Source organism: Nycticebus coucang, chromosome 24 (assembly GCF_027406575.1).
Source record: "Nycticebus coucang isolate mNycCou1 chromosome 24, mNycCou1.pri, whole genome shotgun sequence".
NCBI classification, from domain to species: Eukaryota; Metazoa; Chordata; class Mammalia; order Primates; family Lorisidae; genus Nycticebus; species Nycticebus coucang.
In genome coordinates, this window is record NC_069803.1 from 22,407,820 (window position 1) to 22,532,367 (window position 124,548).

Genomic DNA, 124,548 nt, shown 5'->3' on the forward strand with positions numbered 1-124,548 from the left:
TACCTATAGTCCCAGCTGCTCAGGAGCCAGAGGCAGGAGGATCACTTGAGCCAAGAGTTTGAGGTTGATCATGCCACTGCTTTCCAACCTCTGTCTCAAAAATAAAAAAAATTTAAATAGAATTATCATATGATCCAGCAATTGCATTTCAGGGTATGTATCTAAAAGAGTTGAAATCAAGGTCTCAAAGAGATATTTGTATACCTGTGTGCATGCAGCATTATTTACAATAATAGCCAAATGTGGATGCAACCCATGTATCCATCCATAGATGAATGGATAAGCAAAATAGGGTCTATGTGTACAGGGGATTGTTATTCAACCTTAAAAAGGAAAAGAAATCCTGGTATGTGCCCCAGCATGGAGAATCCTTGAGGATATTGTGTTAGGTGAAATAAGCCAGGCACAAAAGAACAAATACTATGTGACCCCACTTATATGATGTGACCCTGAGGAGTCAAAGCATTGAGACAGAAAGTAGGATGTAGGTTGAATTGTGTTTCCCCTATTATTTAGCTGCATTCATACTGGGGTAGGTGGGCCCCAAATCCAACATGATCCTGGTCCTTACAAGAAAACAGGCAGGTGAAGATAGAGGTTCACATTTGGACAGTGTTGTGTGATGAGGAAAGCAGAGACTAGAGCTATGCAGCTGTAAACCAAGGGACACTTGTGATGGCCAACCAACTAGCAGGGGCTGGGAGAGAGACAAGGAAGGGTTCTCCTCTACAGTTCTCAGAAAGACACAGTCCTCCTGACACCTTGATTTGAGACTTCTACTCCCTGGAACTGTGAGACAACAGATTTCTGTTGTTTTAAGCCATCCAGTCTGTGACAGCCCTGGCAAACTTAATACAAACCCTGATGACCTCGAGGAGAAAGTTTCATTTGGAGCCTGCCAGGTTTTGAATGCCTTTCGAGGCACTTGCTAATTTCTCTTTTTTTACAAAGAAAAAACAGTCCTCAGGCTAAGAGCTATCCGCCAGAAAAGGCACCTAACTCAATTTTAATAACACTGTTTTGATTTTGTTATATTTATTTTTATGATTGCCATCTATTTCTGGTTTTTCTTACCCAACAATAGAACAAAGTTTCCTGTTTAGATAAATAAAGAAAAACCAGATATCTTACCCAACAACAGAACAAAGTTTCCTGTTCAGATAAATAAAGTTAAAAAATGAGTTAACTTATAGAAAAATGCCATGTCACATTAGAAGAAATAGCATAAAAATATGGCAAAAAGAGTGAAGTTAGAGATGGGGACTAACGTTTGGTACATACCATTGAAGGAAAGTCAACACCAGATAGCCACTATTTATCTTCCTTTAATGTCCCAAATCATAAATGCAAAATAGATAAAAATGAAAATGACAACACATATACTAATTAGAAAAATGGTGACATGGGCCAAGTTGTCTTCACATTGATCTTACCTTTTCACGTCTTCCTCTCCCTGGTTTGCCTTCACTCACCTGGGGGCCCCGGGCCTTCACCTGGCCAACTTCCTTCTCATCACCCAAGAAAACCAATTTAATAAACTAGCTCCTGCTGAGCTTGGACCTAGAGGACTTGGTGACAGCCACAGCTTTGTCACTAACGTGATGAGTGACTTTGGGCAAATCCCTCAGTCTCTCTAGACTGCAGTTTCCTTTCTACAACAGAAGATAAGATACTCTTCAGGGCCTCTCTCCCTTCTCTGAAGCCTATGCTTCTGGGATGTTTGTGATTTAAGGGGTTCCCCTCTTGGGGACTCACATGTCATTTTTTAAAAAGCCCTCAGGAATAAATTCAGAGGAACGAGTTCTGAGTCATGGAATTCCAGGTTCAGTGGCACATGGGGAAGAGAAAATTTTTTAGGATGTTTGGGTAGGGTACTTGAAATCACACAGTTAGCCACCTCTGCCTCTACCCTGTTTCCCCCAAAATAAGACATCCTTCGAAAATAAGACCTACTTACAGGAAAGATAAGACATCCCCTGAAAATAAGACCTAGCACATCTTTGGGAGCACACCTTAAAATAAGACACTGTCTTATTTTCGGGAAAACAGGGTATGTGAGGCTGACTTCACTCCCAAATGACAGGCCAACTACCATCTTTGACCGCCCCCCTCCATTCCCACAGGGCCTGCCCCTGGGTTGCTCACTGCTTTTCACACCATCAGGAATCAGGAAGCCAGATCTCAAACAAAGCTGAACACTGTACTTTTAATTTTTGAGAAGCGAAATATAGGCATTTATTTTATAGACACATGTATACACTTGTGTCTGTGTATACACACACACATCCACAGAGTTGGGGGCAGAAAAGGGCCAAGAAGAAAAATCAGCTTTGACAACCTAATAAATGTCAATTTCTGAGGGAGGTTGAGTTAGAAGATGAATCCTCAGAACTTTAATTGGAGACATGATGCTCTCACTTTGCCAGGCAGCCCCGCCTCTGCGCAGATCCCTCCCCAGATAGCAAGGCCCTGCCTTGCTCTAATTGACAAGCAGCCTCTGTCTGCCAGGATTTGTTTCTGGGATGCCAAGAGGCACGGGAGTGGGTGGGGAGGGGTGCTCTAATGCCCCTCAAGAGAAGAAGGGAGGGGCCCCAAAGGCAGAGAGCCCAATGGGCTGATCAGCCACAAAAGTCTGCCATACTTTACCTGCCCTCTGAGATCCAGCAGTCAGAGGGTTGCTCCTGACTAGTGATGTTTGCTTCCCATCTAACAGCAAATGATGGTCAGGCATGATGGGAGGAGGGAGAAAGCATGTGGGAAGAGACCAGGAAGCAAGGGGCCTACCCAGAGACACAGTGGCTGGGAGGACTGCTCCAGAGCCAGGCTGCCTGGAGTCACAGCCCTGAACCACCACCGTGGTTGGACCACGGGTCAAGTGCTTGTCCTTTCCGTGACTCAGTTTCATCCCCTGCAAAATGGAAATGGTCCGTAGTACCCACCTCAAAGCACTGGGAGAGGATCAGACAGGCTAATTTGGGTGGGATGCTCACTCACACCTACACCAACGTGGTATTATTCAACAGGAAGAAGCCCTTTTTTCAGTCCATCGTGCCTCTCTCTGCCAGAGATTTGCAGCCAGCATTCCTGAGCAAACTGTGGAGTTCCAGCCTGCCACTCAAACAAGCTGAATGTCATGCAGGGGTCAGCTCGGCTAGGACAGAACGCCACTACAGCAGTCAAGCTGGCCAGAAAAACAGCCATTGCCACCAGTGCCTGGGCCGACCACTTCCTAATGCTGCGGTTCTCAACCTGTGTTGAGAACCACTGTTCTTGTGGAACACCTTTTCCTCCAAAACCCGCCACTCTAGCTTCTGCCCCGTCCAGAAATCCCAAGCATTCTCTTTGTGGCCACCTGCAGCCCATCCTAGCCATGCAATTTAATTCATTTTTATATTAGTAATAGTCCAAGCACCTGCACAGTCTTTTACAAAGCAATTTTTAATTTATATTTGAATTTATTATGCACTCGCATGGTTCAAAAATTTTAAAACCTATATTAAAAGGCAAACAGTGAACAATCTCCCTGTTATTCCTCTCTCCTACCGCTCCAGACCCCAGCCTTGCCCTACCACGGGTAACCACTGTTATTAATTCCTCAGAGATCCTTCCAGAGTTTCATGCTGTGCACATGGGCAGATATTCCTATTTCTTCCCTTTTTAAATACCAAATGTAGCATACTATACGTACTGTTCTATCCCTCACTTTTCTTCATTTCATGATGTCTTACAAGTCAGCACAAAGCTTTCTCTCCTTTTCCTTTTCCCCACTGCCTAATATTCCATTATGTGGCTGAAATAGTCTCTCAGAGAGACCCTTCTTGGTGAGCACTTACACTGTTTCAAATCCTTTCCCATCACAAACATCACTGTAAGAAATAGCCATAAACAGATCGTTTGCACTTGTGCAAATATATTTACAGAATAATATTCGAGAAATGGAATTGCTAGGTCAGAAGATATATACATTTAAACTGTTCATATTTATTGCCAAATTGCCCTCCCTAGAGGTTGGACGCATTTATCTCCCCATGAGAAATACTAGATGGCCAGTTTCCTCAAACTGCACTAGGATTACAGTGTGTTATCAACTTCCTGAACTTCTGCCAATCTGATAGGTTACAAACATGTTTTATCAATGTAATTTTAATTTATGTTTCTCTTATTCTGAACGATGTCGAGCATTGTTGTATATGTTTAAGATCCAGTTTTAGAACCAGTTTCCTTACTTTAGATGTACTTTGCTATTCCTTTATCTCCTTTGTCTTCACAATACCCCTGTGATATATGTGAGGCAAGTATTAATAACGTGCACTTATCAAATGGCATAGCTAAGACTCGAAGCATTTAAGACATTGGCTCAAAGCCATAGGCTGGTATGACATGGCCAAAATATCATTTTGCATTTTTTTCCCAATTGTTTTATGTTTTGGATCTTCCCAGTTGAGTAGTGCATTTCTTATCTGCCTTGAATCACCCGCAGAACTTAGAAATGTGCTAAGACCTGGGCCCATAGGCCCAGACCCAGTTTCCTGCTGTGGCTCTGTGAGTCTCTGGCTGTGTGCCTCTCGGCCAGTCCCGTGACTCTCAGGGTGGACTTTCCAGGTCTATAAAGCCAAGATTTAAACTAAATCACCAAGATCCCTTCCAGGAAATGATTATAGTGGGAAGCACTCCATGAATGTTTTATTATTATTTCTTTTTGAGCAGAGGTGGATGAAGTAAAACAGTTTTCAGGCCTCCCAAGTTGAGATCCTTCACATCAGACCCATGGAGGTGACCTAGTTTAATTAGAGGTGATGGGGGCAGGGGCTGGGGGCCTTCAGGCCATGTTGGGAAGGGGAGTGCCTATCTCAGTGATAGGCTGGAGTCAGCCTGTCCTGAGAGCCCATGGTGAGATCTTTACAAAGTTTTGCAAGCCCTGTGGCATTCCATCAATTCCTTGAAGTGGACCAAGGTGGGAATATTTACACCATGGGAATCAGCAAATACCACGTATGACAGCATCCCTGTCTCCCAAACCCAGAGCTAGCCACTTGCTGGGTTTGCCCCCTACATCTCTGCCAGAGGGCTGCAAAAAAGTCATAAGCTACTGTGTCACTGGGGAACTGGCCAGACTTTCAGGGAGTGTGAAGGATTCTAGCATTGAGAAGAGCTCACCCAGGCCAGAGCCCCAGCCCTGCACATCACCTCCAGGGTTAAGAGCATGGCCCCTAGAGCAAACAACAGAGTTCAAATCCCCACTCCCCACAGACCAGCTGTGTGACCTGAATACCTGCATAACTGCTATGCCTCAGGCTCCTCATCTGAAAAATGGGACAGTGTTAGCCATTGTGCCCACCAGAAGGGATTTTGTGAAGATTAATGAGTTAACACCTAGAAAGCATCCATGCACAATTAAATACTCAGTAAGCAGTTGTTGTTATGCTTTCACTCTAGCTACAGGGCAAGAATGGTGGGCTGAGTCTGGGGGGCCAGGTCCTGACCCTGACCTGTCTACAGCTGTGGGATCTTGGGAAATTCTCTTCATCCTTCTTGGCCTGTCTTCCTATATACAAAGAAAGAGAGCAGGTAAATCACTAGGATCTGTTCTGCCCTTCCTTCCGCTCTGTCCTCCCTGAGTCACCTGATCCCACTGGGTTCTCCTTCGGGGTGGCTATTGCCACATCACCTGTCCCCAGTCTCCCCACATTCCTGGGTAGAGTTGGGCCTCCCTCCTCAGGACAAGTAGTCCCTGCAGCACTTACACACCACACTGTGAGTTTCTGCCCACCTCCCCTTGTGCCCCTTGAGGCAAGGGTGTGACCCTCAATAGTAGAAGGAGGAAGGGAGGAGACCAGGCACCTTCTGAAACCCACCCAGCCTGCACAAGCCTAGACTCCCCTCAACACAGCCCAAGCCTAGACTCTGCTGCAGATTAGGGGCGGGTAATGAGCCAGCACCACTTTCCCCATTAATCTGCCAGCTCCCTCCTTCTGCCTGCCCAAGGGACATTTCTAATCAGTGATCTGCCAGAGAGTTGGCTTCTCACGGACCCCTCCTCCACTGGGACCCTCAAGTTCTCTGGCTTCTGGCATGTTGGGTGGAGGAAAAGGATGAGCAAGTCCCAGGGCACGTGCAGCCCCTCAAGCAAGAAAGGACGCCCCTCAGCCCTGGGGCTGGGCTCTGTGGAGATGGAGAGGCTCCTCCTCCCCTCACAGCCAGCCTTGGCAGGCTCACCCCTCCTCGCACAGAGTCCTGCCCCCCAGCCCCTGCCGTATTTCTCTCCATGCTACTTACTGCCATCTGACATACGATACATTTTATTTGTCTTTTGCTTATCATCGTGCTCCCCACCAGAGAAGGTAAATTCCACAAGGGCAAAGGTTTTTGTTCTTTTTTCCACTCTCTGTCCCCAGGACCAGGAATGCTGTTTGGCATTTCATTAACGTATGATCGATAATCTGCTGAATGAATGAAAAACTGCATATCCCACCCTCAACCCAAACACACACACACTCTGACACACACACATACATACACATATACTCTCACACACACACACACACACATCTCTATCCAGATCAAATTTCTGGCTGTCACCTATTTCCTGCTACAGTGATAATAACTGAGGTGTTGAATGAAAATGAACTTAAGGCATGACCACTTTATCAAGGCATTTGCATTTTATAAGGAAGGAGTTTAGAAAGGATAAAATCTTTCATGGGCTGAGCTCATGAAGCTATCATGGGAGAAATAGATGGGGTTGGTGTTTGGGGGACCCCCCTTCTGCACTGCTCAGAGTGCTTCAAAGCAGATCAGCACATAGGAATCAGGCCTCCAAACCACACAGCCACCCTCCTCACCCCCTTCTGGGGAAGAAGTTCCAGCTGTTCAGATGACTGGAATCCTTTGCCCATTCCCCTTCCCCAGGCTAGCCCCTCTGCATAAGGATTCATTCTATCTTTGTCCAAACAGTCCAGTGGAGCTAGCCCTGGGATTGGCACCCCAGGAAGCATGGCTTTCTGGTACAGGGGTTCCTAATCAGGGCGGGGGTGGCCAATCCTTAGTTCCCAGAGGCCCCCAGCATTTTGGTGACCATCCAGAAGACCCAGCATGCTGGCACTGTGGGTGTCAGACCCCAGAGCACAGGCCAGAATGATCATGGCTAAAGTAAGAGACCCTACAGAATAAAGGCGGCCAGAGGGTCCCTCAGTGGAATCGTCCTCACTGGGCATCTTGTAGGTACAGAGCATCACTGGGCTCCAAGCAGAGGGACATCTCATGACCCAGGTCCCTGTTTCCTATTCCCATAGCCCTCATCAGCTCTGAACTGACCAGGCATGGGCTGTACCAGTGGGGCCCATCACAAAGATAGCCTTGGGCGAGGGGGGCCTGAAAACAGAGGGCACCCTTCAGATTGTTCCCACATACAGGCCCGGGGTCTAGGCTTTCACACTAAGGCCCCCAGCCTGCTGAACCAATCTTACCCACCTTGAGGGTGTTCTGAACAGGGAGTGGGGTAGTGTTCTGAACAGAAGGGGATCATTCTTGACAGGGGCTGGGTCCAGGTCCAGACCTCCTGAAGAATGAGCTGATGGTATAGCAGGGCGCCCCTCTGCAGCCACTCCCCAAACCACACAGGAGGAAGCCCTGAAGGCCCAAGCCGGCAGTGACCTGAAGGTGCCCACAGACACCAACAATGACAAGCCTGAGGACATTCAGAATGTGACCTCATGCAGACCAGCAATGGGAATACACCCTATCAAGGACACCTTCTCACAATGGTCAGGGCACACCTCAAACTGCCGGCACATTCACTCAGATCACACCCCACAAGGTCTTGGACTGAGCCTAGCCGGGGTAGTTCTGCAGGGAGGGTTTCTGGGCTGTCCTAGAGTGAGGGCAAGGGCTCCAGCCAGAATTGCTCTCTTCCATGGGGGCAGGGCAGCGAAAAACAGGCTCCAGGGAGCCCCAGCACAAGCTGCCCAGCCCCTGAGTACAGGCCGTCCAGCCAGATGGTCTCCATTGATCTGCTGGAGATTTTGCCGACAGGTCAGTTCTCCATCCCATTCTTCTTCTGGCTCCAGTCCCCTCTTCCTCCATCCATCTATCATCTGTCCACCTGCCTGGATCAGCAAAAAGAGGCAACCTCTTGTATGTATGTATTTTTATTTTTTAGAGACAGAGTCAGGTTTAAGTGCAATGACACTTTCATAGCTCACTTGTATCCCTGAACTCCTGCGCTCAATTTGGAGGCAGCCTCTTAAAGGAGCCAACACTCAGGTGCCTTGCAAGCTGCCTACAGGCAGCAGAGCCTCCCTCTGCCCTGGGTCCCTTTCTTGGTCTGGCTAGCCTCTGGTGAGCACAATAAGGAGGTAGCTGAGCTAGCAACAGGTGGGTCTAAGGATCTCATACCCTGTCCCATCCTCTGTCCTCATTGCTCTTAGTCTGATGACTTGGGGAAGCTCCAATGACCCCTTAGATGTGACCTGAAGAAAACGAAGGCATTTGCTTGTTATCAGGGACTCTGCAGAATGCCAATCACTCACAATTGAATAGAGGTGCACAATTTCCACACTCCCATGATCTTATTTAAGCCCCACAACCACCACATGAGGGTAATGGCTGTTACTGATCCTATTGTGCAGATGAGAAAACTGAGGCTCAGAGCAGGGAAGTGACATGCCTAATGTTGCACAGCCATCAAGGACAGAGGCCCCGCCATTCTGCTACACTGCCTCTTGAAAGTCTTCAAGTCACAAAAGAACAAGCAGCATTGGTAGGGATGCTGCCCATTGGGCTGGAAGGGCTTCGCCAAGGCCAACGTGGCCACTTATGAGCATGGGTGGTCAGGGATTAGGAATCCAATCTCTCTGAATTCCGTTTCTTCATCAGTAGAATACAAACAACAACCATGTCTTGAAAGGAACAAAGGCAAACTGTTATAAGGGACTCTGCAGAATGCCAATCACTCACAATTCTGGACCCTAAGAAACCCTATACCCTGAGAGGTGTTGTGGCCACTGCCTCCCCCACCCCACCCCGCCAGGCATTCCTCATGTCCCTGAGTGTTAGGGATGATGTGACATGCTATGTCAAAAAGCAGTCTCTGCAGCTAATTGTGACTTCCATAAACAAAAGCTGCTGTCTCCTCCTCTTCTTTCCTCGGAGAGAGACCTCCGTGTCCTTGACTCTGTAGAAAGAACAAGGAGGACCAGGCCCATGGCTGAGAGGAGAGACAAGGAAGGAAGCCATGGGAAGCAGGAGATCCAGGCCAGGATAATCTGCACCTGGAGACAGACTTTCTGGCAGCTGAAGGAGGGTGGGCCCAGATGGGACAGGAGGGAGAAGAGGTGAGCCCAGCTGGCAAGAAAGGTGGGAGTCGGCCGGGCGTGATGGCTCACGTCTGTAATCCTAGCACCCTGGGAGACCGAGGCAGGCAGATCTCCTAAGCTCATGAGTTGGAAACCAGCTTGAGCTAGGGCGAGACCCCGTCTCTAAAAATAGCTGGGCGTTGTGGCAGGCACCTATAGTCCCAGCTACTCGGGAGGCTGAGGCAAGAGATCACTTGAGCCCAAGAGTCTGAGGTTGCTGTGAGCTATGTGATGCCTCAGCACTCTAATGGGGGTGACAAAGTGAGACTCTGTCTCAAAAAAAAAAAAAAAAAGATGGAAGCTAGATATTATAGCCATTTGCAAGCATCTGCTAATGAAGGACCCTGTCCCCCAGGTGTTCATGGCTATCCCCAGAGGCTTGCTCTCTGCCCTTTGGCACTGGTGCCACCTCCATCAAGAGGAGGTGTCCACTAGGCACCACAAACTCCAAACTCCCAAGGCTGCCTGTGCTCAGGTCTGCTGACAGTGCTTGGCATCCTCCAGGAGTATCACTTCCTTTCTCTGTCTTAACCTCAACTAGAGGAATGCCCAAACATGCAGCAAGTGCTCAAGGTCTTAAGAGCTCTAGATGACAGAAGGGTTCTGAGAGACATGTCCTAGAGATAGATATGCAGACACAGCTCCACTGTGGGCTAAGGGTACCTCCTTGGCTTGTGCAGTGCACAGCCTGTGCAGCTGCACATGGTGGCCCTATAGACACTATCCATCCTCAAAACACCCCATTTCCCTCACAACTTACTCTTTATTCTTTGGTCAAGTTTGTTACACCTGCCTGAGCCCTTGTTTGCAAATGCGGTACCTCTTAAGGTTGTTTATTGTTCAAACTGCACAACTGTGCACAGAGTCTGCAATATATCTCTTTCCCTTAGAATAAGTTCTTTCTTAGGCACGAGGGAACTCCTCTGTCCCTCAAACTATTGGACCCACCCGACCATTTCTTCAGACATAGCTGAATCCCAGCAGTGGGCCCCCAGTAAATGTTTAAATTAAGACTTTGGACCCATATTTTCTATGCTCCCTCTTGGCAAAATCATTTCTGTTGCCTTGCTGTGATGACATCTTCCCCAAAACAAAGAACTACAGAGTTAACAAGAATTTGAAAGTCTTCTGATCCAGGCCTATCATTTGCAGAGGAGAAATTATTCCCTTGACTCCTTTCTGCCCAATTCCTCCCCAGCTTCCTCTCTTAGAACTGTTCGTATTCCCAGACTTGTCCAGTATCCCAGGGCCAGTTAGTGGCAGAGTGGTGATTGAAGCCTAGTTTATTCCCTGTCTAGTATCCCATATTGGCCCTCCTTGTGGACACACAGTGGCCAAGGGTACAGGGCTGATGAACAAGCGGTGCCACCAGACACAGTGCCCTCTATACTTGACGGTCTCTCCTGTCTTCGCGGTCAAAGGAATCAAAGGCACCTTTTTTTCAGGAGGCAGCTCTATTTGTCCACTGGGCCAGCCGAGACAGAAGCCAGGACCAGGAGAGCACAAGTTGGCTGCTAGCAGTATGTTGGCTAAAGGTGCGCATGCTGCGCTGGGAGGTGGTCTAGTCTCTGCGGCATGTTTAGGCTGGGTTTGCTAGGCTCCACTGGTCAACTCAGCCCAAGCGGCCCCGAGGGCCTAGGCCTGGAAGTCTGACTCTCAGAGTCAGTTCTCATGCCCTGTGGGTTCATCTCCATGCTCCCCAGCCCTCAGCCCCTCCTCAAGCCCCCAATTTTTCTCACTGCTTCTCAGGCATAACCACCAGGTTGGGACAGACCAACCTCTGGGCAGCCTGACAGCACTGACACCTGCTTCAGTAACTACTCTGCTTCCTGTAGGGAGCAGCCTCTAGAGGTTTCTCCTTGCTCTGTGACCAAGCAAGGTCACCTTACCCCAGCTGCTCTCCCATGAGCCTTCCCCAGGTGACTCCCCCACCCCCATCACAATGGACCTTCTGGGGCCCTTCCCAGCACTTGCCCTGGTCATTCCTTCCTGTCTCCAAACCTGGCCATTCAACCAGATCTGTCCTAACTCACCTCTGCACCCTCCAGTTAGCCCTGAGCCCCGTTGCCTCAGACATCCTAATGCACCAAGTTCCTGTCTCAAGGTGGACTCAGGACCTAGAGCTGCGGGCTAGGAACTGGCACTGCATCCTTCTTTGAAGTTCCTGCTGAGGAAAGCTGCCCCTTAGGGTCAAGGCCAAAGGTCACATGGGGAGTAGTTATCACAGGAAAATGGTTAAGAGTCTAAAATTGCTCCCAGGCTGGGCCAGTGAGGGACCCAAGGGAGGTGAGCAGCCTCAGTCTCTTCAGCCCTTGGCTGACCTTGGATGCTTGCTTGCTCCCCTGAGCTCTGGGGGGAAGGAATCTTTGTCCAGAGGTAGTGGCCCTTGCAGGTAGAGTAGGGAATCCAGAATCCCCTTTCCTTTTGTTCCTCCCCTATCCACATATAAAGTCAAAAATGATTTCCCTGTGAACAGAGGAAGCCTCAAAATCAGCGATTTGGTTCTTTGCATTAAGCACAACTATAAACAAATTCTCATAAAATGTAAATACATCTGAGAGGGATTAAGACAGATTCTTTAAAACTTGGCCTCAGCGTCCATCATAAGTCAAAAATAAGGCCTTAGGCTGGAGTGTTGGCCCTTCTGGCTCTGATATCTTGCTCCTTGGAATCTCAGGGATGAGGAACTTTTCGGCCATGGAGCCCCCAAAGGGCTGGGCCTGTGCTGGGCAGAACCCCAGTGAGGAGACAGGCACGGGGAAAGAGGTAAGCATGAGCTGTCTGTCCCTCCTCCACCCACAGGCCTGGCTGCAGGCCTTTAGGGTACACCAGAGGTGCAGCACCAAATTGCCCCGATTCCAGGCCCTGGTCAGGACCATTCTCATGTCAGTCCCTCCTGGGGCCCTGGGGACCTCATTCAATCCACTGATGCCCCACCCCAGGTCATTTGCATTTTGAAAAAACCCTGCTAGGGAGGGAAGGAATCCCGCCCAAAACGCAAGGGGTGGGATTCTTGGCATCAGTGGAGAGGTGTTTTGGAAGGGGCGTTCACGGGAGCTCCACAGATCATTACACTCTGGAGAGCACCTGGGTCCCCCTGCAGGCAAAGCAAGCTTCATTTACTCTCTCAATCAAGAGACACTTGTAGGTACCTACCTTGTGCCAGGCATTGCATTAAGTGCCAGGGATAAAACAGTGAATTGGGTAAAGAATGAACCTTGCCCTTTAGACATCTGTAGTCTCATGGGAGAGATGGCAAACCGCCTTCAGAATGTTCCCTTGACTCCTTTCTGCCCAATTCCTCCCCAGCTTCCTCTCTTAGAACTGTTCGTATTCCCAGACCTCCTCTCACCGGCAGCAGGGCAGCGGTCCCAAGGCTCTATATTGGTCACAGCAGTTAGCAAGCCATGCCAACTGGACCAGGTGCTCCTACCCAACAAGGAGCTGCCTCCATGCCCCGATGTGCCAACTTCCAGGCCATGAGTGGAGCAACAGCTCAGGTGAAAGGAGGCGATCTCCCCTGTGGCTGCATTAAGCCAGCTGTCTTTAGTCCTTGAAGCAGTTTCCTTTCCAAGCTCTCCCACTTTTGGCATTGCCCTGTGCAGGTGTGCAAATTCACCCAGATAAGACCCCTGCCCGGAGGCTGAAAAGCCATTGATGTGGCCCTCTTTCCTGCTCCTGCAATACCCTCCTGCTTCTTCCCTCCCAGCCTGGTCCTCCCACCTCCACAAAGCCTAAGTTCATCCTCTGGAGATCTCCACCCCTCCATTGGCTTGTTGGTAAAATGGTGATGTCTTGCCCTGCACCCTGGCAGAGCTGTTGGAAGTAAAATGAATAACACCAGAGCTCTGCTGTGTCAGGTACTGTTCTCCAAGCTGTGCTTTTACTCACTCACTTCATCTCTCCCACAAGCCTCTGAGACATATTATCTCATCATCATCATCCTCTTAAACATGTAGAAACAAAAGCACATACCCAAAGACACAGCACATAGCAGAAACAGAATTTGGATCCAAGTAGCCAGACATTTGTCTGTGTGCCTACCTATGGACACTCAGCTGCCCCCACAGCAGTCTGCAAACAAGGAAACTCTACAATCCCAAGAACACTCCTTTCATCCTAAATGGTGGTGGCCCTTGCACATACCTCTCACCCCACCTTCACCCACACCTCTCTGATCAGACACCCTGCCTGGTCTTCTCCTGGGTACCAGTCACAGAATTACTTAGCCCAGCATTAGCACCTCAACTCCCCCACCAATCTGTCAGAACCCAGTGCTCCCCTAGACAACCCCTCAGCCCCCACTAGCCTCTGGCCCAGGGATCCAGAAGCTGGTGCCAAGAAGGAGGTTGCAGGGCAGGGAAGGAGGAGGCCAGGGAGGAGACAGGCAGGCCTGGGAACAGCTGGAGAACAATGGGCTCTTCCCTACACTGGCCAGCATGACATCCACCTAGGAGGGGACAATCAGAGCCAGCCAGTGATGGGCAGTGCCTGCTGTGGGGAAACCAGCCTGACATCTAACCAGATCAGATCCCCTCTTCAGCAACTCTGAATCTCCTCCTTCCAGTGCACCGGCCTCCCCCCAGGATCCCAACCCCACCCTGCCTGAGATTTCCAGCTGCCCAGTTGGTTTTATAAATGGTCCTTGCAAGAGGTGGACACCTTAGCTAATTGAATCAGCACCCAAGAGGCAGGAGGCAAGAGGCTGGTTAGCATCACAGCTGAAAGGTGGTGGCAGCAACAGCTTGAGTAGAGCCATCAGGGAGGAGCCAGGGCTGGGGTGGCGGGGGCCCAGCAAGCTTGGCCTTTACAGAGTCTGATGCCCCAGGTGGGAACCCACTGGGCGGGGGGTGGGCTGGCCACCCTCACTGTCACAGGCTTACACAGCAGACCCCAACCCACACACACTCCACCCATATCCTCTGGAAAAAGAAATTCCAAGTGGAGGCAAGAGAGAGGAGAAAAGAAATAGAAAGGACACAGGGTGTGCTTGTGTGTGTGTGCATCTGTGTGCATACCTCTAGGCTGGGCATCAGCTACGATGCCATCTTACCTGTGCAGATGTCACCTCTGCATAATAATTAGCAAACAAGACCAGCTTATAAATGTCCTGGTTATAGAGAAACTTCTGGTATCAACAGGTGCCAGGCAGCAGACCCTGGAGCCAAGAGACCCTTTCTTGGATCTGTCACTCGATCTTATATCACTCTATGCCTGTTGAGGGCAGTCTGTCTCCTTACCAAGGAATTAGACAGAGAAATGCTCTGAAGAGGGCCTTGAGGTTGATCCCTCAAGCAAACCCCTTCATTAATCCATTCAGCAAACGTCTGCACGTACACTCTGCACTGTGGTATTCCTGAGGGTGGGGACAGGTCTCTGTGGTTCTCCAGCTCCAGGGCGGGGATGGTTCAGGATGCTCCAAGCAGCATTTGTTGGATGACAGAGCGATGCACACACTGCAGGTGACAGCTGTGCAGTTGCAGCCAGCTGCGATGGTGCTGACACAATGCTCTGCAGGCTGATTCACCTGCCAGCTCACATCCTCTGAGGAGGACCCTAATGGCATGGTCAGATGGCCTCAACAACTATCTCAAGAACTTTCATTACCCCTGCAACTTCCCCAAACACCCTACTTCTCCTGCCCCACCAGTCCTCACCCCGCCTTTCCCTGAGGGCCAATCTGCCACTTCCTCTTGGGAGGCAATGCCAATATCAGAATGGAAGAATACAGGGTCCTTGCCCTGGAAGGTGCAGCGGGGATGAAAGGGGGCCATGTCCAGCTTAGGACCCGCATCTCATGAAGGCAGGTCCACGCCCTGGAAGTGGGATTCAGAGGGACTGAAGGAACAGGCTCTGATATGCAGATTCCTCAAAAATTATCCCCAAGCCCTTCAGTAGTAAATTCCTTCCTTTCTTCAGGCTAAGCCCCCAGTGGCCCTTTGCACAGGCTAACACTGCCCCCTACTGGGCTGAGCCAGGATGGCCACCTCAAGCACCACCTGAGGAAAACGGAAATGTGGCATCTTACTGTGAAGAGAGTCCCCAGCTTCCACCCCTGGCCTGAAGAGGGTAAATAACACAATTCTTGGAGGCATTAGGCTTTCCTGCCTTGGGGGGTCCTGGGAACAGACAGTGCTAGCGGGGCAGCCTTTTGGCACCGACACAAGAGGCAGAGCAGAAGGTCCCTCTGCACTCTCTCCCTCTGGCTTGCTCACCATTGCTCAAATTCCTTTCATAAGGGGCAAAGCTACAGTGTGAAACAAAACTTAGGTCACAGCACACCTGAGAGGCTGGCATTAACCCCGACCTCTATACTTCATTCCCACCTATGCGCTGGCTCCTCTGTCCAGCTTCTGCCCTCCCCTGGCCAGATAGATCCCAGCCATCCTCACCTTGTCACACCAGAAACCAAGATTCATCTTGTTCTCAAAACCTGAGTTTCTAGAAACCCTCTTCTGCATTCCACATCCGGTGACTCCACTGCAGGTGCTACTCCATAACATCTTCTGATCCGTCTTTTCTGAATTTCCCCCTTTCAATTCAGCCCCAACCACCCCATCCTACCCCAAGTCTGTCTTCCCCAAGGCTATTGGGGTTGCTACTGCTCAGCTCTTAAGGGACTTCCTGTGCAAAGGCCACCGCTGTTCCTCCTTCCCCTCTAATTAGGCACATGGTCAGAATGTGCCTTCTCAAGGAGGCTGCTGCACGTTCCCTCCACTCTGAGCACAGAACTCCATCCCGAACATATTTGTGTCTCCTCCACAGTTTCTATTTCTTACTTCTATCTAGGACCCCCTTAATCTTCATCAATTTCCTTCCTACCCATAAAGGTCCACCTTAAATGCCATCTTCAATGTAAAGCCTGTCTTGGGCTCCCGACAAATTGTTCTCTAAAGCTCACAGCCCTATTTGGCCTCTCATGGCACTCATATCCCCTCTTGTGACAGACCCCTGTGCCTTGCCTCATCCTCTCTGGGCTCTGAGCAGCCTATAGCCTCATAGCTGGTGGGCTGACAGCAGAAGTTTCTGGGCATGCCCTTTCCGGAAAGCACGTATCGATGCAAAAAGAGCACAGGGCACAGAGCCTAACCTGTGGGGACCCAGCCTGCCAGGACCCGGGGGTACCTAGGGCCAGTAGAGAATTAGAGCTTGAAGGGTTCTCAGTACCCACATGGTGCAATCCCCTGCTTTAACAAAGAAGGGAAATCTCTGGGGAGGAAAGGGCTGGCTCAGGGCCACCCAGCAGGTGAGTCTCATTCCTACTGCACAGAGTACCAATAAATCCCAGTTCTTCTGTGCAATCCAGCTTTTCCCCACTACCCCACCATTTTTTCTGGTGTTGACCTTATCCTAGTAAAGGATAGATACATGTGAATACCTTTCCCAGAGCAGCCAGACTTCCATGGGCCTCATCTCTGTGACCAGATACTTGGGACCTAGGGCAGGCCCAGGGAGGAAATGACAAGGGTGGGTGTCTTGGAGTCTTCACCCCAGCAGGCTATAGCTGTCCCATCCCTACCCTCACAGGGCTCAGGCCACACAAAAAATGTGTCAGAAATGCTTTAATGTCAAAAAGAAATCTGAAACCTGCAGAAACCTACAGCCATGTCCTGAGTACCTGGAGCCAGGTTAGACCCGTAACAAGGGCCATAGCAGGCAGGAGGCCTGCGTGAGCCTAGGAACCAGTGAGATTTGCTGACATCCTCTTGTCCTCTGCCCTAAATGCCCCTAAGGTTCCCTCTAAGCCCGGGGGAAGAAAGAGAAGGAAGTGGAAAAGGAGTAGGAGGAGGGTGGGTCTCTCCAGGGCATTCTTCCTGCTTTGGGTGGTGGGTGACTCACCCAGCAGGCCTGGGGAGGGACCATCCGTCAGACCACACCACACTCCAGCAGGCCCAGACTAGGGCTTCAGGAGAAGAAGAGGAGGTTCTTCTGATGTAGTAACCAAGAGAAGTCACCAACAGAAGACTGAAGGGGAGGTGGCTGTCCCCTCCCCTCGATGTGCACTTCAATGTGGCCTGCATTTCTGTCACTTTGGGCTTTTCTTAAGTACAACATTGTCATACTCAGTTCCTGGCTGCCAGCCAGAGGCAGAGAGATCCTGCCTAGCTGGGTGGACATGCTGGAGGCCACTAGGGTCTCCTTCAGCTTTGGCCTGCCTCCTCCGTGCCTCAGGTCGGGGTGCTTGTGGGCTGTCATATAGGGTCAGAGTGGCCACACCCTCTGGCTCATCATATATGTGGTCAGCTTGAGGGCATAGGGTCTCCTCAATACTGTCATACAGAGGGTCAGCCGGGATCTGGGGAGGGCCTGACAGCATGCAATTGAAGCTCTTCCCCAAAGACCGGGCCACTGCATCAAAGGGCACCGCGTACTCCCCCTCTGGGCCTGGAGGCCACGGGGCAGGCACCAGAGTGGGTGAAGGTGGCGGCAGCGAGTCATGGGGCCGGGGCAGCACAGTAGGTATCGTGGCAGGCTGAGGTTGGGGCCCAGGAGGGGGAGCATTCTTCTGGGCAGAGATGGCCTCTTCCAGGGCCAAGAAGATCTCATTGCCATGCTGGGTTTCAAACTCAAAGTTGCCCTCTCCAGAGACGCAGCGTCGGCCTGCCTCGAAGGAAAAGGTCACCTAAGTCAGAGGAAAGGAGGTTACTGGTAGGGCCACAGGGCGGGGCTGCTTTCTTGGGCCCCACTGTCAACCACAGGCCCTGGGCCTGCAGCTGCCCTGCACCAGAAACTGTCAAGACTTCTCCATCCATGGAAAAGACTTGAAAGGACTCCCTTCTCTCCCCACCCTTCATGCTCCCTTCCACTCATGAATGTTCACAGCCTGGCACAAAAGTCAGCCACCACTCCCCGTCTAACCTCTCCACCTCTCCTTCCTTCTCTTCCCACCTCCACCTCCTCATCACTCTCCCCTCCTCACACCCATGCCTCTCCCAGGCTTCTCTCCCCCTAACTGTCTCTCCCTGCTGGTCTTTTATCTCTGCCTTTCCCTCCTCCCTGCCCCCTCCTTCCTTTCTCTCTTCCTGCTCCCTGACCCCCTCTTGGTTCAAAACTCATCCTTTCTTTCCTGCCCCGCACAGCAGCCCTCACCTTGTCCCGCCCAAACCGTCTCAGGAACCTGTAGGGCCATTCAAACAGCGGGGAGCTGGGCTCAGGGCCACCCCACAGTTCCAGGGCGCTCTCCCCTGCACGCAGGGTGTAGGATCCCCGGAGGCGGCACCTCTCACTGGCTTTTGTAGGTCTTATGAGAACGGCAAATTCCTTACAGGGGACCACTGGGGAGGAGAGGAGAGAGAAGGCAGTTAATGGGAAGCAGCTGGTGTGCCTCTCACCACAACACTGGTTCTCAATGAGCGTGCTAGAGGATTTCTAAAAGAAGTATTATCGGGTGGCGCCTGTGGCTCAGTCGGTAAGGCGCCGGTCCCATATACCCAGGGTGGCGGGTTCAAACCCGGCCCCGGCCAAACTGCAACCAAAAAATAGCCGGGCGTTGTGGCGGGCGCCTGTAGTCCCAGCTACTTGGGAGGCTGAGGCAAGAGAATTGCTTAAGCCCAGGAATTGGAGGTTGCTGTGAGCTGTGTGAGGCCACGGCACTCTACCAAGGGCCATAAAGTGAGACTCTGTCTCTACAAAAAAAAAAAAAGTATTATCCGCTACTCGGGAGGCTGAGGCAGGAGAATCGCCTAAGCCCAGGAGTTGGAGGTTGCTGTGAGCTGTGTGATGCCACGGCACTCTACCGAGGGCAATAAAGTGAAACTCTTGTCTCTACAAAAAAAAAAAAAGAAGTATTATCCATGTACTCACGACCTCCAACCTGAATCCTGAAGGCCGAGCTGCTCCGTGCTGGGTCACACTCCCCGAAATGCCAACTACCTCCACCTCCTACCCTAGTAGACACCATGCCCACGTCCTTCCTGCTATTGTGGCCACAGCCACAGCCCGTCTTCACCCTACCTCTCACCTCACAGCAGCCGCCTCCACAGTTCCTCCTGCCACAGCTGTGGGTAAAGCCTGTCCCTCCCTTCCACATATCAACTGGTGTCCCCCGGGGGTTGAGTTTAGGTGGAAGACTAAGGAGAGTTTCTCTCTATCCAGCAGTGCCTCAAAAACAGCACCCTCACCTACCCTAGCAGCAGGGCCTGGGAAACAAGGGGTGAACCAAAGGTGACACGCAAGGCAGGCCAGGCTCCTCCACCTTGGGCCACACCCGGAAGTTAGGGGGAGAGGCTGAGCAGGGGATGGCCCCAGCTAGGGGCAACCACAGGCAGGAAGCCCCAGGACTGAACGCTGGCCCACACCTCCTCCCAGCCACACCCTGAAGTCAGCACCCAGGGAGCCAGGGCAGCCCCTGTCCCTCACCTGAGGCTGTGCTGCTATACAGTTCATTCTCCTCCATGCAAGGCTGGTTGCTCCTCCCCTCGGGCCCTGACAGCTCCTTCCTCTGCCCCTGGAGAAGAAGCCCCAGGTCTCACCATGATCCCCAATCCTAAGACCTATCCCAGCCCCAGGCTTTTGCTCAGTGCCCACCCCACCCGCCTGCCCTGTCTGTAAGGCTGGCTTGGTGTCCCCACATCAAGGAAGCACCCTGCATCCTGACCTCGAGTCTCCTAACTCCTGCCCACAGGAAGCATCTAGTGCCCCACCCTGCATGCCCCCTTGCCTTTCTGCAGCCCTGGACAACTCACAGGGAAAGCCAGCAGGCAGATGGCCTGCATCCAGTCACCGCGCTCTGCAGAGGGGGCTGCCAGGAGGTACAGGCGTTCCTTGGTCTCCAGGATGAAGGCACTGGTGTCCCGGGGGCTGCTGGCCTCCCCACTGGCCTCAGCCACCCGCAGGCAGTCGCTGAGGCGAATAACCCTCCGGGCAGCCTCTCCCCGGCGTGGCTTCTCTGGGCTCTCCTGGAGCTCCAGCCGGGCCAGGGCACAGCCTGACTGTCCATATAGCACAGCTCCGAACCGGCGCCATTTCTGAGCCCAAATGTGTGGGTGGCAGGCCCAGGAGAGAGACCACAGAGAGGGAGAGAGTGAACAAAGGAGCCAGGGGAGAAGAACAGGGCAGCCACCCAAAGGTAAGGAGAAAGGTAAAAATCACAGGAGACCCTGGGAGGAAGAGAGGATGATAGGGAATGCAGGAAATAAAAACTGGAGATCAGCTGCAAACAACTCAGAAGAGGTCTGCAAGCAAGAGCAGAGAGATTGCTAAAGGCACAAGGCAGCACAGCCGTGAGCCCCACAGGTGCAGGCTGCAAGAAGGCCACAGGGGCCCAACCCCAGCAGATCCAGTGTAGGGGAGAAAAGCAGGTGAGTCACCAAAGCCCAAAGGAGGTAGCAGGGCAGCACGGGGCCCAGACGGGAGACCTCACTCTCAGTCTGTGTGAAGTCCTGGAGGAGGCCCTGCCTCCAGGAGCCTCTCTCCACCCTGCTGAACCTTTTCTGCCTCACTGCTTGACAGGGTGGGCCATGGTGGGGAGATAGGTGCCCCCCAGTGTTGGTCAGCTGAGGGTCATTCATGGAGGGCAGGGAAGGAGGAAGATGGACATGCAGGGGCCCCGGCTCCCGGAGGCCCCAGCCCACCTTCACACCAACCAAACATGCTCCGCAGCGGGGGGAAAGGGGAGAGGAACCTCCACTGTCATCCCAACTTGTGCCTCCCAGCTTTTCCTTCCATTCCCTTCCAAGCTGTCCCCATGAGAGGTCAACACAGAGCAAAAGAGCCAAGAGACCAGAGATTAAGTCAGTACCCTCCCCCAACCGCCAGGGCAAACAGTGAAGAGGAGAGTTTGGGGCCTAGTTTGGGCCTGGTTTGGGAAGCAACATTTGGTAAGGAAAGACCTTTCCTGAGGTTGAACACTAGGTCTAACTTAGTGGATTCTACAAAGGTTTTGGAACACAGACCTCCCTCTCGACCCCAGGGGTTTCCAGCAGCCCCAGCCTCGCCCTTCTCCCACCTTTCCAAACGTCTGCTGCTGCTGGAGATACAGGCAGCCCTGCTTCACGGCCACGTCGCCCATCCTCTGACCATCTCGCTGCCCCGGCTTCAGCCCTCTCCTTCCACTTCTGCCCTTTCTCTCCTTTCTCTTCTCAGCTGTGTGTTCCCCCTTCTCTCAAGTTCATTTCCTCTCTGCCTAGAGTTTCTGCAGTATTCTAGTCTGCTTGATGACGACAGGCCGATATAGGCCCTGTGGTTTCTCGTGTGTGTGTGTGTGTGTTTTTTTTCTTGCTGAGTGAGTTTCATGCTCAAGCTTCCTGCATTTCCAGTGAGTTAGAGACAATTTCCAGAAAGTCAAAAGCCACCTCTTCAGTGAGCAACTGAGGGGCAGAAGCTGGCACAGGCACCAGCAAAGAGTGGCTACCCTGCAGGAATAAAGAGACCCAGAAACCAAATTTGACAGTAAAACCACTAGCAGAGGTCTCCTCCCTATCCCCTAGGCTGGCTGCTGAGAAAGACAGCTGGAAGACAACCAACCCAACCCACTGAAGTTCAAAATGAGGAAACAGAGGCTCAGAAAGGTCTGTCTGAGGGACCTGTTCAAGGCCACCAAATTGGAACCCAGGTTTCTCAGCTCTAATAGCTGAATTGCACACAGAACTGAACGCAGACACACAAGACTGCCCACAAGGGCACGCTACCCAATACCACTCGCATTCTCTCTTTCTCTCTCACATACACACAGATACACGGATGCAATTGTTTCACTAACTGAAACACTCCTTGCCTGCTGACAACATACACTTACACCGCCCGGTGAAGATTTTAGAAACATGAATATCCCTTCTGGAGAAGGAATTTACTCCCCCCAAACAGCTAAATTGTTAGGTTTTGCCCTCTTTCCAGCCTTCCTGACCATTACAAAGCCACTTGGGTTTCACCTGGAGATTACCTTAAGTGATTACAATAGCAATCACTTTAATAAATTTTGTATGTATTTTTATGTAATTTATATTTAAGATTAATTTATATTTAATATATTTTTTAAATGCTTCATGGCTACCTTAAGTTTCCAAGCACACACGTTCACCAGCCATGCTATTCCTTGGCAAAGGCAGAGCAGGTATGAACACACCTGTCTGCAACTTGTCTGTGGGTGCAGAGCTAGTGGGGGGCAGAGAGGAAGAAAAGCCTAGGGCTCCTAATCTTTAATTAAACACTTTGCTGGGGCCCTTAGTGGAATCCAGACTCCATGCAAGATACATCGTTTGTGGGAAATCCAAGCTTCTTAGAGAGATTTAACTTAGAGCCAGATGGCTTAGAGTGGCCAACTAGATGGAGGCAGTCTAGAAATATTAGGGGAAAATGAGAATTAGACTAACACTCTTGGGGTTAATCCCATAATGGATGCTTATATAAAAAGGCCCGCTTCCTCTACCACAGGGGTTCAGTTGCCCTGGTGGGGAGAGCAGAGCTGTGCAGAGCTCAGGCTATCTGTGGTACATGCCAGTTGGACCAAAACAACTTAAAAAAAATTAATGTTAGGAGTCCTGGGAGGAGACAGCTGAGTCACTTCAACCTCACCGCCCTCAGCCCTGCTGCCTGGCTTTGAACAGGTTGATCCAAAGCTCGAGGGAATGCCGAGAATGTTGTTGTGGGAAAAGCACACCTTGTTAAGTGGCATGGGGTACAGAAACGGGATGTGGCCCATGTTGTCTCTCTAGTCCCTAAGGAGAGCCAGCTGTGCGTGAAGCTGCATGGTCTTTAGGCTTGTAGAATATGAAGAGAAGCGCTGTTAGGATCATCTTGGGGGCTGCCAGAGCAGTGCCTTTCAAACTATAATGTGCAGCCTAAAGGCAGATTCCAATAAAGTAGGTCTGGAGTGAGCCCTGAGATGCTGGCATGGCAGCTAGGTGGGCCAGACGGCACTTTGAGGCCAAGACCATAAAGGATGTTCCCACCACCGCTCCCACCGTCTTCCCTGAAGGCAAACTGGGCACATTCCACTATAAACCACAGGGGGGCACCCAAGCTTACCAGATTACTTGAAAACTGCTTAAACCTGGAGGCTTGAACCCCAGGCAATGTAGACACCTCCATCTCATCCCTTGCCAGTGAAAGCTGGAGAAGTTCTCCTCCTGTAGCCATTGTCTACAGAAGATAGGATAGCAAGAGTCTAACAAGAGTAACACTCTTGAGTCCTTTAAGGCCCTTCAACTTGCTCTAGTAGGATTTGTGAGGACCCTGAGAGGAAAGCACTATCCCCAGTACCAGCTGCCTAGCCATACGGGAGCCCTGTGAGGAGCCCATGGCACAGCGCAGGAGCAGAGAATTTGAGGTCCTTAGGCTCCCCAGACACCAATGATGGATGGAGAAAGCACTGAAAAGGATCCTGGTGGTTTATACTGGGAATGCCTCTTGGCTTCTCTTTGCTTTCACTGCAAAGAAAACGGGACCCCCAACTCGCACCTCTGCCTCAATATAAGGCACCAGGACCCTTTCCTTGACAATGGTTTCTCTCAGCAAGAGTCAGAGGAATCTCAGACCACAGCTCCAAGAACTTTGCAACCTTTTGTTACTATTCTTCTTTGATGTTTAGCAACAAAATCCTAACACAAATGGGCTGTGAGCTGTGTTTGTAAGCCACAAAAGAGAAGCAGGAGAGACTGCGTCTGACTCTTTGGGAATGCTTGCAAAGTAGGTAGCCCCAAATTCTGTGTAGGTGAGAACAGCTGCCCAAGAAGTCGCTGTGAACATACATTAGGAAAAACAGATACAAGATGGGCAGAGAGGTGATGTGGGCCTCAGAAGAAGGACTGAACAAAGAAATAAGTGAGTTGTTTCTGAAAGATCCATCCTTGATTCTCCAACCCTGAGTAGTTTCTGGCTTGAGGGGAAGGAAAACAATTCCAATCTCTTGGGTTTCATTTGTATCACCACCATCCACTTCCACCTTCTCCATTAAGTATATCACTTTTTCAATGCTAAGAAAAGAAAGAACCCAGTTCTGGAAACCCTATAAGAAGAGGAGCCTGTAACATAACATGACACAATGTAATGATTATATTACTTAACACTGATACAACACTAAAACGCTTTGGGTTCTCATATGACCCACACACACACCCTAGAATGAGACTGGGATATAAAGTTAATTCATTCAAGTCAGGGGACAACTTTCCACCTGGTGGTGAAAAGCCTCACCAGGGAGGCAGTGACAACTAAGCAGAGAAGTAAGTGATAGAGGAAACCAGCCATTTAAAGATCTGAGCAGGTAAAGATTCCAGGCAGCAGTTACTGCAAGTGTACAGGCCCTGAGGCAGAAGCACCTTGGATATGAGGAACTACAAGAAAGCAGGAAGGACCAGCACGCTGTGAACAAGGGGGGCAGGGTAGAGATAAGATCATCTCATTTGACCTCTTGGGACACTGCAAATATTTGGATTCTCAGTGCAATGGGAGGCCACTTACGAATTTTACATAGGTATGTAAATCATCTGAACTATAATTTTTTTTTTTTTTTGTAGAGACAGAGTTTCACTTTATTGCCCTCGGTAGAGTGCCGTGGCGTCACACAGCTCACAGCAACCTCCAACTCCTGGGCTTAGGCGATTCTCCTGCCTCAGCCTCCCAAGTAGCTGGGACTACAGGCGCCCGCCACAACACCTGGCTATTTTTTTTTTATTGCAGTTCGGCCGGGGCTGGGTTTGAACCCGCCACCCTCAGTATATGGGACCAGCGCCCTGCTCACTGAGCCACAGGCGCCGCCCTGAACTATGATTTTTAAAGGAATGTCCTGAAGCTCTGTGGGAAATGGATTATCAAGAGGCAAGACAGGATTCAAGGAAACTAGTTCAGAATCCATTACCAGAGCACAGGAGAAATGTAATGGTGCCTTAAACCAGAGTGTTAGCAGTAGAGATAAACAGAGTGGCCATATTTGGGTCTATACAGAGACTGAACAGAACTTGCAGGTGGATTGGATACAGGGACTGTTAAGATGTGAGAAGTGGGTGACAAAAGAAACAAGTGGGGGATGAGGCAGCAGGGGAGACAGATTCAGGCCTAGCCCAGGGGGAAGCTATTACCTCTACCCGGTGAAGTACTGAATCCAAAGACTGCCACTGTAATTGTGATTTTAAGAATAAATACACCGGGCGGCTCCTGTGGCTCAGTGAGTAGGGCGCCGGCCCCATATGCCGAGGGTGGCGGGTTCGGACCCAGCCCCGGCCAAACTGCAACAGAAAAATAGCCGGGCGTTGTGGCGGGCGCCTGTAGTCCCAGCTGCTCGGGAGGCTGAGGCAAGAGAATCGCTTAAGCCCAAGAGTTAGAGGTTGCTGTGAGCCGTGTGACGCCACAGCACTCTACCGAGGGCGGTACAGTAAGACTCTGTCTCTACAAAAAAAAAAGAATAAATACACCACTGCACAATGCAAGCTCTGGAAGCCCTGGACCTCATAACCCTGCCTCTTTACGCTCTCAGAGCTATTGCTTCGACATTGGAAGCTTACTGCAGAAAAACAACAAAACAAAACCAATCTGACATATCAAAGTCTAGCTAAGCTGCTCAGAAGGAATAGTCAAAAGCTCTATCTCATTTCTACCTCCTAAATCTCCTCTGAGTCAATCTAATTGGCACAGCCTTTGCAAACAGAACCCTAGGTCCAAGGAAATCTGGGTAATGTAGTTTTTAGGTGTCCTATTGCTGCAAACCAGGAAGACACATTAGGAGTATGGAGGTTAAAATGAACAGAGTGCGCGTCCACTGTATTCACAACAGAAAGAGTGTGTCATTAATTCACTACCCTTTGCATCACCCCTTGTAACACCATCCCCAATAAATACAAACATCAAACAATGCTCTCAGAATCCAGCTAAGACCTAGACTGGAGGCTTGAATGGAAGCCAGGGGAGAGTCCAATGGAAAACAGGAATCAGCATTATCTAATAAAGATAATTCCTATTGGAAAGATTGGAAATAGCCTCAACATGCAAGGACTGACCTCATGTGACCTAGAAGAATGGCTTTCCCACTCAGCTTGCGCCCAGGGGTCCCAGCCACGGGCACCACCAACTCTCCCAGCATCTAACCCCTCTCAGGAGACAGCCTAGAGTACAGGTTAAGATACCAATCTCTTTGAAAAGATACGACTGTGTCTTCCGTGCATTTTGATCATCACTACTATTTGGCGGCTATTTCCATCAATGTTTATCCAGGAGAAAAGGACAAAAATGAAATTAAAGAGGTAACTATTGGGGTTGCTGGTGAAACCTCCTATCAGACGGCAATGGTCCAGGTCCGGAAAGCTAGGAAGACACACACACAGATTTTGTCCCCGCCGAGAACAGGACCGTGGAAAGTAAAGAATGCTGCAGGCATCCTAGGTGGGGGACGGGGGTCAACGGCGGCGGACGCCTAGGAAGACCCCTCCCGCATCTGGTATCAACAGAGCTGCACGGCATCGTGGGGGAGGGGGTCCAGGGGCGAGTCAAGGGGAAGACACTTGGGAAGAGAGGAAGCCACAGGGTGCAGGGGTTCCGAGCGGGGACAAACCCCGACCCCATCCAAAAGCCCACACCACGCAGACCACACGAAAGCAGCGCCAACTCCCACGGCAGCGCCCACCCGCCGGAGCGAGCGCGGCCCCTTTAAAAACCATGTAAACAAAGCTTTGTTCCCCCAGCTGCCCCTCCTCCGCGCTCCCCCGGCCCGCTCCTTCCTCCCACCCGGCGTCCCCGGGCCGCTGACGTTGCCCGCGCCTCTACGCCGTCCCAGCAGTGCTGCGCATTCTCCAACCGCGGCCCGGGCCGCCGAGGCCTGCGCAGCCGAGCGGCGCTACGCCGTGAGCGTAGCGCGACGGGCCCCCAGCGCGCAGGCGCAGCGGCGACGGCGGCGGCGGCGGCAGCGGCCCCGGCCGAGGTGCGCGCTGGGGGGGAGGGGGGGCCGGAGAGGAGCATGAATGGAGCAAAATGGCGGATCATGTGCAGGTGAGAGGAGCCGCGGGGGGGAGGGGGCGGCCACGGAGAGTGGGGAGTGAGTGGGGGGCGCACGCGGCCCACAGGGCGCGGGCCAGCTCGGGGTTCGCCAGGCCCGCGCCGCCGCCAGCCGGGGCTCCGGAGCCGCCGCCCGTCCCGGAGCTCTGGGGCCTTTCCCGCCTCCCGGGCCGGGGGCCTCCTCCATCCCCTCCCACCCGGTCCCACGCCTCGCTCACGGAGCTTGAGGGGCAGCAATCGGCGCCCCGGCGCGCTCAGCCCGTCTCGCCTCCTAGTCACCGTCTTCACGCAGGAGGGAGGCCTCTGCCAAGTCCTCAGTGACCCCCCCCACCGACCGGGAAGGGAGCGCGACCCCCTTGTCGACTCGGTCCTGAGGGTGACTCCCCCATCACACCCGCCGTCCCTCAGCAAATAACAAAAAGAAAACCTCACGCTGATAAACCTCACTCTCCGGAGTCTTTCCCGCCGCCTTCCTCTCACGCCCCGGAATACCAGAGGACCCCCCCGCACCCTCCCGCCTCTTTCTTCCCCCCCACCCGCGGATGCGTCCTTCGCTCCCGCAATTCAAATCGCACAGCCCCAAGAGCCCAGCTCCCAGTCCTCCAAAATGGGTGTCAGGCCTCGGCCCGCCTCCCCTCCCGTCCCCCCTATCCACAGTGAAGGAGTTGAGCGCCCACACCTCCTGTGAAACACGGGGTGGAGGGGGGTGTGTCTGAAATGAAAGACGCAGGGTTGGGTGCACACGTTGCTCGGGAGGGTCTTGATCCGGCTCAAGAGCCGCCTGGGGCTTGTTTTAGGGCCAGGCCACTTTTCCTCAAAGGCACACAGGCCCTGGCACATACCAAACCCCATAGTAAGCTAGAGGAGTGCAGGGTTATTTCTTGCAAACTACATAAAGTGTTTCCTCCCTGTGCCTTAGAGCTGATATTTTTATGGCAGTTACTGGCGGAAATCTATTGTCAGGGACCTTCAGATTTTTTAGGTAACGAACTGCACAGGTTTTGTGTTGTGGGAAGTAAAGATTAGCGAGCAAGAAGCGTCGCCTTTATTTTGCTTACTATGTAACATCATTCTTCAAGTATAAAGAATGATCTCATTCTTAATATATCTGCAAGAAGCTGGAGTGGTGCATCTTCTGCCCCTTTCTTTGATTAGGATAAAAGGGGCTAAATGAAAGACTCCATTTTCAGGGCAGGGATCGGTAAAGTAGATCGTGGCAGAGTGCGGGACAGGTTACCAAGACAGAACTATAACAGACTTAACCACAGATGGAAAACCACAAGATTTGTGTTTTTAAAGCCAGTGTCAGCCTAATTCAGAAGTAGCTGTACTTGATACAAGGTAATAGCTTAGCACCTTGAGTTTTATAGCAGCCATTTCTAAGAAGTGTGAAAGATTTTATGTGGTTTTTAAAAATTCTTGGATCTTAAAAGTAAGTAAGCAGGAATTACTTCTGTCACCTAAAAGAACAGAACCAAAGTACAGAGTCTTTTAATGAGATCTGTGTAAGATAGGGCTAGGTGGACCAGTCTGTGGAGTTTAGGCCTAGTGCTTTTATTTACTGGGGGGAAAAACAGTGTCCATGAGCATTCCAGAACATGCTTTGAACAGATAGCCTTTCTGAAGGACGTTTTGGAATGCAGAGGAAATCAGTACTTTTATGAATATATGTTGTTCTACTTCCTATAAAGAAACATCTCTTAATATGATATCGTCCACATTTTTGAGGCAAAAAGATTGTCATTTGTAACCATTTGAAAGTCAAGATAGGTCCAAACAATCTTCATAGCATTTATTTTGCTCAAAGAATGGTGTAATTTTTAGTAAGCAAATGTCTTTTCCTACCTTCTGAAAAATAAATCTACCACCCGTAAGAATTTATTAACTTTTCAAAGTAAAGGGAAACATATTGGTCAGTGTTTTATTTTTGCTTATTTGCTTTTAAGAACTGTAATGTTACTCTAAATTAGTGCTTAGTGGTCTTTCTACCAACAGCATAAGTGTGTCAGTTTTTTTCTCTTTAGAGAGAATGGAACATACTGTTTTTTCTTTTTTAAACCACTAAGTTAGTTTTGGTACTATTGGATTCTCACAGACTTCAAGGTGGTAGTTTATTGTGACAGAAAATCTTCCTATGAAAAAGATACACCCTTCCCCAGGTAGAATGAGTTAGTAAATGACAGGATTCCTTAAAGGCCAGTCTGCAGTGCATTGAAGAAAGAATGTTTTTCTCCTAAAAGTCTTCAAACATGAGATTTATAAAGGAGTACATTAAAGATTCAAGACAGTGATTATTTAAAAGTTACATATATGGAACTAAATAGTTGAGTCATTATATCTAGTGCTTTTCTGAACCACCAGGGTGAGCAGTTTTTTCATAATTGAGGCTAAGGAAGTATCATATGATTCTCAGGTTCTCTCAGGCTGAAGCCTTGGGCATCTCTCTTCTAAAGATGTGTTTTATGGAAGATCTTAAGTGCCATAAAACTTTAGTAATGGAAAAATTATAATATTTGGTTTGTCTTTTAGTTCTGTTGATGACATAGTCAAGTATCTTTAGAAGAGGGGCCATAAGCAACTCCTGATGTAGTAGGTTTGTTACGCTTTGTCTTAAGTGACCTTATCTGGTCTTATGTGACTTTATCAACTCCAACCTTTAGGGTTACGAAGCATTGCAGGGGGCGGGGGATCAAACTTAGTTGTATTTAATGGTCTTCATTTGCCCTTGTCTGTATTTTAAATATGTAAAGTTAAGTGAAGATGAGGAGTCAGTCTCTTCCTTTACTGGCTAGCCATTGCAAAGAGATGAAGACAAACTCTTACGTTAAACAGGGGTAATGAAAAAAGATTAAGAAGAATCTGTTACTGGTTTTCATAGTGCTATCTGGTGTGCAGGAGCTTGAGAGGAAAAGGAAAGTAAATAACATAATTATATATTAATATGCTATTTAATATGTGAGTGTATTGAATATATAATGATAATATAAAGGAAGAACATTTGGGGTTTTGTTGGATTTGTTGGATTGTTATGCTCAGTCTTACCCCACATCTTAAAGTATTATTTATTGGGCTCTGCATTATGAGTTTGTACTAACAGAGTACTATTTTCAAGGTAGTCATAGTTTGTTTTAAATTCCAGACACAGTAATTAATTATTGACTGCTAGTGTAACTCTAAGGATTTGTGAAGAATCATTACAACTGGCAGGTTGAAATTTAACACGGTACAAAATTTAGCCTGATTATAGCAAAAATGATAGTCATCTTTTCGGCTTTTAAAAGTACATAAGGAAATGATGAATGTTATGGGGTAGTCCATTTTGAGAAGGGAGTTCTGTACAACTATGAGAATTTTAAATGGAAAAAAGAGTAACTTCTGTAACTTTTTTCTAGTTAAACTAGTACCAGAATGCTTATTGCGTGCAAGACCCTTTCTTCTTGGGCACTGCAGAGGATTCAGAATGAGAAAGACACTGGGGCCAGATTGCTGAAGTGTCAAATTCTGATGCTGTCTTTGGACAGAGCTTCAGAAGCAGATACAAGAGTGAATACATTGATTTCAAAACATCTGTGTTGGGTGATACTGGAATAGCTATATCTTCTCATCTTCCCCACTTTTGTGAATTTGTACAAATAATATGTCCATATTTTAAAAGAATACACTTGTTAACTCAGACTTAGTATATTTCATCTTGTGAGAGAAGACTTGATGTGAATATATGCATGTGGTGTCATTCAAACACCCAATAAAATACAAAATATAATACTGTGATAGAGTAATCTCTAATTTAGGTGGCAGTAATAGAAGCACCAAGAAGATCCCTATTCTGTAATCTTATAGAAAAATTGCTTTCATTTGATCCAGAAATTGATGTTCATAATCACCAGTTGTATTTTCTTTTTTTCTTAGATGGGTTTTGAAAGCAATATTGTATCATAGCCTATACATGGAGGAGGGAGAGTTGCCAATTTAGACCTTTAAGCTAATATCTCTTTGTAGGTACAACTGTTGAGGCTACTTTACTCATTTCAATGTGTGTAAGAAAGATAGTGTTTTGAAATTGTATCCTTTTTTTTTTTAACCAAACATTTGTTATCTCAGATTTTCTCAGGGTCAGAAATCTGGGAGTAGCTGACCTAGAGGGTTCTGGTTCAGAGTCTCTTATCCCAGGTCAAACTATCATGGGGGGAGGGGGGCTTGATTGAGGATGGAAAATCTTCTTTCAAGGTCTTTAGTGTAGTCTTTGACAGGCCCTCAGTTGCTTGCAGGCTGGAGGACTGAGGACCTCAATTCCTTATTGTGTCTTCTCTAATGGCTTCAGTTCTCTACCACATGGACCTTTCTTAGCGCATCATTTGTAAGGCCTTCTTTAAATTCTGTTATTATGTCTGCTGTGTATAAATGTTTTACTTTTTTTTTCTCCCAAAACTAATTGTTGGCATGGTGACTCGCTAATCCCAGTGCTTTGGGAAGCCAAGGCAGGAGGATCACTTGAGGCCAGGAGTTTGACACCAGCCTGGGCAATATAATGGACCCCATCTCTACCCAGAATTTTAAAATTAGCCAGGCATGGTGGTGCACACCTGTAGTCTTAGCTACTGTGGAGGAGGAGATGGGAGGATTGATTGAGTCCAGGAGTTGGAGGTTGCTGTGAGCTATGATCAAACCACTGCACTCCAACCTGTGCAAGCGTGAAAGAGGAAAACCTTGTCTTTCCTTTTTTTATTTTAATGTGACGGTCTCACTTTCTCTCACACACACATATACACACATGCACACGCGCGCACACACACACACCCTGTAGAGCGCTGTGCAGTCACAGCTCACAGCAACCTCAAACTCTAGGGCTTAAGAGAGTCTCTTGCCTCGGCCTCCTAAGAAGCTGGGACTACAAGTGCCCACCACAACACTCAGCTATTTTTTAGAGACGGGGACTTCACTCTGGCTCAGGCTGGTCTCAAACTCGTGAGCTCAGACAATCCACCCGCCTCAACCTCCCAAGTGCTGTGATTACGGGTCTGAGCCACCGCACCCAGCCAAAACCCTCGCTTTTTTTTTTTTTTTTTTTTTTTTTATCAAAACCCTATCTCTTAAAAATAAACCCTTCTTATTGAAATATTATATCCTTATAGACAGGTGCAAAAATCCTGAGTGTTCAGCTTGATGAATTTTCAGAAAGTGAGCACTCCTCTATAGCTAGCACCCAAATCAAATCAATATTGTCAGTACCCTAAAAGCTCTCCTAGTGCCTTCTCAACAGCTGTCCATGCTGTCCCACCCTCCACTGACTACTGTCCTGTCATTCGGTTTTTAATTATACTTTTAGAACTCAAGATGAGTAACTTGAGAGTTTCAACTTTAAAATGGGGGGGGGGGAAGCAGTATAGAGCAGTGATTATACAGCTCGGAGGTGTTTTTAGAATGTGACTAAGTTATGTTACTGCCCTCCAGTAGGGTAGGAGGAGTGTACTTACACAAAAGTTTGCCTGTAATTTCAAGCCATTCCTGAGCCTTAAAAGTAGAGTTAAAAGACAGTGTTCAGTGGTTAGGGCGCCAGCCACATGCTCCAGGGCTAGTGAGTTCAAAGCCAGCCGGGGCTTGCTAAACAACAACAACAAAAAAAATAGCCAGGTATTGTGATGGGCATCTGTAGTCCCAGCTACTAGGGAGGCTAAGACAAGAGAATTGCTTGAGCCCAAGAGTTTGAGGTTGCTGTGAGCTATGATACAATAGCACTCTACCGAGGGTGACAAAGTAAGACTCTGTCTCAAAAAAAAAAAAAAAGATAACGTTCCTTTTTAGATGCAAATGCTAACATTTTAACAGAGAAACCAGTTAACAAGTTATTTCTCTTTTGACCTATTTGAAAAGCTAGTTCAGGGCCACAGTATGTGTTCCTGGAGTGTTACATGCAAACTGACTTTTTAACGATTGAGTTAAATTCTTGAGGATGATTAATAGCCACCATTAAACAGCTGCTAAGGTCCTGTTTATTGCCATGCAGATACGGTACAAGATGTGATATCCTATTTTCAAGAGCCTTACATTGAATTGGGGAGATACTGTAAGCCTGGGTTACTGCATTGTGAACTTGTAATGAGACTGGTTTTGTCAACATGTTCCTGAATAAGGGGTGCAGTTACTATCCCATTACCTTTTTCCCCAACTCCAGTACATCTGAGGAATATATTCACTCGTCACATTTATAGTGACTCAGGAACAGAGAATTCTCAGTGGAATGAGGTTAGTACTAGGGAGTATGTAAAAATCTTGGGGGAAGTAGAGGAATTGTAAAAAACTAGGTCTTAAGTATTTCTGATAATGGGTGGTGCCTGTGGCTCAAGGAGTAGGGCACGGGTCCCATATACTGGAGGTGGCAGGTTCAAACCTGGCCCCAGCCAAAAACTGCAAAAAAAAAAAAAAAAAGAAAGTATTTCTGATAATTTGCATCTGTGACTCTTCACCTCTTTAAACACATACACCACTACCATAAAATGGAAAGGAGGTGTTTTGAGAGAAGACAGAATTGGAAACATCATGCTAGTATTGAGTGGACTTTTAGCTGCTTCCCACTCTACATTAATCTTATTTAATGCTCAAGCAACTTTATAGAATAAGTACTGTAGAGATAATAGTGATGAAATTTTTCTTTTAAAAAGCTGATTAAAAGACTTAGTAACCCTCAAAGATTCAAAAACTGACTATTGGAACATTTAAATGATGTTTTTGGTGATGGTTATTGTAAAAATTACTAGGGTGAAACCATGGTTGTGCATCAGGAAAAGGAAATGCTGGGGCAGCGCCTGTGGCTCAAGGAGTAGGGTGCTGGTCCCATATGCTGGAGGTGGCGGGTTCAAACCCAGCCCCGGCCAAAAAAAAAAAACAAAAAACAAGGAAAAGGAAATACCAACATTTATGGAGCATGTGCCCAGCACCATGTTAAGCCTTTTATGTATTATGCCATGTAACTGGGAAGCTCATTTGGTCTCTTTGAGCCTAGATTAGATGATCTGTAAAGTCTTTTTTTTTTTTTTTTTAGCATTCTGGATGGGATTTTCCAGTTGTCATCCTTACCATTCTCTCCCTAATATAATACCATGTTCTCAATTCATGTATTGATGAACACTTGACAGATGCTTGAGTACTTGATAGTATCTATCATGTATTGATAGATACTTACAAAATGTCTAAATATATTCAGATTTAAACTAATATTTCTGTTTTACCTATCTTAGATACATATTTCTATACTCCACCCCTCCAAAGCTTCTAGAGTTTGTTTTTTCTTTAGGATCTAGTAATCTGTAGTACTTCTCACAAATTGTGCTCTGTTACACGCCAAACAATAAGAGAGGTGGGGCAATGGTTTAGGACTCCCAGCTCTTTAGGAAGCCAAGGCAGGAGGACTGCATGGGGCCAGGAGTTTGAGACCAGCCTCACAACATAGCAGACCCCGTCTCTACAAAAAAACAAACAGATAAGAGTTCTCTTCCTTAGACAATAAGCAGTGAAATACTTCTTATGGGGGCAATTGGCTTTTTTAATCAGATGTTGATGCTGGAAGACTGAGAAATGATTCTCACTTCAAAGCCCTTGTTTTAAATCTCTTTTAGAAAAACATTAGATGAAAATCAATCACAATTTTTGCCTATTAAAAGCTTTCCTCTGAAAAACACATTTCTCTTGAAAACAGATAATTAAAATATTATTTATACTAGGCCAGGAAGCTGTAATCTTATAGCTGTGTTGGCGTTTTAACTTGTAAGTATATAAATTTGTGTTTGAAGCAAATGCTAATCTCACTTGTACTTTGTATGATTAAAAATTACGATATTTGAACTATGCAGTCTGAGAAAGAATTGAGAGTTACACTAGGCATTTGCCCTAAGGTTTAGGTCAATTTTATGGTTAAAGGAGTGTATTTAAGGCTACAAAGAGGAAAAGATGAGTTTTCTTAGGATTTTTTTCCAGTTCTATTTAGAATTGTTTGCAGGGTTTTAAAAGCATGTGTCATGAATTTGGCAAAAATAATTTTTTTTATTGTTAAATCATAGCTGTGTACATTAGTGCAATCAAGGGGTACAATGTGCTGGTTTCATATACAATCTGAAATATTCTCATCAAACTGTTCAACGTAGCCTTCATGGCATTTTCTTAGTTATTGTATGTAGACATTTGTATTCAGCCTTTATAGTAAGTTTCGCCTGTGCCCATTCTAAGATACACTGTGGGTGTGGCCCCACCCATTTCCCTCCCTCCACCCTAACCTCCCCCCTCCCTTCCCCTTCCTTGGCCCTTTCGTCATAGTCTTGTGCTATAGTTGGTTATAACCTTCATGTGAAAGCTATAATTTAGCTTCATAGTAGGGCTGAGTACATTGGATACTTTTTTCTTTCATTCCTGAGATACTTTGCTAAGAAGAATATGTTCCCGCTCCATCCATGTAAACATGAAAGAGGTAAAGTCTCCATCTTTCTTTAAGGCTGCATAATATTCCATGGTGTACACGTACCACAATTTGCTAGTCCATTCGTGGGTTGATGGGCACTTGGGCTTCTTCCATGACTTAGCAATTATGAATTGGGCCGCTATAAACATTCTGGTACAGATGTCTTTGTTATATTGTGATTTTTGGTCTTCTGGGTATAAAGCTAGTAAAGGAATTATAGGATTGAATGGCAGGTCTATTTTGGGGTCTCTAAGTAATTCTCCAAACATCCTTCCAGAAGGAATTTATTAGTGTGCCATGTATTCCCACCAGCAGTGTAGAAGTGTGCCCTTTTCTCCACACCCATGCCAACATCTCTGGTTTGGGGATTTTGTTATGTGGGCTACTCTTACTGGGGTTAGGTGATATCTCAAAGTAGTTTTGATTTGCATTTCTCTGATGATTAAGGATGATGAGCTTTTCTTCATGTGTTTGTAGATCGTGCATCTGTCTTCTTTAGAGAAGTTTCTCTTCAAGTTCCTTGCCCACCCTGACATGAGATCACATGTTCTTTTCTTGCTAATACGTTTGAGTTCTCTGTGGATTCTGGTTATTAGACCTTTATCGGAGGTATAACCTGCAAATATTTTCTCCCATTCTGAGGGCTGTCTGCTTGCTTTACTTACTATGTTCTTGGCTGTGCAGAAGCTTTTAAGTTTGATTAGGTCCCAGTAGTATATTTTTGATACTGCTTCAGTTGCCTGGGGAGTCCTCCTCATAAAATATCCACCCAGGCTGATCCCTTCAAGAGTTTTCCCTGCACTTTCTTCAAGTATTTTTATAGTTTCATGTCTTAAGTTTAAATCTTTTATCCAGTGAGAGTCTATCTTAGTTAATGGTGAAAGGTGTGGGTCCAGTTTCAATCTTCTACAGATCACCAGCCAGTTCACCCAGCACCATTTGTTAAATAGGGAATCTTTTCCCCACTGAATGTTTTTAATTGGCTTGTCAAAGATCAAATAATGGTAAGTAGCTGGATTCATCTCTTGGTTCTCTATTCTGTTCCAGACATCTACTTCTCTGTTTTTGTGCCAGTACCATGCTGTTTTGATCACTATTGATTTATAGTACAGTCTCAGGTCTGGTAGCATGGTTCCTCTTGCTGTGTTTTTATTGCTGAGTAATGTTTTGGCTATTCGAAGTTTTTTCTGTTTCCATATAAAATGAAGTATTATTTTTTCAAGATCTTTAAAATATAACAATGGAGCTTTAATAGGAATTGCATTAAAATTATATATTGCTTTGGGTAGTATAGACATTTTAACAATGTTGATTCTTCCCAGCCATGAGCATGGTATGTTTTTCCATTTGTTAACATCTTCAGCTATTTCTTTTCTTAAAGTTTCATAGTTTTCTTTGTAGAGCTCTTTCACGTCCTTTGTTAGGTATACTCCCAGATATTTCATCTTCTTTGGCACTACTGTGAAAGGAATAGAGTCCTTGACTGTTTTTTCACTTGGTTATTGTTGGTATATATAAAGGCTACAGATTTATGGGTGTTGATTTTGTAGCCTGAGACATTGCTGTATTCCTTGATCACTTCTAAAAGTTTTGTAGTAGAATCCCTTGTGTTTTTCAGATATATAATCATATCATCTGCGAAGAGTGAAAGTTTGATCTCTTCTGACCCTATGTGGATACCCTTGATCGCCTTTTCTTCCCTAATTGCAATGGCTAAAACTTCCATTACAATGTTAAAGAGCAATGGAGACAATGGGCAGCCTTGCCTGGTTCCTGATCTAAGTGGAAATAATTTCAATTTAACTCCATTCAATACGATATTGGCTGTGGGTTTGCTGTAGATGGCCTCTATTAGTTTAAGAAATGTCCCTTCTATACCAATTTTCTTAAGTGTTCTGATCATGAAGGGATGCTGGATATTATCAAAAGCTTTTTCTGCATCAATTGAAAGAATCATATGGTCCTTATTTTTTAGTTTGTTTATGTGCTGAATTACATTTATAGATTTACGTATATTGAACCAGCCTTGAGACCCTGGGATAAATCCCACTTGGTCGTGGTGTATAATTTTTTTGATGTGTTGTTGAATTCTGTTTGTTAGGATCTTATTGAGTATTTTAGCATCAATATTCATTAGTGATATTGGTCTATAATTTTCTTTTCTTGTTGGGTCTTTCCCTGGTTTGGAGATCAAGGTGATGTTTGCTTCATAGAATGTGTTGGGTAATATTCTTTCTTCTTCTATATTTTGGAAGAGGTTTGATAATATATGTACTAGTTCTTCTTTAAAGGTTTGGTAGAATTCTGACGTAAAGCCATCTGGTCCTGGGCTTTTCTTTTTAGGGAGATTTTGTATAGTTAATGCTATTTCAGAACTTGATATAGGCCTGTTCAACATTTCCACTTCATTCTGGCTAAGTCTTGGTAGGTGGCGTACTTCCAGGTATTGGTCGATTTCTTTCAAATTTTCATATTTCTGAGAGTAGAGTTTCTTGTAGTATTCGTTAAGGATTTTTTTAATTTCTGAGGGATCTGTTGTTATTTCGTTATCGTTTCTGATTGATGAAATTAGAGATTTTACTCTTTTTTTCCTGGTTAGGTTGGCCAAAGGTTTACCTATTTTATTGATTTTTTTCGAAAAACCAACTTTTGGATATATTGATCTGTTGTATAATTCTTTTGTTTTCAATTTCATTTAATTCTGCTCTGATTTTGGTTATTTTTTTCCTTCTGCTGGGTTTGGGGTTGGAGGGTTCTTCTTTCTCCAGCTGCTTGAGATGTCTCCATAAGTTATTAACTTCCTCTCTTTCAGTTTTCTTGAGGAAGGCTTGCAGTGCTATAAATTTCCCTCTTATGACTGCCTTTGCAGTATCCCAGAGGTTCTGGTAGTTTGTGTCTTGATTGTTGTTTTGTTCCAAAAATTTGGTGATTTCCTTCTTAATCTCGTCTATAACCCAACTATCCTTCAGCATAAGGTTGTTTAGCTTCCATGTTATTGAATGGGTATGCAGGTTCCTGTTGTTATTGAGTTCAACTTTTATTCCATGATGGTCTGAGAAGATGCAAGGAATAATTTCTATTTTTTTAAATTTGCTGAGGTTAGATTTGTGGCCTAGGATGTGGTCGATTTTGGAATATGTTCCATGGACTGATGTGAAGAATGTGTATTCAGTTTTGTTGGGATGAAGATCTGTAGATGTCTGTTAAGTCCAGATGTTGAATGGTTAAGTTTAAATCTAAAATTTCTTTGCTTAGCTTCTTTTTGGAGGATCTATACAGCACTGCTAAAGGGGTGTTAAAATCTCCAACTACTATAGAACTGGAGGAAGTCAAGTTGCTCATGTCTGTTAGAGTTTCTCTTATAAATTGAGGGGCGTGCTGGTTGGTTGCGTAAGTATTAATAATTGAAATCTCGTCATATTGAGTATTACCTTTAACAAATATGAAGTGTCCATCCTTATCCTTCCTTATTTCAGTTGGTTTAAAGCCTGCTGCGGCTGCGAATAGGATTGCAACGCCTGCTTTTTTCTGCTTTCCATTTGCCTGGAGCATAGATGACCATCCCTTCACCTTGAGTCTATATTTGTCTTTTAATGTAAGATGCAATTCTTGTATACAGCAGATATCTGGCTTGAGTTTTTGTATCCAGTCCGCCAATCTGTGCCTCTTTAGAGGACAATTTAAACCGTTCACATTAATTGAGAATATTGATAAGCCTTTCAAGAGTCCGGTGGACATTTTTAATCCTTTTGCAGCCGTGGAAGTTGGAATTTGATCAAAATTTTCTGAGTGGGTTTACTTTTGTGTTGGAGGATTAAGCTGGTCTTTATGGAGGATAGGTCTGAGAATATCCTGGAGAGCTGGTTTAGTTATGGCAAATTTCTTCAACATGTGAATGTCATTGAAGTATTTAATTTTTCCGTCGTAAATGAAACTCAGTTTAGCTGGATACAGGATCCTGGGTTGAAAGTTATTTTGTTTTAGGAGATTAAAAGTCGATGACCATACTCTTCTAGCTTGAAACCTTTCAGCAGAGAGATCTGCAGTTATTCTAATATTCTTGCCCTTGTAGGTGATGGTTTTCTTTTGTCTGGCTGCTTTCAGAATTTTCTCCTTCATATTAACTTTAGTGAAATTGATTATGATGTGTCTGGGGAATGTCTTATTTGGGTTGAGTTGTGCTGGAGTTCTGAAACTGTCTGCTATCTGAATTTCAGAATCTCTTGGCATGTCTGGAAAGTTCTCCTTCATAATCTCATGGAGAAGAGACTGTGTGCCTTGTGGAGCCACTTCATCACTTTCGGGGATCCCTATAAAATGAATATTGGTTTTCTTCGAATTATCCCAGAGCTCTCTGAGAGAGTGATCTTTGCCCTCCATTTCTCTTCCTCTTTGAGAGTTTGGGAGCGTTCAAAAGCTTTGTCTTCAATGTCAGAAATCCTTTCTTCTGCTTGCTCCATTCTGTTACTGAGGGATTCTATTGTGTTTCTCAGATCTTTGAGGGATGCAACTTCTTGTCTCAATGTGTCAAAATCTTTGGTCATTTGGTCTTCGAATTCTTTGAATTCTTGACATATCTTTTGGGTTACTGCTTGGAATTCTAATTCGATCTTATTTGCTATCCAGATTCTGAATTCGATTTCTGACGTCTCAGCTATTTGTTTGTGGATGGGATCTTGTGCTGTATCTGCCCCATTGATCCTTGGGGGAGTTGATCTACTCTGATTATTCATATTGCCAAAGTTTTTCTGTTGATTTCGCCTCATGATTGTTCTTCACCGTTGCCTCTGGCCATCCTCAGAGTTGGGGAGGTGTCTCTCCAAGATTAGACCCCAGCGGGTTCACTCCGTTGTTGCTGGATCTTTGTAGGGAGTGACCCTGTGTAGTTCCTCTGGGGCTGCCCCAGCCAGGGAGTTCTGGTTGTGGAAGCAGCTCCGGAGTGTGACACCCGGATCCAGCAATAGGGCTGGAGGTGGTGCACACAGTTCTGGGAGTGCCTGGTGCCCAGTGACTTTGGCACAAAGAGCCCCAGGCTCCAGCAGTCTCTGGCCAGGAGAAGGGCTCTGCGCAGAGGTAGGGACGGCTCCAGAGCGCACGCGGCTACTATAGTCCCTGGCCAGATGAGCACGCCGGTGTGGAGGCAGGGAGGGTACAGGAGGGAGGACACAGGGTTGCGGGGCTTCCACTGTTCCTGGTCAGGGCATGCGGAGGCCCGGCAGGCGCACGCACGGGTTGGGGGTCGCATAGCAGCTCTTATGGAAGTCCGGGCGGCGCCAAGCCCATGAGTTTGAGGTTGCTATGAGCTGTGACACCACAGCACTCTACCCAGGGCAACAGCCCAAGGCTCCAGTGTGCCAAAACCGGTCTCACTCTGCCCCTGAGGGTTAAGGCTGTAAGGCGGCTCAGTCCCCGCCTTTAGGCTGCTTAGTCACTAGGTTACTAGCTCCCACCTGATCCTTGCTCTGCCACCCTGAGGTTGGAGCTTGCCAGGGCAGTTGTCTCACAATGGCTCCCTGCAGCCCACAGCTGAACACTATTAGCTCCATCCGGCTTAGCGGCTCAGTCTGGGGCCCTAGACAGTGCCCAATGTTTTCCGCACTCCTGCTGAAGCTCTCCCCAAGGCAGTTCAACTAAGTGCCAAGTCCAAAAACCCCGAAACAGTTTACAGGTAAGGCCTTTCCAATTTGCATTCTCACTGCTGCTTGTACTAATGGCTGCCGGCGAGATTAGATTGAACACACGCAACCACTTGCCAGTTTTCCACTGTTTTTGTCCTCCTCTTGGGGTCCAGAAGTCCCTTGCTGACTCCCTGTATCCTCAAAGAGATGCTTATAGGCAGATCCCACCAACCAGAGATGCCTGGAGTATTATCTCCCCAGACTCACGGTGCCCACTTGCAGGGAAGCTGTTACTCGGCCGCCATCTTGCTCCACCTCCAAGAAGACTGATTGCATATTTCATGAATTCTTCATTACCTACTAGTGACTCCTTTACCTGTGGATGTGAGTTTGATATTGAAGAGGTTAGTGTGAAGAGTCATGGTTCTAGGTCTCAAAAAAGTTGCAGTGGTGTGAAGAGATCCCAAAGTATATATATTCTAACTTAAAAATTGCAGTCTTCTCACTAAATTCTATCAAAGTATATTCTCACTGCTAGTTGAAGGGAAAGGTCTGAGAGGACTTTGGAGATCTTCCAATATGGGACCAAAGAAATGCTAATAACAGTAGGATACATATTCTTCACAGCTGACATTCACCAAGCAGACCATGTTCTGGGCCATAAAACAAATCTTAACAAATTTTCTGGCAAAAATAATTTCAAAGCTTGGTTTTTTAACCTCATTCACCTCCACTGACTCCTGAATTGTGGTGCTTTCTTCCTCCCTTCCAAAAAGACATTGTCTAAAATTAGTCATGAAATTTAATTTGACTATAGGAAGCTGTGAGACATAGTTTGCTCTATGAAGAATCTGAGACCCAAATGGGCATTTCACATATTTTACACTCAGTTGAAAAAAATTCATCCTTACTATATAATATATATTAAATATATAGATTGCCTAATATATAACCACAGCATATTTCAAATGTAATATTTTGTGGTAATAAGTGGTATTTTTATCTTCAGCTTGTCATCATCCTATCAAAAGAATCCCTATAAAGTCTTCTCAAAAACTAGTCATACATACCTTAGAATTTCAAAGATTAAATAAAACTTACTGGTAAATGGGACTTTGTTTTCCTTACACTTAAAACAGATAATGTTCCAGAACTGAGCAACTTTCTTCAAGTCTTCATAAAGCCAGTATTAAATGGCTTTTGATTTTTTTTGTTGGTTTTTTTTTTTTTTTGAGGCAGAGTCACACACTATTGCCCTTGGTAGAGTTCTGTGGCATCTGTCACAGCTCACAGCAACCTAAAACCCCTGGGCTTAAGCAGTTCTCTTGCCTCAACTTCCCAAGTAGCTGGGACTAAAAGCACCCACCACAATGCCCAGCTATTTTTTGTTACTGTTGTCATTGTTTAGCTGGCCCAAGCCAGGTTTGAACCTGCCAGCCTTGGTGTATGTGGCTGGGAACATAACCACTGTGCTGCGAATGCCGAGCCTATTAAATGGCTTTTAAGCAAATTAAACCCAAGCAACCGTGCATGTTTAAAATAAGGACAAGCAGGGACAGTGGCATGCGCCTATAGTCCCAGCTACTTGGGAGGCTGAGATGGGAGGATTGCTTGAGCCCAGTTTGAGTTCAGCCTGGGCAACATAGTAAGACCTTATTTCTAAAAAAATTAAAATATGGGCATTATTCCAAGGCTGTTATAAAATGAAAATTTGTTCTCATGTAAAGGATAATTGACTGATTCTTGGGATGCTTCATATGCTAATTTAAAAGCCAGATTACAAACAAGGAGTTCAGAATGTTGTAAAGGGGAAAGTTTTCAATTCATCCAGTTCCTAAAACTTGTTCATCCAAAGCTCTTTGATTTGGGTTACTATTAATGCTCCATGGAGGTTCCCAGATGAACATTTCCCATCCACAGTAGTAGTGTGAGACTTTAAAACTAATTTGTTTATCTGTCCCTCCATCACCTCAAATGTCAACAGCACTCAGAAAAGTGGATATTTGGATTTATAAAGATTGCTACTGGGTAAAGCTGATGCCAGAGGAATCAAATCTTTTCTTTAATCAATTTTATGTGTACAATAACTGCATCCATTTAAAGTGTACAAACTCACAAATACATATATACCTATAACTCTTTCACCGGGATTGAAATACAGAACATTTCCTCTTTGCATTCTCTCTCTCCCTTAGCCTTCAGCCCAGGCAACTAATCTGTTTTCTGTCACGGTAAATTAGTTTGCATTTTCTGGGATTTTATATGTTAGATTTACTGTGTACTCTGTTTTCTGACTTCTTCCACTCAGCCCAGTGATTTAGAGATTCATTCAAGTGGTTGCATAGTATCAGTAGCTGGTTACTTACTGCTGAGAAGTATTCCATTGTACAATTATGTCACTTTTGATGTATCCATTCACTCCTTGGGAGGTATTTGGGTTGTTCCCAGTTTTCAGTCATTGTGAATAAAGGGACTGTGAATATTCATTTACAACTCTTTTTATGGATTTATGTTTTTATCTTTTTAGGAGAATGGCTGAGTCCCAGGATGTATTTTTAACTTTTTAAAGAAACTGTCAGTCTTCCAAAATCATTGGACCATTTTATTGTCCCACCAGCAGTGTTCCATTTGCTCCACATCTTCACCAACATTTTGTATTGTCATTCTTTTGCCATTCTAGTGGGGTCTTATTATGGTTTTAGTTTGCATTTCCTTCACAATTAATGATGGTTACCATCTCTTCATGTGCTTACTGGTCTTTCCTCTCTCTCTCTCTCTCTTTTTTTTTTTTTTTTTTTTTAGAGACAGTCTCACTTTGTTGCTCTTGGTAGAGTACTGTGACATCACAGCTCACAGCAACCTTCAGCTCTTGAGCTTAGACGATTCTCTTGCCTCAGCCTCCCGAGTAGCTGGGACTACAGTAGCCCGCCGCAACACCTGGCTATTTTTTTGTTGTTGCTGTTTAGCCGGGGCTGGGTTCAAACCCACCACCCTCAGTATATGGGGCCGGTGCCCTACTCACTGACCCACAGGCGCCACCCGCCCTCTTTCCTCCATCTCACATTTACAAACCAGGCTGGTGGTTCGGGTGGCCTCACAGCCTATTTTTATATGAGCTGCAAACTGAGAATAGTTTTTATATTTTAAATGGCTGAAAAAATCTAAAACAGTAATATTCCACGACACGTTATAATTATATGAAATTCAAATTTCACATTTGTAAATGTTTATTGGAGTCCAGCCACATACATTCATTTATATATCCTCTACGGCTGTTTTTGTACTGCAGGGGCAGAGTTGTGTAGTTTTGACAGACTTTTTGACTTAATGACCCTAAAATACTTTCTGACCCCTTTACAGAAAAAGTTTGCAAACTCCTAGTGTATCTTTGTTGTTGATGTGTTCACTTACATCTATTGCCTGACTTTTCGGTGGGGAGGTGCTAACCCAGTGTGCTTCTAACCCAAGCCCAGTTTGACAGGAGCCCCATCAGACTCCAAAACTGGTTGATACTTTTTGTTGGTTGTGGCATTCTAGGATCTCTGCTGCACTATCCAAAGTGGTAAGTACTAGCTACATGTTGCTGTTTAATTTAAATTTAGTTTAATATAATTGAAAAATAAATTTTTCATTCTTTCAAGTGAAGATGTCTTTGGAAAAAATAAGTTCTCCAGTCACACTAACCACATTACAAGTGCTCAGTAGCTACATGTGGGTAGCGGCTACCATATTTATTGCACAATGCAAATATAAAATATTTCCATTATCATGGGGATTTCTATTGGACAATGCTGCTTAAGGATAAGAAGAACTTGTCACTAAACCAGAGGGATTAGAAATAAAAGTGGAGAGTGGTTACAGAATTGCTTTCAGGGATGCCAGTAAAAATAAGCTAGAACTTCATCCTCCCAGGTGTGTGTCAATGCAAATGGATATATTAAATAATTTATTTGATATTACCTCTGTGCACACTATTAACCTATGATATGTTCTGTTCTCTTGGCCAACTGATGACAAGAGCAGTTAGCTTATAAAAGAAATTCAGAATTTTACTGATAGGAATTAGTGTCTTAAGGGGGAAAAACAGCTTTAATATGTTCTTTCCCAAAGCTCTTGGCAAAAATAAACCTTCTAAAATTCCTATGTATTTGTAACAATTTTGCAGATAAGATGGAGAATACTTAGGAAGATACTAAGCTGTGAAATAAATCACTTATTTGCTGTGCTTAGTATTTATATACTAGCAATCCTGTTCCCTTCAGCCTCTATTTTAAAATATTATTGACCCTAAGGTTTTTCATAATGGTAGCATTACCTTTGAAAATAATCCATCCCAGCTACTCAGGAGGCTGAGGCAAGAGAATCACTTGAGCCCAGGAGTCTGAGGTTGCTGTGAGCTATGTGGCATGGCACTCTACCAGGGGCAACAAAATGAGGCTCTGTCTCAAAAAGAAAGAAAGAAAGAAATGATGAAAATAATCCAGATAGCATATTTTAAAATTGAATTTAAAGGATTTCCTCCACTGAAAATTGCTTTGTCTGATTCAACTCTGAGGGACTGGCAGAACTGATTCTGAACAATGAAGTGGAGGTTCAGAAATATATGCTAGGCATTATCTTCTTTGGCAAAAATGGTAATTACTGTGAATTATTTTGTTCTTAACATAAATAGAGTATTTATAAGTTTTTGGTGATTCATGACTCATGTCAGTATCTTCCTAATCCATTCTAGAAATAAATGTTTTGCTGAGGTAGGAATCTAAATGCACCAGCTAACACTGAGAAAGTGGAAGAAATGTATAATGAAAGGGTATTTTAGAGGCTTCCAAAACGGTATGATTTAAAACAACATCTGCCTTTTCTGATTTCAAGCATAGTTCTTGTCACATTCTCTAATTGACCTGATGTCTTTCACAGGCACACTATGTGTATTGCCTATTTGCTATTTAACACAATGGTATCATTTAGAATAGTATTATCCTCAGTCATTTGATGAGATAGGAGAAACGCCAACTAAATACATATATCAGTAAATATTCCTTCATTTGACTGGTGTTAATTGATCACATACTGTGTACCAGATTGTTAGCTGGTGGAAATATAAATGTGAATGAACTATAGCATCTATGCTCGAGGACCTTAGTAGCTGGAAATGTGCCAATAAAGGGTTATAGATGATACCCAGCAATGTGAAATGTGTGTGCATAGAAGGTAATGAGGCACAGGTGTCATTCCTCCCTTGGAAAGCCAAGAAAGGTTTCTGAAGTGGTGGATAATTAATGTTGTCTAAGTTGATAAAAGAGTACCCTAGGTAGGCTGGGTGTAGTGACTCACATCTGTAATCCTAGCACTCTGGGAGGCCTAGTTTGGGAGAATCCCTTGAGCTTAGGCGTTTGAGATCAGCCTGAACAAGAGCAAGACCCTATCTCTACTTTAAAAAAGAAAAAGAACAATTTCCCTAAGCATGGTGGTATGCACCTGTAGACCCAGCTACTCAGGAGGCTAATGTAGGGGGGTCGCTTAAGCCCAGGAGTTTGAGGTTACTTTGAACTAGGCCGAGGCCACAGTACACTAGCCTGGACAACAGCAAGATTATGTCTCAAAAAAAAAAAAGAAAGAAAGAAAAAAGTACACACTGGGTAGAAAGAGTACCATAAGCAAAGCTACATCTATTCACGCAACATTCAAGGAAAATGAAAGCAAATACAGCTTCTGTATGGGAAATAGGAGCAAAGAGAAATGAGATTGTAATCATAAAAAGGGACCAGAACACAAAGAGCCTATTATAGTATATCATAATAAGGAATTTGAACTGTAGGTGTGTGGTTGAAGGTTTTTAAGTAGAAGTGACAGGATAATTACTGTGACAGTGGCAGAGAAATTGATGGGATACAAAGTAGAAGATGAAGTATTAGTCTATGTTAAGAAATGATTTGGGCTTGAACTAAGGTAATAGCCACAGGGATGGCAGATGGGAAATTGACATCAAGGAGGTTATACTGGGTTAGGACTTGGTTGACAGTTGAATTTGTAAAGTAAGAGGGCAGGCTCCCGCATTTCTGGGCAGCTAAGTGGAGAGTGAACAAGATATTGAAAAAGATAGTAAGGTCAGTCTTGTATATATAGAGTTTAAGGTATACATTTGAGTGGAGAAGTTCAGTAGGAATTGTTTATCTGTTATCAAGTTGAATTAGAACCAGATTTTCATAGTGAAAACCATTTCAGTAGCCTTCAGGATGTTATAATTTTGTAAAATGTTAGCTGCTCATAGTATGTACCTATCTTATTTCTTAATAACTCATAGCAACTGCAAGATATAAATGCAATCCTGATATTCTGTGTTTACTGGAATAGCCTCAGATTCTATTACCATTGATGAGAATAAAATGCTTTTGACAATCAGCAATGAAATTGGCACACAATTTGTTGGCATGTATTTTTAATGCAAAAAATAAAAAGTCACATTCTCAGGAGTTTGAATAAAACATAGTGTTGACTACTTAGGCCACCAATACCTCTCAAAGGTTTCTACTCATCCTACTTCACCTGTCCGTGGTCTGTTTTATCTCTCATCCCATTTAACTTTTAAGAAACCAGATTTGATTATCTTCCATCAACTATTGCTTGGGGATATCCAGAAAAGACTTCTTTTTAAAAATCTTCTGTTAGAAGCGTCTTCTGAATCTTTCGTTTTGCAGCTTGTCTAGTCTTCTTTAATTGCTGACTTGAATTCCTGGACAGCATTTTCCAAAGATCATACAGTAGTATAAACTTGAAAAGCAAATTGATATTTTAAAAACAGTTAAGGGAGAAATGATTTAGCATTCCAGAGAATGAGAAAACCAGCAACATGTGGAGCATGTATGTCAAAACTTCTTAAGAAACATTTACTTAATACTTTTTTTACGTTTTTTTGTCAGAGGGTAAATATGGAACTCTGAATTCTTTTCTTCTCTTAATCAAAGTTCAGGGTTCCAAGATTAAGTAAGTATCATGATTGCTTTTATCTTTTTTCTCTTTAATGTTCTGTTTTGAATTTCTTATGCTTCTTTCTTACTGAGTCTTCTAGCGGAGTACATGTAGTGTTTGGGGTTTTCTCATGGGGAAAAAAGATAAGGCGAGCAGAGAAGCTTTTGCCAGCAAAAACTGTCTTCTTCCTTTTTCCCTGTATTTCTTATGTCCTCTTTCATTCTTCCTAAGTTTTAAATGTTTGTATCAATAGACTGTAAGTCAATAGGCCAGAGGAGATGCTAAGTCTTAATATACTAGCAGCTAAATGTTAGGCTGTTTATAGTTTATACCTGTGATATACAGCTATAAAAAAATACACAAAATTGAGATGTTCAAGGAAAATTGACTATAGTATATATTAATATTAACATTGACCTATTAGAGAATTAAAGGTATGTTTCTATAGGGCAATAAAGTATTTATTGGCGTGTGGTATACTATAGTACTTTGCCAGAATTATAGACATCTATCACATTCTAAGGTTTTAGAAAACAATTAAAATTTTCTTCTCCTTTTGCTGGATTTTCCAGTGTTATCATTCTTGCTGTTATTTAATATTTCATGTGCTACAATTTCAATAGTCCTCTAATTTTAGGCTTGAGGGTATATACACCATTAGTTCCCTAATCACAAGTTTGATTAGTATTGGAGTATTACCCTGGCTCTTGTTTTTAAACAGAGACACATCTATTCTAATTATATACAATAGTAGTTTGTTTCGTATATGTATTGTATTTTATTTATGTGAGTGTTCGAAGAAAGCATTTTTAAGCCAGTTAACATTTCTCTACCAAATCTGGTGTTTTTGTTTACCCACATCTGATTATTTGGAATTTTTTTTGTGAATGCTTAATTTTACTGTATGTCCATGGTATTCAGAATAATACTGGGATCAGATAAATTAAATGGCATTAGAATCACGTAATTTTTAAACTAGAAAAAAGTTTCAGAGTGTGATTATGCAATGAAGAGAATCATATGCCCCTTTTTGGAGGAGAGCTAACAGTATGCTTTTGGTTCTTAGAAATAGTGTATGAATTTTAACTTTTCCAGTCATCAGAATCTTAATTTTTTATGTAATTAGCATATAAGGAAAGAAAAAGTACAAGTAAACATGCTAAAGGAAGTTTTGGATAAGAAAATAGTTTTTTTCGATAGTATAATTCACTTTTGTGAGGCAAATATTATGCTACATGCCAGAGATAAAGCAGAGACCAAAATAGGCATGGTCCTTGCTTCAGTAAATACATATTTACGAAATGTAATGAGTGCTCTAAAGGAAGATTGTAATGAAATATTTGAAGAGAAAGAACTCATTTCTTATTTTTTTTTTTTTTTTTTTTTTTGGATAGGAATATTAAGGGAAGGAAGGGGACAGTGTACCATACAAAAAGAGAAATGACATGTGTAAAGGCCCTATGGTGAGAAAGCCCTCCCTTTGCAGGAACTGGATGAGGACCATCCTGGCTGAGGCTGAGTGAGTCGAGGAGGAGATAAGACTAAAGAGATTGGCCAGACCTGGAATGTCATGGATTGTTATGCAGGCATTCAAACCGTGTTTTCACAGATCACTCAAATAAGGACATTTGCATTAATTAATAAATCAAGACTGTGCTTTGAATAAAATACCCCTTTTTTCAGATAATTTATCTCTAAGGATATACATTTTATATTTTGCTGTGTCGTGTGTATATGCGTAACATACCTTGTTATGTTACACATGCATAACCTGGTAATTTTAACTCCAGCTAGCTAGAGCATTTATTCTAGTATTCAAAGTAAACAAAACTGTTTCATTATATTCTCAACTTCATTTTTGATTAGAGAATCTAATTTTACTTTTTCCCATGTGAATTTCTCAACTGTGTTTATTGTATATAGCTCATCAGCCTTTCTCAGCTGATCTGTATCACCGTTATCTGTGACATAACAAGTCTCTCTATGTGTGTGAATCCGGTTGTCAGCACTGCGTTCCGTTGGTCTCTTTCTTTTTACCCACGCTTGTTCCATATAGTCTTAATTGCTGTAACTTTGTAAGTTTTGATATCTGCTAAGGTAAGTGCTCTCAGCCTTGCCATTCAAAATGTCTCCATTATTCCGGGCCCTGTTCACTTCCATATGAATTTTATAATCAGCTTATCAAATTTATTGCATTAGATTTGAATTGCTAAGATTTTATTTAGAATTTCTGTAACTGTTAACGAGTGAAAATTGGCCTATAATCTAGCCTCAGATTCAGGTGATGACCTTTCCTTTTTTTACTTCTCTTTTATTCCTTCTGGAACAGTTTTAGTAAGATTGGTATTAGTACTTAAATACATGATAGCATTTACAATAAAACCATCTAGCCCAATATTTTTGGAGTTAAGGCAGTAGATCTGTTTGGGTTTTCTTTTCTCTCTTGAGCCATTTGTGAGAGACTGTAATATCAAAGTTTTCTAATTAATTGGCAATACTGTTCATATGATTGTTACTTCTTTAATCTCTACTATCCTTCTGGAATGAATTTCCTTCTTTCTAATATGTATCAGCAAGGGTCTTAGAATGAGAAACAGTCTGCTTTTATCTGAAAATGTTTTTACTTAGCTCTTACTTTTGGAAGATAGTGTAGCTGGATATAGAAATACAGAAAGTACTGTCATTTTCTCCTACCCATTGAAGAGTTTCTTTTTTTATCTTCTGTCTTGTTATCAGCAAGTCTGCTGTCACTGGCCTGTTGTTCTGTTTTGTTTTTTTCTTTAGTAAAATGACTGGGATGTATAGTCTTGAACAGTCCCAATTCACTCCTCTTGCATTGGAGTTCCGTCTAGTTTAGTGTTTGTCTCTACAAAAGTGTCCCACTTTAGAAAATAAATTATGTGGTTACCCTAGTTCTGTATTTTACATGATACTACGAAGTTTCTGGGGTAGGTTGATTTTTTTTTTTTTTAATAAATTCTGCTTGATGTATGTTACATTTGTTAAAATTGAGAATTCGTGGTTTTTATCAGTTCTGGAGAATTCTCTGAATATAGCCTTTTCCATTCTCTCTCCTCCCTTCTAAAAGCCTTTTTAGACACCTGTTGAATCTTCTTGATGTCTCCTGTATGTCTTAATCTTTGTCTCATATTTCATATCTTTATTTCTCTTTTCTGGATAAGTTCCACGGTTTTCTTTTTTTAATTCACTAACTCATTCTTCAGCTGTGATTATTCTGTTGTTTAACCTGTTGAAGCTTTTGGTTTTATCAGCTTATGTTTTGCATTTTTTCAACTTTTATCTTATTCGGATCTCCCTGTTCTTTTTCCATAGTACCTTGTTCTCTTAGGACTTTAATTACGTCTACATTTATCCTCATCCCTGTCATATTATCCAGTTTCTTGAAGTCTTAGGTTATGAGCTAAACTGGAATAGAGATTTATCCATGGGAATCTTGTGTGGCCTGGACTGAAGGTACCCTCATCCAGAGAGGTTTTGCATTTAATTTGCCCTGACACAAAAGTGTTGTTGGTCCAGTGGCAGTTTATATGTTAGTTTCTTGACCTGTGATACTAGTCCTTACTTACAAAACCTCAGGAAATTTTTATTTTTCCTTTACCCAAAATTCAGATCAAGGCAGGTAAGCTTTCTTTTCTCCCTGTACTGGTGGGAAGATTTTAAAACTTTTAATATCCTTAAGTATATTTTTAGTCTATCCTTTTATTTAGATACTTTATTTTCATGTATAAATCAAGAATCCCTAGGATCTTGGCGCCAGCTCCCTACCTTATGCAGGCCCAAAGCTTCTTGTCTTTGCAAAGACATCAGACACAAAGGCCTGGATTACCAAGACCAAAAAGCAACATTCCCCATCAGCATCAGGACGATCACAGGTTAGCTTTCATACCCCTAGTTTTCAGTTCCCTTTTGTTTTTTTGCTCTAGTTGATTTCCCATGTTAGTTTATGCAACCATGCATCTAAAAGGATTTTTGTATTATTTAAATAGCAGCTCTGTACGTTTGTGGTAGGAAGGTTTAAAGCTAACTAACTAGTTAGTCATATTTCTGGAACCAAAAGTCTCAACCTCCTTTACACAGTATTTTCAAATGCATTATTTCTTTTGATTTTTATATCAAGGTGCAAGCTTCTTCCAGGTGAATAAGCTAATTGGAAATTAAATTAATTTAGACTTTTCCCCTAGAGCAGGCATCCTCAAACTTTTTAAACAGGGGGCCAATTCACTTCCCTCAAACCGTTGGAGGGCGAGACTATAGTTTAAAAAAAAAAAAGTATGAACAAATTCCTGTGCACACTGCATATATCTTATTTTGAAGTAAAAAAAAACAAAACAGGAACAAATAACAATCACACCGCCTCACGTGGCCCTCGGAGGACCCCTGCAGAGTCACACAATTGAGAATCAGGCTTAAAACTCTAGTTTTAAGCTTCAGATTCAGGTATCTTTCCAATGCTCCCTTCTTTCCATTAAATACAGATAGTCCTAGGTCATGTATTTGGTGTGTATTTGGCTACCTTTGTGTCTAGAAGATACAGTCAACAGAAAGAGTTTTGCCCTTTTGTTTCAGAAAGCGATTTGAATCTCAGATTCTGCAATCCTGTAAAACACCCAGGTCACTACATTATTACATTCTATAAAGAATATGTGATTGTTCTTTTCATCTAATATTACTGTAAGGATTAGGTAAAACATTTTAAAAGTACTCTCAAAATATTAATCTTCAAACTTATATGAATCTTCAAGTTTTTGTGAGGCCACAAAAGCTGCATTTCCTAATTATTTCATGGTTCCTTGGTCCATCATCTGTTCCACACAAAAAAAGGATTATTTGGTCTTAAAAACTAGAAAGTTATATATTGTGTCTTTCTCTTAGAAATTCATGGTGTGCGTTAACGTACTGAAGACTCTTCGAAGTTCTTCTGTTTAAAAATGCTTTTATTTTGTTTAACTTGAAGTTCCCAAGTTCCCAAACTGAAATTTCTTTATGATCCTATTAATGGCCAATGTAAAACGTTCACTGCTCTGTAGCTAGGATTTTTCTTGGGTTTTTTTTTTCTTTTTTCCATTTGAAAAAGAGAAATACTATCTATTTCCTATAGAAATAGGGTGAAATAGGTTTTGAGGGTGAAATGAGAGTTGAGAGGTAAACACTGTTAAATGGTTAGTTAGACTACTTAATACCTGCCTAAATTCCTTGCTGTTACATACCAGCCTCAGCAAAATAGAAACTTACTCTGTCATCAGCTTCTGGATCACTCTTGAAGACTAAGACTTTAATCAAATCTGTGAGTTCCAAAATGATATTCTGTTTTTCGACGTCTGACACAATAAGGGCTCAAAAAATTTCAACCCTGTATGTCTAAATTTTCAACATGGCTGGAAAATTTTCAAGTAACATCTGTAATTTACATCATCACTAGTAGATTGTAAATTACCACTGTGGAGCATATACAAATTTATATTGGTCAAATGAATCAATCAATTTCATTTGGTTGTTTTGTTTCGTTTTGTTTTGTTTTGTGAGACAGTCTGGGTAGAGTGTCACGTATCACAGCTCACAGCAACCTCAAACTCCAAGGGTTCAAGCAATTCTCTTGCCTCAGCCTCCACAGTAGCTGAGACTACAGACACCCACCACAATGCTGGCTAGTTTTTCTACTTTTAGTAGAGATGGGGTCTCACTTTGATCAGGCTTTTTCTCAAACTCCTGAGCTCCCAGGGTGCTAGGGTTATAGGTGTGAGCCACTGTGCCGGGCCTGGTTTATTTTATTATATGCATTTTCAAAACATACTTGAATTCAGTCATTAAACTACTTATTTGCTTTTGAAACATCTGGATCTGTTATGTTTCAGTCCAAAGCACTTTTGCTCTATTACCAAGAAGATTAAACCTCTTAGTACTCATATAATAGGAAAGACTTCTAATTGATGTTTTGCTGGCAGACTCCACAGGAACTGAGTTTAGTATACTTTTTCAAACTGTGCTTGTCAAGTTCCCTAGGATTTTGAAGTAGCTTGAAGCTGTTTCCTTCTGTTCCCATCACTGCTGTCACTGCAGTGTCCCCATCTATTACAGCCTGCCAGTTGCCAGCACAGGGAAGGTTTTTTGTTTGTTTGTTTGTTTGTTTGTTTTTTTAGTTTATTAAACACTAAAAGGCTTGCTAAGATCACCAGAAATTATTGTCTGTAACTTTGTTTGACTGTAGAGGGTTAAGCAGAAACTGATGTCCTGGACCAACAGGGAAATCAGTGCCTGTTTCTTGATGTCTTTGTTCCTCTTTTATAAAAACTATATATTTGTTCAGCAACTATTATGTTCAAACTGATAGTAGGTTTTTGCAAAGAAAAATGTTGTATGGGTACATAAAAATCTTAAAAGGTTTTGGAGTAATTTATAAATAAGATAAATTATAAATTTGGCATTAATCTCCCACTTTCATTAACCTTTTATTACTACAGCTTCAGAGAAATAAGATAATGTTTATAACTCATATCATCTTTTTTTTCAAATTTTAATATCTATAGCCCCTTTTTAGAGGGCAAATGGTGTTTCACAGATACATTCCCCAGTATTGATTTAAGTTATTTTGGTTTTAATGTAACAGATATTAATGAACACAAAAGTGGGTGTGCATTCCTCAGGGTTGTCCTTCTTGTGCAACAGTAATCTGATTTACACATTACAAACCACAAAACTAATTATATTCAAATTAGCAATATGCATTTAATATGTTAGATGATGCCATCTATAATATTACTGTGCTATGCATTTTTTTATTTTTATTAAATTCACATAATGTAAAATTTAGTAATCAAAAGTATATAATTCATTGGCTTGTAGTACATTCACAGTGTTGTGCAGAATCAGCTGTCTAATTCCAGCGCATTTTCATCACCCTAGAAAGAAACCCTGTACACCTTAAGCAGTCGCTGTAAGTTGTGTTTTGAGTTGAGCATGCCAGTACTGCTGGGTGCCGTGTGGTTGCTGCGTTCTTCCACTATTTTTCTACATTCAAAGCACTTAGAAACTCTCATTCATAATGTAATTGTGCCTTCATTTGGTAGAATGTGGCATTTATGTCTTAAGTCCACCTCTGCTCCTTTTTTATTAGCCTTCAATTATTAAAGTATAACAGCTTGGCACTAGTATGCCCCCAAACAGGAATGTGGGTATCAAAATCATGATGCAAGACTTGATATTAAGATGATCAGCCAGGTGATTCAGGACATGCTTATATTATCTTTTTAGCAATCATAAAAATCAGAATACATTATTTAAAAATTCTCAAAGAACTCATGGAGCACTGAGACTATATCTCAATATCCCACATTGTGAAACAGTGTTATGGATAAGTCTTGTGTGTGCTTCTTAATGAGAATGAGGAGCATGGGCATTTGAATCTTATTACACTTAAATGTTTAGAATAATTGCCCTGCTGTCTGGAAATTATCTTTTTGGGAAGCTCTTATTTGTTTCTCATTTTGCTAACAACAGATTTGATTTACATAACCTTTTTCACTGCAACATGAAAAATACTCCCTTTTGGAAATGAAAGTTGGGAATAAAATAAAATAATTTCACTTTTAGCTTCCATATTCTTATTTTGTTCCTTATATATTTTAAAAATAGATACGTGTACCCATTATTTCTAAGCAATAACCTATTTTTGGATTTTTAAAGTTACTTTAGAATAATTACTTCCAACAAGCGAGTCATGATTTTTTTATGCCAACAAAAGTTAATCAAGTCAGATCTTTTTTTGAGGCAGGGTCTTACTCTGTTGCCTGAATTAGAGTGCAGTGGCATCTTCCTAGCCTCACTGCATGCAACCTCAAACTTCAAGGCTCAAGTAATCCTCCTGCCTCAGCCTCCAGAGTAGCTAGGACTGCAGGCATGAGCCATTGTGCCTGGCCGGAGTCAGATCCCTATCAAATGATTGTAATATGAGCTTTCTCTAGATTTTTATGGATAAATTTTATGAACATTGTATCAGGAAAACAGTATCTCCAAAAAAGATAACTCTTTCTAAAATTTATGCTACCCAAAAATATCAGAGAGTAAGTAACAGAATGGCAAGAGATGAGGCTGACGAGACCAAATTGTGACATCCTTTATGAGCTAAGCTAATGAGATTTTATTTTGAAAGCCAAGAGGAGGTCATCAAAGAACTTTTAAAAATATAATTAGCAAACATATACTTAACTAGGGTTTTTACTTGTCTAAACTTACTATCTCAACATATGAGTTAAGAAAGTTGTGTTTCTGACCATGTATAGTGGCTCACATCTGTAATCCTAACATTTGAGGAGACTGAGGCAGTGGCAGGGTGAGAGGGAGACTTCTTGGTATCAAAATCTGCAGATGCTGAAGTCCTCGATACTACATCCTGACATAGTAAGGCCAGGCACAGTGGCTCATGGCTGTAATCCTAGCACTTGAAAGCCAAGGCAGGTGGATGAGCTCAGGAGTTCAAGACCAACCTGAGCAAGAGCCAAACCTCTTCTCAGTAAAAACAGAAAAACTAGCCAGGCGTTGTGGTAGGCACCAGTAGTCCCAAGTACTGAGAAGGCTGAGGCAGGAGGATCACTTGTACCCAGGAATTTGAGGTTGCTATGAGCTGTGACACTATGGCAGCCTACCCACGGCACAGACCCTCTGTCTCAAAATAAATAAATAAATACAGGGCCGGGTGCGGTGGCTCACGCCTGTAATCCTAGCACTCTGGGAGGCCAAGGTTGGTGGATTGCCTGAGCTCATAAGTTCGAGACTAGCCTGAGCCAGAGTGAGACCCAATCCTTAAAAATAGCAGGTGTTGTGGCGGGCATCTATAGTCCCAGATGCTTGGGAGGCTGAGAAAAGAGAATTGCTTAAACCCAAGAGTTGGAGGTTGCTGTGAGCTAAGATGTTACAGCACTCTACCGAGAGTGACAGAGTGAGACTCTTATCTCAAAATAAATAAATTAATTAAAAATAAAATGGCTTAGTAATTGCATATAACCAATGCACATCTTCTCATATACTTTAAGTCAGTTGTAGATGGCTTATAATACCTAATACAAGGCATATGTTATGTAATAGTTACACTGTATTATTTAGGGGAAAATGAAAAGAAAAAGTCTGCATATTTGGTACAGATGAAATTTTTTTCCCCAATTATTTTAGACCCATGGTTGGTTGAGTTGCATCTGTAGAGATGCAGAACCCACAGAGATGAGGGGTTGACTGTATAAGAAAAGGGAAGAGATGGTACAAACACCTATGGATTAAAAGAGACCAAAAAGACAAAAGTGTGTTTTAAATCGGCACAACTATAGGCACTCACCTATAATCTCAGTTACTCAGGATTACATCTGGCAAAGGTGGGGACACCCTATCTCAAAAGGGGGGAAAAGGTAAAACTGTAGCATCTAGGGAAACATATATAGATGCTAAAACCGTCAAAAAAAAGAAAAAGAATAAGAAAAGAAAACAGTGGGTGGCTCTGGCCCCATATGCCAGAGGTGATGGGTTCAAACCCAGCCCAGGCCAAAAACTGCAAAAAAAAGAAAAAGAAAACAGCAAGGAAGTGATTATTATCGGAGTCAAGGGTGGTTACTTATATTGGAGGGAGAGGGTGTTGTATTTGAAATCAGGCACATGGAAAGGGCATCTGGGGTGGTTGATAGAATAGTGTTTCTAGACATGAGGATAGTCACCTCATAATAATTCATTTGGTCCTACACTGCACTATGAGAGAAGATGTGCAGACAGCAAATAGTCTTCCCAAGTGTTTCTTGGTAGATAAGATAAATTAGATAATTTGTAAGTCCTGCTGTGTGTAAAGTGGAACAGAGCTCCCTAGGGAGGTGATTTTCATTAACTATAACAGTAATTCTCAAACTTCTTGGTATCAGGGCCTCTTTATACTCTTTCATATTTGCAGAGACACCCCCCCAAAAAAGACCTTTTATTTGTGAGTTATAGCTAAAATATTTACTATATCAGAAATTAAAACAAATTTTAGAATATGTATTTAATTCATTTAAAATAACCATTATAAACATTTTTGTGGAAAAAATTGTAAGACAAAACACAAATTTAGTATTGTTTTACATTTCTTTGTTATTTTCTTTAACATCTGGCTTAGTAGAATACAGCTGGATTCTTGTATTTACTTCTGCTTTTACTTTATTTAATATACATTGTTTTAGTTGAAGTGTATGAACAAAATCCAGCCTCATCACAGATGAGTAATTGAAAAGGGTTAGGAGTATTTTAATTACCTTAGAAATAATTGTGGATATTTGGCTCAGCACCTGTAGGGCACCAGCCACATACACCAGGGCTGGCGGGTTCAAACCCAGCCTGGGTCTGCTAAACAATGACAACTGCAACACAAAATAGCTGGACGTTGTGGCAGGCACCTGTAGTCCCAGCTCCTTGGGAGGCTGAGGCAAGAGAATCACTTAAGCCCAAGAGTTTGAGGTTTCTGTGAGCTGTGATGCCATGGCACTCTTCTGAGGGCGACATGCTGAAACTCTGTCTCAAAATAATAATAATAATAATTGTGGATATTCTTCACCACTTCTTCAACAAGTGGTAGTCTTATGAAGGTTCATTGCAGTGTGGAACCATATCAGAAGTTCCTTACTCTGTTGCATGAAAACCTATTGGTATGCAGCAGAAGTATTATGCATACTTCCCATTCTGTAGTGTCTCAGTGTTGTTATGAAAATAGCTGATATCTTACAGAATTCCCAAGTCTCAGTAATCTTCAGAGGTCCCTGGATCATATCTTCAGAGCCATTGAACTAAAGAACTTTGTATAGTCTCACTCGCTGTTATCCTCAGCACTCATTTTGGTTATTTTTTGAGAAAGATATAAAAATAACTTAATTGTGTTTTTAAAGAATTGGCACACAATATGGCTTTCCCTGACTCATCAAGAGTTAAGAACCTGGTATTTTATGGCACTTCCTTTGGATGTCATCAATTAAATATTTAAGACAGTAGTGCAGGAATGCTATGGTAATTGACAGTCTATTTCAAAATACAGAAAAACCTCCAAAATTGATGACCTCCTCAAGTTGGCCTGATTTTCATAGAGCAGACATGCACCACATGTACTTTTCAATAAATTAGGCCCAGTTCCTTATGTTGACCACCTCCATGTGTTGATTAGTTTGTTACAGTCCCTTGGGTAGTCAACATACAGAGGTTCTACTGAAAAATATATAGGCCCTTTTATTCTTTGGATGCTGAATACATTTTTCTCACCAATGTTGCTGTAATTTATTTGAATAAGATTTAAAGATATGAAAGCAGATTTTGATAGTAATTAAGGGTGAGCAATTTTATTAAATACATACAGCATTTCTTCCTTCCCATTTTGCTGCTAGTAAGGATTGGGCCAAGACAAGAGTTCTCATTTTCTCTTCAAATAACTTACAGATTTAAAAGACATTCTACTATTAAAAAGCAGTTACTGGCTGGGTGTATGGCTCATACCTGTATCCCAGCAATTTGGGAGGCCTAGGCAGGAGACTTGCTTGAGGTCAGGAGTTTGAGACCAGCCTAGGTAACAAAGTGAGATCCCCTCTCTACAAAATAATTAAAAATTACTTGGGGGTGATGGCATGCACATGTAGTCCCAGCTACTTGGGAGGCTGAGGTGGGAGGATTACTTGACCCCAGGACTTCAAGGTGAGACCCTGTCTCTTTAAAAAAGAAAAGCAGGGGGCAGTTATAGCAGTTAGTTATCGGCTACTTACTCTGTGTTCAACACTGTTGAATATCATGGGAAGGAAAGTTATAAACTCTCATTAGACATTTGAGAGGCAGGGTGCAGTAACATAATCCCTATAATCCTAGCACTCTGGGAGGCTGAGGCAGGAGGATCACTTGAGGCTAAGAGGTCAAGACCAGCTTGAACAAGAGTGAGACCCCCTCACTACAAAAAAAATAGAAAAGTTAGCTGGGCATGGTGGTGCATGCCTATAGTTAGTTCCAGCTACTCAGGAGGCTGAGGCAGGAGGATTGCTTGAACCTCAGTAGTCTGAGGTTGCAGTACGCTGTCATGATGCCACTATACTCTATAACAGAGTGAGACCCTGTCTCCAAAAAAAAAAAAAAAATCAAAGAGGAAAAGGAAGCCTGTGTTTAAAGTGTAAAAATGTGTGTTGCTGAGTTTGAAGGTATGCTAGAGAAATCAGAATGGTCTGCATGTAGAACGGCTTCATGAAAGAGTTACGGTAAGCCAGTAAGTTTAATAGAAAATGGAAATGCTATAGATAAAATATCTGAATTTAAGCAAAGCATTTGATAAAATTTCTCAGAATACTCTCATGGATATTAAGTAATGTAAAGTTTAATATAATTTGAAGTATTTGTTGAGTCATTGAGTAACTATTATAGTTGAATATCCATACCCAGGAGTGGTAATGAGTGAATCATTGACAGCAAGGAACAAGATCTCTCTTATGGCCCAAGACTCTGATCATAGGCTTGTCTTGTATTTTTTTTTCCCCCAAGACAGAGTCTTACTCTGGCACCCTCAGTAGAGCACTGTGACATCATAGCTCACAGCAACCTCCAACTCTTGGGCACAGGCAATTCTCTTGCCTCAGCCTCTCAGGTATCGGAGACTACAGGTGCCTGCCACAGCACCTGAATATTTTTAGAGACAGGGTCTTGCTTTTGCTCAGGTTGGTCTTGAACTCATAAGCTCAGACAATGCACCTGCCTCAGCCTTCCAAGTGTTGGGATTATAAGCATGAGCTACTGTGCCCAGCTCTTGTTTTGTATTTTTATTGATCAAAAAAATCTTTATCGGTAACTTAGATAAGGACATTCATTCAATATGCATTTATTGATTACCTTCTCTTAGTTATATATATCTTAGCATGACCTCAGAAATAAAAAATAACTAAGATATATGCTATCCTTAATCCCAAAGGAATTATCCTTTAATCTTTAGTCCCAAAGGAAACTTCTAGAGATAACTGCTGGAATGGAAGTTTTTAACATTCTAGTCATAGACAAGGGCAAAAGGATGGATTGTTTGAAAAGAGAAGAAAAATCTTATTAGACTGGAACAGTTATCAAATCTGATACAATAAAATTTTATGTAGATTAATCCATATCCTACATGTAGGTAGGAAAAAATTACATAGGTGTAAAATGGGGAAGATCTAGTTTAACATCATGTTTGGGGGGAAAGAAGTTCTGAAATTATTGGCAGTGTGGCATGGTATGGTTTCTGAAAATCCTATACAGTGCCCAGAAACACTTAGTAAAATATTAAAATAAATCTTTTTAGGGCAGCGCCTGTGGCTCAGTCGGTAAGGCGCCGGCCCCATATACCGAGGGTGGCGGGTTCAAACCCAGCCCCGGCCAAACTGCAACCAAAAAATAGCCGGGCGTTGTGGCGGGCGCCTGTAGTCCCAGCTACTCGGGAGGCTGAGGCAAGAGAATCGCTTAAGCCCAAGAGTTGGAGGTTGCTGTGAGCTGTGTGAGGCCACGGCACTCTACCAAGGGTGGTACAGTGAGACTCTGTCTCTACAAAAAAAAAAAGAAAACAAATAAATAAATAAAATAAATCTTTTTAAATACATGGTCGACCTTACTCAGAAAAATTAAGGACAATCCCTTGGGAGCAAAAATGAATAGAAAGAATTCTATTTCCTATTGTATGGCAAACTAATTTTTCTGAAGTACCTTGTCACTATAATATAAGTTGATCCTGTTTACATTTGATTAAGCCTCTTTTTTAATGCATTGACAGGCTTGTAAAACACAAGGGAAATCTTAGTATCTCCCACTCCCATTAATTAGTTTAAATGAACCTACTCAAAGTGGAGTGTGACGAGGAGTGGGGAAGTCAAAGTCCCTGTAGGGTCAAATACCAAACTGAAATGGTTATGCCAACAAGCTGAGGAAGCTAAAGCTGAGACTTCCACATTAATATGGGACCCTAGAATGAGTGGTTAGCCACTCTGACCATGTGCAGAAACAGGAAAATGCAGGTACTCAGGAGATCCATAGATTTATATCAGTCAGTTATGAGCTTATAAACAAAAAACACCCCACCACCACCACATCCACAGAGAAAGCCATTATAAATGAGATTCAGCGTAAGCGCTAAGCAGCAGGTTTAGATTACCCGATCCTTCCATGCACACACACTTCAGACACTGGAAAATCCTCAAATATTGAATAAAGAAATAAATTATGTATGAAATGTTCAACAAAATGATCCTTAAAAAAAAAAAACAGCAAAAATGACTGTCAGAAACAATGCAGCACATTTGAAAAAGAAATAGAATATACGTGAAAAATAAAATAACTGGCCAGTCACTGTGGCTCACGCCTGTAATCATTGCACTCTGGGAGGCCAAAGCAAGTGATTGCTTTGATTGCTTGAGCTCGGGAGTTCGAAATCAGCCTGAGCAAGAGACCCTGTCTCTACCAATAAATAGAAAAACTAGCTGGGTATTGTGGGAGCCTGTAGTTCCAGCTACTCTGAAGGCTGAGGCAAAAGGATTGCTCAAGCCTGAGAATTTGAGGTTGTTGTGAGCTCTGATGCCATGGCACTCTACCGAGGGTGACAAAAAGAGACTCTGTCTCAAAAAGTTAATTTAAATACAATAATTTTTAAATCCAGTAACAATATTTACATATTAAACACAATGTAGTATAAGAGAGAGGGCTAGAAGATCTGAAAATACTCTTCAGAATAGTGGGGCACCATGGCTCATTCCTGTAGTCCTAGCACTCTGGAACTCTGAGGCCAGTGGATTGCTGGGCTCCCAAGTTCAAACCAGCCTGAGCACAAGCAAGACCCCGTCTCTAAAAAAAAAAATAGCTGGATGTTATGGCAGGCACCTGTAATCCCAGCTACTCGGGAGGTGGAGGCAAGAGAATCTCTTGAGCCCAAGAGTTTGAGGTTACTGTGAGCTGTGACACTATAGCACTCTACTGAGGGCGACAATGTAAGACTCTCTCAAAAAAAAAAAAAAAATAAAAAGGCTCAGCGCCTGTGGCTCAAGCAGCTAACGCACCAGTCACATACACCTGAGCTCCTGGGTTCTAATCCAGCCCTGGCCCGCCAAACAACAATGATGGCTGCAACCAAAAAATAGCCGGGCATTATGGCGGGCGCTTGTAGTCTCAGCTACTTGGGAGGTGGAGGCAGGACAATCTTTTGAGCCCAGGAGTTGGAGGTTGCAGTGAGCTGTAATGCCATGGCACTCTATCCAGGGAGACAGAGCTTGAGGCTCTGTCCAAAAAAAAAAAAAAAAACTATTCAGAATACAGTACATGGAGACTAAGGACATGAAAAGTAGGAAAGGTTAAGACAAGAGAGGATAAATTATTTAGCATGCCTAGAAAGAAAATGGAAGAAAAGCAAATCTTTGAAGAATATTAGGTGAAAATTTTCTAGAACTGGAAAAGCATGAATCTAAGCTAAAGGAGCTCCCATATACAAAATGGGATATATTTTTTAAAATCATACCTAGCCACAAACCATAACAATAAAGAGAATGTCTTAAAATCAGAAAGAAACTATCGCCTCCAGAGCAAAGAAAGCAGAAAGGAGCATCTCAACAGCATCCTGGAAGCCAGAAGAGAACAGTGTCAGCCTAACATTGTGTATACCCAACAGAATTACCTTTCAAGAATGAAGACGCTGTAAGTCATAAACAAAACCCGAGTTTACCACCAGCATAAAGAACTCCCATAAAGGACGTACTTTAAAAGGGAAATATCATAGAGGTGCTTGTCTATGTAAGAAGTAAAGGTGAGCAAAGAAATTGGTAAGCATAAGTAAATTTAAGCAACTATTGTATGAAATAATGTCTAATTTTTAGGGCTAAAAAGACAAACCAAAATAATGGACAGTAATAGTAGAACACAGGAAAGAACTGATAAAGAGTTTAGGTTCTGAGGTCATTGTATAATTCGGTAAGGGAGGACATGGGGAGATACGCCTAACTTTGGACTTTTTAAAGTGTGGGATGTGGTGGCTCAAACCAGTAATCCTAGCACTCTGGGAGGCTGAAGCAGGTAGATTGGTCTTGAGCTTGAGTTCAAGACTAGCCTGAGCAAGAGAGCAAGACCCCGTCTCTACTAAAAATAGAAAAACTAGCTGCTAGGCATCATGGCAAGTACCTGTAGTCCCAGCTACTTGGGAGGCTGAGGCAGAAGGATCTCTTGCAGGGGTGGAGTTAATTAAAAAGAAAAAAAAAATTTTTTTTTAAGTGTAGTTAATTAGTATTGGAGAGAAAAATGGAAATAAAAAGGAAACAATTTTCTAAAAACAAAAGCCAATGAAAGAATAAAAGTAGACAACAGCACAGAGGAAGAAAGGAGTCCAAGGTATGTTGGAAATTACAACTATTAAGGAACTTCAAAGTTAAAAACCTATTTGAATGAATTAGGAGCAATACTGTATAAGAAATAAAACGATCAGTGCCATCACCCGTACCCCCCATTATACACACTTTTCATATAGAATATCAATAGGCTTTTAGATATAAAGGTGAGAATAAAAGAACATAGAAGAATATGTTTATGATTTTATGATAGGAGAAGATGTCTTAAACAGGGCAAGCAAAGCAATAACCATAAAGGAAAATAATATAATAAATTAGTCTGTTAAAATTAAGATCTTACAAAGTCTGACAATTTAGTTCATGAACTCATCCTAGAGAAAGTGCTACATACCTCGTTGCTGCATATCACTGCAGTCACGTTCAAGCTACTGCCCTGGGTCATCTGGTGACCACAGTGATACGCAGCACTGAGGTATGTAGTACTTCTAAGATGAGTTCATACTCTTAATCGCAGACCTCGTACGACAACAGTTCTAATGTGCATTCCAGAAAATGAGTTCTAACATTGCTTTGAGGGTGGACTAGGCACTGGCATTGGTGCATAGCTTCAAAGGTGGCCATAGTAATATTCAGCAGTGAGATAGTAGCACTTTTTCTAGGGTAAATTCGCAAACTTAATTGTCCCAACTTTGTATGTTCATCAGAAGACACTGTACAAGTGAAACAGGAATTCACAAAGTGGCAGGAGAAATTTATGGTACATAAGTGGCAGAAGCTTTTAGGTATCAAAAGAGTCACTAAATAACAAAAATTTCAGCTCTTAAACTTGTATGTACCTGGTGATGTAGCTTCAGAATATATAAAGTAAAAACTGATTGCTTGAGCTCAGTTCAAGACCATCTGAGCAAGAGGGGGAGACCCTTTCTCTACTAAAAATAGAAAAATTAGCCAGCTTTCAGGGCATGCACCTATAGTCCCAGTTACTCGAAAGGCTGGGGCAGGAGGATTGCTTAATCCCAGGAATTTGAGATTGCAGCAAATTATGACTGCAATCATTGATAAGCCAGGAGCCAGAAAAATATAGATTTGAACACAAGTTAACAGTTAACTTGTTCACAAGCACATGTTCATTTGTAGAAATGAACAAGAAGGCAAAAACTAGAGTGGTAAGCAGACCCTAAAAGCCCAAAAGAATGAGCCTGATGGATTTGAAAGCCATGAGACCAGAGGGTTTCCACTGAAGAATAATGGAGACTGGATTTAGAATAGGTGGATTTGAAGTTGAATTATTTGCCAAATTTATAATAGGTCCTATCCTCATATATTGACCTAAAAGTGAAGCCCAGCCCTTAATTAGAAGCAGAACATGGATTCCAAAGCAGCCGTGGGCTGAATAATGACATTTCTGTCAACAATGGGCCACAGATATGACAACAATCACATAAGATTATAATGGAGCTAAATAATTTCTATCATCCAGTGATGCAGCCAGCCCTCATAGTGCAACAATTACCCTTTTCTGTGTTTAGAGATGTTTAGACACACTGATACTTAACCATTCATTGTGTTGCCATTGCCTGTAGTATTCAGGATAGTAACATACCTTAGGTTTGTAACCTACAGACAGCAAGCTACTTGATATCCTAGAAGTGTAGTAGGGATGACATCTTGCTTTGGGTGGGTATACTGTGATACTTGCACAATGAAATTGCCTAACATCACGTTTCTCAGAACATACTCCTGTCATTAAGCAATGAACAACTATACTCTAAAGGACTTTACGAGTGTTATTTTTATATCTTAGACTGACTCACATATAATTGACATTTTTACGGATCAAAATGATTGGATATTTGACATTTTCTCTCTTTTTTTTTTTTTTTTTTTTATTGAGACAAAGTCTCAAGCTGTCGCCCTAAGTAGAGTGCTATGGCATTACAACTCACAGAACCTCGAACTCTTGGGCTTAAGCGATTCTCTTGCCTTAGCAAGAGCTAAGGTCCCAAGTAACTGGGACCACAGGCACCCACCACAATGCCCGGATATTTTTTTTGTTGCAATTGCCATTGTTGTTTTAGCTGGCCCTGGCTGGGTTCAAACCTGCCAGCCTTGGTGTATGTGGACGGCGCCCTACCCATTGAGCTACGGGCGCCGCCAAGGATATTTGACATTTTCATATGGTTCAACCTAATAATACAAGATGCAGAATTGAGCTTTCCTAGTTTTATCTTTTTATTCACCCTTCTCCGGAAAAACAAGTATTGGTAAACCAGAATTCAACAGCCTATCAAAAGCATCTGTGCCAGACTCTTCCTGAACTCATTTAATATTTTACACACCAGAAGGCATCACAGGCTTTGGTAACATGTGCTCTGACTAGAAGTAAATGTGGGATTATCTCAAAAAAACCATTTGGCTCCCCCCAGGATCCTTTTAAAAGTGAGTTAGGACCCTAAAGAGTACATGTAGATTCCTCTATAGTTATTTGAGTTGTTACCAGGAGACCCTTCCCTGGGCCTTTGGGCCTCTGGCAGCAGTAGAGCATGAGGGTCCTGTCCCCTGAGATGGGAACAGATCCACATTTCCACAAGTCCAGATGATTTTCTAGGGATTGGCTAATCTTTCTGTTCAAATGATACCCTGCTTCTAGTTTTCTCTTTTATTATTAAGTTTTCCAGAAAATTTTATAAACCGACACACTTGTTCCAGAAATTAACGTTATGGGCAAAGTTAGTTTATTCTCACCCTGTGAAATTCAATTTCCACATTTATAATTAAGTGACTTTCTTTCTAATAGAGCACAAGTATTCCTGGTTTAATCCGCTGTTGCTCTTTGGGATTTAGTTGTTGTTTCAGCAGCCATCAAAGACTGACCCAGACACCCTATGCTCATTGCTTGCCTAGAGGCACTGCTCACGTGGGTGCCTTTCTCTGGAGTCTTCATGTTGATAGCATGACACTAGCAAGTAACCCCTAGATTCTTACTATGTGTGATACTCTCCCATTAATGCCACTCAGATGGAAGTCTTTTTATGCAGTAATTGTGCCACAATAGTTACAGAAAGGTTTAGCATTGGCAAATTAATTAGTCAAAAGCAGCGTGGCGGGGAAAATGAAGGGCAATGTGGCAGAAAACCAAGGTGTGTACCATTGTAGGTTGAGTGTTTCCTAATTTATTTCCCATCCCCACCCCACGCTGTAAGGACTGAGGTATTGCAGACTAAAGTGTATACGTGCTCCTCTAAATCTTTGCCAGGAAGTCAGGAAAGCTCAGCTGTGCCTAGGGCAGTGTTTTTTTAAAAGCCCTGGGGGGGCGGGGGGCGGCTTCTGATCTGTTACTTTAATTTACTAATCAGTTTTGAACATAATTGAACACTGTTGATTGTTTTGGGTAGAGACTTGTGCAGATATTTAGTTTATTGAAATTTGAAAAGTCTTGCACTTACGAAGAAAATGTAGAGAGTTAGGAGCACTTTGCTTTAAATCTAATTACCAAAGTCGAAACAGAGATAAAAGTTCTAGAATATATTTCATTAAGGTTGTTGTTATTGGCAGCTCAGTTTTGTTTTGTTTGAGGTTTTAAAAATATTAGGTGGGTTTGTTTTTGACTTAACACACAACCATACCCTAAAATATTTCAGTATCTAACTGGGCTGAATGGATCTGAAATTATATCATCTCCTTAGATGTTATTTTTTAATCTCATGTGTTTGGTAAGCTTTTAAGGACATTTTCAAAGAAACACTTGCCTGAAGATTTAATTAGCATTAGTCCCATTCATTGAAGGAATATTTCATGTTCTTAAACGATGGGAGCTAATTTTTGTTCCCCTAAAGAGAAGAGTAAATTGTTCTCCCCATGAAATAATGAGTGTCACTGAAGTTATGTTGAGCTATTTAGGTTTTATCATGTCTGTTTGGGGGAACATTACTGTTGTTTTCACTTCAGCTGCTAGATTGTCATGTTAGTTTCAAGTTATCTTTATTAGTCTGCAAATGTTACTTGGACTTTCCTTGGATGAATTTAAATTGGAGATATTTTGCAACAGATGATTTTAAATTTAATATAAAAAAGTGTTACATGAATTAAGTATATATAGTATATATACATAGTCCTATTTTTTTTTCAGTAGCCTTTCCTCAAATTAACTCATGTAAAATTTATATTTGCATTTTACTTTTTAAAAAAGCATGATGAAGCTTCAGGAACTTACAGAGAAAATGTCACCAGAGATACTACATAAAATAGAAGACCCATATGGCAAACTAAGGTCTTTCACCTGTCCCATGTAGATGTATATTTGGCTTGATGGTAGGGGATAATTTAGAAACTTAACAGTAGGTTCTTTAAATATAAACATATATATGATTTTATAAATCTAGCTACTGAAGAACTTTCCTGCATAGATCCTCTAGCAGAAGAATATTTTATACCAGATAGGTACAATATGGACTCTAATTTCAATCTGCAGAAAGCCACTATCAGTTACATGATATGAATGTATTGGTATGAATGACAATGTTATCATGCCTGTGTCTTCAGCTACAGAATTTTAACCATTCTGTTGCCCTGTCAGGTGATCTGGGGTTGGGGGATGGGGTGTGAAACCTAAGATACAAAATGTCACATTGTAGTATAGAACATTGATAAGTAAACCAGACATTATTAAGATAAAATTAGGTAAGGAAGACTAGGATATTTTAAATAGAAAACTAGAGCAGAAATTACCAGAGTCCCCACCTGCCCCTTTCTTCTTTGCCCCCAAGTGCACACAGTTTCCCTAATTAACTCTTGCATTAATGCGGTATATTAACATTTGGTGATCCAATATTTATTATTGCCAAGTGAAGTACATTTTTGGTATTGTACATTCTTTGGGCTTTGAAAAGGTATAATGACATATATCCACTATTACAGTATCATACAGAATAGTTGCACTGCCTACACATCTCCTGTCTTCCACCCATTCATTCTTCCCTCTGCCAACCACCCCCAACCCCAAAACTGGCAACCACCACTCTTTCTCCTGTCTCTACGGTTTTTTGCCTTTTCCAGAGCGTCATGTATATAGCTGGAATTATACATTATATAGCCTTCAAATTGGCTTCTTTCACTCAGCAATGTGCCTTTAAGTTCCTCCATGTCTTTTAGTGGCCAAGTTTTGGCAGTTTTGAATCAAGCTGCTATAAACATTTGTGTACAGGTTTTTGTGTAGACATAAGTTTTTAAATCATTTGGGTAAATACCAGGGAGCGCAATTGCTGGATCATATGTTAAGAGTATAGTTAGTTTTATAAGAAACTGCCAAACTGTCCTGTAGAGTGACTGTGCTGCTTTGCATTCTCACCAACAGTTCTGTTCCACATCTTTGCCAGCATCTGGTGTTGTCAGTGTTTTGGATTTTAGCCATTCTAATAGGTGTGTAGATAGCATCTACAATAATATCTACAATAGTATCTCATTGTTGTTTTAATTTGCAATTTCTTGGTGAGATATGCTGTTAATTTGCCATCTATACTGTGTATATCTTTGGTGAGGTGTCTGTTCACATCTTTTGCCTATTTCTTAATTGGATTATTTTCTTACTAAGAGTTCTTCATATATTTTAGATACCAGTCCTGAATCAGATTTTTGCAAAGATTTTCTCCCATTATGTAGCTGGTTCTTTCATTCTCTTAAGCAAATTACATTCTTTTTGTAATGCAATTTAAATCAGTCCTGCAATTTCACTATATTGATAGAAAGGGAAGAACTCAGAGATTGCTGCAGTTCCTTGAATATTCTCCATGCCAGTTTGAATTTATTTGGCTAGCCATATAATAAACCTAAATATAATTGCTTGATTCTAAAATCCTTTTCATCTAGTCATTTTAAGACGTAATGATGGAGCTTAGTGATTGGTGGCCTCATAGAATTGATGATTGTGTATTTGATCAATTCCATTGCTCTGTTATATATAATCAATGTTTAAATGGAGCTTTTAATATACATATTTTAATAGGATTCTGCACAAAATACCCCCAAAAGTTTGAGGTTTGAATGTTACACCAAATTGATATTAAGAACATAAATTTAAAATAATAAATGCACATTGGCCCAAAAATATCCCTCTGTAGAACTAAATGAAATAAAAGTGTATATAACTCTCAGATTTTTTTCTCCTTTAATACCTAACCAACAGGCTATCAATTTTTGAACTATTAAATGTATAAGGCAAAAATCTGATGTATCAAGACAGTTATCACACTGATTTAAAATGTTAGAGAAGTTGGTTAGCACTCTTAACAGGAGTATTGAACTATTATAAGATTATTCTCCCAGTATAAACCTGCTTATTAAAAATGAAGTTTTAGGGAACTGGTAATAAAGCAGGAAAGTTTATTTACATTTGTGATTGTTTCATACTGCGTTTAGGTTCCCAGATAGCTGGGTGTTGGCTTTCTTTTATCAGGTGATCTGCCTAGCCTACATATCTACTTTCTTACTCAGACATTTTCACAGTGTAGTACATTGTTTTGGTCTTTTAATACTGTAAGCATGGCTGAATCAGCTTCTGTAAAAGGCATTTGACAGATAAATACCTTTTTTATAAAGAAGGATGTGAAGGTGGCAAAAGCCAAGTGTATATATTTTCTTTTATTTTCCTTATTAAAACTCCATTTATAAATTAGAGGGTGCAAATTTTTTATAACTAAAGCTTATTTTTGGCTTCTAAATGCTGTAAGTAGCCATGCCATATAGTTCCAATTTCATAGCCATCCTTTAAGGTTGCACAGCTGCCCTTTATCTTTGAAATGTTAGTTAAAAATGATAATACACCTCTGTAAAAATCTTTCCAAACCTTAAAGGAGTGATTTGTCAGTTGAGAGCTTTTTTATAAACTAAACTTCAGCTTTAACCTGTCCTAAAGAGGACAGTAATATCAGGGATCTTGGTGATGACTTTGTAAACATGTCTTGTCCCTTGAGCCACTCTGTTTAAATAAGGACTGATTATACTCGATGACTACCTCACATTGTCTTGAGATCTCCCTTCATCATCCTCCATGATATTTTCTTTTCTTTTTCTTCCTTTTAAAATTTTCTTTATTTTTAAGAGATGGGGTCTTGCTGTGTTGCCCAGTCTGGAGTACAGTAGCTATTCACAGACACAATCCCACAACTAGTCATCATAGGAGTTTTCACCGGCTCCGTTTCTGACCTGGACCAGTTCACTCCTCCTCAGGTGACCTGACACCCTACTGCCAGGGGGTCACCATATCGATGCCAAACTTAGTGTAGATACCTGACCAGCATAGCACACTTTAGCCCAGAACTCCTGGGCTCAGGCAATACTCCTACCTCAGCCTCTTGAATAGCTGGGATTACAGGCATGTAAATCTGTTCTTGACCCAGGGATTTTTCTTTATATCCCTCTTCTGGGTTGGATTTCCCATGTCCTACATTCCATGCTTACCTTTTTATGTGATTACTTTTATTTTTATTCTCTGAGATTTTAACTTTATTCTCTGTCCTGATAGAACGTTGTCTCTGCTATCATGTTTTTATTTTCCAAGATCTCTCTTTTTTTTTGTTTGTTTGTTTGTTTAGCAAAGTTATGCTCTTCAATATCTTTCTTTCTTTCTTTTTTTTTTTTTTCCTTTAGACAGAGTCTCACTCTGTCACCCTAGGTAGAGTGCCATGGCATCATCTTAGCTCACAGCAACCTCAAACTCTTGGGATCAAGTGATCCTCTTGCTTCAACCTCCCAAGTAGCTGGGACTACAGGTGCCCACCACAATGCCAAGCTAGTTTTTCTATTTTTAGTAGAGATGGGGTCTCACTCTTGCTCAAGCTAGTCTCAAACTCCTGGTCAACATACAGAGGTAGTCTTACTACATAGGAAACTAGGCCTACTGTACTGATACATACGTGTTCTGCATGTCTTGTCTATGAAAACTAGGTCAACTGGAGGTGAAAAGTATAGGGAAGCCGTCAACTGTGGAGGTTCACTGTTTTTAGGGAATGCAAATGTTTTTGTTACGTGGGTATCTTTTATAATGCCTAATTTATGGCGCTTAGTGATCCCATGACCCAAATAGTATTTATCTGTTGGTTTTTGCCCCTCCTTTTCTCCTCCTTTCCACCCTTCCTAATTTCTTATGACCTTTACATCCCTTTGTGTTGTGTGTACCCATTGATTAGCTCCCCCTAAGATCTCATTTTATGTTTTCGAACGTCTTTTGTTTTAGAGCATCACATTATTCCATAGTTGCGATATGTATTTTTTCTCTCTCTGGTGGGTATTACAGTATTTTTTCACTTTCTTCCTTCTTTATCGTGTCTTACAGGTTCCTTCTCTCTTCATAGTTTCTGTTTGTTCCAGAGTGCTTTTTGAGGACTTGTTCAGTTCTCTATCTTACATGTTAAGGGCTTTCTGCAGATTTCTGATAATCCTTTATTATTTGCTTATAATCAAGATTAAGAAAATACAGAGCTGATTAGAAACTCTTTAAAAATGTGGGTGAAGCTAGTCTGCTTGAGGCATCACTCTAAATAATGAGGTGTGCCGTTTGTTTGATAACCCGCATATCAGTGTATCTGCAGCTATTTCCTTTGTGGTGGATCAGATTCTTAGGGGAAAATCTTCCAAACTCCTGCCTGAAGAGTAGGCCAGCATTTCTGGGTAGAACCAGTGCATGTAGCCACTTAATCAACCTGTTTGTTGTGTAGTGCCCACATCCTCAAATATGCTTTTGATTGGCTTGGTTTCTCCCAGTCCAGAGAGACGGTCATTCTGAGGCTTAGAGTAAGCGAAGATACCTGGAAATGTGACTTCTCAAAAACTTCCACTCTGTTCTTTCTTCCTTGCTTGGGCCACCCATGGGGCCTTGACATCTCAGCAAATAAATCAGGCTGATTTGCAGCTTTTCTTATGGCTGGCAAGGTGATTTGCGGGGTGGAGGGGATTCCAAAATTTTGTTACTGTTATCTTTGGTTTTTTATAGGATTATGCAGTTTGGGGTGTTTGGGTTTTTTTAGTCCCTTCAGTTGTTTTTTGTTTTTGTTCTTTTGATCAGCTCTCTCAGTGAACCTTTAGTGCTCTTTTAGTTATGTTTGGGGGTGGAACAAAATGAGATGTGTGGTCAGTCTGCCATTTTAACCCCAAATCCCTTTAGAAGCTTTTTAAGAGTTAGATTTATCTAAACATTAAGACCTTTGTATGAAGTTCCTACTGCAGAAACACTCTTGTCCTTTTCATCCAGTGTGTGCATCAATGTTTGTTAATGTCACAATACATGAGTAGTTAATATAAATAGCAATTTAAGCAAACTTTTGAGACAATTGTATAAGAATTTGTGACAATAGTACGGACATTAGTATGTAAGTTGTATAGATTAATAAATACCTCTATTTGAACAAATGCCTTTAAACAGTGGCAGTACATATTGTTATGTTTCTGTGGGGAAAATAGCTTCTGAATACCACCTACTAATGCCAGGAATGCAACTGATTCTCATAATTTCTTATAGTTATGTTCCATAAAGTCACCAAAAACTCTGAAGTAGTAAATAAGTAAATATTAATTAACCCTTTGCTCCTAGGGGAAATATACAGGGTTAGGTTCCTGCTGACCTCTGGTCACATATTCATCAACCAATCAATAGATAAATTTGTTTTGTGTTTCTGTTTAAAGACACTTTATTTAATATATATCATTGTTTTATTAGCATTAAACACATGGCCAAAAGTATAATAACTCATGCCTGAATGATGCTTATCTAGCACAATTTCTCCAGAAGGTACATCACAGCCTCTTGTAATTAGGACACTGTGGGGAATTTTTTGTTTTTGTTTTTTTGGTTTGTTTTTTGCAGTTTTTGGCTGGGGCTGGGCTTGAACCTGCCACTTCCAGCATATGGGGCTGGCACCCTACCCCTTTGAGCCACAGGCACCACCCAACACTGTGCTTTTTTAAACAACACCCACAAAAAGGGCAAAACTGCAAAAAACATGGGATTAGATAAAACACACACAAAAAGAAATTTATACTTGTTCACAGTGTGAGAGCTGAAAGAAGTTAAGAGTGTCATAGTGTTCCACCTCCAGCTGAGAATATGTGAGTGAAGTGATTCAAATTTTTCAACTTTGTGCATGTCCATGCGAAGCTGCGAAAGCACCATGAGCAAATACTGATTTGGGGTATTACAGGGATATTTTAGCAAGTAGGTGAGTTGACAAAAAATATATATATACAAATAATGAGGATCAATTATATTCTGTCCCCAGTGTCCTGACCCTCCAGGGAAGGCATTTATAATCCCTTTGGAAGAAACAATGCAGATTTTTTTATGCATTTATACGTGCATATATAAACGCTGCTGTTCTCCAGAAGTTTTAGTATACAGTGTAATCTATAGTAGCCACCAATAAACTCAGTAATTAGCAGTTGACATACATTATCTCATTGACTTTTACAACCTTGGGATGATGTTATTTCTACCAAAGGGACTTGAGCAACTTATTCATACTCCCACAGAAGATGGAGGAGTCGAGATTTGTCACCTAAAATCTGGACCATTACCCTATTGAACCTCAACTCCAAAAGACCCCTTGTTCCTTCTGCTAAGTCACTGAAATTGTTTGTGGGTAGAGATCCTGTGCTACAGTGACAGGGATGTTTATTTTTTTAATTAATTCTCAAAAAAACAAAAATAGTCCTGACTCTTGTTTTCATGAGCTTTTTAATTTTAATATTTGTTTACTTTTCATTCTGATTTATAGAATTATAGGAAGAATAGTTTATGATAAAGAATTTTGGAGCTAGAAGTGTCTTTTAAAAATCATATAATAACGCCCATTTACTTTACACATGAGAAGACTGATGCTCCTGGAAATTAACTTGCCCAAACTCACATAGTTGCTAAGACCAGTATCCATATTGCTGCCTCTGAATCTGTTTCTTTTTCTCTACCTAAGTTTCATGTAGCCCCTGTACTCAAAAGATTGTTTTGCCAAATTTGGCCAAGAGCTAGTATCCAGTTAAGCCAAAGTATGTTGTGAGTTTTCAGCTTTTAAGTTTGACATTCTGGAGTGAACCACTGACAGGAGACAAAGTTGCTAGAGACTAACGGGGAGAAAACTGTCCGCAGTCACCTGGTCTCTTGGTGGGAAGCTGGAGAAAGCCTGCCTGGGCAAGCACTCCCTCAGCGTCATCTGACTGGTGACACTTCAAAATGCACGTCCAATGTTCTCAGAGGCTCCAATTTTTCATAGGAAGCTGGAAAACCAGATATTATTATGAAATATTGGCAACTGTCAAAACTTCAAAACCACACTGCAAGACAGCAACCAAAAAGTGTCTGTGGACCAGTTTCACACTGCCAGATTGAAACCTCTGCTTCAGAGGATTCATCTTACGCTGTGGGTTTCATTCCTCTGTGCCATTAGGGATGATGACAAGGAACCAAAACAGTTTCTAGTGACAGGTTACATGAATGTTTCTGGGTTAAACTTCAGTAGTCAGTAAACCATCAAGTGGCCAGGCACAGTCAGTCTGGTTGTTTACTTTATGAAATAATTTGTTTACTTATGTTTAGGCTACATATTAGTGTTTATGACCAGTTAGAATTGATTAGTATTTTGAGGTGAAATGTAAAATTTGCAGTCTCATGTTAGCAGTCTCATCACCCTTATCTAATGCACACAGGCTCTGACATAGCATTATCATTTGCTAAAAATATGTATTTTATCTTGTTTTACAGCTGTACACATTACATAGCATCTGCATCCAAAAAGCATTAACTCAAGTTCCTCTTAATACTTTTAGGAATAAATAGACTATCCCGAAATACATCCAAAGTCTTAACCTTAGTTCTTTCCTGAGAAACTAATGGGAGTCATGGTTCTAAAAGCACGAACTGATTGATATAAAACTGAATCATCCTAAATCTAAAATGCAGTTGTGGGTTATTGATGAACTTCTTTTCTATTAGTATCAGAAAATAATAGATAAATATGTGGAGAATTTTGAGAAAACTGTGGCATTCATACAGAAAAATACACAAATAATAAAAATATACAAACTCAGTGAACTTTCACAAAGTAGACATGCCTGGGTAACTAGCACACAGATTAAGAAAGAAAACATTTATCTATAAAACTAATGATGGATGCTTGGCTCTCCATTTGGGAACTATTACATTTAGTGCTGCCATGAATATTCTTGCACACATTTGGGGGGATGCTTTTATTGGTTGGTTTTATTAGTTAATATACCTACAAGTAGAATAGCAGCTGGGTCATGGGGTATCCATATGTTTAGATTTAATAGATAACGACCAGTTTTCCAATGTATTTGGATCAATTCTGATTCCACTAGCAGCATATGAGCTCCAGCTATTGCACATCTTAACCAGCATTTGATCATGGCTTTTTCATTTTAGTCATTCTAACATGGTTTAAATTTACATTTCCTGGTGATTATTGAGATTGCACACGTTTCTATTTGCTTACCCTGTTTCCCCGAAAATAAGACATCCTCTGAAAATAAGACCCACTTACAGGAAAGATAAGACGTCCCCTGAAAATAAGACCTAGCGCGTCTTTGGGAGCATACCTTAAAATAAGACACTGTCTTATTTTCGGGGAAACAGGGTATTAGCCATTTGGATACTTCTCTTGTAAAGTACATCAGGTATTTTGCTCTGAGTTTATAAATTTTTTTCTTAAAATTTCTTTTAAAAATAAATAGTTTGGGCTAGGCATGGTGGCTCATGCCGGTAATCCTAGCACTATGGGAGACTGAGGCAGGTGGATGCCCTGAGCTCACAGGTTTGAGACCAGCCTGAGCAATAGCAAGATCCCGTCTCTAAAAAAATAGCTTTGCGTTGTGGCGGGCGCCTATACTTGCTACTTGGGAGGCTAAGGCAAGTGAATCCCTTAAGCCCAAGAGTTGGAGGTTGCTGTGAGTTCTGATACCAAGGCATCTACCAAGGGTGACAAAGTGAGATTCTGTCTCAAAAAAAAAAAATGATTTGCATTTATGAATATTCTTGTTCAGAGCGCTAACTTCCTCCATGGACTCCACCACAGTAGATGGTGCTGAGAGATCTGCTGGTGTATATGTAGGCCCAAAATGACTGGCCCATTCAGACAGCCTTCCAAATCAACTCTATAAACATGGGGAAACCTTGAGTGTTCTTTTCAGGCCATTTAAACTACCAGTATTGTTAAGAAAGAACAAAACAGAAGTAGTAATAAACACAAACATCACTTTTTAAAAAATTAGTCTTTGCAATAGATTTTTGCCTTTTGGGATTTATGGGTTTGTTTTATTATGAGTTTTGATTGGTAACAGAATCAGCTATTAGTACAATGCTACTTATTAGAATTCTGAGTTAGGAAAATAAGGTAGGTTAAATTGCCCTTTTAAAACATTTATCTGTATGGTTGTGAATTTTTCCTGCTTATAGGGTAATATATGGTTGTGTTCAAAAACTCAAAAGATACAAAAATATATAACATAGAAATTGAAAGTCTCTCATTTTATCTCCTATGGATAATCATTTGGTTTGTATTAATCCAGATTTTCTTCTATAAATTTACTAACATATATCACAAATTATAATGTATTCTTCATTCTGTTTTGCCACTTGCTTTTGTAACTTAACGAGAATTGTTATTTCTGGATTTTTAAGAGTTATTATTTTTTTAAAGAGTTATTATTTTATGTATGATAACTGAGTGCTCATTATTGACAATAAAAATCCCTCATGGAGGGCGGCGCCCGTGGCTCAGTGAGTAGGGCGCCGGCCCCATATGCTGAGGGTGATGGGTTCAAACCCGGCCCCGGCCAAACTGCAACAAAAAAATAGCCGGGCGTTGTGGCGGGTGCCTGTAGTCCCAGCTGCTCGGGAGGCTGAGGCAGGAGAATCACCTAAGCCCAGGAGTTGAAGGTTGCTGTGAGCCGTGTGACGCCACAGCACTCTACCCGAGGGCGGTACAGTAAGACTCTGTCTCTACAAAAAAAAAAAAATCCCTCATGGAATAGACTTTTAAAAACCTAAGTAATTGGAATGTCAATTTTATTAACCTTCTAGGCCCTTAAAATGGTTCACTTTCTGGTAAGTTTCGGTACACATCTTTTAATTTACTTAACATGATAGATCCTTGGCTCAGTGCCTATAGCTCAAGCTGCTAATGCACCAGCCACATACACCAGAAATGGCAGGTTCGAATCCAGTCTGGGCCTGCCAGACAACTATAACCAAAAAAAAAAACAATTAAATAGCCGAGCGTTGCAGAGGGCGCCTGTAGTCCCAGCTACTTGGGAGGCTGAGGCAAGAGAATTGCTTAAGCTCAGGAGTTTGAGGTTGCTGTGAGCTGTGATGCTACAGCACTCTACCCAGGGTGACAGCTGGAGGCTCTGGCCAAAAAAAAAAATGATAGATCCTAGTACACAGAAAAAGTCCAACTAGAGGGATCTAAGTTAATGGGATTTATGAAGGAGCTGAACATGGCTTGATTTGTCAAAGATTTTTTTTTTTTTTTTGCAGTTTTTGGCCAGGGCTGGTTCGAACCTGCCACCCCCGGCATATGGGGCCAACACCCTACTCCTTTGAGCCAAGGTGCCGCTCCCCCCCCCCCAATTTTTTTTATATTTGAGGCATCCTAATTATGAACATTCAGCTACAAAATTATTAAATATATTCTGTTTTCATTAGAACTTCTCTGGATTGTGCCTACACTTTGTAATACAATGACAGCTTCTGCTCTGGTGGCCAGATGGCATTTGGGTTCAGAATGTGCTCTATAGAAGATCTGCAGACTTGACTGATCAATCCTCCATTCTTGTTCTAGTTCAGCACTCTGCACTACAGAGACTATCACTGAGTCCTTCCTAAAAGCCAGTGTCCTGGTCTCTGATTGAAAATCTCCAAGTGTATTTTTTCTAAAGCAGTTAGGCTAATTTAGAAGTATATCCCATTAGGCACTTAAAAAGCAATATTACCCAAATTAAATAAAGCAGATTACAAGATACTCTACTTTGTGAAGTAGTATAACCTCTAATGTACAAACAAAATCATGATTTTCCTATAAACCAGAGTCAACGTGTCAGGTAAATCATTATATCCTGAGGTCTGTAGTCTCAACAAATAGTACCTTATATTGAAATGGCTGCATTTTCTTTATCTAAGTTGAATAGACTACAAGAAGATAAAGTCTTTTAATACCTTCATAGAGATTATTGTTCCAGTTCTAGGTTTGGGAGTTGTCTTGAATTGCTTATACTACAGCAATTTTGCTAGCAACTAACAACTTTGCTAGTTGAACATCACCTTCCAGTTTCATAAATATTTCCCCAAATGTGCTTTTCTCCTTCAGTGAGACCAGGTGAAAGTTTTTCTGTGGATTATAGGTTTGGCAGTCTCCAGAACACAAAATAGACATTCTTCTCTGGAGGCTTTTCTGTGACCAGAGAAGCATCACATAATAGATGCTCTTAATAACTGGAGAATAGGAAAGCATTGAACATCAGTGTTACCATGCAAAAGAGGAGAATGCTCTGATATGTTTTTGCCAACCAGTGTGAAGTACTAATTTTAGTAACTAATCAAATAATTGTCTAGGATAAATTATTTCATGCTAGCCCCCAAAAAATAATGATTCAGAATAACCTAATCATAAGGTTTTCTTTGGAAATACTAGTAACCAAAGGAGCATAAATGTAAGCATCTCAATTCTCTCTCCTTCCATGGGTAGTATGGGCAACCCAAATAAAATGACCTTATATAAAATTTTTCAATGTTGCCACTAATTAAGAAAATAAAATTGTTTCTCATTTCCTTTTCTGGAAATAAAGAAATATAGCTGTAGTTCTTCAAACTGTGTAAATGGTCGAATTACTTTTTTGTTTTCTAAACAGTCTTGTTTCCTGAGCTGAGAACTCATTACCAGACTTACCCTGCAGTATGTTTTGTCTGCTAAATTAAAGCAAATCAAAACAAAATAACAGCAACAAAAAGCCCGCCATAACCTGCATTTAGGTTCTTAGCGGTAAGGAACTACCTGTGACAGATGGTTAGCCATTGTCATGTGAACAGCTTTGTTGTGATAAACGTAAACAAGAGTTGCAGTGGGGGAGCTGTGGGAACTGATTGATCACACTTTGAGGACCATCATTACGCCTTAAGCAGCAGGACTGTTGAGGGAGTGTCTGTGCAGGAGGTGGGAAAGCTCTAAGCTTGTGATGGCTGCAGAGGTACCTGATGCCAGAGTTTGCAGCTACCTTTCATTTTAGTTACAGTGTCATGCTGGTGATGTCTTCCATGTTACCTATTTTTTTAAATTTGCTCCTGTTCTTTTAAGTGAATCATTTCATAGAAGGGGAAAACTAGACTTTGGTGTTGAAACCAAACCTGTGAAGGAGATTTAATGGCATGCTTAGGAATGTGGTGTTTATAATTAAACCGATTCAGTTTTCGGCAGGGTCTTGAGCCAGTACTGCCAAGCATACAAATGACTTTTACATGTATTTTATGGGATATTTGTAATAGGCCCTATGTGCTATTTCTTGTGTTTATAAGCCATGTGGAAAAATTAGGTACTGCTTATAGAGAACTTTATGTTTAAGATCTGCCTTTGCAACTGCAGTTTTCTCTGGGCTTTTGGATTGAAGAAGTTAGTAAGCGGGACCCCTGGAAGTCAGAGAGAAACAAGTTAAACATAAACCTAATCAGAGTCCCAAGGTGTTTTGTAGGAGGATTTGTTTGCTGTGCTTTGAGGGCAGGCTTGTTGTTTTTGTTCTTTCTGGGGGCTCTCTGAAGTGAGACTTATTACGATCTTAGAATGCCAGTATTCATCTTTCTGGTTTCCTTTAGGTTAATGTTGGAAATTAATTAATCAGGTTGAACAAAATAGGAATCCTGCCCTATGGGCTTTCCTGCTTAGTGGGAAAGCTGTGATTTATAAAGTCACAGCATAATGAAATAAAGTAATAATGAAAAGACTGGGGTAGACTATCTGTCTATACATTATCTGTGTAATGTATTTTAGGCAATTTACACAGGTTGATTTGTTTAATTATTATTATTATTATTGTTCTTGTCAGAATTGTCATTTGTAATAGTAGAGTTCCTAAAACGATTTAAACCAAATCTTATTTGCTACTGGTAAAAATAGGCTCCACTTTCTTCTTAATGTCCAAACTTTTTCTTTAAAGGGTAACAGACACGTTTATTGTCCTATTCAGTCAGTAAAAGGTGATAGTTAAGTGTAGTCTTAACTAGTTCCTTTCCTCTGCCTTTAACCACCACATTAAGTGGAAGTGGTTTTGCATCCGTTTGGCTTCTTTGGCCAAAGCGCACACCCATACACCCCTCCCTGCGTCTCTGGAGCTGGTTCAAGATTTGGAGAGAAGGGTTTGCTTGGGGTGTTTCCCTTATCTTATCTGTGAGTGAGCATATGCTACAGTTGAATTTATTTAGACCCTTTAAATTTGAAACCGAAGCAAGAGTTTAAAGTACAACAGAAGAGTCTGGTGAACTTTAGACATGAGGGATCCGGGGAGGAAGGTGCGTACATATACTTTGAAGCTTTCTCATAGAGATTTTCTTGTAGAGGTGACCACCTTTACACATATACATCATTATAAGCTAATAACCACTACATAGAGGGGAATATTTTAAACTGTGTAAAGATACATGTGGCTCTTATGTCATGTGTTTATGTGCTTAATTTTAGCAGCAGTGACTGTAGTTTCTCAAAGTTTTAAAATGATGGCAGAATAGGTAAATTCTGAATTTTTATTTTAAAGCCTTTTGGAAAGTCTTAGGAGGATAGGTGTTTGCCAGGGGAGAAAATCTATTATTTGTGATTGATCTCCAAGAGGGTGACTGAAAAGTAGATAGATATTATAATCATTCTATCATTTTTTAGTGCATCAAATGAAGAGAGTACAAATGGTTCTTCTTAGATAAAGACTACCCAGGTTCTCTTTGGAATTGAAAAGTAGTTTTCTCTTCACTATAATTGCAAGCACAGTTTCTTACATCTGTAGTAAGCTGGACTGATTTCTTTTCTCACTGATCTTTTGCAGAGCCTGGCCCAACTAGAAAATCTGTGCAAACAGCTGTATGAAACAACAGATACAACTACTCGACTCCAGGCAGAGAAAGCCTTGGTTGAATTTACCAACAGTCCCGATTGCCTGAGCAAGTGCCAGCTACTTCTCGAAAGAGGAAGTGTACGTAAAATTTAAAATCATTTTTTAAAAGGATTAAAATAGGATTTTAATAGGATACTGGAGACTTAGGAAATGGTATTCTGTTCTAACTTTAGGGATTGATTGGGCTAGTCTCTGTTCCCTGATTTTTCTCAGTATCCCTGACTCCTTGATTTCACTTTTGAAAAGCTCCATACCTGCCAGGTTGGCAAGAAAGGCTGTACAGCCTCATCAGGAAAATCTTGAAGCATACATTTCTGTCCTGCCATTTTTCATCTTGAATCAAATTTCTGAGGCTTGTTTTCTGTGTTTACATTTAAGTGCCACCTCCCGTCCTTACCAGAAGAAGACAGAGCTGTATATAAATGACCTTTTGTATCCAAAGCCCTTGTCACCTTGCAAAATTTCTTATTCTTGGTGTTTTTCCTCCTCTCTATCATCGCTGCTGCTTATTGCCAAGGTCGGGGGAAAATGACCCTTACGATAAAGATTACACAATGTAGGGTTTAAAATGGAATTAGAACCTCCTCCAGCTTAATAATTGCATTGCCGTGATCAAAATAATGCTTCTAATAAGACATAATTTGATAAAATTACTATTTTTGGTGAGAAGAAGGTCTAAGGAAGGGTAAGATCTCACCAGGGTACCATGAAAGAGCATCAAGAGACTAAAAGTCTAACCAAGCTAGACATTAGCTGCAAGTATTAGCCTTCGTTCATCAAAATGATGAAATCAAGGGTAGTCCTCCTTTTTTTCCTAATGCTCAGACAACTTTCCTAATGCTCATACAGGCTTACCTGTACTATGCTGTTTCATAGATGGAAGGGAAGACACCAAGAAAAAAAATACAAATAGCTGTTATTGTTACAAGTGTGGAAAAGGTGAAAATAGAAGTGATAATTACATTATTACATCTCGAACAACCGCATATCCCTAAAAATTTACTTTCCAAAAAGTATCCTTAAGATTGGAATGAAATCTGAAAAAAATAGAGGGTAGAATTATAGAAGACTTCGTTCTTGAATTTTTATTACTATTATTACAATATTTTTATGTAATAAAACAAATTATAGTTGGCTAAAATTGTACCTTCATAGCTAAGAGATCTAATTCTTTTTCCTGCTGTCTGAACAATACACAAAGTCCAAGATCATGTAGTAATCTGTTCTATGTTTTGCACATTAAATTTTTTATATATATTTTTTAAATGACTTGGTCTTTGGATTGATCCACTTACACTTCTCTTATGGGAGACATACAACTAGCTCTTCCGGCTGACACCTGCTGGAACCCACAGTAAAATTTCTGACACTACTAATCCGGCTCTTCGTTACTGATATCCAGCAAGCGGGAAGAAAATAGGATTGGTGTAATACTAAAATCACTTAATTATGGTAGATTCTTACCTTTTAACCTTTCTATTGATTTCTTAGTGACTTAGTAGATTTATTGGAATTATATATAAAAACTACTTACATATATACATTATATACTGTAATTACAATAACCTCTCTTACATATTAATGGTTTGACACATCTCTTTATTAAAATCAGTTTAAACTATGTTCAGGTATGTTGAATAAAAATCACTTACCATAGTCACTTTTGTAGATTTTTTTTTCTTAATCTTAAATTTTCATAACTGGTAGTATTATGTAAAACAAACATACATAAGTCTCCTACTGTGCTAAGAACTTTAACTTTTATGGAAAATTATCCTTGACCCTTAGTTAATTTTTTTAATAGTTCTGAATCTGTTCCTGTTATATGATACCATATGATGTGGGAGGAATAACATGGACGAATTCCATATGAGAATATGATGATGCCATTATATTGCTTATGGCATAGTTTTTCACAAATAATTATTATGAAGTTTACTTTATTCCCCAGCACTATAGCTGATTGATAGCTGTGCTGATGGAAAGATCTAATTTGAGGATTAAAGATACATCATAATGTGATAGTTCCCTCTAATGTTTCTCTTCTTTTTTTTCTTTCTTATACCATAGGAATATTTTGAGGTGAAACATTTTAACAGATACTGAGTGGCGGAAATTTCTTGGATTAAATGAGAGAAGAGGTTTTTTTTTTCCTAAGGATCTGCTATCTCTCTGAAAAGATGCCCTCTAGTTTTAGTCCCTCAGAGTGAAGCAGATACCCACACTGGATTCATTTCATCCGGCCATTCACTTTATCTTGCGTCTTGGTTCATAACTGTCCCACTTACGCTATGTGGGGCTCATTTTTCCTCAGAGCAAAAGGATATTCCAAAATCCAGAAGATGAAACATAGAAAAACTGACTCCCTTTTCTTGAATCTGAGGCACAGATCTTGAAGTAAGAAAATCTATTACTAACTTATTCAATATAATTTTTTAAGTCCTGTTCTTCCTCTTTTCACAGTCATCTTACTCCCAGTTACTGGCAGCTACATGCCTTACCAAGCTTGTATCACGCACAAACAACCCCCTACCATTGGAACAACGAATAGATATTCGTAAGTAGAGAATTTACTGTTCTGTCTTAAAAAATTAATGATTTGATTAATGCTGTCCTGATAATATCTGACTTGGGGTGCTTGTTTGATAACAAATGTTGCAAATCACACAGAATATCTAGAATCCAGGTTTTTCCCCCAGAATTTTGGTCTTATGAAAGTGAAAAGGACCCGATACAATTACTTCTAAATAAAGCCTAAATCATCCCTTTTCTTGTCAGATTTCTTTGTCTTTACTGTCACTAATAACTAAGTGAAACATTATTAAGGATTTTTAATTCTTGGTAGACCACATTACTTAGTTGTGTATGGGGTAAATTCAAGACTGCTATACTTCAAATTCTTCATTGTGAATAAAATTCTGGATTAGAAAGCCTACTAATCTTAAATCTGAAGTCCCATTTCAAGAATTAAGAGAGCTTAGGGTACAAATAGTCTAAATATACCATTTCTTGGCCATTTAGCATGTTTAAAGATACCCACCTTTCTCTGTCAGAGCTTTCTATTATGTGGATTGGTTTTGCTTTATAGGGAACTATGTGCTTAACTACCTTGCCACCCGGCCAAAGTTGGCAACTTTTGTGACACAAGCACTTATTCAGTTATATGCCAGAATCACAAAACTGGGCTGGTTTGACTGTCAGAAGGATGACTATGTCTTCAGAAATGCAATCACAGACGTCACAAGGTTTTTACAGGTAGGATGAATTTATTTAATACAGTAAGAATGGTATGCACTTATCTGATTCTTGAAAATTACACCAAGTAGAATTATTTGATATATTCTCTTCTGCATCTTTTTAACCCTAAATGTCTTGGGAGAATTTGCAAAAACAAACCCTGCCTCATTCTTTTGAATGCCTACATACTATTCCAAGCTAAAATACTGTAATTTAATTAACTAATCTTTATAGATGGGCATTTACTTTATTTCTGTATTTTGGTTGCTAAATAAATACTTAAATGAACATCACGGTGCATGCTTCTTTTTTTTTCCTTTTGGTGAGAGTTATATTCCGTCACTCCAGCTGAAGTACAGTGCTGCAAAAATTGCAGTCATAGAATCGTAGCTCACTATAACCTCAAACTCCTAGTTCAAGCATTCCTCCCTCCTCAGCCTCCAGAGTAGCTGGGACAACAGGCATGCATCACAATGCCGGACTATATTTTTGTCATATTTTGAATAAATGTGTTTCTAAAGTGAATTTCTAGGCTTGGAATTTTTCAGTCAAAGGGATATATATATGAACACTGCATAATGATGTTTTGGCCAACAAGAGACGGTATATATGACAGTGGCCCTACAAGATTATAATGGAGCTAAAAAACTCCTGTCACCTAGTGATGCAGCCATCATAGTACAACACATTACCTCTTCTATGTTTAGATATGCAAACGCTTAGCATTGTGTTACCATTTTCTGTAGTACTCAGTGTAGTAATAGGCTGTACAGGTTTGTAGCATAGGAGCAAACGGCCATATCCCACATAGCCCTGGTGTATAGTAGGCTACACCATCTAGTTTGTTTAAGTGCAGCGTGTAATGTTCACACAGTGACGAAATTGCCTACCCATGCATTGTCAGAGCAGATCCCTGTCACTAAGCAATGCCTGACTGTACCTAATTTATTTGTTCTACCAACAGTTTGTAAAAGTGCTTACTTTTCTATTCCTCAACCCTAGAAGCTAAACTGTATTATTGTTCCAATTTAATAAGAAAAACTAATTGGTATCTCATATCTTACATATATTTTTTCTTGGGTTTTTTGCTGCCTTCTTACTTGTAAATTGTGCTACCCATTTATCATTTACCTTATGAATGTGTTTTGAAGTTTATCTTTTTATAGTGTGTATGCTATAATACTTATTGGAATTTTTAAAATATAAAAGTTTTTAATTTTGATGAAGTTAGTTTATCGGTCTTACTTAATGGCAGTTAGGTTTTATGTCTGCCAAAGCAACAGTTTTAAGCTATAAATTCCTTACTGCCCTGCCTAGGCAGTTTTATTAGTGGTACAGGAAATCTGTTCGAAAGTATGAGTGCATTCCAAATGCCAAAATCAAGTGCACATGCCAATTCTTTCTACCTTACTTTTTTTTTACTAGGATAGTGTTGAATACTGCATCATTGGTGTCACGATTTTATCTCAGCTAACCAATGAAATTAATCAAGTAAGTGCTACAGCCTTCCTCATTGAAGTAAGTGCAATATTTTTTCTTAGTATTGGTGTTTTCTGCTTTGTGTGGGATGATCTTTTTTGGCAGTTGTGTGCTTTTGCGGTAAGTGATTAATGCCCTTTTGAGACAAAATAGTTCCATTGGGTTTTCCTCTGTAAGTGCAGCCATACCTCGTTTTTAATCCTGGTCCCCTTCTTTCTCCAGAATATTCCACCCTCAGAATTATTGTTCATTTTAGAGATGAGAATGGTGTTCCTAAGTTAAAACCATAATGAAATAACTGCCTTGCTAATCCCTCTAAGAAAGGGATTATAAAAGTGGAACCAGCATCATTTGCGTGCCTTTTCTGCTCCTGTGTGTACATCATGTGTCATTTTCATTTAAAAATCAGTTCCCATATGCTACCATTAAATATTTTGCTGGTAATCTTTTCAGAATGGATAAAACATTCTGCTTGATACCAATTAATTTTTTTAGTCATCGATGTCACACAATGCTACAGAGGAAATACCAGTGGTTTTCTTTGGCTCTAGCTATTTTTTTTTTTCAGTCATTTACTTTTATATCCCACTAAAATAATTATTGGACAGGCCGGCACTAATACTACTTGTAACATCTCTCCCTTGTCAGCATATTACTTACATTAGCATTACTGTTGCTATTGCTCATAATTATGCAGACTTTTTGATTAACCCTGAGAAATTTTAACTGTAAGTGGTGCCTTATTTTTATTTTTATTTTATTTTATTTTATTTATTGATTTATTTATTTTTGAGACAAAGTCTCACTATGTCACCCTTTGTAGAGTTGCAAGGTATCACAGCTCACAGCAACCTCCAACTTTTGGGCTTAAGCGATTCTCTTGCCTCGGCTGCCGTTTTAAATGTATTGGCCTGTGGCCTATTAAAATCTGGAGTCCATATTGTGCTTTCTATCACATGGAGTCCTCTCTGTGATGAGTTATTATCACAATAATAATAGTTTACACTTTGAAGTGATTCCTATGTTGTTATCTTATTTTCTGGATAAGGAAACTAAAGCACAGTTAGTAAGCAACAGTATTTTAAACATTTTAAAATGTTACTCTAGAGCAGCTGTTCTCAACCTGTGGGTCGCAACCCACAGGAACTGTATTAAAGGCTCACAGCATTAGGAAGATTGAGAACCACTGCTTACAGAGTCTCAAGCTGTTGCCCTGGGTAGAGTGCTGGGGCATCATAGCTCACAGCAACCTCTAACTCTTGGGCTCAAGTGATCCTCTTGCCTCAGTTTTTTCTATTTTAGTAGAGACAGGGTCTCACTTTTGCTCAGTCTGGTCTCGAACTCATGAGCTGAAGCAATCCACCCACCTCGGCCACCCAGAGTGCTAGGATTACAGGTGTGAGCCATCATTCCTGACCCTAGAGGCTGTGTTCTTAACAGCTAACTTACTATTTAACCAATATCACCTTTGCAGTAGATGAGCACATGGCTTACCTAAGTATGGAGGTTGTGGGCTTAATATTAGCCCCTTTTAAGTTTGTCCTTACAAAATACATCAATACATCGATGTTGGTATTTTTTAAAAAGAAAAGTTTTCAAGATTTTACTTGCCTTTCTTTTTTTTTTTTTTTTAGAGATAGGGTCCCACTTTGTCACCCTCGGTAGAGTGCAGTGGCATCACAGCTCACAGCAATCTCCAGCTCTTGGGCTTAGGCAATTTTCTTGCCTCAGCCTCCTGAGTAGCTGGGACTACAGGCACCCGCTACAATACCTGGCTATTTTTTATTGCAGTTTAGCCAGGGCCCATCACCCTAGGTGTATGGGACCGGCACCCTACTCACTGAGCCACAGGCACCGCCCTTTACTTGCCTTTCTTAAAAAATTATGAAATTTATGTGTAACATAATTAATGTGCAATCATTCTCTGTACTGTGATCAGTGTAACAGATAATATACAATTTATAATCTGGCAATACCTTTATTACCTAAGACATTCATGATAACATAGTAACACTGGAGCTAAAATCAGAGAACATTTGAATCTCTAAATGACTTTAATTTTCCACTGTTTTTTCCTTGTCAGATTTAAATCATAAAGTATGCTTCTGTTACTATTCCTAGTTGAATTTAGAAATACAATCAAAGAAGACTTGATTGTAAAAAATCTTGCTGCACTACTCTTTAATGTGGCAAAAACAAAATGAGTCTCCTTGGACAAATTGATTATGAATACAAGACTAAAGCTTTCAATAAGTGGTTAAACTAAAAATACCCTTGGCAACCTAGAAATTCTTTTATTCCACAAATGGAGTGCCTGCTATGTGTTAGGAACAGGGAGGATAGTGAGGAAATAAAAGGCTTTTTTAAGCTTTTTTTTTTTTCTCTAACCAAAATCCAACCCTTCTTACTGTGTTTTTGTGACTAAACTACAAAATGATGTGACAGTAATTATTAGCAATGTCTGCCAACGGTTTGTTAAGTTTTACCTCCCTTCAGAGGAAAAGAAGAATTGCAGTTGAGATACGTATGCCTGCTTTTGCTTTTCCTGCGTAAGCTAGAGAGAGGTAACATTCTGGCTAGCTGTTAGCAGCCTCACATTAGATAGTGGCCTCACCATAATTTAAATGTTTAAAATGTATTTTCTATTGACGTTGCTTTTATTGGAAGTCTTCCTATTTCATTTGAAGTCTACATGGAAAATTATTTTTTTTTATAGTTAATGCTTTGTATTGGTTTATTCTTTTTCTGCACAGGCAGACACCACCCACCCTTTAACCAAGCACAGAAAAATAGCCTCTTCTTTTCGAGATTCATCGCTGTTTGATATCTTCACACTTTCCTGCAATTTACTAAAACAGGTGAGAATGTAGTTTGCATCATGCTTTCCAGTTTGTTTTGAAAGGATGGTAATGGTGGAAATATGTTAAATGTTAGCTCCTAACTGACGCATTGGTAGTTTATACATCTCTTTAATCATCATTGTCTCTTATATAGTACACTTGTCAGAGGTGGTGGAGAAATTTGTCAGGTTGACCCCTGGAGTTAGAAAAGGATTGTAATTTCCCTATTTGAGATCTATCTCCCTAAGTACAGAGCAATGAATGAGCCCTATCCCATGCTCCTAGCTTAAAAGAATCTAGTTTACCACAAAGTTTGAAATTTTATTGCTTGGGTTTTTTTTTTTATTGTGTATAACCACATAAAATCTTTCTATACAGAGTGAAAGCATGTTAGTTTTATGGTGTTTGGATTCTTAGTGCTCTGAAAACAGGTTCAGACTACATTGTTAGCATACAAAAACTAGTCTGGCTCCCTGTCCCCTGCTGAGCAACAGCAGCAAATAAGCAAGCAACATCTGTAAGGAAAAGTCGATTTTGAATTTTTAACATCCATTTAGATTTAATAACCTGAAGGGGTAGACAGTATCACATAAGGAAATTACTTGTTTTAAAATAGAAAGGTAGTGTTTCAGTTCATTTATTGATAGAGTTAAACTAAGAAAAAAAAATGTTAACCTATGAGCTCTACACCGAGTTTGAGTGCTTTGTCCCTATGGAAAGCTAAATGGGATTAGCCTCTGGCTTATTGCTCATTTGGGGGTTTCTGTCCTCTTTTTCCAATATTTCCCAATTGTTGTTTTAGAAACCAAGTTTGGGTTCTTTGGTGTCCCAATTAATAAGACCCATCTTTTTCCTCAATTGCTTGAGGTTTTACCTCAGAATTCACCCAGATAATCCTCAGGTTAGGCAAGCTGCCTGGCAAAATCTCTTAAACCCCCTGAAAGGAAAAACTTCACAGAACTAAGGATTGAGTCTTCCTCATTGATCCTGATATCAGGAATAAATATTTCACCAGCACTGAGACTCCGCTGGTCTACCTTTGGAATCAGTCACAGTAGCTATTGATCAATATTCAGCTATAGTCTGCAGGGATACTGCAGGTGAATAAATAAAATTCAGTGATGAATTTGTTTTAATTGTGGTTTGAAAAATTTTTGATGTTAAAAAGAGGAAGGAAGGTGGGAAGGATGTAAACCTTCCTCAAAACTCCCTCCGCAGTTTAACACTGCCTTGTCTAGAAATAACTAGACTCTTTCATGCCAGTGAAGTAGCCACACACCCAGATCGTTTCAGAATTCCCAGTGGCCATTATGCCCACATTATGTGAAGAATAAATGTTAAAACGGGACTTTGCTTAAATTCCTAAGCTTTATATTTTTATACTACATAGTAAATATGTTTTAATTGTAAATAAGGAGCTAGGTATTTTTATAATAACACTAAGGTAATAGAACCACATTATCTTGGAGAAGCATTTTACTGTGCTGAAGTGTAGCCCTCCTTTTCTGGTTTAACAGCTTTTTTGTGAGCCTCAGAGCAAGTGAAGAAGAGAGGAGTGATTATTTAGGGCTCATTATATGGTAATTTTTACAGGCTTCAGGAAAGAATCTAAACTTGAATGATGAAAGTCAACATGGCTTGCTCATGCAACTGCTCAAACTCACTCATAACTGCCTAAATTTTGATTTCATTGGCACTTCTACTGATGAGTCCTCAGATGACCTGTGTACAGTACAGATTCCCACCAGCTGGAGATCAGGTAACAGGACATGCACCACGTAAAATAGTCTGCCCCTCAACTCTGACAGCGTCCATAGGATGATCTGAAGAACTGGCAATTCCTTGTTTATTCTGAGAGATAATTTAAAATTTTAATGTCTATTTTTATAATGTGAGGAAGAGGTTGTTAGAGGAATCTTAGATTCTCCAGCATGGAAGAAAACTGTTTACCTTACTGAATAATAGATATATATCTGATCTTGCATTATCACCTACAGTAGTGTCTTCAACCTTATTTATCTTGCAGCATACTTGAACCTATAGTTAAACTTCCACAGCAAACATAAGTTATGCTGCTCAAAAAAAAAAAAAAAAAGAATATACTTACTGTGCTTTGAAATTCTTTCAAAAATAATTTAATTAACTGTCTTCAAAAATTTTCACAGCGCACCTAAGATTCATGGCACACTGGTTAAAATACCACTGGCCTAGAGACTTCTGTTATCTATTTATTTAGGGTAATATCTATCTTTAAAAACAAAATGAAGCAAAAGAATTTGTGCTTACGTTTGTTTTTATGTTTCAAACGGATAAAATTTTAAGTTCTTACTGTGGACAGAGGTGCTTGGATTGTCTTAAGTTCACTGAGAATCAAAAGAATGAATCTGTTTTTTAGATGAGCTAAAATTAGTACTTTAAAAAACAGGAAAACCAAAAGCTCCTATTAGCTTATGACTTTCTAAGGAAGTGAATATTCTGTAAGATAAGTAAGCAGAAGGAAATGCTGTCTAATACTTAATGCAGCGGTATGGTAGCAGTATGCACACGTGATAAAGCTGTGTCCTTTATGTTCTCTTCCCCCCAGCATTCTTAGATTCTTCAACTCTGCAGCTGTTTTTTGACCTGTATCATTCCATCCCTCCTTCATTTTCACCTTTGGTGAGTCAGGACCACAGTTTTCTAAATCAAACCTATTTCCAGAAAGTATAATCATAATGAATGATCCTTATGTTCATTTTGTTTTATAAAATCATATAAGTATGGCATATAAATACTAGGGTAAGTTATCTAGCCTTTTGAGGTTTAGTTTGTAGCCTGAAGGTTCTAGCAATACAAAGTCTTAATTATTTTTAAATTATTCCTATCCGATGGCCAGTTCCTACAAGGGGTCAAATCTCCTTTGGTTTCATCTTATATCTGATTTTATTCTATGCCTCAAATTACCACTGGCTACGCAGCGGTTCTCAGCCTGTGGGTCGCAACCCCTTTTTAACAATGAAAATACATTGCGGCATTAAGAAGGTTGAGAACCACTGGGCTACAGTGTGAGGATTCACCTAATACTGTCTAGTTGAGCTATTAAGATCGTTCTGACTGAGAAGATCCCTCAGGCATAGGTTCTGGATAAATAGAAACTAAAATAGAAGGCTAATTTACATACTCATCCTGAATAACATTTGAAAGCCATCAGGAATGGTGTATTTCTCCTTTAAAGCAACATATAACCTTAAATAATAAAAATTCACACAGGTTGTAAAATACCATTGGTCTGATATTCCAGATTATTGATCTAAAATACAGTTGTATATGACATATAAAAAGAAAACACAGTAAAGTAATGAGTGTTTATTCACAGAGTTTCTGGTCATTATAGTAGTACTCTCCCAAATTACTATAGACCTTTGCTTTAGTAAAAACATGAATTCAGTGTTGTCTTATGTAGCATTAATGTACCATAGCAAAAGGTAGTGCAGTTACTGGGAGTCATTAATAAAAGGGCTATTTGCAAAGGTATTGACAAAATTAAGGGACTCCCACAGGGAGTGGTAATGCACACCCCTGCGGGTGGCATTATAGAGCCGCAGAGAGCAAGTGAAGGAAACCCTGAAGCTGTACAACCAGAGCTCTGCCACCCCATAACCAGCTGGAGAGTGGGGAGAGGAGTCCCTAGACCTCTGCCCTCTGATTTGCTGGTACTTCCCATTATTTCAAGCCAGCTAACAGCCACAGGGCAAGAAAGCTTGGTTGTCCTCCACAGAGGTCAGCCTCCAAATGAACAGCAGAGTGAAGAAGGATAGAAGGTAGATCTAGAGAAGCAAACAGAAAATTTAAATATCTAGCCCAGTGGTGGGGGCAGGGGCAGGAAAATGTTTTCAGTGTGAAAGCTGTTTTTTCAGGGCATAGATCTGATGTGGTTATTTTGTTACAGTACTACATAGTGAAGCCTGACCAGTCAGAAGGCCTTAACAAAACAAACCAAAACGCCCCTAGACCTGCAGCTTTATTTAAAACATAAAGCACTTGATGCTTTTAAGGCTTAAATATATCTTAGCAAGAATCAAAGAAACTATTGAAGTGGTCAAAGAATAATACCTAAGGGAATTTCCAAACTGTGAGTTTAACTACTTGCTATGACCAGCTTGGATCTAGTGTTCTTTCCTTTTTTTAAAAAAGCTATTTCACATATCCTAAAAGAAGAATATTAAAGGAGAAGGAAAGTTCTGGTGAAAATAGCTGTACCATCTTTTTAACCAGTTGTGTTGGGGTTGTGCCCCGTTTTTAGGTATTATCCTGCTTGGTACAGATCGCCTCAGTCAGGAGGTCCTTGTTTAACAATGCAGAAAGGGCCAAGTTTCTCTCTCACCTCGTGGATGGTGTTAAACGAATACTGGAAAATCCACAGGTAAGCTTTTTCAGAATGTATATGTGTATGCAGTTAGCATATGCCTACCCATTATGAGTCATAAGGAATTCCATCCAGAGGCCACACTTTGCAGAAATCCCAGAAAACAATTTGTTGTGTTATTCTTTGGCAGATATATGTGAATCTGTATTTGTAGGCAAATTCTGAGAGTATTTGCCCAAAGAGGAGCTTGTATCCTCCAGCAGGAGTTGTGGGAAAGAGATCACTTTGATAAAGGAAAATAAAAACAGGTGGAGCTAGTCATTATTCCCCAAGAATTTAAGAATCTAAATTTTATTTTTCGTTTTTGTTTACATTTTTTTATTTTTTATTTATCTATTTTCTGTTGTTTTGTTTACATTTTTTTGAAAGTATGTCTTGGCTCAGAGCCCATAGCACAGTGATTACAGCATCAGCCACATACCCAGTCTGGGCCAGCTAAAACAACAGTGACAACTACAACAAAAAATAGCCAGGCGTTGTGACAGGTACCTGTAGTCCCAGCTACTCGGGAGGCTGAGACAAGAGAATCACTTAAGCCCAGGAGTTGGAGGTGCTGTGAGCTGTGACACCACAGCATTCTACCTAAGGCACATAGTGAGACTCTGTCTCAAAAATATAAAAAAATGTTAGAAAAAGTATGTCTTAATAACCAAAGTATATAAGGCTTCTTTTATGTGGGAAGGGCTCTCCCAGATATTCATCCTATAACATCATTCCCATTTTTTTCTTTTTCAGTCCCAAAGATTCAGCCAGCAGATACTTTTTTCAAAGTCTCACATCTCTACACTAGGAAAAAAAAATCATAAAAGCAGTTTATTGTTAAATATACGTAGTTCTTTCCCTCTTTAAAAATTCATTTATTCATTCAACAAATTGTACTGAACACCTATACTAGGTGTCAGGGACACAGTAGTGAACAAAACGGTCTCTGCTCTTACATGCTAACGGGGGGACATACATATAAGGAAACATATTTTAATGTACAAGTATAATATGTAGATAAATCAATAATATTTGATAATAAGTATATCATGAAATCCATTAATATAAATATCAATGTGTGAATAAATTTATTATAGTAATAATATATATGAAATATTTGTATAACTTTGCCACTGTAGGTTAGTTGTGCTTAATGATCAATTTGACAAATGCAAAAATGAAAATTTTGTTAGATTTCCTAGTTGTGCCCATTTCTGCTCATAATCAGCTTTATAACTTTAGGCAAAGTAGTATGCTCTTTCTGGGTTCCATTTCAGACTCTGTCAGTTGAGGCTAATAATCCCATCTCACATCATGATTATTAGGAATAGAAGAAATAATAAATGTGACTTCCTTATAAAAGTGACTTTTTAAAAAATGTTTTTAAATGTTATCCAGATATATTCTGAATTATAACTGGAGCCAAGAAGTTAAAAACTAGATTCTTCTCGTTCCCCCCGATATCCCAGATATATGTCACTCTTAAAGTATGGTGAACCATATTTTTCATTTTATTTTTCTTCTGTGCTATTGCCAGAGTTTATCAGACCCAAACAATTACCATGAGTTCTGCAGACTACTGGCCCGATTGAAGAGTAACTATCAACTGGGAGAACTGGTAAAGGTGGAAAACTACCCTGAGGTCATCCGATTGATAGCTAACTTCACAGTGACCAGCCTACAGGTTTGTCTTTGACTACATATGTTTTTCTTCCTAAACACTGGAATCTATTCTCTTGCTTACTGGTTTTTATTGTATAAGAATATTCTTTTGGGCAAGGCAAGGTGGTTTACACCTATAATCCTAGCTCTCTGAGAGGCCAAAGCAGGAGGATTGTTTGAGGTCAGGGATTCAAGACCAGCCTAAGTAAGAGCAATAAAATAGAAAAAATTGTATACAAAAAAAAAATAGAAAAATTAGGTGGGTGTGGTGACAAGGACCTATAGTCCCAGCTACTCAGAAGGCTAAGGCAGGAGGATCACTTAAGCCCAGGAGTTTTGAGGTTGCAATGAGCTATGATGATGCCACTGCACTCTAGCCTAGGCAACAGAGACCTAGTCTCAAAAAAAAGAATATTTTTTTTATGGCAGAAGTGACTAAAAGTATAGGATAACCCTGCAGAATAGTTACTATTGCAGCCTATTTGTTTACATCCACAAAAGTGTAAGGGGTATGGTGAGAGGGAACAAGTGGGAGTTACAAAGATACTATTTAGATTTAAGGCAGAATTCCCTCATATTCACCCCTCAAAAAGGCAAGGTTAGAATAGGGAAATAGAAGAGTAAAGAATAGGGAAATAAAATAGGGAGTAGAAGAGTAAATAAAATAGGGAAAGAGAAGAGTTAGTGCCTTGTCTTTTTTAGTTATGTGATAGGACAGTGGATTTCATCAGAATCATCTGGGAGCTTGATGAAAAAATATAGGTGCTTAGGTCTTACCCCTTTAATTTCTGGTTCACTAGGTCCAGGGTGGAACCTTGGTCTCTCTGAGTCAAACAAGTTCTCCAGGTGACTCTCATGCATACTAATGTTAAAGAATCATTTACATAAGGCTCTCCTGGTGAGATTTGTACAGCCACCATAGAAGAGCTCTTCTTATTAGACTTTTATTCTCTGAAATACTAATAAACACATTAAACTAGTTGCTATGCACAGAACAAAGTCCATAAAAACTCTCCTCTTTTTTTAAAAAGGGTCTTTTCTATTGTCTCAAGTGGCATGGGACTTATGTGTATAGAAATAAAAAATATACCTTCTGCTTTTGGTTTTCCTTAGCACTGGGAATTCGCCCCAAATAGCGTGCACTATCTTCTGAGCCTATGGCAGCGTCTGGCAGCCTCTGTGCCATACGTCAAAGCCACAGAGCCCCACATGCTAGAAACTTATACTCCTGAGGTTACCAAAGCCTACATCACATCCCGATTGGAATCTGTGCACATCATACTGAGGTAAGGAAACCTGGACAGCCTCCTTCATTTCCCCACCAGTAGCCTACTGTCAGACTTACTAGAGATCAGATGCCCAGTCGGCAAAAGGGTACTTGAGAGGGGTCTTACTGGAGCTAATACCAATAGCGGTTCTTTTCTCTTGTCAGCAAAGTAGCATACTGAGGGCATAAAGTCTGTTGGAATGTTCTTGTTTCTTTAACATCCTATTCATGTCCCCCTTTTTTGCCATCCATAGCAATATCCTTGAGTACAAAGTATGTCTGTGTAATGTTTGTCCTTGTCACTGACTTTCTTTAAATGGGAGAAACGTTTATAGTACATAGATGACAAGAATTACTATGTTTAAGTTGCAGGTGCTTAATGTGGACTCCTAAAGAAATAAGTAGATAAAGACTATTAATAGTCAGGGTGGACTGAAACCATACTAATGTAATGCAGTCAATAATCAGCTGCCTAGAATTCTTAGATGTTCTAGTAAGCCTTGGAATGAGAGTTGATAACTAGATTATATAATCTTTATGTACTTATTTCTTTGATGCCACCAAACAGCATATACCTCAGGGAGACTGATTATAAGTGTCAAAGACATCTGCCTTCTGACTTCATATTCTTCCTGGGTGAAATGCAGTGTTGGAGTGTGATATGAGCCTCTATGATTGAAAACGGTGGCTAAGCCTCAGCGCCCGTAGCACAGTGGTTACGGCGCCAGCCATATACACCGAGAATGGCGGGTTCGAACCCGGCCCAGGCCAGCTAAAAACAGCAATGACAACTGCAACAAAAAATAACCGGGCATTGTGGCAGGCACCTGCAGTCCCAACTACTTGGGAGGCTGAGAAAAGAGAATCGCTTAAAACCAAGAGTTTGAGGTTGCTGTGAGCTGTGATGCCACGGCACTCTACCCAGGGCGACATAGTGAGACTCTGTCTCAATTTAAAAAATACAGTGGCTAAATTAAGAAGAAAGGGAGCTGCCGCATCAGTGTTGAAATCAATAGGCATATTTTAAGAGAGTTGCTTTCCTTCCTTTTGGGAATAGAGATGGCCTGGAAGATCCCCTGGAGGATACAGGTCTGGTCCAACAACAATTGGACCAGCTGTCCACCATTGGGCGTTGTGAGTATGAGAAGACGTGTGCACTCCTTGTGCAGTTGTTTGACCAGTCAGCCCAGTCCTACCAGGAGCTACTCCAGAGTGCCAGCGCAAGCCCGATGGACATTGCAGTGCAGGAAGGTGAGTGCACAGTGTGCAGAGAACTCTAGACTGGGATGAGATGTTGTCAGACCCTTTTTCTCATTGCCACCTCTTTCCTGTCTCTTTTCCAAAAAAGGATTCTTTCATCATCAGTTAACCTCAATATACACAAAAGAATATTTATGAAGGAATAAATGCCACAGAGCACTAGGGAAGAGAACTGAAATCCTATCAGCAGTGAGTGTTTTTAAGTCTAGAGAAATACTACACTCTAAAAATAGTAGCTTTGTCTGATAAAAGAACATTGATTATCTAGTGAATTTCCCCCTTGCTATCACCTTTACCAGAGCAAAGTAGTTAGCTGTCTTCTGTTAAAAGGAAGTAAGACTTTATGACTTTACCATAGTGTTCTTAAGATTAAGGAAGTTAATAGTGAGGAATGTCTTTATAAACTTGTCACTGGAGGTGACACTGATGGGTCTTTCTCCTGCTGCAGGAAGGCTGACATGGCTGGTTTACATTATTGGAGCAGTGATTGGTGGCCGGGTTTCTTTTGCCAGCACTGATGAGCAAGATGCTATGGATGGCGAGCTTGTCTGTCGGTAAGTCCTCCCACAGCAGCTCTCCATTCTGTGTCTCTGACCACTCCCTCATGTCCTGTTTGGGTCCTCTAAATAATGTTTTCCTCCCCATTTACAGAACAGAGTCTTAGGAAACTGCCCATAAAAATGAAGCCCTCAAATTTTTTATCAGTGCAGCAAGAACTCTGTGATAATCCTTAATAAAAAAAATTTTAGCAATAATTCAGTAAGGAAATGATGGGTATAGAATTAGAAAAAATAAATTGAGAAGTAGCTGTTAGTTCTGTTTAAGGACAATATCTCAGAGTTAGTGAAACGTGGACTGCTTTTACCATACCAAAAAAAGTCTTAACAGGAAACTGTGGTTCTTCAGAAATCACCAAAGATGGAAGGAATGAAAGAGTTTCTATATCCTTTCAAATCTCTTAGTCATAAACTTGTCTATCTACAGGATTTCAAGCTGTTTTTTTATCTGTTTAATTCTCATTTTATTAAAATCCTTTAAAGGAACACCAAAGCTTATTAAAAATTTATATTTCTAAGTTGAAAGGTGGGGGAAATGGAACATAATTAGTGATTTCTAAAAATTTACCCAACAGAAATATTTTTATTTGGCAGGATTTTTTAATACCCTTAAATAGAGGTTCTCAAACCTTTTGATCTTAGGACCACTCTACCCTCTTAGAAAGTATTTAGGAACTTAAAGAGTATATGGTTTCTTTAAAAACATATATTTATTTTAAAATAATAGTAAGCCCATTAAATGTTAATATATATATTTTTATGAAAATAATTGTTTTCAAAAAATTAATGAGTGGCATTGTTTACAGTTTTGCAGGTCTCTTTAATGTCTAGCATAGTAAATGTCGGCTAGATCCTCATATTTCCTTCTGCATTCATTCTGTTGCAATATCACATCTTGTAGCTCCTGAAAATGCCTATTTTACCTTCATATGAGAATGCAAGTGAAAAAGGCAAAAAAAAGTTTAAGTGTTATTATGAAAATGGTTTTGTGACCTTCCAGAGAGCCACTACCCTAAAGGGTTCTAAACTTTGAAATGCTCTCCTCAGATATGAATGCATTTTAACATGATGCCTGAGACTATATTGGTTTCCAGACAGCTCAATCTGTTCCAAAAATCCCCATTTGTCTCTTTTTCCCCTCATTTTGTTCGTCAGATGCCCATTTGCCTTTAGGAGCCTTAATCCTGACAGAAGTCTCCATGGCATTGTCCTGCTTGCATTTTTTTAAAGAGTTGAGCAAAATTTTAATAAGACTGAAATCAAATAACCTTTCTTATTCTGCATCTTGGTGTGATATTGCATGTGTCAAATGTAATTTTAGTTTAGGTAATGTCTTATACACTGGATGTTAGCTTGAATGTAATAACAGTGATCAAGTCTAATTTACTCATGATACGTTTCAAAGATTAATAGTTTGTTATCTATTATCATACTATCAAAATGTCAGATTACTCACTTATAGTAATATCATTCTTATTCAACATTCACTCACTTGCTTTCTTTCGGGGAGAGGGGTGCAGGGGAAGGAGGTGAAGTCACAGGTAGTGTATCTGCTGTTTGTCTCTGGAATTCTTACCTGCATGTGAATGTCATCCTTCATGTGTCTGTGACAAAAAATGATTGACAATTGCTGGTCTAGCCCAGCCACCAGCATTTATGTAGATGAACTGGGATGCAGAAAATTGTTCTACATGAAGTCTAACAGAAATTTTAGGGAAGACCATTACCCCTCGTGCTAGCATTTTTTTAAAACGGATTATGAGTTCTGACCCAATCTACACTCTCAGAGAATACATGTCTAATCATTCATTCTTCAGCTGTGGTTTATGTTGGGCAGCAAGAAAAATTTTGTTCTTTCACCAGAGTTTAAAACCTGCAGAGCATGCCTTTCAGGTAGGGTGGGGAGGAGAACAGGCAAATGCAACTATTTCTGAGGCTTAGATTGTAAGTAATCCAGATGTCTGTCCTGTTGTTAAGAAAATCACTGATCCTCTCCCTCTAGGGTGCTCCAGCTGATGAACCTAACAGACTCTCGCTTGGCTCAGGCCGGTAACGAGAAGTTAGAATTGGCCATGCTGAGCTTTTTTGAACAATTTCGTAAGATCTACATTGGGGACCAGGTGCAGAAGTCTTCTAAGGTAACAGACTCTTAGATGGCTCCATTTAACCCTCACTTCTCACTTGTGGGATTGCTGATTGAAGAAAATAGTTGATAACAGTTCTCATAGCCTCCAGATTTTAGGTATTGGGATAGTCCAAATGTTTTCTCTTAGCCTATAGAATTCTGGGAGACTTGTCAAACAACTGATTTCTCTAGTGCTCCATTTGTTTAACAAATAGCCAGTCGGTATATCTGTTGTTCTCCCCAAAATTGGCAAAAATTTAGTTTTCATACATGAATTAACATTCAGAACAGCAGAAGGTTTTGGCGATCTTTTTATAACCTCAGAATTGAAGGGGACCAGTAAGATAGCTTAAACTCTAGTCAGTAGGTAGTAATACTTAGAAACTAGCTCATCCCTTCAGTAAAGTCTTCCCAGGATTGTTGTCCATTTTCTTCCCACACCTTAACCCCCGATTATGGAGAAAAAAATAGTACAGGGATGTGATTGATCTAATTCATATTTTCTGGTTGCTTTCTCTTTCTTAACACCAGTTGTACCGCCGACTCTCAGAAGTTCTGGGCTTGAATGATGAGACCATGGTCCTCAGCGTCTTCATAGGAAAAATGTAAGTGTTTCTGCTTGCCATCAGCAAGAGTCCCTTGCGGTCCTGTTGCAACTGTAAAATGTGATCTTGGCATTGTGCTGCCAGTGCCTTGGTATTTTAGCATTGATCGTTTGCGTCAGAAAATTGTGCATTTGAGTGTGTGACAAGCTGTGCTTAGAGATATGGCCCGGCCCCAGAGCATTCCAGGCTTGTACAGGCAAGGATTTAATTTTGTTCTTGCAGAACCTTCTCTTTAGTTTCTGGAATCACAGGTGAAACCCTGTCATGGCATTAGTAAAACAGACCTCCCTCCCTAGGATCGGTGCTTGGCCTCTCACTCAAACTCCACATCAGAGATGCCCAGAGCGCATTTACTTTTTGGTGCTGATTTTCACTAAATCTGTCCCCCAGAAGGTGAGCCTCACTTTAAAAGGGGCTTATTTCTCCCAAGAAGCTTCACACTCTTTAGTCTCCAACATCTAGTGCCATTGTTTGAACTGTCTTCAAAGTTGGAGTTTCTAATTGGCTCTCTTTTTGTTTTTTTGTTTTGTTTTTGTTTTTGTTTTTAAGTTATACTCCTTAGGTTACATTTTCCTCTTTTTAGCAGCTCAATTTATGAAAGCACACACTAAGAGCCAAATATATTACCCAGGGCTGTGTGCAAAGGGACATTGTGCCTTCTTCTAACTATCCCAACCCTAAACACTCATATTTGTGAGCTGGTTAATAATTTAAGATGGAAAGAACAAAGAGGGTCTAAAGGACTCTCCGGCCTAGAATCCAGAAGCAAGGGCTACTAGAATTCTGCAGCTGACAGTGGATGGTGCAGGTGCAGAATTGCATACGTCTGCATGTTATCACTGCCGCAGAAATCTCTTACCCTTGCTGCAGAAATCTGCCCTGGAGTGCCCCAGAATTCCAAGGGCCTGGGTATGGGCCAGTGTAGCTTTGGAACCAAGTAGTGAAGATTATCTGAAGGATAATTTTTCTAGTCAACCAAATGTAAGTACGGAGATTTCCTACCCATTTTTTTTTTGTGGTTGTGATGTCTGTGAATTAGTGGTGCAGATGTGTGGTGACTTTTGATGAATGACTTTCTTCTTCTCCTAGCCATGAAGGAAACCAGGCAAATCAAAAGAGTCTCTTGCTTTTTTTTTTTGTTTTTGTCCTCCAGTATCACCAACTTGAAGTACTGGGGCCGTTGTGAACCAATCACCTCCAAGACACTACAGCTTCTCAATGATCTCTCCATTGGATATCCTTTTCTAAGCTAACTTCTGTGCACAGCAGAAACTGTGGCAGGCCACACTCTAGGAATCCTAGCCTCCTGCTGTTTCCACTTTATTTTAACTTTGGTGTGTACTCAGGTATCTTCCATTTCCTAGGAGTCAAACATAGTACCTGCCCAGAATCTAGGAATGATTTCAGACTCCCCAAAATGAGACAAGACTCCAGCCCAAGAGTTTACTACACATTTATCCCTGGCTCTTCCTAAGCTCCATAAATATATAACAGATGTATCTCCTAGGTACACACTTAGTGTGGCCAGGGTCGTAGTATCCTTAGTGGAGACAAAGCCCTTCTCGAGTTCATGGTACCGGCTAGCTGATTGGTAGAAACATCCCGATTTCAAGCTTTGTGATAGAAGGTAGTGGCTGTACTTCCTCTGGACTTAAACTAGATCTGCTACAAAGTGTGACTTGTCTTAGGACAGCTTTCCACAACCAGGGGTCTCCAAGAGAAAAACCCCATAAAATTATTGGAGTAACTTTTTTCTCAATTCTCCCAAAGATTGTACATAACTAGTGCCATTCTAAGTAGAAAGAAGTTCATTCACAGTGATGCCTTAGGCTGGGCTGTAGAGCTTCATTCTCCCTTGAAACTCCTGCTGAGAAAAGCTATTCTAGGATATTCATGATTTAGGGAAACTGCTGGGTTTTATCTATTTTCTCATAGATAGGAGTTCTCTAATTGATCAGTTAAATATTGCTTAGAAGAGAACAAATTTGTTCCTATTTGGCAATGGTATAGAGAAATCAGATATTCTGGTAAACCAGCAGTTCTCAACCTGTGGGTTGCGACCTTAGGAAGGTTGAGAACCACTGTGGTAAACTCTCCTTTATCCTGGATAGTTTCCATCTGCCTTAAAGATTCTTAGTTTGCTTCACACTTTCCTTGACCTTCCTCCTTTGTCTTTACATACAGTAGTGTAAGGAAGCTAGTGAAGCTTAGTGCGGTACAGTTCATGCTGAACAATCACACGGTGAGTGATTTTAGCCCCTCTCCTGGCTGTCTCTCCCACTACCCACACGTATACTTTCTCAGCAAATAAAAAGAGATGTTTAGGTTGGGGTCTTTTGCACTGCTACAGCAAAGATGGGAGTCAGGTGATGACACTGTCATCAGAGCTGCCACTAGGAGTCAAACTGGGTTATGGTGAAGTCACCGACTGCTACTCATACTGCGGATGCATTAGTAGTAGGCAACATCAGCAATAAGCAAAACAAACAAAAAACTCCTCCAAATCCTTAAGGAATTGCCAGCTAGCCATTAGCTCGGTAATTCTCAAATTACTGGCTTGCATTCTCCCTCTAACCATGTTTTTACCTTTTTAACTTGTTTTCTTTTTTTCAATAGAGCGAGCACTTTTCATTTTTGGGTATTAACAATCAGTCCAACCTGACAGACATGCGGTGTCGGACTACCTTCTACACAGCACTTGGGCGTCTCCTCATGGTGGATTTAGGTACTGCAATAAATCCTAGAGGCTCATGAAGTTATCTGGCACTGTTTTAAATTTTGATTTGAGGACAGAACACTAGATGCAGAGGAAGTCTTTTCTATGATTTCAACAGTAACAAAATCATCTGAAATAACAGTCTTATTTTGCCAACAACAGATGATACTATTATGGTCCCTGTGTCTGGAAGAGAATAATAGTATGCTCCTGAAATTTTCTTCGGATGTGCAATAACTTTAAAGCTCTCTGCATATTTCTTATCTCTAAGGGAATTAATCACTGAGATTCCTAAGTGCAACTTGTTGGCCAGATAACTTCTCCACCCCATGTTGAAGTGAAAACCCACATTAGACAGTCAACTAAAACTTTTTATTATCCAGTTTTCTAAGTATATGAAAGATTACTTTAAAAAGGAAAATAAGTATGGATAAAAGCCCCCACAAGCACCTCTTTCTTTCTTTCTTTTTTTTTTTTTGAGACAGAGCCTGAAACTGTCACCGTGGGTAGAGTGCTGTGGCAGCTCACAGCAACCTCCAACTCCTGGGCTTAAGCAGTTCTCTTGCATCAGCCTCCCAATTAGCTGGGACTACAGGCACCTGCCACAACACCCAACTATTTTTTGGTTGTAGTTGTCGTTGTTTGGTAGACCCAGACTGGATTCGAACCCGCCAGCTCTGGTGTATGTGGCTGGCACCTTAGCCACATGAGCTACAGACGCTGAGCTGAACACCTTTCAATTTTGAGACTCTTGTAGTTCTCATACACCAGCCATGGTCCTTTCTGGACTAACTATAATTCTCAATAAGGCAAAGTAAATAAATAATATAATGCCTTATAAACACATGAATCACTGACACTGGCTCAACATCAGAAAACTTAGGGCATTCTTGGACTAGATGATTTCTGTCATTTTCTAGTTTTAAAATTCTGTTTCTGTATATACATTTTATTCTTTAATTGCTACTAATACCTGTCGGGATGATAAAGGGACCCCCTTGGAATTAATTATACTTGGGTCTGCTCCTTTCACCCCCTCTTATTTCCTATGTGTACACGGCTTTGAATTCTTGGTGTTGAGGGTCACAGCCTGGGTTGTTTCCTTTACAGGAGAGGATGAAGATCAGTATGAGCAATTCATGTTGCCACTCACAGCAGCGTTTGAGGCTGTGGCCCAGATGTTTAGCACTAATAGTTTCAACGAGCAAGAGGCAAAGGTGAGTCTTTCACCCACTGATTGATCATCTTCTGGCTTAGGGCAGGCCTTGACGGAGCCAGGATTAGCTAGCAGTGGAAAATAATGTGAAATCTGTAAACTATCTACTGCTTTAGCTTTCTATTTATGCTCTTGGATTCCTGGGATTTTAAAATTGAAGAACCATTCAAACTCTTGTTTTTATATTAAAGTATATTTTTAGGCAGTTCTTAGGATTTTTCATGTGTGAGTTTTCAAAGGGATTAGCATAAAGTTGTTAATAGTTTCTATCTTCAGTTATGGCCCCTTCCATTTTTAGTGCTGCTTATTAATGTTTTCAGTCTCTTTCTAGATCAATCCTGTGAGAGATTTATCAGTTTTATTAGTCTTTGCAAAAAAAAACACACATTTTTGGGCTTTTGTAATCTGTGTTTTCTATTTCATTCATTTCCACTCTTTGTTTTCATATATTTTCCTTGGAGTTATTCTGTTGTTCTAACTTCTTAACTGTTCATCTCTTCTTCTTTCTTACTATGATCATTTGAAACTATAAAGGTCCCTCTAGGTATATTCTACAAGTATAGGGTTTGTTTTTAATTGTGGTTTTAAAAAACATGCAAAATTTACCATCTTAACCATTTTTACATGTATAGTTTAGTAATGTAAAATATTTTGACATTGTTGTGAAGCATCTTTAGAATCTAAAAGTTTTAATATATAACATCTTCATTATCATTCAATTCTTGGCAATTTCTCATTTCCATTAAGATATCTTCTTTGATACAAGTCATGTAGAAAGCTTTTTGAATTTCCATATATATGTTACTTTTACTTCAGTTCTTGATTTCCACCTCAGAAGTATCTTAATTGTTGCTTTCCTCCTTTTACTTTATACACACCTGCTCTTGTGACCTGTAGGCCTCTGTGCCAAAATCTAAAGACATCAGAATATTAACATTGGTAGGAATTTTTGCAGGGTTCCTAAGGGCACCGAGGCTCAGTGGTAGAACCACCGAATAGCCAGTGGTATCAGAAGAAAAAATGCCAGACTTTACCTGACATTCCAGTGTTCTCCTTTTCATCTTTAGAAAGCTTCTTAGTGACTGGGCTCAGTGGCTCACACCTGTAATCCTAGCACTCAGGGAGGCCAAGGAGGGTAGATTGCCTGAGCTCTGGAGTTCGAGACCAGCCTGAGCTAGAGCAAGACCTCATCTCTAAAAAAAAAAGAATAGCCAGGCGTTGTGGTGGGCACCTGTACTCCCAGCTATTCGGGAGGCTGAGGGAAGAGGATCACTAGAGCCTGAGTTTGAGGTTGCTGTGAGTTGTAACACCACAGCACTCTACTGAGGGCGACAAAGTGAGACTGTCTAAAAAAAAAAGTGTCTTAGTTTTCCATCTGCAAATCATAAGGGTAGTCAGAGAGCAACACCACTTTGTCCAAGACTCTTTACATTTTGGCTGTTGGGGTCTGAGCTGGGTACTATTCAAAGCTGCAATTAGTGGGAAACATGTCAGTAACTTGGGCTAGAATATCAACCAATATCAAGGACTTGGAGTGAATTGATATGCTTTCTGTATATCCCAGTTTGATAATCAGTGAATATCAGCCCATTCCCTTCATATTAGTATCAGACAAGGCAAGTAAAATTAACCAAAGGAGCCATCTTGGCAATGGACTACAGCCATTACCCACATATTTGTCACGTCCTATGTAAAGTCTTTTAGGTTGAACATGTCTTCAACTAGAAAATTAAGCTTATGATACAGCTTAGGAGGAGAGCTGTTTGCTTAAACAGAAGTGCAGTATTTTTTGCTATGAGTCAGTAGCCCCAAAATGTTAACTTTCTGAGCATATTGTCAACTACTCAATTTTAAAAGCAGTCATATTGCTCAGAGCCCCAACTAAAAGTTACATTGAAAAAGCATTGACTTTAAAGTCTTAGTGCTATGTAGGAATTCCTAATCTGGGCCCTTCTACCATCTGATAGCATGAGTATAGGCAATTATTTAGCCTCTTTTGGCCTTACTGTCTTTTTCTGTAAAATGGGAGTACAGTACTTTACAGCCCCAAGATTCAACAGGTTAGTCTCTTTTCTAGACAGCCCAACCATAGGGACAGGTATCATGTAGACTCCCCTTTTTCTTCCTCTTGGCAAGGTTTGCATTTGCATTCCTTTAGGCTACAGACTATTAGGATATTCAGTAGAACCTCTGTAAGTTCACTACCCAAGCGACTGTAACAAATTGGTCAACATACAGAGGTGGTCAACATAAGCAACCAGGCCTACTGTGCTGATATATACATCTGGTGCATGTCCAATCTGTGAAAATTAGGTTGACTTAAAGAGGTGGTCAACCATGGAGGTTCTACTGTATGTGGCTTTTCTACCTCTTTTAGTGTGGGCTTTTTTGCTTTTCCACCTTTTTCCACCCTGAGTGGCTTAGAACTTTCCAGATTTATTACTTGAATATCTTAAAAGTTTGTCAGCCTTAATTTTTGCTATTATGGGCCAGGAATCATCCTGTTTTCTTAGTATAACAAGATTCTAAAACTAATTTTCCAAGTGAAACAGTTACATTTTAGCATGGAAGAGATTGATTCAGGATATTTAGGAAGGAGTATTTGTTGAACTCTAGGAGGAAGAATTGATTACAGATGTGTGAAATTCCATGTGATGGTTATAGGTTTGGTTTTTCTTCTATTTTAATATATTTTTGCCTTCTACAGCGAACTCTAGTTGGCCTAGTGAGAGACCTGAGAGGGATAGCTTTCGCCTTCAATGCCAAGACCAGCTTCATGATGCTCTTTGAATGGATGTATCCTAACTTAAGCTAGGAGCATACCACAGCAAGCCTTAACTGGGATGTGACTGGTGGTGGAATTGTGAAGTGGGGAGGGACAAGGGAAGGAAAGTGTGATGAGGCAGAGAAGATGGAGGAACTTAAACACAGGCCTACCATGTGTCCTGTGGTCTGACACCTGGCCGTTCCAGAGTTGTCTGATGCATAATGTTGTCTGAGAACAGGTCATGAATGAGGGAGTGTCCCAGTTTCTCATTTGGGTCCCAGACATAAGTGCCTGTGGAATTATATACCACTGCAGAACTATTGATTTTGGTACACTTAGAAAAGAGACATTTCAATCTATTTTTAAAAAGACAGTTGTTAGGAATTACAAAGTCTTAACTAAACTTCATAGCGTTATGCAGATCATTTCAAATCCAAGAGCCTCTATTTCTCCAAAAGATATATAAAGGAAACAGCTGCTACCTGCCATGTCATAGAAGTGGTAAAAGGATAAATAACAATATGAAATACACTGTGGTCTTCAGAAGAAAGGCGCTATATAAATTAAAATGTATTATTACATAACTTTTACAGGTTAAGGGACACATAGTCACTTTAGCATCTTCTAGTAAGAAAGATTCAAAGATGCGAGGAAGAGACAAGAAATTGGAGAACTATAACTTGACAGTTTGTGTTTGGCTCGTGCTGAGAAACTTCTAAATTGTGTGCTTTTCTGGATTCAGAAATCCTTCCTTAGCTTCTGTTAACAGATATCCATCCTACATGCCAATTCTCCAACGGGCAATTGAGCTCTGGTACCATGATCCAGCCTGTACCACCCCTGTGCTCAAGCTGATGGCTGAATTAGTTCATAACAGGTAAGCAGGACACAGACCTTCAAAAGGCACACCCTCCCTTTTATCTGAGAAAATGGTGAGAGAATTTGCTTCATCTAGTGCTTTAGGTAGACTGTGGATAATGAGATTCACAGCTATCAAAATATGAAAACTTCTAAAAGTTTTTGTGTGTTTTTATTTGAAAGGATATTCCCAGCCACATAAAGCCATAGCTGACTGAAGAAAATCACTTTACAAAGAGTTTCAAGCTATCCATTCTTACAAAAAGTAAATGTGGCATCCATGATTCTGATTTCCCTGCTCACAGGTATAAAAGTTAACATTTGGTGATGGTGCCCTATCTGTCGCATTTCATAGTTAAAGACAGGTGAGAAGAATACCAATTTTTAAGAAAGGTATTTATTAGGCAAATTATACTTGGATCAATAAAGGTTTACTTTTTTAAAAAGTAAGAAAGATTTCCAAAACACCAAATTTTAGACTTGCCCAACAATTTAGGGCAAATTTAGGGATAGTCAAAAAGAAGCCCTTTAGTTTTGCTAGAATTTGAGGTATGGGCATCTGTCTCTCATGGCACTCCTAAGAGAATTAGTGATTCTTAAAACTACCTTAGTGAGAGTGTGGGGGATATTTAATGAGGCTGTAACCACCTGTGGGGGTGACGCTCAGGAGTTACTCATTTATAAAAATGGATGTTTGAGGGCATCTACTGTTTGCCTAGCACTTTCCTTGCTACTGTGCCAGATGAAATCTTTGCCCTCATTGATCTTACAAATGGTGGGCAAGACAGACAATAAAAACAAGTACAAAAGATACTTTCAGACAGTTATTAAGTGATATAAAAACACAAGGAAGTAGAAGGGAGAAGAACAGAAGGAGGGTCAGGGAAGACTGAGAGAAGGTAATATTAAGCTGAGATCCAAAAAATAAGAAAGATTCTGGTAGCTCTGCAATGATTAGGAGTGTTCTAAACAGAACTGCAGAGTCCTGAAATAGGATATGCTAGCTGGGACTTGTGGCTAAAGGCTGCATGAGAGGCGAGCTGGATTGGTGGACGGAGCCAGTTTGTCTGGTGCCTTGTCATAGCAGTGGTGAGGAGCAGGCACTTGTTCTCTTTGCAGTGGAAAGCTGCAGGTGTGTTTTAAGCAAAGGATTAAAATGGTCTTATTTACATTACTTAAAGGCTGCCATCTGAAGAATGGGGCTACAGAGGGACAGGAATGGGAATATGGAGACTGTATAAGAAGAAGTGGAAGGGTTCAGGGCATGTTTTAGAGCTGGATCTTTTTTTTTTGAGACAGACTATTACTTTGTCGCCTTCAGTAGAATGCCACAACATCACAGCTCACAGCAACCTCCAACTCTTGGGCTCAAGCGATTCTCTTGCCTCAGCCTCCCAAGTAGCTGGTACTACAGGCTCCTGCCACAACACCCAGCTGTTTTTAGAGATGAGGTCTTATTCTGGCTAAGGCTGGTCTTGAACTTAGGAGCTCAGGCAATCCACACACCTTGGCCTCCCAGAGTGCTAGGATTACAGGCGTGAGCCGCCATGTCCAGCCTGTAGAGCTGGATGGCTCTAGATTTTGATGGCTCAGTGTGGAAAAAAGGACACCTGGGTTTGAGACCTTACCAACTTGAGTCCACTGAACTCAAGAGGAAGAACGGATAAAAGAAGAGATGTGCCAGTCTAATGTAGAGCTAAGATTGCAGATCTTTTCCTTCTGTGCCTGACTTCTGTCATAGCCTTCCAAGTCCCTTTTTGTCTTTTCTTCTTATAAAGTGGCAACAAAGCTTGTACCTGTTCTATAGTTGCCACCAAAGCCATAAAGGTAGGTGTAAATTAATGTCTAAAGGACAAAGAGAGTTAGTACCAAGAAGTGACTGGTAGAAGCTATACTTTAATCAAATAAAAATAAGAATTTTAAAAGTGATTATATCTGCTTATATAATTTATTTTATTTGTTGTTTTGGGGGTTTTTTTATTTGTTTGTTTTGGGGGGTTTTTTGAGACAGTTTCACTCTGTGCTGTGGTGTCATCATAGCTCACAACAATCTCAAACTCCTGGGCTCAAGCAATCGTCTTGCCTCAGCCTCCCAAATAGCTGGGACTACAGGTGCCAGCCACAACACCCGGCTAGTTTTTCTGTTTTTAGTAGAGATAGGATCTTGGTCTTGCTCTTGCTCAGGCTGGTCTCAAACTTCTGAGCTCAGGTGATCCACCCGCCTTGGCCTCCCAGAGTGCTAGGATTACAGTTATGAGCTACCTTGCTGGGCATTTTTGCTTCTTTTCATGATTTTGATTAGAGCAGCATAACTTGAGTCTAGCATATTTGTCTTTAAGATATAAGCTATTCTGTATGGGTTAGATAGCTGTAACCAGTTTATTCTCACATTATGATAGTCATTCTGCCTATCTTAGTGCAAAATCACACAAGATACTCAAATGAAAGCCTGGAGTAGCCCAGTCTTTCAAGAAAACACCTCTGACTTTTTCTGCTTTCTGCTCAGATCCCAGCGACTCCAATTTGATGTCTCTTCCCCAAATGGCATTTTACTTTTCCGAGAAACCAGCAAGATGATAACAATGTATGGTAAGTGCCTCAGTCACCACTCTGTAAGCAGTGCATAGGTCTCAGGCTAGCTTTGCCAACAGCCAGGACAGCATTTCTGTGGCATACTGTATTCCTCATACATGGGTATTAAATATGCCACCTATCACCAGCGGGGCCTTTGTGTACCTTTGGAGTAGGAAGGCTGAGTTGATCTGTACACTTTTGATTCCAGTGTGGCTGAATAAATACATATATTACATGTCTACTCAGGCAATCGTATCCTGACACTAGGAGAGGTTCCAAAGGATCAGGTCTATGCCCTGAAGCTCAAGGGCATCTCCATCTGCTTCTCCATGCTGAAGGCTGCCCTTAGTGGGAGTTATGTCAATTTTGGAGTCTTCCGTCTCTATGGAGACGATGCCCTGGACAATGCTTTACAGACCTTCATCAAGCTGCTTCTCTCAATTCCCCATAGTGATCTCCTGGTAAGCCTGAAGCTTCGTTGACAGCATCTTGCTCCTTATCACATTCTTTTTTTTTTCCCCACATGAGACCATGATTGAATGACTCTGTTGAGAAACTATAAGCTAGCTCCTTTCTGCTATAACTAAATCTTTTGTTTTCCCAATTTTACTTAAGATTCCCTCTTCATGCTGAAGTGCACAGAGTCTAAGCTGATTTTCTTCCTCCTTTCCCACAGGATTACCCCAAGCTCAGCCAGTCTTATTATTCACTACTGGAAGTCCTGACCCAGGACCACATGAATTTCATTGCAAGCCTGGAACCTCATGTCATCATGTATATTCTCTCTTCCATTTCTGAAGGACTTACTGCACTTGGTAAACACCTGGGTGGGTGGGTGGGTGGGTGGGTTAGTTGGTTTTTACCACTTAATTAAACAGAAGGAGAGAATCTTGCTCCAGTATCCAAAAGGATTACTGCTTAGGGAGTTGGCACTAACAGCAGAGTACATAATTCATAGTACCGGTACTTTCTAAGCCAGCAAAACCTTACTGATCCCCTCCTAAGTACCATGTACCAGACAAGGCACTAAGGATACAGTAATTGGCAACACAGAGTCCCTGTCCTTAATTTAAGGAGGGGTTCTGCCACCTTTTTTATCTGATGAATGAGACAGACACATGCACAGACAACTGCCTGTTTACATTTCGCACTGATACACTACAGTGGGGGTGAGTACAGGGTGCTGCTGCCCTCAGGAATGATACCTCACTCCTGGTGGTGAGGAGGTAGGTCACAGAAGACTAGCTGAAAGGCTTAGTATCAAAATTTAACCCTAAAAGCGGGGTAGTGTTACCTAGGTTAACAGGAGAGGGCTCCGAGCAAGAAAGGCAGGAAATACTAGCATCTGTGGGCAAGAAAACCAAAAAATCCAGATGTCTGGCACACTAGTACAGAAAAGTTAGATAAGCAGGAACCAATCTGAAGATCATGAGGGCCCTTACGTTGCTATAGCACAATTAGACTACCTTGGTGCACTGGAACCTATGGGAAGGTTTTTGCAGCTAACACACTGTAAGTTTTTTCATCCTAGTTCATAAGATTCCTGTTGACAATTTTCCTTCTAGGCTGCTTTCTAGCAGTCTTAATAGTTATGCATGTTTAGAAAATAAAACACTTTTTCATATTAAGGCTGAGCAAAACATAAATAAGATTAAGTCAACTGCAAAATAATCATGACATAATGCAGATGCACATAGAATTAAAAGTCATTTTGGATCACTTACTGTGAATTATCCACACCTGTGTGCCTCACTTCTTTGATGTGCATGTATAATACTGCCATCAACCTGTGTAGCCACATCAAGTTAAGTTCTGTCACAGTATCAGATATTGCTTTGGGGGGCAATTTTATGTCTTCTTGAAAATCTAGGGACTTTTACATAAGCTGTCAGTCCTATAGGAATCAGAATTGTTTACACTTTTTTTTTTTCTTTTTGAGACAGAGTCCCACTAGGTCGCCCTCAGTAGAATGCTGTGGCGTCACAGCTCACAGCAACCTCAAACTCTTCAGCTTAAGCAATTATCTTGCCTCAGCCTTCCAAGTAGCTGGGATTATAGGCGCCTGCCACAACACCTGGCTATTTTTTGTTGCAGTTGTTTAGCTGGCCCAGGCCGGGTTCGAACCCACCACCCTCGGTGTATGTGGCTCACACCGTTACCACTGTGCTACGGGCATCAAGAGTCCCTCCCTTGGTCCTGGGGTCTCCTTCATGCAGGTGGTGCTGCTGTGTTCCCTTTGTAAAAACACACTTAGATGAATCTGTGGCTGCCTCAGAGATGCTTTGGAAATAAACAAAAAATATAGTACACCCATTCTAACCAATTGTAGATGTTTATAGGATAGATTAGGCTGGGTTTATGACATCTCTCATGTAATTCAGAGCATAGGTTCACATTGCACAGCTCTTGGATTCTAATCACAGCTCTTCCAATTACTGGCAGTGTGATCTTTAGGCAAGTCACATTACCGCTCCAGACTCTGGTTTCATCATGTATAAAACAAAAGGCCTACTTCCTGGAGTTCTCGAGAGGATAAACTAGCCATAATATCCATAAAGTACTTAGCATGATATCTGGCACAAAAGAAGTATTTTCTGAATGTAAGTTCTGTTAGTTTTTATGAAGCAGAAGACATCCAGCCACAGCACATTGAGCCAGTGATTTCAACACTGTTTCTTTATCTTAATTTTGCATTTTTTTTTTTTTTTTTTGAAACAGAGTCTCAAGCTATCCCACTATGTCGCCCTCAGTAGAATGCCGTGGCGTCACAGCTCTCAGCAACCTCAAACTCTTGTGCTTAAGTGATTCTCTTCCCTCAGCCCCCCAGGTAGCTGGGACAACAGGCACCCACTACAATGCCCAGCTATTTTTTTGTTGTAGTTTGGCCGGGGCCAGGTTCGAACACGCCATCCTCAGTATATGGGGCCAGCGCCCTACTCACTGAGCCACAGGCGCAGCCCTATTTTGCATTCTTTATACCTACTCACTTTAGGGTAAGAGATCAACTGGAGGCATTCTGAGTAGTGGCCTTGGCTGAAATGGCCGCAGTTCCCACTGACCAGGTACTCGTATGATCTCAGCCTAGGGTAACCCCAGTCTCCATCAGTAGCTCAGTGTGCCTGCTCTAACCCACTCCTGCCACTCTCTGTTGCAGACACCATGGTATGCACAGGCTGCTGCTCCTGCCTGGACCACATCGTGACATACCTCTTCAAGCAGCTGTCACGGAGCACCAAGAAGAGGGCAACACCCTTGAACCAAGAGAGTGACCGCTTTCTGCATATTATGCAGCAGCATCCAGAGATGATCCAGCAGGTAAGGAAGAGGAGGTGGTAGGAGGCAGTGATGGGGTGCCCTACAGTAGAGAAACCTCTGCAAGAGACGGAAAACCACACAAAATAATGAACATGACTAACATCTCATCATCTTCGTGCTGCTTTGTATTTTAAACTTGCAGTGGAGACTAGGCATGGTGGCTCACACCTATAATCCCAGCCCTTTGGGAAGCCTAGGCAGGAGGATTCCTGGATCCCAATAATTTGAGACCAGCCTGAGCAACACAGCGAGACTCCATCTCTAAAAAAAATTTTTTTAATTAGCCAGGCATGGTGGTGTGGACCTATAATCCCAGCTGCTCAGGAGGCTGAGGTGGGAGAATCACTTTAGCCCAGGAATTTGAGATTGCAGTGAGCAGTGATTGTGCTACTGCATTCTAGCCTGGGTGACAGAAAGTGAGAGAGAGACCTCGACTCTTAAATTGCAGTGTATCTTAAGTTTGCTGAGAAAATCACTGGATACAGAAAATTTGAAAAAAAGTCAAGTTCTGAATTGTTCTGAATATCACACAAACCTCTATTCCCTGGGCCTGTCTCATGAGCACTGACTTCCTTCTGTGAAAATTACTCTGCTCACCCATTGCCATAAATGGAACGTGAGTTAGCAATATCCAGTCTTCTTACAGCTCATCTTCTCATTTGCAAAATGGGAACAAGAATGAAGGACAGAAGGAAATAACTGACCATAGATATATTAAACCATAGCTTGCCTTTATTTGTATGCAACAATAATAAGACTTGAAGCAATTTGCAAAACTACAAGCAGAAATACTAGATAAAAATAGATAAGGAAGGTTTGGCATCCCTAACTGACTGGTTTAGGGCGCTGGCCACGTACACCAAGGCTGGTGGGTTCGAACTCAGCCTGGGCCTGTTGAACAAACAAATAACAACAACCAAAAAATAGCCTGGTGTTGTGACGGGCACCTGTAGTCCCAGCTACTTGGGAGGCTGAGGCAAGAGAATCGCTTGAGCCCAAAAGTTTGAGGTTGCTGTGAACTGTGATGCCATGGCACTCTACAGAGGGCAACAAAGTAAGATTCTGTCTCCAAAAAATAATAAGGAAGTGGGATCAGCAGAATCGTTGAGATTTTAACCAGTCTCACCTTTATCCATTCATTGTTCTTTATAAAAAGTAGTGAAATAATTCACAACCCTATGTTTAAAGCTGTCTTCTCTGGGACCAGTACTTAGAAGTGATAGTGCAAAGTGTTTTTCTACTATAATTTTGTTTGCTTGACCCTATCCCGTTGTCCATAAGTCAAGGTGAATTAGGTAGGTCCATTTATAAATGAAATTATCAAACCAATTTCAAGAACAGGGATGAAATACCTTAGAAGAAAAGATTACCCTGAAATAGAAGGCTAAAATGAAGCTTCGTAAAATATTTGTGTGATTTACCCTACACAGAAGAGGCCATCAAATACACTCCTCTGTGGAGTCTGTCATTTTGTCTTGGGTAGCCATATACTAGGTCACTGCCTCAGATTCTCCATTTTCAGATGCTGTCCACGGTGCTGAACATAATCATCTTTGAAGACTGTAGGAACCAGTGGTCTATGTCCCGACCCCTACTTGGCTTGATACTACTTAATGAAAAGGTAGGAGAGCCAGCTCCCTGGCCAAGCCAGAAGAAGTGATAGGCATTTGGCTGTCACGTACCAGGCAGTGAGAAGTACATAAACACCTCAGGATGGCAAAACAAGGAAAATGGAGGATTTACTGAACATGTCCTACACATGGCTTTGAAGTCACTTGACTTTTGGACATCAGCACATGTGGCAGTTCAGGGAGACAAGGATAAAGGTTGAGGAAGTGTTTTACTGTAGGTCAGTGATTTTTCAACCCACATGCTGCTTCAACCCTCCTGGTGTCCCATAAGAAGATCTTAGGTATGCCATGAAATTTTGTTAAAGGTCATTAATTAAGGGTGGCGCCTGTGGCTCAGTGAGTAGGGCGCCGGCCCCATATACTGAGGGTGGCGGGTTCAAACCCAGCCCCGGCTGAACTGCAACCAAAAATAGCCGGGCGTTGTGGCGGGCGCCTGTAGTCCCAGCTGCTCGGGAGGCTGAGGCAGGAGAATCGTGGAAGCCCAAGAGCTAGAGGTTGCTGTGAGTCCTGTGACATCATGGCACTCTATTGAAGGCGGTAAAGTGAGACTGTCTCTACAAAAAAAAAAAAAAAAAAGGTCATTAATTAAATTCTTTTTGAAAGAAGTTCAAAATGTGCCACAGAAGTTTTAAGTGTGGGTTTAAGCGTGCCATAAGATTAAAAAGGTTAAGCACTGCTTTAGGTAGTAAAAGAAATCATTTAAAAGGAAAAGAATATACCAGCTCTGCCATAAAACTAGTCTTGAAATTCCTATGAAAGAATTGTCCCATAAAGTGCTTTATAAGTTAAAAATTCTTGGTCCTATAAGACCGGTTTTTTTTTAAGTATTCAATTTTGGTAGACACGCCATTCCTTCTTGGAGGAGAGTATTTTTCATCTTGCAGTAATAGAGAGCTAATCTACCTCTCCCCCTTCCTCTTACCTTCTATTTCACTCCTTGCCCCACAGTATTTTTCTGACCTAAGGAACAGTATCGTGAATAGCCAACCACCAGAGAAGCAGCAGGCTATGCATCTGTGTTTTGAAAACCTAATGGAAGGTATTGAGCGAAATCTTCTTACGAAAAACAGAGACAGGTGAGTCTAGCGGGTCCTGCTGAGAAACCGTGGGTGATTGTTATTCTTCAAATCACTGAAACGAGTGATTCCTTGTAAGTCTTTGTGTACCCATGTTTAGAGGCCATGTAGAGCAGCACTGTCTGATAGAAAAGCCACATTTTTAAAAAAATTAAAAGGAGGCCAAATTCATATTATCGATATATTTTCTCTAACACAATGTATCTAAAATAATGTGAAAAAATTAATATTTAATAATATTTTAAATTAATATTTAAAAATTGAGAATTCTGACATCCTTTATTATGTCTTAAAAATTCTGTGTATTTTACATTTAACAAGTATATCTCAATTCACATGTTAAACTTTTCATCAGAAATACTTGATCTGGGGCAGCTGTTGCTCAGTGGTTAGAGTACTGGCCCCATGCACCAGGGGTGGTGGGTTCAAACCCAGCCCAGGACTGCTAAACACAAAAAAAAAAAGAAAAAAGGTAAAAATCGTTCAGTTTGGGGGAAAAAAAAAAATACTTGATCTGTATTTAGATTTCATAAATTTACAATTGACAAAGTAGATTCCCATACCCAGGTTGTTCCAAACCTGCTCATAAGTTTTCTAATAACTGAATTGAATATCTGGATTTTAAAATTACCTAATTTAAAATAAGGCATTTCAATTTAAAATTGATCAAGGTACAACTGGGGAACTGAATTTTATGTTTTATTCCATCCATTTCCTCAGTAACACTGACCACAGTTCAATGCTCAGTGGCCATCTCTGATTGGCGGCTGCCATATTGGACAGCACAGCTCTATACTTCTGGTCTCTTGGCATTGAGAAATGTGACAGCTTCATTCTCTTATTTCCCTCACTTTGTGAGGGTTACGTCCCTCTCCTGTCAGTAAGGTCTTTTGTGCTGCCATGAGCCTGACACAGACCTCAAGGCCCTAGATTTCACCAGATCGCTAGGTCTGCTGTGAAGTTGCCAGTAAGAAAAGGGGAACGGAACTAAGCTAAGTTTCCCTTAGAGTCTTAACTGAGATAAACTGGCCTTAGAAACAGAAATTCATATGTTCTGGTTCCCAGTAGCTCCTTCCCTGCTATAAAAAAACCTTTTAGGCAAAGACCTTTCCTTTCCACCCTCCTCCCCCAACCCACATGCATCCTCTCTGCAGGTTCACCCAGAACCTGTCAGCATTCCGTCGAGAAGTCAACGACTCGATGAAGAATTCCTCTTATGGCGTGAATAGCAATGACATGATGAGCTGACACCTCCTTGGACTCTACCTGTACAGAGCAGCGTCCCTTTGGTTTGGTCCAGAGGGTGAACAATTGCAAGGGGGAGGGAGGGCCTGGCTGATCCTGGGTCCTTCCTCCAGGGTGTGGGGAAAATGGCAAAGGTCAACTAGCTACTTCCCCAGGGAATAGGGGTGTGAGTGCACTCACTAGAGGGCAGGGCGCTGCTGGTTCCTGGGGGACTGGGTGGGAAGGGTGGTGGGGGATAGAGACACAAAGGTCTGAGACTCCAGCCCCCTCTTCTTGGGGCCCCCCGAGGGGGAAGAACCCCCAGTGTCCTGCCACAACCTGCCTTGTATAAACATGTACATTTTTTCATAACATTTTGAACAAGGTTTATATTGACTCAAGTTTAAAAACAAAGTGTGACTGAAAAATTTTTACAGAGTCTAGTGCACCAATGCTGATGTGAGGGGTTGTGTATGCGAGTGAGGAAAATGTGTATTCTGTGGCCTGAAGCTTTACTGGACAAGGACGTGTGAGAGTACAGAGATATATTTAGTGACTCAGTGTAGAGGCAAAACAAAGTAAAAATCCCAAATGTATATTTTTTCTTATTGCCCTTTCCTCACCCCCAAACGATCACTTCCTGTTACTGTATTAACCCTTGTTATTAGGAACTCTAAGCCATGCCAGAGCACCACCCCTCGCCCCCATAACCATAGACGCTGCCCTAGGGTCCTGGCCTCTTACAGTGACAAGTAACTCCAGCTAAAAGTGTTCGGTTTCTTATCTCCATCCTTCTTCCCACTTGAACTTATCCTCATCCTCAGACAGATGCCTCTTGCTTTTTTAAAAGTTGGATTTAACTATGTGTTGTAGGGTTCTTGGTCTCTGTAGAGACTAGAGAGAAGGAATTGAGCCAGTTGCTGTCCTGTTGCGCAATTCGGATGAGTCCACCAGAGGCCCAGCTGCGTGTGGCCAATAACTTTTAGTCTTCCCCAGCCCTCGAGGCAGTGTGTGTGGATGCGTGCGTGTGGATATTTATATATGAGCCCTGCACTCAATGAATGTATGAACTGGAGGAAGTTACTACAGTGGAAGGGTCCTTAATAACAAGGTCTGCCTAGCATGAAGTATTTAACATTCTCCCACCCCTTTAAAAATATACATTTTTATAAAATGAAAACCATAATAAATGTTTTGAATATTAAAAAATTAACCTGCAGAGGAAAATTAATGGAGAAAGCTATTTGCCTTGTTCCTTTCCCACAATTGTTGCTGCTAGTTGTACACATCTCTAGTTCAGCTCTTGCCCAAGGGAGAACACTCATCAATTAGGTTTTATTTTTATTTCTCTCCTCTACCCCCAGAAACAAGTCTGTTAATTTTTTTTTTCCTTCTCCTCTGGCGACTGTGTGGTGAATCCTTTCTTGCGTGATCAGGTTGCGGATAGACTTGTAAGGGTGTTTGCTGCATACAGTGTAAGCATTGTGACCGCCAATAAACTTCAATGGTTTCTACTGACCTGGTTTCAGCAATCAAGTCTAGTGTGTGTCCAGGGACATGTCTCTCTAAACACATGAAGATATATAAAACGTGTATTCTTAAAAGCCAGTGGATGATAAGGGCCCCTCAACCTGATAAAATTATTTCTCACTGGACTAAGTCTGACTCAGTTTCTGACTGGTGGAGTTGAGATATATAAAGTATATGTTGTCCACACCTATAAAAGTGAAGCCACTGTACCTCTTTACTGGCTTCCACATAATAACATGGCTACCAGCAGACAAGTAGTAATTAAAGCCCAGATTTGTTAATGTCCTGACATCACTCCTCCTCTAGGTTGGGCTTCATTCATCAGACCCTGACTAGCTCAAGAGCAAATGTTACGCCCTGGAATACTGTGTAGACCTCATTGGCCAGATTTATAGAATGAAGAATGCTAGTTAACAAGGATTACTTCTAACCCCTTTACTACATAGTACCTAAGCATGAGGGAACTTCATTGCCAGGACCGTGGAAAAGCATTAAGATAGAGCTAGGTGTGTGTGCTTACTGCAGATTTACATCATATAATTCCCAGGTCCAGATGGCTGCTCTTGTCTGCCTTAGGTTTACTGCTACCTCTGTCTGCTGTTTCAGCCCTCTGAGAACTGGTAGAAACCTCAGTCATAGCTTACTTCCAAGATCGAAAATTGTATTCTAATGGCTAAAAGGCAAATGGAATTGATTCACCAAGTTCCATCTCTAAGCCTAATAGAAATATGAAATTGTTGAGTTTCATTGATGTGCAAAACAGTCATGGCACATGCTCTAATTCTGTAATAAATGAGACAAAAAATAGCTTTCTCATAGATACTTGAAGAGAGCGCCTCAGTTCCCCGACTATCTTGAGGTGCTGAATGATCAGCAAAACCACAGGCCTCTCCCTTCCACAAAAACAAATTTAGAGGCAAGACCAAACATGGAGGTCTCCTCAATGCAGCCCTATGTGCAAGTCTAGTCAGGACAAGGTGCCATGGTCAAAACCTTCCACAGCCCTCCCAGCTGTAATCAATGAAGCTATTCCCTCCTTGACTGATTAAAATGAGGGTACCCCAAAAGGTAGCCTTATCTTTTCGTCAGAAATGGTCAGTTAGCAATCTCATGTGATTCAACCTAGTAAATGTGAAAGCCAGTTATCTTTAAACTTCATTTTCCCTAGAAATAATATGGAAGTTTTATTCGGTCAAAATTTGAGTTTAGGAGTTTCTAGGCTCTTTCTAGCCACTATGTTCATGAAAATAAGTGTCATTAGACACTGTTTTCTGATACAAACTAACAAAATACTATACATTGAGAAAATGCCTAAATTCTTTACTACAGATTATTAAATTATTTCATATATGTGTGTGTGAAATTAATTCCAGATGAATTAATTTGGCCGTGAAAGGCTGCTTTACCCTCCTTAAACAGTGTAATGTCTCTTTGGAGCTAAGGAGAGAAAGCCTGGATGTCATCTGGAGACTGCTGCTCCTATGTTCTCCCACCTTGTTTTCTTGCCTTAGCCCAAAGAAAGATAATCTGTTCCTGCTAAATGTAAATCAAAGGAAGAAGGGATTTGGCCCAGAGTTGTGATTTTAAGTTTTTAATTTTAAGAAATAATGACTTTCCACAGACAAGTAACAACCTACTAAAAAATAAGTTTTTCATTTTCTGAAACAGTCTTTATTAAGGACTTTTCCCCCCACAAACAGAAAAATGGTTTAGTACCCTATGAAATTTCAACCAACTGCAGAAACAGACCACTTTCCAAAATACCGGTGGTCTCTTTTCAAGTCAGGAAAAGTGGGATAAAAAGGAAAAAAACGGTAGAAAATCTCCGTTGGGGCTTGGGGTAACATGAATTAAATCTAGAAAGCCAAAACACCTCCCTATTTCATATTTGCCACCAGCCCACCCTGTCCTCACCCAAGACTTTTGGGCAGATTTACAAACCTAAGCTGAGATGTAATGCTACCAAAGTGTCAAAAGCCAGCCAAAAAGGGAAGAAAAGATTATAACTATTTAAAAGTCTTGATTCTTTAAAACATTTTTAGAATATGTTTGAAAGGATATTTATTCACCAGCCATGATTAAACATCAATCAGTTAGATACTAGATAATGTCTAAGAGGATTCTTGCCTCCGTAGCTTGTCTTCAGGATCCACTGCATTTGCCTTTAGATACCTTAACTTCACTCACCAGTCATTCTGATGTGTCTGGGATATAGTGGGTCAACTAAAGGAATCACCTGACACAATGGGGACATGAGACCATCACGGTAGAGGATGAAGTTTGAAAAATCATTCCCCTTCCTCAGAAAAGCCTTATGGTTCTCAGGACAACCTGACTCTGCTCTTTGTTGTCTATTCATTCATGGACCAAACAGCTTGTCCTTTTTTATTTTTTATCTTTTTAGGAGACAAGGTCTCACTCTTGTCACCTACCGTGAAATGCAGTGCTGCAGTCACAGCTTGCCGTAGCCTCAAACTCCTGGGCTCAGGCAATCCTCCTCCCTCAGTCTTTGGAGTAACACAAACTACAGATACATACCACAACACTTGGTTTTCAGTTTTGTTTTTTTTTAGAGACAGGGTCTCACTATGTTGCTGACACTGGTTTCAAACTCCTGGCCTGAAACCATCCTCCGGGCTCCACCTCCCAAAGTTCTGGGAATATAGCTGTGAGCCCCTGCACCCATCCCCCAAATTTGGGGGTAGAGGGAGACAGAGTCTTGCCCTGTTGCCCTGGGCAGAGTGCAGTAGCGTCACTGTAGTTCACTGCAACTTCAAACTCCTTGGCTCAAGAGATCCTCTTTCCTCAACCTCCCAAATTTAGCAGGGACTAAAGGCATATGCCACCACACCCAGCTAATTTTTCCAATTTTAGTAGAGACAGGGTCTTGCTCTTGCTCAAGCTGGTCTTAAACTCCTGAGCTCAAGCAGTCCTCCTGCCTTGGCTTACCAGAGTGCTATGATTACAGGCATGAGCCACCACACATGCCCCCAAATATGTGATGGTCAGCAACAGAGAAGGAAGCTCAAAAGAAAATCAGAAAAAGTAACCAGCAAGGCAAATTCACCCCCTCAGTAATTGAAACTGACTCCAAAACATATAAAACAGTAATTATAAAAGCACAATACCCAACAATTATATTTTTAGTTCCGTTCAATAGCCATGAAGACAAGTCATCATGCACTTAAGTATACTGCAGCACCTATGTGACCCAAACCATCCCATTCTTAGGTTGCAAAGGAATGAAGAATTGCAGGTTCTAACCCTTACTATTCAGTCAGATTAAGCAAGTTAGGGCACCTACATTCATGGTCTGAAGGACAAATTCAGGATAGAAACTGACTAATAGTGGATATGTTCTTAAAGCTCAGAGGGGCCATATACATAGTTTGACAGGTAATCACTGCAGGTAGTGAAAAGGTGGGAGAAC

The 124,548-nt window shown here is 41.4% G+C and overlaps 2 protein-coding genes across 6 annotated transcripts; one reads left to right on the forward strand and one right to left on the reverse strand.

Annotated features, from left to right (window-relative positions):
- Positions 1-16,906: 16,906 nt before the first annotated feature.
- On the reverse strand, positions 16,907-27,256 carry DOK2 (docking protein 2). 2 transcript variants are annotated; one of them, XM_053578278.1, is made up of 6 exons: positions 27,009-27,256; positions 23,319-23,432; positions 20,039-20,320; positions 19,713-19,800; positions 18,444-18,628; positions 16,907-17,976 (listed from the first exon to the last, which is right to left on the reverse strand). In XM_053578278.1, the coding sequence occupies exons 1-6, from the start codon at positions 27,237-27,239 to the stop codon at positions 17,380-17,382; spliced, it is 1,497 nt and encodes a 498-aa protein (XP_053434253.1). In that variant the 5' UTR covers positions 27,240-27,256; the 3' UTR covers positions 16,907-17,379. The 2 variants fall into 2 exon arrangements, with proteins under 2 accessions (XP_053434253.1, XP_053434254.1); XM_053578279.1 differs by lacking the exon at positions 27,009-27,256 and adding an exon at positions 21,301-21,706 and having other exon boundaries at positions 23,319-23,417.
- On the forward strand, positions 27,149-121,106 carry XPO7 (exportin 7). 4 transcript variants are annotated; one of them, XM_053578275.1, is made up of 28 exons: positions 27,149-27,269; positions 82,724-82,870; positions 85,256-85,349; positions 85,881-86,047; positions 87,455-87,547; positions 90,262-90,366; positions 91,942-92,107; positions 92,933-93,006; positions 94,631-94,750; positions 96,273-96,419; positions 97,511-97,683; positions 98,722-98,915; positions 99,373-99,478; positions 101,484-101,619; positions 102,138-102,211; positions 103,365-103,445; positions 104,390-104,453; positions 104,828-104,936; positions 106,038-106,144; positions 108,851-108,939; positions 109,680-109,787; positions 112,275-112,357; positions 112,589-112,803; positions 113,019-113,157; positions 115,497-115,657; positions 117,180-117,278; positions 118,237-118,364; positions 119,519-121,106. In XM_053578275.1, exons 1-28 carry the CDS (start codon positions 27,252-27,254, stop codon positions 119,610-119,612), a joined length of 3,291 nt encoding a protein of 1,096 aa, XP_053434250.1. In that variant the 5' UTR covers positions 27,149-27,251; the 3' UTR covers positions 119,613-121,106. The 4 variants fall into 4 exon arrangements, with proteins under 4 accessions (XP_053434250.1, XP_053434252.1, XP_053434249.1 ...); XM_053578277.1 differs by having other exon boundaries at positions 87,455-87,520; XM_053578274.1 differs by lacking the exon at positions 27,149-27,269 and adding an exon at positions 82,133-82,199.
- Positions 121,107-124,548: the final 3,442 nt, after the last annotated feature.

What these genes read in the sequence shown, in the direction of transcription:
- DOK2 (XM_053578278.1), bottom strand. Translation starts at nt 27,239, where the DNA reads ATGCTCCTCTCCGGCCCCCCCTCCCCCCCAGCGCGCACCTCGGCCGGG. An exon ending in CAGCGGCCCGGGGACGCCGG is followed by an intron (nt 23,433 to 27,008) that starts GTGGGAGGAAGG and finishes TATCTTCTGTAG; the next exon opens with ACAATGGCTACAGGAGGAGA. An exon ending in GTATAGCAGCACAGCCTCAG is followed by an intron (nt 18,629 to 19,712) that starts GTGAGGGACAGG and finishes TCTCCTCCCCAG; the next exon opens with TGGTCCCCTGTAAGGAATTT.
- XPO7 (XM_053578274.1), top strand. Translation starts at nt 82,179, where the DNA reads ATGAGGGATCCGGGGAGGAAG. An exon ending in CTACAGCCTTCCTCATTGAA is followed by an intron (nt 87,548 to 90,261) that starts GTAAGTGCAATA and finishes TTTTCTGCACAG; the next exon opens with GCAGACACCACCCACCCTTT. An exon ending in GAATACTGGAAAATCCACAG is followed by an intron (nt 94,751 to 96,272) that starts GTAAGCTTTTTC and finishes TGCTATTGCCAG; the next exon opens with AGTTTATCAGACCCAAACAA.